This window comes from Pelodiscus sinensis, chromosome 4 (assembly GCF_049634645.1).
Source record: "Pelodiscus sinensis isolate JC-2024 chromosome 4, ASM4963464v1, whole genome shotgun sequence".
NCBI classification, from domain to species: domain Eukaryota; kingdom Metazoa; phylum Chordata; order Testudines; family Trionychidae; genus Pelodiscus; species Pelodiscus sinensis.
The window spans coordinates 36102713-36246891 of NC_134714.1; the positions used below are offsets into that span (position 1 = coordinate 36102713).

The 144179-nt window shown below is 41.9% G+C and overlaps 2 long non-coding RNA genes across 2 annotated transcripts; one reads left to right on the forward strand and one right to left on the reverse strand.

The window, feature by feature from the left end:
* Nucleotides 1–4099: 4099 nt before the first annotated feature.
* LOC102449085 (uncharacterized) lies at nucleotides 4100–71419 on the reverse strand. Its single transcript, XR_331264.4, has 3 exons — nucleotides 71272–71419; nucleotides 15253–15320; nucleotides 4100–4348 (listed from the first exon to the last, which is right to left on the reverse strand). It is a non-coding gene; the product is annotated as an uncharacterized LOC102449085 (long non-coding RNA).
* A 4819-nt stretch (nucleotides 71420–76238) lies between these two features.
* Nucleotides 76239–104593, forward strand: LOC142828966 (uncharacterized). The gene is made up of 3 exons (XR_012903155.1): nucleotides 76239–76377; nucleotides 77452–77514; nucleotides 104469–104593. It is a non-coding gene; the product is annotated as an uncharacterized LOC142828966 (long non-coding RNA).
* Nucleotides 104594–144179: the final 39586 nt, after the last annotated feature.

Sequence of the window (144179 nt, forward strand, 5' to 3'; positions counted from 1 at the left end):
TCAAACTTTGGACAAATCATCTCTGTTTCTGATGAGCAAATAATAGATTCCTGAGGACAAATCCTCAGTTCCTTACTCAGAAAAACTCCAATCTATTTCAACATCTTTATCATTAATTACTGAGAAAGGAATTCTGGATCTAGATAGAAAAGTCCCGTTGATTCTTTAACAAGATTGTTTTATACAGTGAAATTTCTAATGCTTTGTCTAGGATTGTTTTAATTGTTTAAAGCAATGGGACTTTCTCCACTTCCCTTGGGAGTCTGATCCACAACGTTCTGAATGTCATCACAAAGAAGTGTTTTATAATATTTATCTTAAATTTTCTTTTTTTTAATTTCATCCTATTAACTGTACCCATTCCCCCATGTATAGCACCTCTCATTGCCTGGAGTTTATACATCAAATAGCTGTAGAGTGAAAACAGGTTAGAGAGCTTTGGAGTAGTGTAGCTTTCATTCCAACACTCCCTCTAAGAGAGATAATTTGAATAGCTGTGTCATACACTCTTGTCAATTCACTCTACCTAAGTGTTGATTGATTCTGGCCAAATATTTCCAGCCAGCCAAGAGGAAGAGGTGCTGAGGAGACCTTCAACTGACAGCCAGTTGAAAGATAATAATACTTTTCACTTATAAAACAAGGGTCCTCTTAAAGCACTTTGCAAATACTAGGCCTGCTTCTCAGTTACATTAAGGCTACATCTACACGGCAACAAAAGCTGGAGCATCAAATCTCGGAGCGTGCATCAGTGGATCTGGGGTTGTAGGGCTTGCACTGCATGACTAAAAATAGACACATGGATGTTTCATACTGGACTCTGAGACCATCTCTCCTTGCAGGATTTCAAAGCCCAGGCTCCAATTCAAGACTGAACATCTGCACTGTAGTCCTGGCAGCTCAACTCAGCTAGCTTATGCTGTGCTGCAGGTCTTTTATTGCTTTGTAGATGTGCTCTGAGGCCTCTTTACTTGACACTGTCAGAGCAAAGAGGCCTTACAGTGGGCATAATTAAGTAGAGCAATGGGGCCTTCATGTCAACAAGAATGCATCCTACTGACCAATTGAGAGCCAGGTTATACCATTAAGGAATATGCCTTCACTGGAGGTAGTTTAGAGCCTTCCATAGGTATCAATTCTGCGGGTGTGCTGGGCCTGAAGCACCTATAGGGGAAAAATAGTGGACGCTCAGTACGTGCCAGCAGCCCCACGGATTCAGTGACATATAGGAGGTGTTAGGGGGCAGGAGGGGCAAAGCAGAGGCAAAAAGAGGCAGGGTGGGATTGGGTGGGAAGATGTGGGATGGGAGCTGGGGAGAATGGGTGGAATAGAGGCAAGTCCTGGGGTAGATTTCCACAGGGAAATTTCAAAGTTGGCATCTCTGGAGCCTCCCAACCACAGTGGCTTAAGAGAGTGTTCCAGAGTGCAGAAGAATCCATAGCTGTATCCCTCGGGATGATGCAATTAAGCCCTCCCATCCACAGCTGATAAGCTCTATGGCTTAATACAGGTCATAGGCCCATTTCCTCCCTGCTCACTTTAAGGTAATTAGCAGCTACAAGGGCACAAGCTAAAAGAGCCTCTGTGCTTTGGAGAGGACAGGAAAAACAATTGTGTCTGGCACTCCACTGTGGGGAATTTGCACTGTGTTCAAAGGGGTTGACTGGTGCACTGAGAGGTTAAATGACTTTTCCAAATTCAGAGATGGCATCAGTGGTGGAGTTCAAAATATAACCCAGGAGCCTCGACTGTTGGTCTCCTGCTCCCACTGCTAAACCACATTTCATAGCAAAGAGGAATGGGGATGTACGTGCTGTGGATTTTTTTGTTTTGGAAAAAAAAACCTTTCTACAGATCTTTGAGGACCTGATAAAACTTGAAAGTGTAATCTAACTGGATTTCAATTTCTTTTTAATCAAAGAATCATTTTTTTCTTCATTCAAATATATGGTTCAAATGAAATTGGAAAGGCCATTTACAATTATCTTCAAATATGATTCACATCAGCAAGCTCTCTTTGAAGTCACTGTGTCTCAGTGATAAGGAAAATAGCTACAAAAATGTGTATCTTGTATATCTTGTGGCATTGCTATTAGAGGGACAAAATATCCTCACTTTTATGAGAACAGGTGATGAAAGGTGGACAAGCACCAACCACAAGGGACTAGTAAGACTATAAGATGACAAAAGAAGTTTAAGTGTCATTATTATACCAGCTCTGTACTGAATCTGTGGAAGTCTTTCTGTGGAACATAAAACATCTCCAGAGGCGAGGGCAGAAATTATGAGGGAGGGAGGAGCAGGGCTGATAAGAATTACTACACTGATGGGCATGTCCTAAAATAGAGAGATAAATTGATAGCTTCTTCCACAGCAACTCAGGGGAGAATACCATGAGAAGGCAAAGCTGATTCTGGGCTTTACCTTTCCAATTTTTACTACAGGGTGAGTGGAAGACATTAAGAACTTCACTGGAGACACTGAGCACTTGTACTAGACACCTTCTGGCCTACCTCATCAATATCTTTTGTGAGCTGAGGGCTTCCTCATGTTTAAATGAAAAGGAAAAGACTGCATAGGCCCTATATTCATTACAGGCACCAATATACTTCTATGATGGGCATTAAACAAAAACATATTAGTGAGAAAGGTAGATAATTTTAAAAAGTTAAACAAGCTGATAAAAAAGGGACACATTTTCATAGACTATGATTGTTTTTACCAGTTCTCTTAAGATCAATGAATGACCTATTATCTCTAATGGTTTCCTTCAGCCCAAAGTTTGCCCTGCTGTGCTTATTTAGCTCCCCTCCCCACAACTATAGTTTATCTTTCTAATCATAGTAACTTCACTGCATTCTGGATGCCTATTTTTTCTCCTTTCTTGGTCTCTAGCAGTGACATGAAATCCATGGCTTTTATTTTTCTCTTATAAAGTTACCACCAATGTATTAATGTATTACTGCCAATGTAATAATTAGATCTTCAGATGGTGTAAATCAGACTTGTTCTTGCCATAGCAATGGGGCTACTTTGAAGTACATCAGCTGGGGAGGAAAGAAAGAAAGAAAGAAAGAAAGAAAGAAAGAAAGAAAGAAAGAAAGAAAGAAAGAAAGAAAGAAAGAAAGAAAGAAAGAAAAACATATGAGGATTCATCTCACCAGAAAATAATATAAGAAGCTGTGTTAGTACCCTTAGATTTATTAAATTAGGATCCTCTCTGTTAGCATTAGTCTGGTTTATGTCACTATCACTATCTTTAATTCAAGGAATTCTGACAAGCTGTAAAAATACAGAGAGACATCCTGAAAGTGGGTAGACTGAAGGGTGACTAAAGAAGAGGTCAGAGCCACTGCTATTTGCTTAGGAATAGATATCTTTCTGTAACTGTTATGGAGAGGAAATGATGACCGGGCAAGGTCAAAACTAGCTCAGCTTGCACCAGGCAGCTGGAAGATTGTAGGTTTAACATGTGCTATCTTGTGTTATGCTGCATGCTAAAATAACACAGAGCATCATGGGACTGATGTATAGCTGTGATTAGTCAAACTGGTCCTGCTTCAGTACAGATTATGTCTGGGTCTGTCTGAGTTTACCCAGTGTTTGAGATAAGGAAAGATTATGAAACCAGACACCTGGACTATTAACACATGACATTAGCAGTAGCGGTCAATAATTTTGGAGCTTATGTTGCTCCTATGAAATTCTATGGATCTTTTAACATTGATTTTCAGGAGATCAAGTTTAGAGTCTTGGTTTCTGAATAAATTTTTAATCATTGTGTATAAAAAATTCTGAATGAAATTGTGTTTGTGTTCCTCCTCCATCTGCTCTTGCTCCCCTGCCATCCTTGAGGCTTTAACTACCACATTCCCCTCAGTTCCCCAAAGGTGCATTCAACCTGGATACGGGCCCTGCTTAGGTGGGCATTGAATTGGTTCCTGCTCGGTGGCTAGTGTAGGGCTTCATCAGTCATGGCATAAGGGGTAGGCCATGTCCCCCATGATGCACAGTGGCATCTGCACGTCCCCAACCCCAAAGTCATGCCAGGGGAAGAATGTGCCAGCCTGCAGCTTGTTGTAGAGGCTGGAATTGGGCGTCACATGCCCTGCGCGACCACCCAACAAAAATGTGCGTGAACTGTCCATGGTGGTTGACCAGGGCCTTCTGCACCATGGAGAAATAGCCCTTGCAGTTTCTGTATTGGGTGGCTCGATGTTGTGGTACATGGAGGGAAATATGGGTACCATTAATGACCCCTCTGCAGTTGAGGAAGCCCAGGGCAGCAAATCTGGCCATGATGGGGTCCAGGTCTCCAAGGCAGGACAGAGGTGATGGCCCTCCTCATCTGTAGAAGGAGACAAAGAAACACACAAAACAGAGAATCAGAGGGGGTGCCTGAGCCCTTGGGAGGTCCTTGAGTCCCTCCTTACCTCCCCCACCCTCAAACAATGCAGAAGCCACACCCTATGAGGCCGTCTCCCCACAAGGTTGTGTGAGAGCGGGAAGTCAGAACCTGGCAGGGATGAGGCTCTCCTCCCACCTCTGCACCTCCAACCCCCCCTTTCCCTAGGGTCTCCCTTTCCAGAACTTCCCCCGCTCCAGGGACTGCAGCCCAAAAGTGCCTTATCTCCATAAGGAGGGACCCGATGGTGAACTTTCCCACACCAAACTGGTTGTCCACAGACCGGTAATTGTCATGGGTGGCAAAATTTCAGATGGTGACCCGCTTCTCCAGGGGGATGGTAGGCCGCAGGTGAGTGTCACATCATTGGAAAGCAGGGGCGAGCCAGGCACACAGCTCCAAAAAGGTGGCCTTCTGCATGCAGAAGTTTTAGAGCCACTGATGGTCGTCCCACCGTTCCATCACCAGCAGGTCACACTAGTCAGAACTGGTATTGAGCCTCCAAAAGCGTCTCTCCACTGTGGAGTGCAGTTGCAAGAGCCTTGCTCCCACAAACAGGGAGAGGGTTTCAATGATGAGCTTGGCATCGAGCTCATGCAGGGCCATGAAGGCAGCCTGCACAAACTGCTGCAGAAACTGCAGCATGGCAGTGTGGGACAATCGCATGCTCAGAGGCAGCTCCGGCTCTATGGCAAGGAATACGCTGTGGCATTCAAAAGCTGGGCAACCAGAGCACGCACTGCTAAAGCTTTGCTGACCCTCGGAGAGGAAGGCGAGCAAGCAGCAGAAGCTGAAAAAAGGCTGTACAGGGGGGGTCCCTTTAAGCATGCGGCTCAGCTAGCCTCAGTCAATAGCACCCAGAAACAACTGCTGACCTAATGCCCTGCCTGAACTGATTCTGGGTGGCCTTGAATGCGAGATTGCATCCAATCCATGTGGATGCTATCTTTTAAAAAAGCAGGTCATTTTTTCGTTACACTTTTGCTGTGTGGACACTCTCTTTCAAAATAAGCTTTTCTGGAAGATCTCTTACAGAAAAGCTTATTCTGAAAGCAGCTTGCAGTCTAGATATAACCATAAAATTTAAATCATGTGGAAAGAGTATGGTTTATACTAGGCTATGACTAGACTGCAGGCTTCTTTCGAAAGAGAGCGTCTAGACTGCACGGAGAAATTTAGAAAAAGCGGCTTGCTTTTTCGAAAGAAAGCATCCAGTGAGTCTGGATGCTCTCTTTTGAAGAAGCCCTATTTACATTGAAGAATGCCTTCTTTCGAAAGAGGAACTTTCGAAAGAAGGCGTTCTTCCTCGTGAAATGAGGTTTACCGCCATCGAAAGAAAAGCCGCGTTCTTTCGAATTAATTTCGAAAGAACGCGGCTTGAGTCTGGACGCAGGGGAAGAGACTTGAGAACTACATGCAACATTTTTAGATGAGTTTATACATTAATATGTTTCCACACATTTTAAAATGTAACTTGTACAAGTTGTAAATTATTTTACCCATGAATGCAATTGATAAATATGTAAACAGTGTGTTGTACATGTGTGCATAAGCACAATTATGCATGCAGAAGAGTAAGCAGTTTTTTGTTGGGAAAAAACCCCAAGCAAAACAAACAAACAAACAAAATTAAACCACCCAGTCACTGTGGAGAAAAACAAAATCTGTTTTTGCAAAGTTTCACAGCCCAGTTATCCTTTAGGTGCAATTTTATTAATCATTGAGAAGCTATAAAATGTATATAATGAACCAGCTGAAAATTTTTTTGGAATTTTGCTGAAAAAAATTCCACAATTTGAAATAATTCTCTGCAAAAAAATCAAATAAAGAGAATGAATAGAAAATGGAAAGATAGTTTGTGCTAATACCATAATTATTTTAGGATGAATATTTCATAAATAAAATTTCAGCATATAATAGTGGAAGTTCAAACTGCAAGAAGTGATGCATATTTCAGGTTTAACTTTCTTTTTGTTTTAATACTACTAGCAAAACGTGAAATAAAGTCAGGGATTTTAAATGAAAAAAATATTTTACTGGGTGGATAAATCACATTTGTTATAGTTCCATAGGAGAAACAGCCATTTCAAATTTGCTAAATTACTAGCAACCAATGTCATATTTCTTTTATTTTATTTTATTTGTGCAGACATGCCAAAGCAAAATTTTTTCTAGTAGTGCACTCTGTAAACAAATTCCCATGTCTTTTTGTACCACCAGACATGTTAAGATCTGAAGCCTCAACTTGAAATGCCTGATGAAGAAATGGTGTATTTCTAATTCTCTCTTTCATCTCTCCTTCCCTCTTTTAATTGGCCTGGCACAAAAGCAGTCTCTAGTCTGAATTCTGTGTGGAGCTGCAGAGTGAAACTCCTGCAAGAATTAAGAAATAAAGCTTCTCAGAGGAATTTCAATGAAATGTTGGATTATGTAGTCTATTGAAATCAAAATGCTTTGCAGTCAGGTTGATATATTCTGTTTCAGAAGAAAACCATTCAATATTTATGTTTTCAAAACAAAAATTGTGATTTCACTTTGAATGTTTTTAACTTTTGTCTTATATATTTAAAAATAAATTAACGTAGGGTATTGAAGCCTGTCTTAAGCATCTACTCAAGAAAGCCACTCAATAAATCAACAAAATTAGTTGGTTAAAGGGGGGTGAAGCAGAATTTAGTCTCACTAGTCCAGATTCTAGTGTACACTAAGGATCACTCACATTATTGTTCCCAGCACCTTTAAGTCCCTTTAAATGGCCAGTGACTCATAAAGGGGCGTTTGTATAAATGTCACTCTGGCCAAGTTTGGAGATACTTTCGGATGAACACTGAATATAAGAGTCTTGCTCATTCTCATGTTCATACCTCATTGTATGTATTTTTTGGAGTGGAAATTAGTGGATTTTCCTTATTGAACAAATTTGAACATGTGAAGACCTATTGGTTTGCTTTTCAAAGGTTCTATGCACCTGCCCATTGATTTCAAGTGCCTAACTTATCATTAATTATTATTACCATAATAAGATTATTTCATCAGTCATACAGTCACATTGCTTTTTTTCTATATTCACTTTCTTCCTTCAAGGAATAAGCATAGCTTTCATGGACTCCTGTATGTTACTGTTTTGACAGAGGAATGTTACTGTATATTCCTTAAAACACACTGAAGTATTTGCAAAGGTTTACATCTTTCTCATTTCCAACACTTGCACAAAACTTGCAGGATTAGGGCTTGAAATGCACGTACTTTTTCTAGGCCAGTTGACTAATGAAAACACTCTTCATTATTTCCAGCCTCTGTAGTGGTGTACAGTGTAATTAACTATGATGTGCACTTCACAGCCAATTAGCGAATATTGTAGCACCAAACTAATTGGATACAATAGCACCTCTGAAGGGCAATAAAACAAGTTTATCACCTTTTGTGATTGACATAAGTGTATTGTGAGTACAGCATGTAGAATAAGATCAGGAAAGTTGTAAAGATGTTTTTGACTAGATTAATTGTTCAGTATTCCTGTCACTTCAGGATCAAGTATGTCTTAGTCATATTCCATTCACTGTTTTTCATAGAACACTAGAACTAGAAGGGACCTCAAGAGGTCATCAAGACCAGTCCCTTACCTTCATGGCAGGACTAGGCACCGTCTATATCAACCCTGACAGGTGTCTGTCTAACCTGCTCTTAAATATCTCCAGTGATGGAGATTCCAAAACTTCACTGGGCAATTTATTCCAGTGTTTAACCACTCTGACAGTTAGGAAGTTTTTTCTAATGGACAACCTAAACCTCCCTTGTTGCAGTTAAGCCCATAAAATCATATATTCCTATAATCCTATTTTATAGACTCCATCTCTGTCATTCCCAACTTCCCTCCATTTATTAAGTACCAACCTCATCTATATATTCAGAGGTGACTGGTGACCCTCTCCAGCCAAAGGAAGGACTGAGACAATCCCGTTCACCCCAGGCCCTGCTTCTCCCTGTCCCTGATCTGCCCTTGCTCCACCCACTCTCCAGCTTTTCTCACCCTGACTCTGACTCCAACTGAGGTGACCCAGGGGACTAGTGGGGCTGTGGCTCTGGCACCAACAACAGGGGTCTGCCCCCCACTCACTAGTAATAAAGGCCCAGCCCGCATACTCACTGGCAGTGGCAGGGGAAGCATAGCAATGCAGCCTCAGTTCATTTTTCTCCCTTAGCTGTGTTGCTCTGCTTTCTGCTGGTGAGTGTGGGGTGGTCACACCCACTCCCCTGGAACATTGCACCAGAAGAGTAGGGCTCTGAGGCCAGGTTGCAGGGCTTTCCCTGCCACTGCCGGTGAGTGTGGGAGGCTGGACTCCCAAGCTATTCCACCTGCCCACTGCTGGCTGTCCCCTTGTTCCTCCCATCCATAGCGCTGGGGGGACACATGATCCTTGTGCCCCCCACATGTTGCCCCTCTGTGTACCTAACTCGATTGTCACCATTGTGGTGATGTCAATGATCAAAATTTATGAAAAGTCTCATGGTAATAAGGCAGGAGACTGGACCTGATGACCTCTCAAGGTCGCTTCCAGTTCTAGTATTCTATGATTCTATAAATAGATGATTTCATTAAATCCCCCATTCCAGGATTCATGTGCATATGTGAGGATTCCAACTTTTATTTTAGATAAAATACATTTCTAGCCCTCAAGATTGCAGAGAAAAGCATGAAAATAGGATCCCGATGTATTTTAAAAGCTCTATGACTGGATGTCAAATGGAAAAAATACAATACATATAGTATTATTGTTATCTGATGTTCATTTATTGACATCATTTATTGACATTTATTATATGTGTTTGTGTGTAATTATAATTTAAATCTCATCCTTTTTAACTCTTACTTTTGTTTGTTTATTTGCAGGGAGGGTGACACTGAGTCATGATTTTTTAACATTTGAAGCTGGTAATATTGCCATTATTTGTATCATAGATTCCTCCTCTGAAGAGTCTATCATCTGGAGAAACCTCAGTGGACTTCTCTACCTCATTAACTTTCCATCTTTTTTTCAAAACTTATGTGAAAAACAGCTCTTTCCCACTCTGTTTCTAACATTAAGTTACTCTTGGCCTTTTTAGAGACACAAGGCACTGGCTCCATGGGTGCTCCAGGGCTGGAGCACCCACGGGAAAAAAACAGTGGGTGCTCAGCACTCACCGGCAGTCCCCTGATCAGCTTCTCCCTCCAGTGAACTGGCAGCCCTGCCAGTCATCTGATCCTCCCTAAGTCCTAGCTCCTTCAGTCCACCACAGAACAGCTGTTCAGCAGTGCTGTGAAGCAAGGGGGAAGAGCAAAGTCTGGGTGCATTCAGGAGATGAGCGGGAAGAGATGGGGTAGGATCTTGGGGGAAGGAGTGGAGTAGGGTCTTGAGGGAAGGGGTGGAGTGGGAGGGGGATGTCTTCTTGGGTGGAATGAGGGTCAAGTACCCCAACAGCAAGTCACAAAAACAGTGCCTATGAACAATACTATGCCAATGGGAGAGTTTCTCCCACCAGCATAACTGAAGCATAATTGATCCACCCGCTCAAGAGCTGATAGCTGTGTCAAAGGAAGAAGCTCACTTACTAGCACAGCACTGTCTGCATCAGAGGTTAGGTTCATATAACTAGATTGCTCAGGAGTGAGGGGTTTTCACACCCCTGAGCGACATTATTATACCAGTACAAATTTGTAAGGTACACCTGGCCTCAAACTATAACCAGAACACAACTGAGGCAATAGCACTTACTTCCAAGTAGTGCCTATACTGACAGGAGGTGGTTTCTTACTGGTGTAGGTAACTCATCTCCCCAGGAAGCAGCAGCTAGGTCAATAGAAATTTTTTTCACACCACTGAGCAATGTGGCTATACGAATGTAAATTCCTATTGTAGATCAGGGTAAAAAAACAATCTTTTGAGCAGCACAGAGTTCCTCTTCTGCACTGTTAATCAGCCAACTAGAAGGTAGAACATAAGCTAAGCATAAGGAGTTAACCCATGTTGCAAGAGACCATTCAAGATTAAATGTGTAATTAACACCTTTGTAGTCATAGAACAGAGGGTTAGTGGGTTACAGATTATTATAATGAGACATGTAATCAGCAACTCTATTAAGTCCATGATTTTTAGTGTCTAGCAATGTTATGAATTTAAGCTTTCAACACTACCAAAGAGTACAAACAATTATTAGTCAGACACTAAAGATGACATACCCAGTCAGCTGGAATCTCTGCCACTTTATCTGTGGCATGTGGTTTGTTGGCAGCAACTCTGTGAGATGAAATAAGTGAAAAGGGATCTTCTTACTGAATGAGCTCCTTTTGAAGGGGAAGATATATCCAGATTTTGGGACAGGTGCACATTAAAGGAAAACAAAATGGTTTCACTTGATACCATTCTAGTCTGCTAGTTAATAAGATCTATGGACAGCAGGAGAAAGTTTGACCTAGGGCTGGTCAAACATTTTATCTAGTAAATTACTGTTGAGGGAAAAAAGATTTTAAATAGAATGCTTTTTCCCTCCCACAAAAATGGTCTCCTTTTCATTGAAAGTTTCATTTTCTCATTGAGAGATTTCAGCCAAAACCAAAAATATTTTGGCCAAAAATGTGATCTATGGACATTACTATGCTAATGGGAGAGCAAATCCCACCAGCATAATTGAAGTATAATTGATCTATCACCCTGAGAGAGGATAGCTATACCAATGGGAGAAGCTTAAGCCTCCTGAGAGTTTTAGTTTGTACCTCATGTCCTTATTATTGTCTAGGTCCCAGGATCTCCAGCTGGACTACGTCTTCCACAATGCACCATTGCCAGAAACAGACTATTTTATAACTTCCCTTCACCAAAAAGAAAAATTATGAAACATTAAAATGTAGTGCAGTTGGAGATCCAAATTCATAGAAGAGAATGGTGACATAAGGAACTCAATTGCCACGAGTGGTTACATGTCCCATTTTTGGCAAACATTATTTCAATGTTCAATATGACTGTGGAAAATTTGGACAAAAATGTATGTTTTCATGGTGGGGAGGCAGAAACAACAAAAAACTTGGACCAGCTCAATTAGTACAAACCAATGTGGGAATTCAAAATGAACTTCAAACCTTAAACCAAATGTTATAAGTGTACTTAAGATACAATTGCAATCTAGGGATCCAATATACTAAGGGAGCTTGCTGACTCTCTAAAGATTCAGTGTAGCTTATATAATACATCTCATCCTTTGTCTTAAATTACCATTGCAACAATGGCTGGGCTTGCAGATATGTGATGTACAGGCAGTCCCCAACTTACGCGGATCCGACTTACGTCGGATACGCACTTACGAATGGGGCTTTTCTCGCCCCGGAGCTCACGGGCGGCAGGTCGCCACCCGTGTCCTCCGGGGCGAGAAAAGCTTCTCCCAGTCTCCCTGGTCTGTTGGGGGGGTCCAGCAAAGCCGCTGGACCCCCCCCCCCCCAGCAGACCAGGGACACCCGAGCAAAGCCGCCCAGCTGGCGGCTTTGCTCTGGTGTCCCTGGTCTGCTGGGGGGGGGGCGGGGGTCCAGCGGCTTTGCTGGACCCCCCCAGAAGACCAGGGGGACAGGAGCAAAGCCTTGGAGCATACCCGCAGCAGGACAGCCCGGGCGCGCTTAGGCTGTCCCGCTGCGGGCGTGCTCTGAGGCTTTGCTCCCCGTCTCCCTGGTCTAACCAGCAGACCAGGGAGATGGGGAACAAAGCCTCGGAGCACGCCAGCAGTGGGACAGCCGCGGCGCGCCTGGACTGTCCTGCTGCCCGCATGCTCTGCGGCTTTGCTCCGCATCTCCCAGGTCAGCAGACGCCATCCCCGTCTCCCTGGTCTGCTGGGGGGGGGGGTGCAGCTAGTGCCCCCCCCCCCCCCCAGAAGGCCAGGCTTTTTTTTCCTACCCCTGGGGTAGAGCAGCTGGGGGCTGCCGGGTTGGTCCCACAGCGCCGCTCCGGACCAACCTGGCAGCACCCCAGCTGCTCTGCCCCAGGCATCCTGATTCAGCCGCGGTTGAAACTGATCAGTGAGGATCTTACATACAGATTCAACTTAAGAACAAACCTACAGTCCCTATCTTGTACGTAACCCGGGGACTGCCTGTACTACACTGCTGTGTTTGCTTTGGTCTTGTAAGCATGCATGCCAATTAGATGTACAAAGCATACTGAAACTAAAATGCAGCTGAAAAGTTTTTTACACCTTGACCCTCTTGATAATGTTCCCTTAATTTTAAGTGAAAACATGAAATATGTTCTCAGAGTCCTATCACTTGAAGGGTGATCTCATATACTATCAACAGAAGCAATGAAGCAATATTTTTTAAAAGTATTAGTGGCCTTTCCTGCATTAGTAGCCTTACCTCCATCCCTAGAGGTTTTTGGACCTTTATTTCTACATGAGTCCAGGTCTACTGGTGGTAACGGCGATGAAAACTGTAGTCTAGGGAACATAAGACCACATCTCCACTTGTGGGAAGATTGACAATGTGGCGTTTGATCTACCGGAATTCAATTTAATGGGTATTGTAAAGACCCACTAAACTGAACACCGAGGGCACCCACGTATGTTTTGGTACTCCTACTCCTGATGAGGAGTAAAGGAACTCAATGGGAGCATTTCTCCTATTTACCTCCCACTATGAGGATGGCACCAAAGCTCAGCTTAAGATATGTCGACTCCAGAAACATTTTTTTACGTAGCTGGAATTGCATACCTTAAGCCAACCTTCCCTGGTAGGGTGGCCTGGGGTGAGGTGTGCTTTGTCTACCTTAAAGTCATACCCAGTGAAAATAAAGTGTTAAAAACATTCTTTGTGTAGAAAAAAAATTGTGCGCAATTGTTTAGTAGAAATAAATATTAGAAACATCATGCAACACTTTCCCCCATAGCCCAGTAGTTCATCTGCACTTGTATAGATTAAATGTGAACTGTTATGACATTTTAGGACTTGTTCTTTGAAATGGCTCATTGCTCAGAAGAGAAGACACTTAATTCTTTAAAACTTTGATACAGAGCCGTTTAAATAAACTAAGCTTTAAGGGGATGACCTGCAGGGGAACATTTGAGCTTTCTTCCTCAAAAGAAGAACTCTGAATTTTGCTTTTATGTCATGTAAATGGGCAGGGGCTATATTTCCTCATCTAAGGAAAGATACAAAGGCTTTGAAACATAACTATAGCAGAAGACAGTCAAGACTGAGATTTTTCAATTGTCTCCTGTGACTCCTGAAATCATGGGACATTGATTGTATAGTTAGCAAATTGTATGCCCACTTTAATGCTAATGATTGAGTCCCATTCAGTGTTCTAGAAAAAGGTGACAGTTTCAGGATCCGAGCCCTAGGAGAAAACAACTTTCTTACCCTTGATTTGGAAATTAGTTCAAATCAACACTTAAAACATTGCTGAAGTGCTCTAATGCAGACAGTCAATGATGTTTGTGTAGTTAATATTCCTCCCCAAGAAAAGGTAGTTATGCTGGGGTGAGCAATTCTCCTATTGACATAGTGCTGTTTACATGGAGATAGATCAGTATAACCATGTTGCTCAAGGGATGTGGATTTTTCACATCCCTGTGCTAAGCTCTGTCATTTTTTGAGGAGTAACGTTAATTTGAACCAAGGGGTTTGGTTTGAACTAACGCGTCCCGGCGCGTACTTTCGAAACAGCTGTTAATCAGAGTAACGCGCCAGACGCTAGTTTTGTCCTGCATATGAGAGCAGGAATTTTCACCCCTAGGTAAGGTGATAGTTCCCATTACAGAAAGGATGTGGACTTATTGGCGAGAATCCAGCAGAGGGCCACAAAAATGATTAGGGGGCTGGAGTACATGATTTATGATGCGAGGCTGAGGGATTTTGACATATTTAGTCTATGGAAGAGAAGAGTGAGGAAGGATTTGGTAGCAACCTTTAACTACCCGAAGAAGGGTTCCAAAGAGGATGGAAAGAGGCAGTTCTTAGTGGTGACAGATGACAGAACAAGGAGCAATGGTATCAAGTTGCAGTGGCAGAGGACTTAGTTGGATATTAAGAAAAACTACTTCACTAGGAGGGTGAGGAAGCATTGGGATGGGTTACCTAGGGAGTGATAGAATCTCCATCCCTAGAGATTTTTAAGTCTTGGCTTGACACAGCCCTGGCTGGGATGATTTATTTAGGTTTGGCCCTGCTTTTAGCTAGGGGTTGGACTCGATGATCTCCTGAGGTCTCTTCCAGCACTCTGATTTTATGATTCTAAGTAATACTCCTGCTGATATCCTAAAATGCTATGGCCTAATTTTCACTGAGCACCTACTGCTCCTTTTAATTCTGTGGATGTTCAGCACTTCTGACTATCAAGACTCCAGAATCAGAGGAGCCTGAATTCTGTTCTCTTTGGGTATGTCAAAAAATTTAATTAAGATACACAACTTCAGCTATGTTACTTGTGTAGCTGAAGTCAAAGTAGCTTAACTAAGCATTTGGAGCTATCTACTCTACAGGAAGTCGAAGGAAGAACACTCTTCCTTCTACTTTCCTTACTCCTCATAAAAGCAGGGTTACCGGCATTAGCTAGAGCACTCCTCTCACTTTGAATTAACTGTCTTACCTAGACTGTTAAGTCCAACCCTGGAAGATTGACAGAGGCAATTTTGATCTTCCTCTGTAGTGTAGACATTCCCTTTGACACTGGTTTAAAAGAGGAAAGGCTCCTTGTCACCCAATATAAAATTAGTGTAAGTTAGTAAAGAATGATTTCTTGTTAGTACTATGAAAATGGAGAATATGTAAAAGCATAGCATCCAACAATTATTGTTGAACATATACAAAAAAAAGCTTGTATACTCACTATACAGTCACTGCACTACAAAGGCCAGATTTTCCTATGTGCTGGAGCTGCATCTGGCATGTCTGAGGCTGGGGAACATAAACGGGAGAATTGGCTGAAATGTATTTTTGTCAAAATAGGTTGTTTGTCATAAAATGTCCTTTCTGGGTCAGACAAAAGGTCCATCTAGCCCAGTATCCTGTCTTCTGACAGTGGCCAATGCTAGGTACCCTGCTCCCCACCCCCACGGAATGAACAGAATCATCAAGCAATCTCAGCCCTGTCACTCATTCCCAGCTTCTGACAAACAGACACAAGAGACACCATTCCTACCTATACTGGCAAAGATGGAGTTGCCAAAAATGAAATATTTTCTAGAACTGTATAAATTCTGAGAAAGTTTTCACTGCAAATGATTTTGCAGAGCTCTCTGAGGTCCAGGGCACTTCTCATAAGAGAGAGTGAGTGAGAAAGAAATTAAAAATGTAGACATTTCTAATTTGGAATTAGAAGTTTTGCTACAATCCAGGACCAAATCATTTCTGAAAATTCATCTCTAAATAAAACAGATTTTTTGGTCTGCAGCTAGTTTTACTAAGAGTTTTATTGTCGCCTTTTCATTCTCATTACCCCTCTACATTTGGGATCAGCTGCAGGTTGATTCAACCCCTGAAGTAACTTAGAACAGCCTTAAGGACATCTCTAATTTGCATCAGTAATGGCCCCGATGCACTTTGCCACTGGTCCAGACTTACTGAAGCACAACTCAGTAAGGCTATGTCTACTCAGCAGCATTATTTTGGAATACTGTAATGTCAATTATTTCGAAATAACCTAGGGTGCATCTACACAGTAAGCCCATTATTTTGCAATAAATTCGAAATAACAGGCTTCTTACTCCTACTCCTCTAACCCTCATTGTATGAAGAGTAAGGGAAGTTGGGGAAAGAGTTCTCTATTTTGAAATAACTTCCATGTAGACAGTGCCAAGTCAAAATAAGGTATTTCGACTTAAGCTGTGCAATTATCACCGCTGAAGTTGTGTAGCTTATTTTGTGTTTAGCCCTGCTATATATACGTGCCCTAAGTGGCCTGGCTTCAAGCATCCCTAGGATGGGGGGCTAGTGTAATGCCAAGAAGTAGAACTGAACCTGGGACCTCTTAAACGATGTGCATGAGCCTCTACAATTTGAGCTAAAAGCCAGCTGGCTCTCAGCTAAGGCTGTAAAACACACTCATTCTTTTCTCTCTGTAAGTGGTCTAGGTGTCATTAGATGGGACAGTACACCACACTCAGAAGTCGTATGTGTTATACTAGCACCATATGGCATGGAAGTGGCCAAACTAGCTTTGCACCATCCAAGCATTCCACAGAACACAGGAAATCTTCAGCTGCCTATGTATACTAGCTTTCTTTTCTATGCTATCTGCACTCTTCAAGTAATGGGAAGGAGATGGAATGGGACTGAGGATCTGGACCCCATTATCAAACATGCAGGATAAATTAACAACTTCATTCCAAAACTGCTGTGCCTGTAACTAATACCAAAGTTAAAAGGAAATTGAAATCAGCTATAGGCATATACCATGCTGGTGCATGTTCAGCTAGGGAATGGAATGAATCATCTTTGTACTTATCTTTAGTAAAATGAATGGGACGACAAAACAGAAAGGAGATTAACCAGAAATATTTACTAAATTCTCTTGTTTGAAGTGGAACAGTTTATAAAAGTACAAGGTAGTCTTCTGAGATAAGCAGTTAATGATGATTCCTTAGGTCAAAATTGAAAGATCATAGGCAGACGTTCTTACTAGTCACCTCGCAGAAATGAGGAATGTAGCATATGATATCTCTATATGATGCAATACATTTTTTAAAACTCTGACATTTCCATTTTTATTTTACAAAGATTAACATAATCTGGAAAGAAAAAAATATGGCACATTTTCTGATAAAATTGAATGACTATTCCCTTCTGGTTGGAATGGGATTTGGAATAGCACTGCATAATTAAAAGGATATAAAGGCTTCCAATTCTAGGCTTCTAGCTCAAATTCAGTCTTGGTTAGAAATGCCTAAAAGTCCTTATCTGATAACAACATATCAGTCTATATTTAATGAGTTCAAAGTCCTTGGTCCAGATCCTACAGGAATTGTCTCCTGCCAAATGGATATTTGATTTTGTGTGAAGTAGAAACTTTTATTGGTAGTTCTAACAAAAAGGCCAAAGCTTACATGAACTATTTTCTCACCCATAATAACGGTCAGTCTGGGTCAAGGGAGAAACATACAATCAATGCATAATCTATAAAACAACCTTCAGTAAAGATACAGATGGGTAGATATGCTGCCATGGTATTATATATTAAATTTGCTTTATGCAACCATAAACAATAAAGAAACATCTTATCACTACATTTATCTTTCCTTTTGTACCATAGACCTATAAATATATTGGCCTAAAATCTGGGCAAATTTGTGCCACATGAATGCACTAGCTAGCCAGAGGATTCTGTACTGTAGGCCAGCCCTGAGACCGAATAGTGTATCATACATGATGACCTCTCTGGAGTAAGGTTTATGGACAGGAGAAAAAACAGTGTCACTGACCATCCCTATGCCTTGATGATTGTCAGCTGCTACCATGGCCCATAATGTCTTTTAACATATGAACCCTAGTATCCTTCAGGTTGCTCTAACGACTGCATGGAACACACCTGGATGGTCCAGAATTGGACAACTCAAAAGCATCTTTAACACCCCTTTCCTTCTTGGCTCCCTACCTTGCTCCCCTGAAGTTACACTGTGCATTGCTCTGAGACCATCACTCCTCCTAGCTAACTGAATGATCCTTAATGTTCTTGCTCTCTGCTCTCAAGTGAAAGATTCATCTCAGAAAATAATATTAATGAAGCACGTTTGCTTTGGCAATACAAAAGAGTTACTGAGCAGATAAAGGATGGTAATGTACTTTGATTTTACCTAAAGCCTTCCTGTATTAGAAGAAAAAGATGGGTTGGTTGCAAAAGTAAGAAACAAATCTAAGAGTTAAACCATCTCTAGAAATGTTGTAGTTCTGGTATGTTCTTGTCTTAGCTTCAGGAAATGTTTATGTGAGTAATGACATGATTTGATGAGTTAAAAAAGTGCATATAAAGCAATTGTCTGGAAGTATCTGTCACATATTGTAGTTACCTCAGTCATGTTCCTTAAGAAAGGCTTTTCAAATAATTGTGTGTGTTGATTAATGACAGAACTAGATGGGCCATCAGCCATTACACCTATTTAATGACAAACATACTCTTGCCCTACACAGCAACACAGGTCTCTAAACTAACATTAATTTTGAAAGCTACAAGCTTGGAGGCTTTACTGTCTTTTGCATCATAGACAGAATGAAGTAATATCTGAAATCTATATCTCATATTTCTACTAATTTATCATCATAAAGAGAGACATTTTGTGCTGTTCATTCATTATGAATTACTTATCTGAGATCAAATATCCAGGGAAGTTATTCTAAAGATTTTTAATTATACATTCTGGGTATTTTATTAAGAATACTTATTGCAACCAGAGACAAGTTATGGTAGTCATGCTGGCAGACCAGTTCATGCCAGAGTGTACTTAAGCCAATTAATGCGTGTGCAGAAGTAATTAACAGTTGAATGCAGAAGAGTACATCTGGTGTTCAGACTTCATAAAACTAATGGTACGGTACTTGTATTGTTTTCATTTATTTGTATCCTGTTATAATGCAGTAGCAAATATCTAAATTCTATATATCCCTGTTATTAAAAGAAAGAGCATTGTGGATTGCTAATGAAGGACTCTAACAGAAAAATGCTAATTTCAAAAAAAGTGGCCACAATGTGTGATGACCAGAGATTGATGATTGAAAGTGCATTCGTCATTCACTGCCATCAAGGGAAAAGACTAGAGTAGAGACACTGTCAGCTAGGGTTGCCATTTCTGAATCACACAAAACTGTAACGCTTGTGCCACCCCTTTTTCAAGACTCTGCCCCTGCCACCCCCTTTCTCTGAGGTCCTATTCCCACTCACTCCATTCCCCTTCCACTATCACTTGCTCTCCTGCATTCCACCCTTATTGCTGGATGGTTCTAGAAATGAGGGGTCCAAGATGAAGGAGGTGGCTCCAATTTGGGGCAGGTAATTGGGATGTGAGAGAGGGTGAAGGCTGGGCTGGGGGTTGGAGTACAGAATGGCATGTAGCGTGCAGGCTACAGATGGGGACTCTGGAAAGGAGTTAGAGTATAGGAAGAGATTGGGGCATGAGATCCAGCCAGGTGGTGCTTACCTCAGGCAGCTCCCAGTTGCTGGGACAACAGGGCTAAGGCAGGCTCATGGATTCTGAATTTCTGGGTATTTATGGGTACTCAGTCACTTCTAGGAGCTGTGCTGAGCCAGGGAAGGCAGGATTCCTTTTTGAGTAAGTGTTCTGATGGAAAACAAGACCCCTCCCAGCAACCCTACTGTCAGCTTTTTTTCAATAGGAGAAGATGGAACTATGGAGTCAAAAGATTTTTCATCTCTGACCTGTTTGGACTGTTACAGGCAAGTGTACCAGATGGAAAGTAGAGATCCACAGAGATAATCTCGGTACCCCAAAAAAGACTTTTGGGAAACCAGCAGTCATTACATCAGTCACCATTTGGAATTACAAACTGCAACTCACTTGTTGATATATTTTACCTGATTTAACTCTCAATAGCTTTCATTTCCTTTTCTTAGCTAACACATCTTTAGTTAGTTTACTATAGAATTGGCTGTCAGCTGTGTTCTCTCTAAGGGTGTGTCTAGACTACAGAGTTTTGTCGACAAAAGTGGACTTTTGTCGACAAAACTATACCTGTGTCTACACTACCACTGAGTTCTGTCAACATAACGTCGACAGAACTCAGCAGTTTTGTCGACGCTGGTAAACCTCATTTTACGAGGCATAACACCTTCTGTTGACAGAGTTTTGTCGAAAGAAGGTGTTATTGCATGTAAACTGTCCTTGGGTCTACACTGCCATGTCGACAAAGCAGCTTGCTTTGTCGACAGAACTGAATGTAGTGTAGATGCTCTTTGTCGACAGAAGCTTTGTCGACAGTATCTGTCGACAAAACTTCTGTCGACAAAACCCTGTAGTCTAGACGTACCCTAAGGTATGCACCTGAGCAGGCGTACACCAACAGTTTGCGGCTGTCCCCTCCACCCCTGCCAGCAGCAGCAGGGCATGTGGTCATGGCCCTAGCTTTAGCCCTCCCTAGGGCTGGATCTGCAGTTTACGTGACAAGCTGCAGTTGTTCTGGAGGCCCTGGCTGGGACCGAAGCCACATGGCTAGCAGCAGCTGTTCCAGTGGCCCCGGTAAGGGCTAAAGCAAGTAGTGGGGAGCAGCTGTTCTGGCAGCCCTGGCAGGGGCCAGAACTACATGCAAGACAACAATTGTTCCAAAGACCACGGACGAGTCTGGAGGTGCATGGCAGGTAGCAGCTGTTCCAGAGGCCTTGACCAGGGCCGCAGCCTTGTGGTGGGCATTGGCTGTTCTGGCGGCTGGAGCTGCCATAGCTGCAATGGGAAGCCACCTCCACCTTCAGCTGTCTGCAGCTGCTGCTGCTGGATGTGACCTGGGAGCAGGACATGGTGGTGGCCAAGGAGTTTGTGCTGTGCAACTTAGAATCATAGAACACTAGAACTGGAAGGGACCTCAAGAGCTCATCAAGTCCAGTCCCCTGCCCTCACGGCAGGACCCGGTACTGTCTAGACCATCCCTGGTAGATGTCTATCTAACCTGCTCTTAAATAGCTCCAGAGATGGAGATTCCACAACTACCCTAGGCAACTTATTCCATGCTACGTCTAGACTACAAGCCTCTTTCAAAAGAGAGCGTCTAGACTACAAGCAGATTTTTTGAAAAAATGAGCTGCTTTTTCGAAAGAGAGTCTAGATGGTATCTTTCAAAAAAGCACAGTTTGCATTCAATAGTGCCTTTTTTCGAAAGAGTACTATCAAAAAAGTCATTGTTCCTTGTAAAATGATGTTTACGGCGATTGAAAAAACTTCCACATTCTTTCTATTTATTTTTGAAAGAACACGGATGCAGTCTAGATACAGGTGAAGTTTTTTCTAAAAAAAGCTACTTTTTTCGAAAAAACCCTGTAGTCTAGACATACTCCCAGGCTGCGTCTAGAACGGCAAGTTTTTTCACAAAAGCAGCTGCTTTTGCGGAAAAACTTGCCAGGTGTCTACACTGGCCGCTTGAATTTCTGCAAGAACACTGACTTCCTACTGTCTGAAATCAGTGCTTCTTGCGGAAATGCTATGCTGCTCCTGTTCGGGCAAAAGCCGTCTTGCGCAAATGCTTTTGCGCAAGAGGGCCAGTGTAGACAACGCAGTATTGTTTTGCACAAAAAAGCCCTGATAGCGAAAATGGTGATCGGGGCTTTCTTGTGCAAAACCGCGTCTAGATTGGCACGGACACTTTTCCGCAAAAAGTGTTTTTGCGTAAAAGCATCCATGCCAATCTAGACGCTCTTTTCCGTAAATGCTTTTAACGGAAAACTTTTCCGTTAAAAGCATTAGCGGAAAATCATGCCAGTCTAGACGTAGCCCCAGTGTTTAACTTGCCAGAGACAGGTGACACAATGCCCAGCCTGTACTTCAGAGGCAGCATGTTCACACGGTGTTGCCCGCTCTGGATTGGGCCAGCAGCTTTTGGCATCGCCCCTGGCTGCCCTCTGCCACAGACACTCCCCAGAGACAGCAGCTGCCGGTTAATTCTTTGCTCCATGACCAGGGAGATCAGGACATGAGGCTGGACTGAATGGCTACGTCTAGACTACATCCCTTTTTCGTAAAAGGGATGCAAATTAGACGTATCGCAATTGCTAATGAAGCGGGGATTTAAATCTCCCCTGCTTCATTAGCATAAAAATGGCTGCCACTTTTTTTCCATACGGAGCTTTTTTGGAAAAAAGTGCCAGTCTAGACACTGATCTTGCGGAAAATAAAGCCTTTTCCGAAAGATCCCTTATCCCTTTATGAAATCCACGCTTCATTAGCAATTGCGATACGTCTAATTTGCATCCCTTTTACGAAAAAGGGATGTAGTCTAGATGTAGCCAATGAGTGGCCCAATACTTAGAACTGGAAGTTACAAGAGAGCCTGGTAGCAAAAATAAATCATAATCAACAGATGTTCTAAGCTCCTTAGGGGCAGCGACCCCACTCCCTCTGTCTCTCCTCTGTGCCCTGTCTAGTCCCAGGTTTGGTTTGAAACTTAATCCCTAAAATGTGTTGTTCTGGCCCTCAAATGTTAATGGAAACAACATTGCAAACCTGTGCCCCCTTCCCTGCCCGCTTCTCCTGTTAGTTTATCCCCTGTGCATTTCTTAACCCCACTGTGCTGAGCCATTAGTCAGAGCTGAAGACACACTGTGCTGGTTGAGAGGAAGAATAGAGCTGCCTAAAATTGATGATGCTAGGGACAAAAGTTCCTGAAATCTTTCTCCTGGGGTTTGATTGCTTGGGGTTTATGCCACCATTTATCACTGATGTTATGTAGCAGCGCAGCACAGGTTTTTAAGAAAAAGAGCATATTGTTTAAACTTTGCAGGTATGTGTATATGTGTGTAGGGGGTGGGGATGGGGGGAGGGAGGGAGGGAGGGAGAGAGGTCTTTTTACCTTATATGGATGGTATGATACAGTACACTGGTACTTAGGGTCAGCCATAATAATAAAGATGTTTGGGTGAAAGTTCTGACTTAACAGCTCTTTTTATTCTTTGTGACTGGGAAAGGGCTGTTTTAGTATTCTTTCTTCCATAACATTTACAATCATATATATATATATATATATATATATATATATATATATATATAAACACAAATATGATATTTGTTAGTAACTGGTGAGTGCAACGGAAGCACACATCTGAACCAGTGTACATGATCTCAATGTTGGCGCACAAGACAAAACTCACTTCACTCATGGATGGAAAGTCTTGGAACACTAGCTGTCAGAATTGTCTTTGACATAGATCTGCAATGCCAATTGAACTACAGATCGGATCTCCCTTGTCCAGCAAGCCTCGGGACCTGAGTTTCTGAACAACAGAGTCTGCTCGATGAGGGGAGGTCAAGGCTCCCTACTTGGCTATAGGCTTTGCTTTTGGGTGGGGCTGGGCTCCCTGCCACCTGCCACTGGCTCCAGCCCCATACTTTGCCAGGCCTGGCCAGGGCTGATCCCCTACCGCTCTAGACCTGGATAAAGGCCAGCCTCTGGCAGTATCTCCTCCCCACTGCCCCACAGCACCAGTTCGGGCTGCACACTCAGCTGATTCCAGAGCTGAACTGCCTGTCATGAGCCCCAGATGAGAATGAGCTCCTGCATCTCACCAGCCCCACCTGACGCTGTGCTTCTCAGTGCCAGCCCTGGCTCGGGCTGCATTCCTGGCTGCTGGTCCCACTACCTCCAGCTCTAGCTGGAGCTGTTCTCCATGCTGCCAGTCCTGTCCAGGGCTGTGGTCTCACCCATGCTGGCCCCACTGGGGCTGGGCTTTCCACCGCCAGGTCAGTCTGGGCTATGATTCTGAACCTGACCAGCCATGGCACTCTGGTCCAGCAATATCCATGATTCTGCCAGACAGTGGATGTTGGTGGAGCAGAGAGTCTTGGATTTTAGAGATTCAACCTGTAGTGTAAGTGACTGGTCCCTTGAGACTGGGAGCAACCTTGTGTGGTAAGACTTTTGGTTTAAGTGACCTTTGATCACAAAGTTCAGTTTGTCTCGTTGATGAGACTAGAACACACCCGCTTTGGGTGTCTGCCTGGTTTTCTGACAGTCTGGCCTGAGGTCATAGGCACTGACTCTGTGGGTGCTCTGGGACTGAAGGAAAATTAGTGGGTGCAGAGCACCCACCAGTGCCAAGCTCCCCCTTGCCCTGCTGCCCCCACACCTCTTTCATGCCCTCAGCCTCATGTTTACCCACTCCTCCCCACTCTCAGTGCTTCTGGAGCACCACAAACAGCTGAATTGTGGCATTCAAGCTCCAGGAGGGTGGGGAAGGAGCAGGAATGGGGCACACTTCGGGGACGGAGGCAGGGAAGAGGTGGGATGGGGGTGAAGCAGGTACTCACAGTTTTGGTCCATGTTAGGGTATGTCTACACAGCAAAGTTATTTTGGATAATGGCTGTTATTTCAAAATAACCATGAGAGTGTCTATACAGACATTGCATTATTTTGAAATAATTTTGAAATAACGGGCAGCTTCTTCTGAAGCCTGTAAACCTCATTCTATGAAGAATAACATCTATTCCAAAACAGCTATTTCAAATTAAGATGTGTGTAGACACTCCACTGCTGCTATTTTGAAATAGCCCCTTACTAGGCCCATTCTAAGTTATTCCTCTCCAGCATCTCCTGGGCCTCTAAATCGAGATAGCACATCTACATTAGGGAAGCCTACCTCGGACTAATTTTGAGGCTTCCTTGCAGCGCAGATGTGCTATTTCAAAATAAGCTATTTTGGAATAACTATTCTGAAATAGTTTATTTTGAAATTGATGTGCAGTGTAGAGGTAGCCTTAGATAGCATGACAAAGGTTAGAAATGACAGGAGAAAAACAAGGTCTTCCAGAGGAAAAAAAGCCCAAGAACATTACAGTTAGATATTATTGCAAATAATTTATAAAGAGAGCCACATGGTCTAGTAAACAAGAGATGTCCATATCCACACAGACAATTAGGTATTCCTCTGCTTACTGCTGCAAAACCTAATCCCTAGGTATCCTCTTGGAGGCACCTAGACTCCCCATACAGCGCATAGGGAGAGTTTTATATCGTAAGAAGGTATCTTCCTTGTATTCTGGCCAAATGGCTAAATATCTCCATCCACATAAAATATGGGCTTTTTAATAAAAGGCTTTTTAATCTAGTGGAAAAAGCCATAATAAGGACAATTGGCTGGCATTTAAAGACATACAATTTTATAGTGAAGTATGGCATAATTTTTTAACCATGAGGGTGATAAAGAAGTAAAGCAAATTACTAAGGGAAATGGTGGATAGTCCACCTGTAGATGCAGTAGCACCATTTCTGGGGGGCAGAAGCAAAATGATATTTTTGGTCTTATTATCTATTACTTTTCTAATGATTTCCAATATTCTGTTAGTTTTTTTAGTCTGCCACTGCACATTGAGCAGATGTTTTCAGGGAACTATCCTCAATGATTCTAAGATCTCTTTCTTGAATGGGAATAGCTAATTTAGATCCCACCATTCTTGTATGTATAGTTGGGATTATATTTTTTCCATGTGCATTACTTTGCATTTATCAACACTGAATTTCATTTGCCCTTGTGTTGCCCAATTACCCAGTTTTGTGAGATCCTTTTGTAAGTCTTTACAGAAAGCTTTGGACTTAACTATTTTGAGTAATTTTGTATCACCTGCAAATTTTTGCCACCTCATCATTTATCCCTTTTTTAAGAACATTTAAAAGTTTAACAGTACTGGTCCAAATTTAAATCCCAGCAGCACAACACTCATTGCTACTCTCCCCTCCCCCCCCCCCCCCCCCCGCTCCTGCCCCTTTTAAGTACCTGTCAAAGATCATCCAATCCTTCAATTACTTGAATGGCCAGTCTTTTGTTATTCTTAATTACCTGCCTCCCTCTTCTTATAACAAATTCCTGCCACAAAGGTGAAACTGTAAGCAGCTCAAACTTTGTTGCAGTTAAGAACTGCCTTTGGAGCCAGGGCATGAAGCTTTAAGCAGACCTCAACTATGAAATCCAAGGGTTCAAACTTTAGGGGGACTAATGCCCTCCCCAGAGGCGGCCCGTGCCGATAGGTAAACTTGGCAGCCGCCTAAGGCACCAAGTTAAATGGGGCAACAAATTCCCTGCCACTTTCCCTTCCTGTAACGCCTGGCGTTGGTCCTGGAAGAGGAGTGCAGTGGCTTCCCTGCGCCACAAGAGAAATGAGTCCGCCCCAAAGGAGGAGTGCAGGGAGTTGGCCCTGGGGGAGGCAAGCGCCGGATTCCCTTGCGCCACAGGAAGGGGGGGTCGGCCCAAGGAAAGGTGCGTGCAGGGGTTCCCTGAGCCGTGAGGGGAGGGGGGGTCGGCCCAGGAGAGGCATGGCCAGTTTCCCTCTGTGGGGAGGAATCCTCAAAGGAGGCAGGTGCAGGGGACTCTCTCCTCCCACTGGCACCCTGTTTCCTCCCCCCTCTTCCCTCTCCCCTGTCCCCAGCCACAGAACTCTATCCTCAACCCCCCTCTCTCCAGCGATGTGGTAGTAATGGCAGTTAAAGCAGGATAGCGTAATGGACTGTTTTGGATTTGTAATAATAAAAATTATAATGAACATTTGTCATGCATTTTTATTTGAAATTGTACTGAAATATCGTCTAGTTGTCGTGTACAAATCTATTCGGAAAATTTCGTGTCTCTATTTTAATCTGATCTCAGAAACATTGGTTGGATGGACAAACGGAATAATTATGCCTGTTTAAATAAATATGCTTAAAAAACATTAAATGGAAAATAGGGGCAAAATATTTCCAAGTTTACCAAAAACCTCAGCCTATATTTGCCCTTGGGGTTGGGGTGTGTATGTGCCGATTGCATTGTTTGCCTAGGGCACCAGTTTCTGGCAGCTAGTCTAAGGCTGCCCCTGGCCCTGCCTAATCCCCCCACCGCAATGGTCCCCTTGTCTAGATGTTTTCAGATCATGGCTGGATGTTTTTCTTGAATATCTGCTTTTGTCAAATGTAAATTATTGGAGACAATGTAGGGGTAGCTAAGTGAAATTCTGTTGCCTGTGTTATGCAGTGGGTCAGACTGGATGTTCTTCTCATCTATTCTAGCCTTAATATCTATGAGTTAATTAATCTATTTAAATTAATCTAATTAAACAATCCTAACTGTCAGGATAGTCAAACACTGGAATAAATTGCCCAGGGAGGTTGTGGAATCCCCATCTTTCGAGATATTTAAGAGTAAATTAGATAAATGTCTATCAGAGATGGTCCAGACAGTATTTGGTCTTGCCATGAGGGCAGGGGACTGAACTCGATGACCTCTTGAGGTCCCTTCCAGTCCTAGTATTCTATGATTCCATGAATTGTAGGTAAAATTCTGCTTGAAATCAACAGGAGTTTTGCCATTGATTTAAATAGGGTCAGAATTTTGCCTTCCTTATTTTGATCCATCTTAAATCTCCCCGTTGAGAGCAAAGAAAAGGCACATTATGTTACCTCACCTGCATCTAACTGTTCTCCTGATCATGGATTCCACAACACTGATGACTCTGTTTCTGAGTCTGTACCAAAGACCTAGGCTGTGTCTATACTGGTGCGATCTTGCGCCAGAGCTATACAAATGAGGCTCAGTGTGGAATATCGCCGAGCCTTATTTGCATAACTAATGAGCCGCCATTTTGCAGAAGAAGCTCTTGTGCAAGACGGAGCTGTCTACACTGCCCCTTCTTGTGCAAGAAAAACCCTCTTGCGCAAAGCCGTTATGCTGATTATTTTCAGGCATAACAGCTTTGTGCAAGAGGATTTTTCTTGCGCAAGAAGGGGCAGTGTAGACAGCTCTGTCTTGCACAAGAGCCTCTTCCACAAAAATGGCGGCTCATTAGTTATACAAATGAGGCTCGGTGATATTCCACGCTGAGCCTCATTTGCATAGCTCTGGCACAAGATTGCGCCAGTATAGAGACAGCCCTAGTGTCAGGTTCAGACTGCTTTCATGTAACAATAACATGTGTGACATAAGTTGTTTTTTTTCACCTTTGTCTTACTTTTAATGCTGTTTTATTGATCTGGTTATTTATTTAAATTATAATAATCTCTATAAATTAATAAATAGTGGGATAATTCCCTGATTTTTATTACTCTTAATAATTTGACCGACCAGATTTTTGGTGGTATTTATATGTTCTTAGCATACTTTTTCCTTCCCACTGTGGTGTAGGAAAAGCTCACTCTGCTAGTTACCCTTTCTTTATTTCACTACTCTTTCGATATATAGAAGATATAATTAGAGCTGTGCAAATCAGACAGCAAACTCAAAACAAAATGTTGAGTTTTCAGTCAGCAAAACCCACTCAGCATCAGAAAAGCACAGGGGTAGGTTTCCCTTATAATATTTAGTCTGTGGGTTAAGACATTTTCTCCGGAGGCCTATATCTGAATCCCTAATCTGGACAAGAGACTTAAACTCAGACTTTCCTTGTCCAGGGGATGCATCCTAAAACTAGGGTATTCTAGAGAGGGTTATTTTCAGTTGTACTTGTTGAAGTTGTTTTATGTTCCATGTTCACGAGAGTAGGAGTACAAAATCAGAGCCTTCCCCTACCAGCAGAGCTTCATATCCACCAGGCTATTTTGCTCACAAGCTCCCTTGTTGAAGCTGTTCCACTTTGTGCAAATACATAAATATTCATTAGACAAGCAAGAGTGAGAGCTGTTCTATAAGCCAATGATTCAAGCACCAAGGAGGTTAGCAATATGGATTTCAATCCCTCCTCTGAATTACGCAGAGGTATCATTTAAATCTATATATCCTACATCTTAGGTGACTACAGACTTAGTCTCACTTGCTCTCTCTTTCACCCTATGAATTTTTAAGTATTTATACAAAGTGGAACAGCTTTAGCAGGAAAGCCTGAGCTAAGAGTATTCTATAGCCTTGTGGTCTGACTGCTTACAAAAGAGAGAGAGAATCTGAATTCAAGCCCCTGTTCCAGAGGAAGACTTGAAAAATGCATGTCCTAAATAAATGCCTGTATTTGCCTAAAGGTTATCAGGAACACAGTTTTCTTGAGCTGTAAAACCTTTTTCCAAACCAAACTAATCTGGTCAAACTGGCAAGTTATTTTGAATTCCCCAAAACTGCTCCCTCCCGGAATAAACTATTGGTCTGAAAACTTTCCGACTGCTCTAGCAATAGATGAATTTGTGAGTTTCTCAGACCTGCAGCCTATTTCATTTGGGCACAGATGCTGACCCATGTAGAATCAGTTGAAGAACCAAGGCCTTAGTGAGAGAAGCAGGTGAGAGCCTGATGCCAATCTGGCTTTTTTAGATGGGCTGTGTCTAGACTGGCCAGTTTTTCCGGAAAATCAGCCGCTTTTCCGGAAAAACTTGCCAGCTGTCTACACTGGCCGCTTGAATTTCCACAAAAGCACTGACTTCCTACTGTAAGAAATCAGTGCTTTTGCAGAAATACTATGCTGCTCCCATTCGGGTAAAAAGGGCCAGTGTAGACAGCTCAGATTTGTTTTGCGCAAAAAGGCCCCGATGGCGAAAATGGTGATCGGGGCTTTTTTGCGGAAAAGCACGTCTAGATTGGCCATGGATGCTTTTCCACAAAAAGTGCTTTTGCAGAAAAGCATCTGTGCCAATCTAGATGCTCTTTTCCGAAAACACTTTTAACGGAAAACTTTTCTGTTAAAAGCATTTCCGGAAAATCATGCCAGTCTAGACGTAGCCATGGAGTAAAGGATTTGGAGTAAAGTAAAGGGCCTCGCAGAAAACCAGGTCCAGCTGGAGAAGGAGTACTCCATCACAAGCATTGTAAAGACAGATTCTCACAAAGGAACTGTGTCCAGTGTGGGGGTAGGGATGGAGGATCATGGCAGAGACAGAGCTGTAGCAGGCAATGAATCTGGGAAGGGCAGCAACCCATAGAGAAGCCTGAGGTGGTTGCTGTAACTTAGACCACCTAGGCTGTTGAAGTTATACTGGTAGTTCCAGCTCTCATAGAAGCACAAGAGGGGAGGGCTTTAAAACATCTTAGAGCCTCACTCCCCTTGGGCTGTTAATTCTGTGTTGAAGCACAGCATCTTACCCTGTAAGTCTTAAATTTAAAACCGATTTCTCTGAAAGCAAAATATGTTTCTTTAAGAAAATGTAGAATTTCTAGGAGCCTGTTCTCCCCCAGGCCCTAGCCCTCCTTCCAAAACCAGTCTGGCTTTTGATCTACTATCTTGGAGTGTGATACTGTGTCAAGCCAAGAATCTGCAACCTTCCTCCTCTCTCTGAAAAAATGCTTCTCTTGGAAGTATCTTTGCAGCTTTTATCTTGTTTTGAAGTCCCCCTTTCACCTCTCACTATTTTTAAACTTCTTTTCCCATCCAATCTGCTCCTTTTCATGTTTTATTTTCCCAAGGCTTTCCCACCCCTGCCCCTAACCTACACACACTTTTTCCAGATGTGTGGTAAACATTTCTGTTTCAGAGCACATCTCTAAAAACAAAAACATTCCCGAGGCTAATTTGTCTCAGATCATTGGGGTCTTAGAGTGTGTAGACACCAGATGAGCTCAGAAGCTAGAGGAAACCTCTCCTCCAAGTTTTCCTTAAAGATCTGGTAACATGAGTCCAAAGCTTGTGTACAAAGCATGAATGAGAAACCAGTTTGCTCAAATTCAGGGTAGGACAGAAAAGAAGCTGTAGATGAGCTAAATGTTAATTCTTGCTTATTATTTTTATTCTTGAATTTGAAGGAACCATGTGTTAACAATCTCTGAATGATTGTCTCTGAATCAAGGAAACTTATGCTGTCTTAGTGACACAGCTGTGCAAATTTGAACTCAGAATTGTATCATGTGCTCTTGATATCATTGTATCATTCCTTGATTGGATGACCTAATCCTTATAAAGGAAAGCATGGCTTTACAAAGTTATTAAGCTCAGTAATGTTGTATGGGAGTAGGTAGAATGTAGCTCTTCTAGTTTGACAAAGCTTGAGGATTTTTTTAAGTAAATTTTGGTGCTGTTAGAATAACAGAGATAAATGTTTCTAATACTTTCTTTACTAGATCCAAAGAATTGATTTTTAGGGACATGTGCATGTAAAGACTAGAATGGAATTAGGAATAGAAGATAAGGCTGATCTTGTGAATAATGTCCATCAGAGAAAAAGAGAGCTTTTTGCAAGTCACCTTGCATGTTATGAGTCTCTTTAGTCATTAGATAGCCTTAATATGTTTCAGTCCCCATTACTGGCCTGCTCTGTATATTGAAAGTACTACCTTTTTAATATACACAGGGAAGGGGAAAAGGCACAACTTTATGTAACTTTTAATTAGATGATTTTCCTACTCTACATACAAGAACTGTTTGCAACAAATAAAAGATGTCATTAGTTCTGATTAGGTTTCCAACCTATTTCTCTGAGTTAGAGCCTTACACTATTGTTCTTGTCTTTAACCAATAATCATGAATTTAGTAGCTCAATTTCCATAGTTTATTTCAAGTTATGTCAATGGCATAGCTTATTTCAAAATAGCTTCTTTTGAATTTTGGTGCTGTCTACACAGCACTTATTTGGAAATAGAGCACTGTTCCTCAGACTACCTTTAGTCCTCATAAAATGAGGTTCACAGAAGTTGGAGTGAGAAGTCCTCCAGCTTGACAGTATTTCAACATCTTATCTACAAAACTGGCAGCTATTTTGACATAAACTATGTTATTTTGAAATAACGTTTCTGTGTAGACATAGCCTCAGAGAATTTGCAGTCACTGCTCCCAAAGGGACAGTACACCCCAACTTAACAGTTATGCTAGAACATGGCAGAGACCTCCCATACCCACTTTTTTCAAACTTAATATGCAGCCATCTGTGAAAAGAGGGCTCCTGTAAAACTCTGTACACCCCCAGTGCCCTTTGCAGTTCCTGACTCTCAGCTACTATCAATCCTGTGATAATGATTTTCAGTCACTATGAAATTGGGTGAGAGATCTAGAAGAGAAAGGCATCATATATATCCCATTATCAGTCCCCTGAACCATCCAGCTTTTCTCTGTCAAGATTTATCTAGCATGAAAATTAGTTTTTTAGTAATTTAATATGTTTTAATATATTTTAAGACTGTTCTATTTAATATATGCAGTACATTAGATCAGACACAGAACACATGTACAACAGCCATATCTCTTGTCTCAAGGGTCTGCAATTATACCACATTCCACAGATTGCAGTGGGAACTACTATGCCATGCTGCTAGCTTCAGGGAAAATGAATAGGTGGTTCACTCTTAAAGTGGTGTATAGAGCATATATATACTGTATGCTAAGAGCTTAATGGTAGCCATTTATACATAGTGCTTCTGTATTAAATGTCTGCTTTACTTATACAAATCAGTCTGTGGCAGTCTTCATCTTGTCAACATTGCAGCTAATGGATTTTTGTCCAAAGTATTAGATAATCTTGGCCTTTATGCTGAAGCATTATACTCAAGTTGTCTCAGATTAAATTTTTCTCCCTGCATTATTAAAGGTACACATTTAATTAATCCAGCAATGCCATGTTTTCAAGAGTTACCGTCATGCACACAATTTAATGCATGCTGTCAGAAAGAGTAGTATGCAAGTTCAGCGCTTCTAACAAAACGTCCTTCACTCTTATGGTATTGTTCAGGGAACAGCCTTCTAGTGGGTGTAGCTGGGGCACAAAGCCTAACTGGACTCAAGATTGATCTTGATAAATTAATAGAGAGGGTGGTCAGGGGAGACCACAGCCTGCCTGGGCCCTGGGGGGTAGGGGTGGGGGTGCTTCCAGAAGTGGTAGGGCCCTAGGAGGAAGGGGCAGGACTATGGCAGCCAGCCTTCCATTCTGCCCAGAGTGCAGCATACACTTCCCCAATCCTCAGAACCACATGGAAAGCACAGTACTCCGATGGCAATTTAAAGGGCTCGGGGCTCCAGCTGCCACCATGGCAACTTTGGCTCCCTGTCAGTTGGTGGTATAATGAGATTGCCTACAGTGGTATGTGACCCCTGCATGGCTGCTAATAACAAATACCCCTAATGGCTGGAGCTGGGATGCTAGATGAGGAGAGCTCTGAGTTTCTACAAGGAATTTTTTCCCAGGTGTCTGGCTGGTGATTTTGTCAACATGCTCAAGATCTAACTGACATATTTGGGATTGTGAAAGATTTTCCCCTCGGTCAAATAGGCAAGCACCTTAGGAGACAGAGTTTCCCGTTTGCTCCAGTATGGATGAACTGCACCATTTACTGTAGTTCAAACCAGCAGTGCTTGCTGATTTGAACTACAGTAAATGGTAGATTCTCTGTAAATTGACAACCTCAGCAACTCAGCCAGAGTTTATGGGTGTTTTCCAGGAGTGGTGCATGAGGTTCTGCAGCCTGTGATTTGCAGAAAGTCATACTAGAGCTATACAATCCTCCCTTTTGTCCTTAAAGCCTGTGTCTATAACTTAGATGTCCCATGAAGTCCTTTTCAGTTCTCATACCCATTAATCTCTGAAATGCACTGATGTGTCCACACAAGGGCAGTAAGACCTAGAAACAGAGTAGAAGAAAATTAACCTGACTTCACACTGAATTAATCATCTTTATTAGAAATTGAAAGACTCAACAGTTAGCTGTGGCTCAAGGAAGCATAGTAAAACCTGAGGAGCAGGAGCTAGGACACTAAACTCTAGCAAAATTGTATAACCTCTTTTAACATAGTTTGTTTGTCTCTAAAATGTATTTAATTATGCTTGCCTCCTCATTGGGATGAGTGACATTGCTTTAGATAGATTGGGCTAAACGGCTCAGATTTCTCTCTGATAATTTTTTAATCTCCATTTCATTTTCTCTCTGTTTCAGAGGGACAGATTTACCAAGTATATTTAGGCATATCAATGTGAACAAAAGACAGTTGGTTAGGGCAAACAGTAAAATAAGACCATGTATCGTACTCTGCTCACTAAGGACTACAAATAAAGTTACGGCAGCATCAGGTTGAAGTACTGTAAATTATTCACCATGTTGTAGATTATTAAATAAAACTGGAGGGATAGTTTGATAACAATAGTTTGTTGGCAGGATTTAATCTTGCTTTTCTAAAAGGAGCTTGTTTTCTTTCTATTGTTTGAAAAACCTTTCAATAGATGCTTATTTATTGAAATATCAGATTGACTAATATATGGAATGCAACACTTAGAGGGATGTTTTAATAGTTTGTGATTTCCTGCCTACATAATTTGAGTTGTATTCTCTTCTCAGCCAATCAGGCTATTTTGAAATCCTCTATTCAAGGTTTTGTTGTATTGCATAGATACTCATCTCTCGACTAAATAAACTTTGTTCTGTTTCATGCAGTTTCAAATGCTCACATGAAGTCTCACTCATCTTTCAAGGGCGACGTAAACGAAACTACATCATCTGCTTATTTAGTTTGTCTTTATTTTAGGAGAAAACTGATTTAACTTGAAATGAAGGGATCAAATGCTGAGAGGGATGGACAAGCAGATCTCAAAACTGATGCTGGAGATTGATGGAGGGGGATGAACAGCAATGGGAAAATCTAAGGCAGTTTATTCAGCTATTTTTGTCAGATATGAATTTTGCTTAGGATGGGCTAGTGGGGAATCATTCCAGAGACAAGCCTGACTCGATTCTCTGAACCATTCCCATCTAACTCAATTTAAAACAGCTACCAGGTAGCGTTAAATTCCGCCTTTCGTTTATTGTCCTTAAAGATTGCTACATCCTGACATGCTCTTTAAGTTAGGGAGAAGAGGGGGGTAGAGATGCAAGTTTCAGCTGCACCACAGATGGGCCACCAAGGATTTACTCTCTGACAGGAGAATTCTCTGCCGGTCATTTACAAGTGGATTATAGTCCCTTTGTGTCAACTGGTGGTACAAAGGAGCCATAACTCAGCTAATAAATGTATCCCTATATACGTTGGCATAAAAATATAATTCCAAGGCAGCAAGAATCAACTCAGCAACTCAGCTATTTTCACTCTAATCACTTTGTGTGTGTGTGGTATCCCTTTGCACCACTGCCTTTTTAGCTGGCAAGCACTTTGGGGCCAGGGACTACGTGAGCTCTGAATTTCAAAATCACCTAGCACATGCCAGCACATACCTGACTATTCTGTGCCTTTGCAGGCTGTGATCTCATTCTATAGAATCAACTAAGCTGGGTTGGGCTCGGTTAGTAATTGAGTGGGAGATCTTCAGGAAAAAACAAAGTACTACAGGAAGTGGTGTGAGTGATTCAACAGGTAATTTGTTCTTCTTTCTGAGTCAAAAGTGAATCAGTGTCCCAGTCTGGTGATAGGGAAAGCTATAATGTTGTAAAACTATGTGCTTTCCACTGAGGCGTAAAACTTAACTCCTGACTATATCTAATAATTAAAGAACTGCAGGAACTTAACCTAGGAATAGGAGAGTTTTCTGAAGTCTCCTACATTCTACTTATTTAAAACCTTCCATGTGCTTTAATTGAATGTTATAGTCTTCTTTACTTTCTTTCCCAAATTGTACTGTATTACTTTGAACTGTTATAAAGAGTATTGTATTTCCCCCCCACAAATGAGTTATTAGTCCATGTCTGCTCTCTTAATTTGTGATTGTGATCCAAGCTCAGAAGAATGGGACTTGGTCAGTACTAGACTTTAGAATGGAAACAAAGCAAAACAAAAGACAGTGCTATAGACTATATTGTTGATAATTCAGCAAATAGTTCAGAATCCTTCAGAACCAATACTTCTTCCAGGTATCCAGAGGTTCTGTGTTAGCAGAAGTTCCTGAATTCTAAAATCAGGGTCCTGATCATTGTGGTTATTAAGGATTCCATGGCATTTACAGGCATTTTCTACACTGCAGCTCACAGCCAGAATAGAGGGACTTGCACTAATGGGTCTTGAGGATTTGTGAGCGGGCTCAAGTTATTTAGCTAGATATATCATCATATGGATATTGTGGTTCAGGCTAGAGCTCTGGTTTTCTAGCATCAGCCTCCCTCCCCACTTAGGCTTGACAACCGGAACTGTAATTATTTCTTTTTAGCACAGTGCTTGATCTCTGGTTAGCATGAGTCAGTCTTTCCAAGCTGGAAGACTCACTCCCTGCTGCAGTGTAGACAGTCCTTATTTGGCAAGACTAGAGGTGGTATTAATATTAAAAAGGCATGGCGCCAAATTGTTTGTTACATTAATGTAAATCAATTGTCTTAGCTGAAATCAGTAGAGATACAGAGGATTTTACTGGGCTGTAATTAGGATTAGAATTTGGCTCAATCTAAGAGCATTACTGGTAACCTAAAACTCTACCCTGAGTAAGTTTGTTCTGGTTTCCTGGAAAAATGACTTCATAGTAATGAGAAATGTAAGACTGGAATGGACCTTCAATAGTTATCAAGTTCAGTCCTGTGTAAAGTGGTCGGACTTAGTAAATATAGACTGTGCCTAACTGGTCTTTGTGCATCTTTTTTTCAAAAACCTCAGTGATGGGGATTCCACAACCAACTATTCCAGTGCTTAACTATAGTTAGGCCAGGTCAACACTAAAAGGGAAAGTCGACGTACCTTGTTTTGAGTTTCTCCATCGTCCCCACAGCAGGAGTTTGACAGGAGCAAACGTTCCCTGTGGCTTCCCTTACCCCTCACAGAAGCAGAACACTGAAGAGGGTGCCCCCAGAGTTCAATTTAGTGAGTCTAGTTAAGACTTGCTAAAACTGAACTCTGGAAGATTGATCATGGCAGTGTTGATTTTCTGTTTAGTGATGACATGGCCTTATAGTCAGAAAGATTAAACCCATTACTATTTGTCCTGCCTTCAATGGACATGTAACAGCCCTGAACAAATCTAAAGACTGTTATCAGGTTGCCCCTTAGTCTTCATTTTCTCAGTCTGAAATATGAGGTTAATAATTCTCATTGGTCTAACTTAGAGGGGTATTGGGATGATTAATAATACAGCTGGTGTAAAATTTGCTGATGAAAAGTTGCTAGAAAATGCTGACTCTACACAAATCGAGTTTTTCAGGAATGCATTGATTTTATCAGTACTTTTGACAGTAATTTGTCTAATCATTTTGTTCTTATAAAGTCAAAATGATTCAGTTAGGCATATAGCATACAAACACTTGTAATATTTTGACTTATGTATATTACAATTGAAAAGCAAAAGTCAAAACCAAATATTTTGGAACATTTCAAGAAAAATTCTGAGATTGCTACTTTTTATTCCACGGAGAATGAGATTTTCACTTTTTGACCTGCTCTAATTATTAGCAGTGAAAAGCTCTTTATAGAGTGCTAACTATTATTATCATCAATACACATAACTGCTCAAGTAATTGTGATTAGAGAGGTCTTTTAGACAGCCCTGCCTCTCCTATTTAAATATCATCTGGCTGTATGACAGCCCAGGTGAACTATTAGCAGCTTTTGTATAATTTCTAAAGACAGACTGTCTCGTACATAAGAGCAGAAACAGATGTGTTTTAGCTACACAAAGCTGCATATCCCATAATCTCATTCAAATTTACAAAGCAAATAATACTGTAATTGGATACGTTGCACCAGGATAATGCTGTGATCCATAATGAATTATATATGTTTAACAAAGCTAATCAATGTTTATGCTTAACAGCATCAGCAGATCATTTTAGGTATCAGGATTGAATCTTTTTACCAATTTCCCATACAGCATTGCATTACTTTTAGACTTTGAGAAAGAGTGAGGAACTCAGTAGATTAGCAGAATGGGAGGTTCTGCATTCCTAAATAGGAATAAACAAGTCTCTATATTTTGCTAGGATATTAGGCTATATCTAGACTGCAGAGTTTTTCTGGGATACTGGAGATATCCCAGAAAAGCTCTGCTGCACCCAGGGAATGCTTCTGCTTTCTCGGAACAGTTTCTGAAAAAGCAGGCACATTCTTTCGGCATCCCTGTATTCTTCTCAGTGAGGGATATTCTGAAAGAGGAGGTTTTTCTGAAATTTGGCCCTGTCTAGATGGGCCAAATTTCAGAAAAGCCCTCCTCCCCCCAAAAAAGAAATACACACATTGCAAAACTCTGCAGTCTAGCTGTAGACTTAGTGGAGTCAGGTTGCATATTCTCCAGATGATTCTCCAAGAATAAATAAATTACACACCATGTGTTTTGCAATCTTTTTCTTTGAATGAGACATAGTACGTTGAGCAAAGGGAGACCAGGATATATTGGCAGAACTAAAGATGTGGAAGATAGTCTTATTCTTGATCTAAGCCATTACTGATAGTCTTTTCATTGATAAAGTCAAAATGGTTCATTTAGGCATATAGTATACCAATAATTGTAATCCTCCTTCAAAGGGAGGATTACTGTGATTTGGCCAGAACAGATCATTATAATCACACAAATTAAAAAGCAAATTTAAAAACAAACAATAAAAACAACTCTAGAAAGCATGTAATTATACCACTAGCAGCAAAGTGGCTCCTATCCAGAATTCTAAATGAAGGGAAGAAAGATGGCCTAGAGTACATAAGTTGAGAGACCATGATATCACACTGGCCAAGCTAACACTTTGTAGAATGACCCATTGGTCATGAAAATATGATGCAAATTGTAATGGGATGTGCACTCTCCCCGAGGTTTAATGTAGGTCAAAAGGGGCAGTTAACCTATTATGCTGCTAACTGGGGAAGGACCTAAGGAAAGGAAGCTCATCTGTGTAGGACCAAGATCTTAAGAAGGGTTAACTCCAGAAGAGTTATGGGGAAGGGAAGCCTGAGACGGCTAGGTAGGAATAAGCCTAGGGGAACAGCAGCAAGGTATAGGACTACACAGAACTTGGCTTCTTGTTATAGGGTTCATGGGCTAGAACCCAAAGTAGAGGGTAGATCTGCTTTTCCCTACCATCTCAGTGGGATGTGGCACAAGAACTTTGGAGATACTAGCTGAAGAGCTGACTCAGAAATACTTTATTTCCCCAAAGGAGAGGATTATTGTGACCTTTGCCAGAGCTGTAAACCACAAAATCACTGTGTTGCAGCTCCAGAGGAGCAAAAAGAGGATTTCCTGCTAGCAGAACTAATCCCCAAAAATAGCTCAAAAGAGGTGCACTGGCAGTGAGTAGATGTTTCTATGAAATACATGTTTAATTATAGCATCCTTTTAAGGCTGACTAAAATTACTTTGTTTATGAAGTCAATATTTCATGCAATATTAAATTCTTTGTTTAAAATTAGCACTAACCTAGAAAATCTGTGAAAGACCCTATTATTAATAGTAACACTGTGTACTATTCATGTGACATCATAAAAGTGATCACTACCTATCTCTTTGCGAGAATAAACTCCATACATTTTTTAGGAGCATAAGAATTTCCTTAGTGGAAGAGTCAATCCTGGCACCATATTTCCTACTTTGGACAATGCTAGAAATGCTAGAGGAAGCTTAACACCCTCCCACTTCTGCTTCCATATGACTACAGCATTTTATCTTGGCACGGCATCTCTTCCTACTCTTAGTTCATGCTCTGAAGCCCAGTTATTGACAAGCCTTGTAATTTATACTAGGAAGATAGTCATGGGAGCAGTTATGTTCTGGTAAATGCATAATTCTTTTCAAGGATGTACTAGAGAGTATACCTCAGTAATATTGTGTGACAATGAGTTCCACAGGTTAATTACATGTTGTGTTAATTATATGTTGCCTCTCATGAATTAAATACATATGCTAATGACATTCTGTAAAATGACTTCTTTTTGTGGTACATTTCAAGGACAGAAAATAAGTAGTAAGAGATCTTAAATCATGAGCACCAACCACAACATCAGATTAAATCTCTTTGTCTCTCAATTATTCCACTGCATATTCTGTGACTTAGGGGTTTTGAACTGGTAAAAATGAAAAAAAAAAAGAAGGAAAATGGAGATTTTGGGAGCCTAGATAAAAATGACAGACAGCCCATTAGTATGCATCTCTAAAATATATTCTAGTCTATATTTCCCTGTATACGGGATAATGGACTGATGGCTCACCAGCATCATATTTATAGTAGCCCAATGTCTGAGAGTCTGTAACGCTGAAATGCTGGCTGTTCCCCCTGGGCGGCGCCATTGCCTGAAATGCTGGCTGTTCCCCCTGGGCGGCGCCATTGCCTGAAATGTGGCTCTTCCCCCTGGGCGGCACTGTTGCCTGAAATGCTGGCTGTTCCCTCTGGGCGGCGCTGTTGCTGAAATGCTGGCTGTTCCCTCTGGGCAGCCCATGCTGCATGAGGAGCACGAAGCCCAAACGGCTGCTTGCGCTGCTTGCTCCCCCGCTGTGGCCCGGCTGAGTGGCGCAGAAGTCAGCCAAGCACCATGGCGGGAGAGGAAGGAGGACGGGGCGGTAATGTACATGGCCAAGGGGCGGGGTCTGGCCGTGTACATCAACACCCTGGCCCCCCTTCGCTTCCCGCCGTGGCTCTCAGTTGACTTCTGCGTCGCTCAGCCAGGCCACCATGGGGGAGCCCAAATGGCCTCTTGCTCCCCCCCGGCAGCCCAGCTGAGTGGCGCAGAAGTCAGCCGAGCACCAAGGAGGGAGGCGAAGGGGGTGGGGCGGTGACGTGCGGCATGACAGCGGTTCCTGGCCGCACTCCTTGGCCATGAATATCACCGCCCTGCCCCCTCTTCGCCTCTCGCCATGGTGCTCAGCTGACTTCTGTGCCACTCAGCCAGGCTGCTGCGTGGGAGCAAGTGGCACAAGCGACCGTTTGGGCTCAGCGCTCCCCATGCAGCACGGGGAGTGTGGAGCCCAAACAGCTGTTTGGACTCTGTGGTCCCCTGAGTGAGAGGCAGAAGGGGGAGGAGAAGAGAAAGAGAGAGACAGAAAGAGAGGCAGGAGGCGGAGAAGAGCTGAGAGAGAGAGAGGGGGAAGCAGCAGTAGGAGGAGGAGATGGAGAGAAAGAGAGACGGAGCGAGAGACCAGAGACTCAGAAGAGAAGACTGACGTGGAGGAGAGACCTGAAAATCCCGGCTTATGACAGGATAATTGGCTAGGGTTGAATAGTAGCTATTCGGTTTTAAAGAAATCAATATTGATAAACTATAGGCCAAACTATGTTACCTTATTCCTGTACATATTTGCCATTCCCAATGGCATCTTTGCCCACAATCCTTTCTCTTTCTAGAGTTCTATTTATACTTAAGGAATATTAGTGACAGGAAGAACTGGAGGTGTAAGAACAAACCTAGAGGGAAGCCAACAAAGGGATGAAAGAGAATAGAGTTGGCTATGCGAGATGGTTGAGTGAGAGTTCAATGGCATGAATTACTCACTGGGATCTTTCAGCTGTGATTATTTTCTACGATTGATCTTATGGCTAATGCCTTACACTGCTATAAGTGTATTATAGGGGAATTAATAGATTCTTAAAATCAGAAGTGACCTTTCTTGTAACACAAGCCATAAAATTGCTTTCAGTTAATCTTGTGTTGGCCCCAATACTTTCTTCCAAAAAAGTGCTAGTTTTTATTTAAAGATAACAAGAGGTGGAGGATCTATGACTTCATTTGGCAATCTGTTCCGGTGGTTCTCCTTGGCTGTGTCTACATTGGCACCCTTTTCCAGAAAAGGGATTCTAATGTGACAAGTCGGAATTGCAAATGCCGCGGGCGATTTAAATATCCCCCGTGGCATTTGCATGAACATGGCTGCCGCTTTTTTCTGGCTCGGGGCTTTGCCGGAGAAAAGCGCCAGTCTAGATGGGATCTTTTGGAAAATAAAGCCTTTTCCTCTTAAAATCAGGAATAAGGGATCTTCCGGAAAAGGCTTTATTTTCCGAAAGATCCCGTCTAGACTGGTGCTTTTCTCCGGCAAAGCCCCGAGCCAGAAAAAAGCGGCAGCCATGTTCATGCAAATGCCACGGGGGATATTTAAATCCCCCGCAGCATTTGCAATTCCGACTTGTCACATTAGCATCCCTTTTCTGGAAAAGGGTGCCAATGTAGACACAGCCCTTATGAAAATATGCATGCATCATAATAAAGCCACTTCTAAATATTTTTGATTAACTAAATAGATTATGCATTGTATGTCTCTCACTTCAAGGTATTTTCTTCAGGTTTCATTTTTTAGGTTCTTTTCTACATCCGCTTCAATTTTTCAAAATCCCTTACAAAATGTGGCCATAGAACTGGAGGCAATATTCCAGTATTTCTCACAAATGCTGTACACGGAGGTAAAATCACCTCCATACTTCTATTCCCCGTTTTCTTGTTTATACATTCAAATACTGCATTAGCTGACTTGCTTGTTCTCTCTGATCTCTTTAGAATCACTACTTCCAATTCTTGCTCAACTCTCTGCTCTGGTACAGGGTTTCTATGTGAGTTTCGATGGGTTGTTTTAATATTTCTGTCCCTTATTTCCCCATCTTTAAAGATTACCATTTTGTACCTGTTTTATTGTTGTCTTTCCTTGCAATGTAACCCCTTCAGTGCAGGGACTATATCCTATCTTGCATTTGAAGAGTGCTTAGCATAATGGGGTCCTGAATTTGTCTGGCTACTACTGTAATATTATATTGACTAGGGTTCAAGTTATTCTCAGGCTTTTTCAGTTTTGAAATAACGTTAAATTCCTCCTTTGGTATCTTCCTGTTGAGAAAGCCTTCCTCCTCCCATTTGCAATTGATTTTGCAAAGGTCTAGAGAACATGACCTATGAAGGAAGGCTGAAAGAATTGGGTTTGTTTAGTTTAGAAAAGAGAAGACTGAGGGGGGACATGATAGCCTTTTTCAGGTATCTAAAAGGGTGTCATAAGGAGGAGGGAGAAAACTTGTTCATTTTGGCCTCTGGGGATAGAGCAAGAAGCAATGGGCTTAAACTGTAGCAAGGGAGGTTTAGGTTGGACATTAGGAAAAAGTTCCTAACTGTCAGGGTAGTCAAACACTGGCATAAATTGCCCAGGGAGGTTGTAGAATCCCCATCTCTGGAGATATTTAAGAGTAGGATAGATAAATGTCTATCAGGGCTGGTCTAGACAGTATTTGGTCCTGCCATGGGGACAGGGGACCTCTTGAGGTCCCTTCCAGTCCTAGTACTCTATGATTCTATGTTATCATAATTTCTCTGATTTTGACTTTCAATGAATATCAACATTTTGCTTTTATGTTCCCTACACAATTTAACATTAAGTATTAAAGTTATGACCTGTTTTCTTCAGATCTTTTGCTTATTATTTTTGACATAAAAAGGGGGAATTTAAGCATTGCTATTTTGTTCTTTATTGTTATGCGATTGATAAGCACAAACTGTTCAAGAAAACTGCCTAGAGCCTACAAGCATCTCAGCAGACACCTAGCAATGTATAAGTATTAGTGACTCAGGTGTCTGTCTGCATCATTCAAAGAGATTAAAAGAAAAGAGGCTGACTAACCAGTAGGTGTAGCTTAGTCACACTAAATCCCACACATAGGAATAATATAGTTTTAGACTATTGTTCCCTTGACTATTTTCATTAGGGCTCTGCACCCCTCCACAGGATTGGATTAAAGCAGTGTTTCTCAACCTTTTTTTATAAGTACCTCTTTAAAAAAATAAGTACCCCCAGTACCTACAATTTTCAGACTTTTTTTTCTACCATTGCAACACATTTGTTTAAATTACTTAATAGTATCTGAGTGGGCAATAAAATTTTTGGGCGTAAAAAGTACAAAACCAAAAAAGCACTGTAAAATTTAAAACATAAACTCAGTTTTCTCCAAATTTCAGTTGTGTTGACATACCCCTCCCCCCCGCCAACTTCTCTCAAGTACCCCCTAAGGGTACTCATACCACTGGTTGAGTAACACTGGATTAAAGTACAGCATGTTTCACAGGGACTGAAGTCAAAGTCTTCCCTGTATATTTTGAATAAAAAAACAGCATTCGTGGAGCTCATCATTTGTAGATTATGGGTCTACAGTGAAGTGTGGTCTTTAGTGATCATTGATACTGAATCTGGGTCTGTCACTAGCTTTGTATATCTGTACCATAAACCAGGGTGGATATTTCACCGCAGGGAACTGTGACATATCTAAAGGTGATTTTATAAAGATGAGTAAACATTACTCTCACCATTTTATAAACAGTACATCTGAGACTCAGACATCGTCCAAGGTCACCTAATAAGCCCAAGGGAGAATGAGAACTAGATCCTTTCCTACTTCTTGGTCTTGTACTCACTCCATAGAACCACAGCTGTTTTCAAGTTGTTGCCATCTGCCTGTCCTTTCAGATGCCCCTTCTTATTGCCTCCACACTTTCCATTGATGACCTCTTCCACTGTCATCTGCATCCCTACCTCCTGCAAAATAGGAGTGTTGGTTGATCACTCTATCTCCATTAGTGAGTTGGAGGTACTAGATACACAATGGAACTCCAAATTCTAAGGGATCTTGGTGTGACAGAAAGTGGCCTCATTTCAGCAATAGCTAGAGGACTCTGACAGCATTAGAACAATTATATTTTACATAAATCTTGAACCTTTCAATCCAACAACCTCAAAGTGGTTTATACCCATTAATGAACTAGCTGTTCAGTTTCATACCACTCATGTGACGCTGGAATTATCATCTCCATACAAATGGGGAAACTAAAGGGATTATCAGTCTGCTAGTTCGACTTCATTACTGCACTGGACTCACATGGACTTTCGTGGGAGTTAAGAAGGGTCAGTAACCCATTGTAAGATTTCAGCACTTTTCAGGATTGTCATAAATGAATTGTTGAAATTCTGTGTGATAGCCAGGGACAAAATTTAAGACTTGTTATCTTGTACCTGAACTACAAGGGCATCATTCCACTCCCAATATACATGCTTGAATTTCATTTTCATGAATTCAAAGGATGACGCGGTACTTCTTTGGTGTAAATGAGAGATTTAAAACCATGCTTGGCAAGTGAACTAAAGTAAAGAATTAAATGCTGCAGATAAAAAGAAGAAGAAAAACAATTTTTAGATAATGTAAATAGAAAAGGCAGTCCAACAGAGACCTACAGACCGCATGATGTGACTGGCCTGAGCACAATCAAACAAGCTTTGGGTCTCAGTAATATTAAAGTAATATCTAATATCATAAGATTTGTTTAAGATTATCATAGTACCAGTTAGCACATGCCTGGCTGAATTAAAGAGCAAGTCAGAAAGCACAAATAAATCTGCATTGTGCGAAATAAATCATTTTTATATACAGGCAGTCCCCGGGTTACGTACAAGATAGGGACTGTAGGTTTGTTCTTAAGTTGAATCTGCATGTAAGTCGGAACTGGCGTCCAGATTCAGCCGCTGCTGAAACTGATCAGTTTCAACAGCGGCTGAATCTGGATGCCAGTTCTGACTTACATACAGATTCAACTTAAGAACCCCAGCCATCCCCAAGTCAGCTGCTGCTGAAACTGATCAGCGGCTGATTCCAGGAAGCCCGGGGCAGGGGCTTCCTGTAGTCAGCCACTGGTCAGTTTCAGCAGCGGCTGACTTGGGGACGCCTGGGGCAGAGCAGCTGGGGTGCTGCTGGGTTGGTCCAGTAGCGCCGCCGCTCCTCGGCGCTACTGGACCAACCCAGCAGCACCCAAGCTGCTCTGCCCCAGGCGTCCTGATTCAGCCGCTGCTGAATCTGACCAGCAGTGGCTGAATCAGGACGCCTGGGGCAGAACAGCTGGGGTGCTGCCCGGTTGGTCCAGCAGCGCCCAGAGCGGCGCTACGGGACCAACTGGCAGCGCCCCAGCTGCTGTACCACAGGTGTCCGGAGCAAAGCCATGGAGCACGGGGGCAGCGGGACAGCCCAGATGTGCCGTGGCTGTCCTGCTGCCCTCGGGCTCCGTGGCTTTGCTCTGCTTTGTTCCCCGTCCCCCTGGTCTGCAGACCAGGGGGAGGGGGGGGGCAAAGCAGAGCCAAGCCGCGGAGCGCTCTGCCAGCTGACAGCCCAGACGCGTCTGGGCTGTCAGCTGATCGCGCGCTCCGCGGCTTGGCTCTGCTTTGTCCCCCCTTCCCCTCCCCCTGGTCTGCAGACCAGGGGGACGGGGGGGGGGCAAAGCAGAGCCAAGCCGCGGAGTGCGCGATCAGCTGACAGCCCAGACGCGTCTGGGCTGTCAGCTGGCCGGGCGCTCCCCGGCTTGGCTCTGCTTTGCCCCCCCTGTCCTCCTGGTCTGCAGACCAGGGGGATGGGGGGGGGGCAAAGCAGAGCCAAGCATCGGAGCCCTGTCCGCTGCCCACGTGTTCCGCCGCTTTGCTTCCTCTCCCTGGTCTGCTGGAGACCAGGGAGAGGAACGGCCCCGTTCGTAACTGCGGATCCGACGTAAGTCGGATCCGCGTAACTCGGGGACTGCCTGTATGCAAAGGGTCAACAGAAATTGACGATAACCAAAAAATGTTCAGCAAATGTAGTCAATGTGAACCAGTGATCCAACATTATAAATAATGCAAATAAATTAGAAGGAAAAAGCAGGAAGGATTTAAAAAATGACTGAGTCAATTCTAGAAAATACAAGTAGTTATGAATAATTTCACTTATGTTATAAAGGGTTTAGAAGTTAGTTATAGGGTATAGAAAATAAATACTGGGTGAAAAACAGCTGATGGATTATATAATGCTTTGACTGTAAATTATAAGATGAAATGCAGCTCATGTTGGTAGTGACTGAACATCATTATCACCTGGTGGCTGTTTGGCGGCCCGATATATGTAAAATTAATTTGCAGTTTTCAATTTAGTTCCCAATGAGTAGACAGGTGTCATTGTCACAGTGATAAGTAGAAATGTCTGAGGGCTGGAAACTGTTTTTCTGCTCTGTTTTGATTTAGATTTCCAATATAATTAATCATAACTGAATCGTAATTATGCCCAAACAGGTCCATGTCATTCCCTCTTAGATATTCCTAGCCTACAGGAGAATTGGCATGAATTAAAATCTGTTTTGGTAAACTGATTGAAGCCAGAAGCTGAGTGGGTCATGAGAGTATATTACGTGTTCACCCTTAGGTATGTTGTAGGCACATTCGTAGGAAATAGTGGACTAAAGAACTTTATTTTGCTGATATCTGAAGCCAGGGGCAGCCCTTCCATATAGGTGAACTAGGCAGTTGCCTAGGGCACCAATTTAAATGGTGTGCCAAATGGTGGCAAAATATTGATGAAGGGTTTGGAGGTGGGGGCGCCGATTGCATGGTTCGCTTAGGGCGCTAGTTGTTGGCAGCTAGTTTAGGGACGCTCCTGTCTGAAGTAGCTGGAATACTCTTGTTTTCAGTTTAACTTTGTTCAGGATTTTGAAGTGACACACATGGGGGGAAAAGTTTGAATCAAACATTTTTGTTTTGGTTAAATTAAAATAAAATATTTCATTGGTATTTTCAGAAACCTGAATTGAAACAGACATTTTTATTCAAATTTAAATAAAATATTTCTCTATTCATTATTTTTACTTTGAAATTTCCTGTAATAAATAAAAAGAACTGAAAATGACATTTTCCCACAAAACACTTCCCTTCCCCCCCCCCCCCCCCGCCCCAGCCTGCCTTTCCTAGACCACTTTCATGGGAAAATTATAGGACTGCACCAATTGGATATCAACCTGTGATTTCCTCTAGAGTTTTTTCCACTCAAAATTATAAAAGTCAGTGAAACAATGAAAGAGAAGCTTTTAAAAGTCATTGTGGATTGAATTTAAATTATGAGAACCTTGTTTGGGAAGCCTAGTCCGAACTACCTAGTCTGTGCCGCGTGTAGCCGCGCAGCACGGGGTTCAAACGAGCAGGGATTTAAAAATGGCAGCGCCCAGTTTATGCAAATGAAGCCCGGGAAATTCAAATCCCAGGCTTCATTTGCATGTGCAGTATGCCTACATTACCCCGCTAGTTTGAACTAGCGGGGTAGTGTAGACATACCCCCACATAAATAGTTTGACTGGGAAGGGAATTTCCAACAAGAACTCTTTCTTTTATTAACTTGCATATTATGTTTATATAGTCTTAAATTAATGTAATACTTTGCATTTATATTGTACCTTTCATTCTTAAGGTTCCAGTGTACTTTTCTTGGTTGATGAGAGCAGTGTTTTAGAATTGACACTGTTCTGAGCTTCCATTATGTCTGCCTAGAATGATAAAGCACGAACTATCTCTTCCCTCCTACCAACTCTCTTTAGGAGGGATTTTTTTACCCCTTTAAGATTACTGTTAAAATGTAAATGAAGTAATCTTCAGTCTCACATGGAGCTGACAACATTAGTGCTACTCATTTTTTATGTTGGGTTATTGTAGTAAATAGGATGTAAGATCTCAGTGCTTTCTAATAAGACTACGTGAGGGCCTCAGGGTATGTCTACACTACAGAGATTTTTGGAAAAATGGGCTTTTTTCTAAAAGAACTTCAATTACATCCACACTGCAATCGCGTTCTTCTGAAAGAAAATTGAAAGAACAGAGGGGTTTTTCCAACTTTGGTTATCCTGTTTCTATGAGGAAGAAGCCTTTTTCCAAAAGAGCTCTTTCAGAAAAAGGTGTGTCTGTGTGGACAGGGAAGAGGGAGTTCTTTCGAAAGAAGAGGAAAGAAGAAAAAGCACAGGTGCCCTGGTGCCCACTCCATCCATAGTAATCACAGTTGAAATGTGAGAGAGAATCATTCAGTGTGGATGCTCTCTTTCAAAAAAGCAGATAGCTTTTGCAGTGTGGACTCTGTCTTTCGGAAGAAGTTTTTCCAAAAGATCTCTTCCAGAAAAGCTTCTTCTGAAAGAAGTCTGCAGTCTAGAAATAGCCTCAGGTATGCTCTGGGCTGGATGCCCTAGGCCCACCTCCTCAGGGAACGAGAACAAAATGCACACATTTTGCCCAGGGACCTGCAGAGAATGTCCAGGCCCCTGTATAAAATCCAATGTAGGGGAGAGTTTGGGACATACCTGTTTAGGTCATGCTCATATAATGAAGTTTCTTTGCTGAGAACTTGTTGGATATTTTTGTAGTTCCTTAAGCCTCTACACTTTAAACAGAAGTTCTGTAGGCTGACTGGGGGCAGAAGCTACTGAAGAATGTCACACATCCATTTTACATCCAGCACAGAACAGGAATGAGTAATTGTTAGGTGAGAAGTTGACATAATGTTGCTAACAGTTTTGAGCAAGATGCAAGATGTTATACAAGACTAGTGGAAGTTTGACTAGGTGTCTTAGATAAATAGTAATGGCTTGCAGAGCTTTTCATTTCTAGGTCACTGAATTGAGTATATCATATTTTGTCAGTGCAAGTTATCACTAGGTGATGACTCTTCTGTGGGTTATGGAAAATTGGCTGGTGGTCTGAATTCAGTTCCCAGTGCATGAGTTATTTAAAATCACCACCACAGCTGGCACTAACTGGTATGGAGGTGGATGGTCCAAATATTTAGGCTATGTCTACACTAGCACTTATGTTGGTATAAATTATGTTGCTGAGGGATGTGACTAAGTCATCTCCTGAGTGACATAAGTTATATTGACCTAAGTGCTGGTATAGGGACCAGCACTATGTGAGTGGAAGAGCTGACACTTTTGGGGACTGAAGTAATCAAGTGAACAGGGAAGCTCTCTTCCGTCAGTGTAGAGTGTCAGCTACAGTGGCGCAGTTGCTTTGCTGCAGTTGTTCCACTGTAAATTCTCTAGCCTAACTATAGCCTAAATGGGGATGGACAGTGAAACTGCTTTCTCAGCCCTTGAGGTAAGTCCTCTCACAGCACTGCTTTTCACAGATTTACAGAGTACAGTAGTATGAAAAACGTACATAGATTCAGAGATTTTGAGTCCAGAACAGACTTCAATTATTTCATCTTATTTGTAGTGTAGCCCACAGTCCAAAGGCTATAGAATTTCACTCAATTATCTTGTATTATGTCCAATAACTAGAGGTTAGCAAAAGCTTGTCTTCTGGAAAAGCATCCAATCTTGATATGCTGACATCAAGAGGTAGGGAATATGCCACTTTCCTTAACAGTCTGTTCCAGTAGTTAATGAACTTCACTATTACAAATGTAAGCCTTACTTCTGATTTGAATTTCTCTGACCTTAGTTTCTAGCCATTTTTTTTTGTTATGCTTTCTCTATTATATTAAAGGGTTCTTAAATATCTGGTGTTTTCTCCCAATGAAGATACTTACATACAGTGTTCAAGTCACATAACAATGTTTGCTTTGATAAGCTAACCAGAATGAGCAATGAATCTAGCCCTGCAGTTAAGTTTGCCTTTTAGCAGTGTGTGTTTAACCTCTCAACTAGAAATAAAGGAATCAGGTACCTCTTACATTTGGTACTAAGCATCCCTTTCAACACACATGAAAGTCAGGAGACTTTCCACTGAATTCACTGAGAGTTGGATCTGCCCCCCAAAGTATTTAAGATTTAAACCAATGCAAATTAAAGACTGAATGAACAAATCCCAACACTGCTAAAAGTACCAACTGAAAGGTGCTTGCACTCATACCTATAGTTTACGTAATGATGGATGTGAATGTACCGTAATAATTTCAAAACATTCTAGATATAAAAGTTACACAGCCATTCAAAATCATGTTTTCTATGATAGCATTACACTTCTGGCTGTTAATGTACATTACTATTCTTACATTAGCAATAGAGATTTAGAGCAATGAGATGCTCTTGGTGAGAATTTAATGAATGTTAAATTTTCACTGAACTCAGGCAGTTCTTTGGTGTAGGCATTACCTTATTTTGCTACTTATTTTATCTTTTTGCTCCTGCTGTTCAAATACATATAGAAAACAAATTTATTGTCAAGACCATATATAGAAATAATGAATTTTACATTCAAATTGGAAAATCTTAAAGGAAAGTTAGTTAAAAATATCAGCAATGTGAATATTACACAAAAATATTTTTCTAAGGGTTACCTCCTCTAAAAAGAAAATGTCATATGTTCAAAAGCTACTTTTTGTAAAAACTAATTACTTCTAAAAATCTTCTCACAGATGAAAAAACTTATTAATTGAAATTATTTATTAAGTAATTTGGAATAAATAACTCAATGTAAACAAATTGGAAGTTGCTCATAGACAAATCTTGCACCCAAAAATGTGATATTCATTGAATGACTAAATTGCTCTTAATTTTTATCCACTGTGGTTTTTTTCTTCTCAAAATAATCAGCTGTGCATTATAGGTTGCACCTCTCTAAACCAGGACTCCCTGGACCATGGATGTTCCAGGACCAGAGAGTCCCAATGTAGGGTTGGCAGCTGGGAGCCCTAAGGGCTGGCCAGGGTAGTGGATTGTCAGCAGCAAACGCCAGTGGGGCCAGGAAGCCCAGCGTGGAGCCCTGCAGAGCTGCCCGGAGGAGCCAGTTACATGACAGGAGCCAGCCAAGAGGTCAGCAGCTGGGCCAGGGCTGGGGAACAGTGATGGGGGACAGAAATGACATCCCCTGGTCTGGCAAAATCCCTCATCCAGGACCAGTCAGGTCTCAAGGATTCCAGACCAGGGCGGTTCAACCTATAACTATCACTTTATGATAGAAGTAGAATTTGATAGAATTATTATGTGAATTCCATGAGACATGGACACTGTGGGTATACTGATAGGCAAATGTAGGAAAAGAACAGCTTGCAAAGAAGGGTAACCAACCCCACAAAAACAAACAAACAAACAAAAAACCGATTCAAAATAATACTAATCTCAAATTGGGACAAAAAGCTGACATTTCAAATGTTTATAAAAAAATCTGTGGAGAAATGATTTGGTGTATTGAAATGTTTTTTATTTGATTGTTAATTATTTATTTTTATGTTGACCTTTTTAACCTATTTATCAGAGTTATAGAGGAAGGCAGGAAGGGACCACCAGATTATATAGCAGAGATCATTAAATATCACTTAGCCACTAACAAATAACACCAACTATTAGACTAGAGTACGACAGCCCTCAGGAACCCCAACTATTGTGTGCCGCAAGCAGAAAAGAAGAGGGGACAAAATGTTCACCGATATTGGAGTCCTCTTCAATGGCAGGGAATTAATTTAGGGTGAGATAAGACAGATGAAGCAAATGATGTGAGCCCACCGCTGCAGAGAAAACCAAACCACCCTTACGATGCCTGTCAATCTGAACTGGTTGAAAATTCCTTCCTGCCTCTAACATGGCAATCAGGTTTTTCCTGAGCATATGAGCAAGACCCATCAATTGAGAGAGAAAATTCTTGGTAGTGTTAGAGCACCAGCACAACCAGTCCAGCAACCCATTTTCAGACCATTCAAACTGAATTGCTTTAACAAATATGTATTTGATTTTTCATTTACAGTAAGGCTCTTTTATACTGAATAAAGATGAAATAGGCCTTAGTGAAAATAAGAATCAGATTTGCACTTCTCTGTCAGTGTACAAGGGCCTTAGTGTAAATGCAAATTATCAGGCTTTGTTTCTGCACAGCTTTTGGCTGTTTTCTTGCTTCTTTCACTTGCATGAAGGGCCTGATCCAATGCCCTTTGAAGGCAAAGAGGATCATTTCATTAATTTATAAGAGTGTTGGATCAGGTCCAAAGTCTGTTCAGTTCTAGCATGCCTTTTACTTTTTTTTTAACTCCGTCTTCATGTCATGCCTGAAATGTAGGATTTCTTTGGCATTTTAGTGTGGCATTTTAATGATACTTGCACAACTGGATTAGTGTGCTCTCTCTTCCAAATGATTAATACTGAACACGTGTCAAAAACTGGCAGCAAGTCGTTCGAACATTGCTCTCTCCTTTTTCTCAGTCTGAGGCAATGTGTAAATGCTCCCTCAGAAATTACCTCCAGGCAAGACCTCAAAGGCCAGATCTGTACAATTACAAAGAACAAATATGTTCCAAATTTCTAAAGCTTGCAATATGGAGCATAAAAAAAAAAGGACAAGGATCCTTCCTCCTTCCCTCCAACCCCCCTCCACCTCATTTCCCCCTTCTCTTCCTCCAGATGATTTCTTTGTTCTGTTCTCTATCTCATCAAGATTAAAGTGCTGATCCCCCTTTGAAAATGATGTCATTTTCTTGCCTTGGCAGGGAGCGAGTTCATTACAAAACTGAAGTGTGACTGATGGCTTTGAACAGATATGGGTGGAGAGGAAAAATGCACTCAGGGAAAGGTACGAAACTCAAAAGAGACAGGTTGACAGTTCAGCTGGCAGCAATAGACATGGAAAGAATAAGGGAAAATAGTTGTTTGGTGTAAATCTCTCTCTCTTGTATTCTCATTTACAGCCATTGAGAAGCTGCTTTTATTTCTTTGATGGTTTCATTTTGAATTGATGCTATGGATTAGAAATAATTTTAAATATTAAATATTACCTTCGAGGTGCCTGGCACCTCCAAGTATATTATACCATGCAGATCAGTATGAATATAGGTTCTTTTCATTACTAGGTTTGGAAAATAATTTGCTGTTGAATAGGGTCACCTCTACACATTTATGATTGGGTCTTGTGGGGACTGAGGTTTGCAGGATTTGAAGAAGCAAAATCAGGTTTGAAAATTATATGTATCATAAAGTCAATTTAATCTTCGTGAAAGATGCAGCACTCATGACAGCCCTGGTGACCTAATTTTGCTTTACTCACAGGAAAAGAAATGGGAAATAATCCTGATCTGAAGAACAACTATTAGCAGTGATAAGATGATTCCACTGCTGTTACTTCCAGCCCTGGGTCTCTTTGGGGGCAATTATGACATCTGATTTTATGACATGGATCTGGTGCTTAATTTGTACCAGGGCTAAGTTTGGTAATTAATAGCGGGGCTTCCGGGCTTGCTGCATGACTTATGAAAGTAGAAAAATTCCTTGAAGCCTAATGCCCAGTTGTTTGAGCCCTTTTCATTACAAAGAACTGTGATGAGGATAATCAGTTCATTTCATAGGGGCCCTCAAACAACCATTACGTATTAGAATCTATGAAAGCCAAATTCTGATCCCTGCATTCATGTTAAGTGACGCTCACCCATGTTTGGAAGGACAGGACAAAACTTGACTCTAAGCTGTATTTTGAAGTTTTGAATGATTCATTAGTCTATTCCGGACTTCTCACCAGGGGTGAGTTTTGTCCACTGAATAGCACATTAATCAATTAGCTTCAACAGGATTTAATATTCTGAAAAAGATCCTGCACCTTGTACAATGCTTAGTACCTTGGACTTTAAGCACGATCGCAATAGATCTAGTTCCTGATTTTGAGGGTCCCTTAAGCACATAAGCTTCAGGGAAATTTAAGTTTCTATTTAATTTTAAACGTGTTTTAAGTGCTTTCCTGAAAACAGATGGTTTCCTAACTGGGGTCATAATAAAGAATAATACATAATTTGTTTGAAAATACGAACTATTCAATGGGGTTTTTCCCACTTATTCACTGAGCTTCACTGGAATGGCAGAAGTTATAGTCCAGCTCCCTGCCAGAGTGAATGGGACTTCTTTTCTTTAACTATTCTCTAGCCTAATAGAGTTGGCTGCTAGGAAGTTTGTTCCTGATATTCTTTTTGCTTCCCTTAGTCATATCCTTTTAATTATATCCATTTACTACACTAGGGCCCAGACCCTGCACAGGCTTAACTTCATATACCTGAGTTTATATATGAAGTGCTATATAATAATTAAGTAATAGTATTAGTTTTCTTTCCTCTTTGCCTAAACTTTTGTATAACATTATTGTGTATTTGTAAACAACTGCCACATTACACCCCAGAGCTGGCTGCATTATCACTTGGGGGTAACTTGAATCATAGAGACAGTGCAGCCTAGTGGACAGAGCACTGTACCAGAATTCAAGAGTCATGGATTCTATGCTCAGTTGTGCTGTCAACCTGTTGAATGAACTTTGCCATGTCTCTTCCCTGTTCTCTGTCTCAACTTACCCAAATGTCAAATTAGGATAATGATACTAGACTGCTTTGTAAAGTACTTTGAGATCTATTGACAAAAGCATGATATAAGAGCTAGGTAATATTTATTTGTATTTAAAATGCTTTGAGATCCTCCAGAGTCAACAGGCACTATTTACAAATGTAACACATGTGATGTTATGTTTTGTACACACGTGCAGACACATAGACACACGAGAGTGAGTGAGAGATTTGAAAGTTAACATCTTTGGAGAGCAATCTCACACTACTCCTTGGCATTTGCACACATGTGCGGAGGAATATTTACAGCAGTCAAAATTCTCAGATCTAATTTACACTCCATATGAAAACAACAAACAAATTAGCAGATAGGAAATTCTTACCCTGCTGTCGTGTGAAAGCATCACTAACACATCTTCAATTAGATCCTTTGCCCAGAGGCAACAAAACAGTTTCTGCAGAACTATCTGTCAAGTTTAAATACTAATCAAAATAGTATTTGGCTTTTGAATATGCATCAATTAGCTCCTTTCTAAAATCTTTAAATTTACTACAGTTGTGGAATGACACTTACAATGATACATTTAGTGCAACATGCAAAAACATGCACTGATGAAATATTTTCACAAGACCACTCTTGATTCTGATTTGTAAAGGTGTCTCTGGTCCACCAAGCTAAATTTGACTTGCCAGTTTGATTTTATTTCTGAAGAAGGTAACTTGTTTGAAGCCTAACCACCTCTGAATTGTAGGAGTGACACACTTCTCACAAAATGGCCAATTTAATATTAGCAGTGCAGTGTGACCTCTTTATGCACCTTAAGAAATACTTCCCCCCTTTTTCATTTCTCCCCAGGTCCAAATTTTAATGTCCATTTACAGAAATAAATGATATATATTGGGGTTTTTTAAGTTCTTAAAAGCTCTCTCTTTCCCCTCTCCCCTTTGGAGGGAAAAAGCCTGTCAGTTGCAAAAGGAAGCAGACTCATTCAGATAGTGATTGATTTTATTCCAGGTGCAGTCCACCTGAATCTTTCCAACTAGTAGAATGAAACATGCCATATTGCCATTGCTTCAGGCAAATGCAAGTTAAAGAAGTTTTTTTTCTTTGCTATTTTTATTTTTGACCCCCATTGATGCTTGCAAAATATTCAAGACTTGCTTACTGTTAAATGAATAATAAAGAGCAAAGGAAGTAAGCTCCCAAATATCAACAAACACCTTTGTGCAGGTTCTTACTGTGAGAATGTTAATTGTTGGAGGGCACTCACCTTTCATTGAAGAGTGTGAATATGTCCTTTTCTGAAACTGACAAGTCAAAGTGACTAAAGCACAAACTGATTCTTTGGTAAACAAAATATTGATGCTGCAACATCCAAATAGCTGAAATTACAACTGTCCCCAATGGAACCTATTAGTCCAGCATTAAGAAACCTTCAGTCCTTTATTTTAAACTGTAAAATATTAAAAAGTTAGGTTGCCATCTATATGTTATTCACAATGCCCCCTCTTCTGTTTTTATTCCAAAAATGCACTCCCCAATTCTGCAATCCTAAATCAGGCAAAGGACATCGGGATCAGAGTTTGTCCTCTTTATGCAGGACTTAGTCAAATCTTCAGAGATCCCTGGATAACAACATCCCAGCTTGGACTGAGATATAACTCTTGCAGTTAATGTGTGGGGAATAGGCTGTGAGTGCAACTGTTTGTCAAAAAGAGTGAGGTCTGAAGAACATAAGAACGGATATACTCATTGAAACCAAAGGCCCATCTAGTTCACTATCATGTCTTCTGACAGAAACCAGTACCAGATGCCTCAGAGAGAGTGAACAGAATAGGTACTATCAAGTGATCCCTCTCCTGTCACCCATTTCCAGCCCCTGACAAACAGACACTAGGGACACCATTCCTACCCATTCTGGCTAATAACTATTGATGGACCTAACCTCCATGGATTTATCTAGTTCTTTTTTGAACCCTGAAAGACCTGGTCCAGTAGCTGATATCTCTGATATTTCTCTGGTCCAATGTTGCAAAGTCCTTATTCAGGCAAAACCTCCACATTCCAGTCAATCACTGGCTTAATATTTAAAACAATATTAAGCCTTAGTACATGGATAACATTTATCTGGTCAGACTCTGTACAAATCAGTAAGTAGCATGAATACAGCACCCTTCATGAGTCAGGCAGCCTTTTGCACAGAAGCCAATCAAGTGTTTTATCTAATCAGACTGTAAATAGCTCTAGCTGTTTTCATCTCTACTGCTTGCGGTCACTAAGGTTTATGGTCCAGATTCTGCATACCCTTCTATTTCTAAGATTCCCACCAAGGTCAATCTCACAGAAGTCAATAGATGCAGGGGATGTTTTAGTGAGACAAGATTGAAAATAAGGTTGGTGTTGGTATTGCTGCATGTTATGTCTTCAGATTGGAACTGAGTATTCTCTAAATGGTGACTGTAAAATAGAGTGAATCATTCATCTCCATTTTTGAGCAGTTATGGATTGTGTACACCTCAGAAATGTCTTCACAGAATCTCTTCAAGGAGTTACCTTTGTTCTACTGTTTTTTATATGGAAAGAAGGGAACAGAATGAGTGTAATTCTTTGGATCATGATTAATTGAAGGGACAAAATGTGGTTAAATGTTAGATTCCAAAAAAAGAATCCACCTGATGCAGTGCAAATGAAGAGAATAGCTTCCAAAAACAAATGCACACACACAGCTTTTTTGGGTTTCCTTCTCTTAGGGTATGTCTACAATACAGAGTTAGTTCGAACTAACGGATGTTAGTTCGAACTAAGTTTAATAGGCGCTACACTAGCGCTCCACTAGTTCGAACTTAATTCGAATTAGCGGAGCGCTTAGTTCAAACTAGGAAAGCCTCATTTTACGAGGATTAAGCCTAGTTCGAACTAGCTAGTTTGAATTAAGGGGTGTGTAGCCCCTTAATTCGAACTAGTGGGAGGCTTTCCCTCCCCAGCTTTCCCTGGTGGCCACTCTGGCCAACACCAGGGAAACTAGTCTGCCCCCCTCCCGGACCCAGACCCCTTAAAGGGGCACGGTCTGGCTACAGTGCCCGTGCCAGGTGCAAGCCTGCCAGCACCCAGCCAGCAGACCCTGCACCTGGCACGGCTCGAGCCAGCCACTCGATGCCCCCCCAGCCCTCCCCCTCTTCCCGGGACCTGGCTGGCGGCTCCCGGGAGCTTGCCCGAGACCGCAAGAGGCGGGCACCCACCTGGGCTAGTGCAGACATCATGGACCTCGTCCACGATCTCCGCACTAGGCACAGGAAAGTGGCAGTCTAGGGCAGGAGAGCTGCCAGCCTGGCCACTCAGGAGCAGGTGTGCATGAAAATCAAGGGGGTCCACTGAGACCCCCGACCCTGAGCCCTGAGCTTACAATGGCCGTCCTGGGTCAGACCAAAGGTCCATCTAGCCCAGTAGCCGGTCTGCCGACAGCAGCCAACCCTAGGAACCCTGGAGGGGATGGACCGAAGACAGTGACCAAGCCATTTGTCTCATGCCATCCCTCTCCAGCCTTCCACAAACCTTGGGAGAGACACCACTCCTAACCCCTGGCTAATAGCACTCCATGGACCCAACCTCCATCACTTGATCTCACGTCCCTTTAAACTCTGTTCTAGTTGTAGCCTTCACAGCCTCCTGCAGCAAGGAGTTCCACAGGTTGACTCTTTACTTTGTGAAGAACAACTTTCTGTTACTAGTTTGAAGCCTGCTACCCATTCCTTTCCTTTGGTGTCCTCTAGTCCTTCTTTATGGGAACTAATGAAGAACTTTTCTGTATGCACCCTCTCCACCCAACTCCTGCTTTTAGAGACCTCTATCCTGTCCCCCCACCGTCTCCTCTTTTCTAAGCTGAAAAGTCCCAGTCTCTTTAGCCTCTCTTCATATGGGACCTGTTCCCAACCCCTGATCATTGTAGTTGCCCTCCCCTCTCCCACCCTCTCTCTTCCCCCTCCCACCTGCTTTTCCCAGTCTCCCCCAGTTTTGTTCAATAAAGACAGATTCCATTTTTGAACACAATTGTCCTTTATTTTGTACATCAAGAAAAGGGGCTAGGGAAGGGTAAGTGGAAGGAGGTGAGGGAGGAATGGGGTACGAGCCCAATTAGCAAAACGCTAATTCGAACTAGTTTTTAGTTCTAGACGCGTTAGTTCGAATTAGCTTAGTTCGAATTAACGAATTCGAACTAAGTTAGTTCGAATTAGCGCTGTAGTGTAGACGTACCCTTAGATTGTACAGAACAGATAAGAGGCATTCATAGTCACAGAGAGATCAATATTCTTTGGATTATATCTTCTCTTTAAAGATGCACTGATGGCATTTAATACATCAGCATATTCAGTGTTCACTGTCTCCATTTGTTAGACTGAGATTTGAAAATGTCATAATAATTTCCATTTAGTATACCTATTTCTCATATTATTGTCATTACTTGTGGGAAATCATTAGTACCACAGAAAGTGGCCTCTGGAGAACTCAGGGTATGTCTACACTACCCTCCTTGTTCGAACTAGGAGGGTAATGTAGGCATACCGCACTTGCAAATGAAGCCCGGGATTTGAATTTCCCGGGCTTCATTTGCATAAGCCGGGAGCCACCATTTTTAAAACCCCGAGGAACGAGGTGTACCAGTAGTTTGGAATAGAAATCCTAGTCCGAACTACCTAGTTCAAGCCCCGTGTAGCCGCGCTGCACGGGGTTCGAACCAGCGGGGTTTTAAAAATGGCGGCTCCCCGCTTATGCAAATGAAGCCCGGGAAATTCAAATCCCGGGCTTCATTTGCAAGTGCGGTATGCCTACATTACCCCACTAGTTCGAACAAGCGGGGTAGTGTAGACATACCCTCAATGTGTAGAGAACTCTGGATTTGTTATTTGATAGCCTAATCTGAAGAGTCAGATGCAGGAACTTTCAGAGAGAAAACTCCTGCCTCAGAATTATTTTTACCCAGAAGTAGAATACAGTTGTGTAGGGCACCTGAAAATTCACTGGGTCTTATTGGGCCCTCCATATTATGACTAATGTGGCCATTTGTGTATGGTGATGGAGGACTAAATAATAAGTTTTCCCACCTGTAGTCCATCCTATGTGTGGCTGAGAGTGCTTATTCCTGCTCCCTACTCTTGTGGAAAAAGATTCTTAAAAGTGAAGACGGAGCTCTTTCCACTCTCCCTTTGTGATAGGTATGGTAGAGAGGAAAATCTGCTCTGTCCATCAGCTCTCCCCATTGCACTAGCTACAGCATCTAGACCAGTGGTCACCAACCAGTAGATCAGGGTCTACTGGTAGATCTTGGAGCTTCTCACAGGTGATCCTGACTTGATAATCTCTTGGTCAAACCAGTGCTGGCACTTCAGCTGCCCCTTCCCTCCCACTGCTGCACATCTTATGCCCTTTGCCTTGGAGCTTCCCCTTCTCTTCCCCAGAGCCTCCTGCTTGCTGTGCAGAGCAGGGAAGGGAGAGGAGGGAGCACTGATGTCACTGATACCTCCACAGAACAGATAGGGGCACAACAAAACTTGGGATGGAGTTTGCTGGCTGCTTTTGGGGGAGGTGCAGGGCCAGGGCAGGGGTGAGCCTGCCTTAGCCCCACTGCACCACCACCCAGGAGCCACCTGAGATAAGCAGTGCCCAGCTGGAGCCAGCTCCAAACCTCTCCCCTAGTCATGAACCGCCTCCTAAATCCCAAGCCCCTTGAGATTTGGAATGTTGGGTAAATACGGCCTTCCAACCAAACGTGGCTGAACATAATCACATTTGGGACTACATTGCCATGAGAGAAAGAAGGCTGACATATTTGTATGAAGTGTTCATTTTTAGCTAGAACAGATGAGCCTGTGTGTGTATGGTGTGGGGCTTCAGTGAAATTACAGTACCATTAATACAGAATTTATTATTTATTTGCATTTTGGTAGAGTCTAGGAACTCTAGTCATGGGCTAGGATCCTGTTGTGCTAAGCACCATGTAAACATACAAGAAAAAATCAGTACCTTGGCCCAAAGAGTTTAAAACCCAATATAAGGAAAGGGACCACAGGTGATTACAGCCAGCTGGAAAAGCACAAGTAAACAATTTAGTAACTTCTAAAGCAAAAACAATTTCTTAGCTGATGGTAACTAAACGCCAATCCTGAAAACATTGCCTTCCAACTTTCCATAGGTAATTAATTCAAATGGCCTGGTTATAATCTAAAAAGTGGGCTTCTACTGGATGCAATGACTGATCTTCTGACATGTAAAATTGTAATGCAGGCACTTTTAAAATCCCACTCATTTAATTATAAAGAGTAGGATGATATCTTTGGGAATGATAATAAAGTGAAAAAGAAATCAAGAAATGTTAAAGACATTTTAATTATTAATTAGGGTTAAACTGATGCTTTCATGGCACACACACACTCACATTTAACACCTGCAGAGCACCGCTGGCTTACTGATAATGGGTAACTCTAATTCATATCGAGTCTGCATGCATCAGGAGAAGGGGGAAAAGTGCCCCCTGCCTCACCCAAAAGGTAAAAGAGCAAAAGCAGGTCAATAATACTAAAGCAGGGGTCTACTTCTAAGAAGCACTAAAGAAAGAAAATTAACTGTTCTCCTGTTCTTTTTTTCTATAGGCAGTTGTCTCATGAACTAACAGGTAATGATTTACTTTATTCCATTGTGAAGCTCTAATTTAGCTGACAATTGTTTGTATTACAGTGAGAATGGTCAGACATATAGTACCACTACGATGACTAAAACGTCCAATCCGTGGGAGAGCTTGATAACTCACTCGATGAGTTGCTCATGCTACAAAGTGAACAAACCACTGCAATCTTGATTTCACTACTCTGCCACAGTATAGCAACTCATTTGAACAGTCATAATGGAGACCTGGATTTTAGTGTCTGTAGGGGTAGGCCAACCTGAGCCAAACCAGCTTCAACTTCTTTGTGTGTTTAACTAGTGTTTAACTAGTAATTGTAAATGTTTTGTAAGCATTACCAACCTCTCTGTCATCTGACACTGACGCCAGTTTCCCACTGGTGTTCACTCCATAGTCTTGACTGGAGCGAAGTGAATCAGGTCCAACATATGCTATTGGCTGAATCCGTCTCACATAAATAACTTAATAAAAAATGCAGTATGGCTAGCATGCTTATAAAGGTAAACATCATTCACAATGTGGGGCATGGATTCAACTCAATTTCTTTCACAAACAGCATTAGCAAATAGGAATTCACTATGCCACTGCTACTTATTTATTTGAAGATACGTATCGATTATATGTGTAAGACACACACCTATGGGGTGTGGTTCACTGTCCCATGTAATGGCCCTTAGACCACGTACAGCGAGAGATAAGAATGAGTGACCTTGACAGCCTAATCTGAGAGCCAGCTGGCTTTATAGCTCAAGCTGTAGTGGCTCCTTCATTCATTTTCTGAGCTCCCAGGTTTGAATCTGCCCTTTAGCGGTTACATATGTACAATCATGACTGCAATTTTCTTGTAATGAAGAAAAGGAATTATTTTAGATCTGATGGTTTAAGTTCCTTCAATTCTAGAAAAAGAAGTCACAGGTAGTAAAATACATGGATTCCATTCCCAAGCTATCTGTCAGTTTTTGCATTGAAAGTGTGTCCCATTACATTTATTCTGAGCTATCTGGTGCAGCCTAATATTTCTTCTCCCATCTCTACTCTCCAAAAGCAAACAAAAACCCAAACAAAATTCTCAAACCAACATTTCCAAGTAGACCCTTGCTTATGAACTCTTCTCACTTGTCCATAATATGCTATTCTCCTCCATTTCTGGTTTAATAACATCTAAGTGCTATGCAGAGAAAGTGGGTCAAGGTCCTCAATATGTCTCATAGAATACTAGGACTGGAAGGGACGTTGAGAGGTCATCGAGTCTAGTCCCCTGCCCTTATGGCAGGACCCAGAATTGTCTAGACCATCCCTGATAGACATTTTTCTAATCTACTCTTAAATATCTCCAGAGATGGAGATTCCACAACCTCCCTAGGCAATTTATTCCAGTGTTTAAGAATGTTAAGCAAGTTCCTGACAGTTAGGAACTTTCTCCTAATGTCCAACCTAAACCTCCCTTGCTGCAGTTTAAGCCCATTGCTTCTTGTTTTATCTTCAGAGGCCAGGAAGAACAAGTTTTCTCCCTCCTCCTTGTGACATCCTTTTAGGGTATGTCTACACTGCCACCCTAGTTCGAACTAGGGTTGCTAATGTAGGCATTTGAAGTTGCAAATGAAGCCCGGGATTTAAATATCCCGGGCTTCATTTGCATCTTGCTGGGCGCCGCCATTTTTAAATCCCCCTTAGTACGGACTCCGTGCCCGTGGCTACACACGGCACAGAGTAGGTAGTTCAAATTAGGCTCTCCAATTCGAACTACCGGTACACCTCTTTCCACGAGGAGTAACGGTAGTTCGAATTAGAGAGCCTAATTCGAACTACCTACTCCGTGCCGCATGTAGCCGCGGGCATGGAGTCCGCACTAAGGGGGATTTAAAAATGGCGGCGCCCGGCAAGATGCAAATGAAGCCTGGGATATTTAAATCCCGGGATTCATTTGCAACTTCAAATGCATAAATTAGCCACCCTAGTTCAAACTAGGGTGGCAGTGTAGACATACCCTTAGATATCTGAAAACCACTATCATGTCCCCTCTCAATCTTCCCTTTTCCAAAATAAACAAGCCCAATTCTTTCAATCTCCCTTCATAGGTCACAATCTCTAGACCTTTAATCATTCTTGTTGCTCTTCTCTGGACCTTCTCCAATTTATCCACATCTTTCTTGAAATGTGATGCCCAGAACTGGTCACAATACTCCCAACTGAGGCCTAATCAATGCAGAGTGGAGTGGAAGAATGACTTCTCGTGTCTTGCTCACAACACACCTGTTAATGCATCCTAGAATCATGTTTGCTTTTTTTGCAACAGCATCACACTGTTGACTCATATTTAGTTTGTGGTCCACTTTAACCCCTAGATCCCTTTCTGCAGTTCTCCTTCCTAGACAGTTGCTTCCAATTCTGTATGTGTGAAACTGATTGTTCCTTCCTAAGTGGAGCACATTAAATTTGTCCTTATTAAACTTCATCCTGTTTACCTCAGATCATTTCTCTAATTTGTCCAGATCATTTTGAATTATGACCCTATCCTCCAAAGCACTTGCAACCCCTCCCAGCTTGGTATCATCTGCAAATTTAGTAAGCGTACTCTCTATGCCAATATTTAAATTGTTGATGAAGATATTGAACAGAACCGGTCCCAAAACAGACCTTTCCAGCAGGATTGTGAACCATTAATAACTACTCTCTGAGAATAGTTATCCAGCCAGTTGTGCACCCACCTTATAGTAGCCCCATCTAAGTTGTATTTGCCTAGTTTATTGATATTACTCAGGTGACATAAAAGGAGACGAGATTTCCTCTTATGGAATTAGCCTATAATAGGAGGAATCCCCAAAAGGTGCAAGCTGGATCAGTCAGGTTCTTTCTGTAGGACAGTGATTCCCAAACTTTTTTTATACCACAAACCAGCAAACCCATTTCACAAACTTTTGGTGGACTGGCAACATTTTATGTGCATATTTTATGTGCAACATTTTATGTGCACATTTTATGTGCATATTCAAATAAAATGTGGCTGGTCCACCAAAAATTTGTGAAATGGGTTTGCCGGTCTGTGTTATAAAAACCCATGACCCTCAGATCACCTCAGTGCCAGCCCTAAGCCCTAGAGCACCTCTCTACTATCCCTCTGTGCGAGCCACTGACCCCAGAGTCCCCGGCACCCAGCCCCCCTCTGAGCCAGCCTCCCACCCTCAGAGCCCCCCAGTGATAGTCCCCTTCCACAAACACCTCAGTGCCAGCCCCTCACCCCTTAGAACCCCCCCCCATCAGACTCCACAGTGCCAGCTTCCTGTTCCCAGAGGCCCACTGCACACAGCTCCTCAGGCCCCCAGTGCCAGCCCCCAGTCTCCAATATTATCCCCATCTTCAGTGCCCTCAAGTGCCAGCTCCCCACTCCAGACACCCCAGTGCTCTCAGTGTCAGCCCCAATCCCTTAGATTTCCCCAGTACTAACCCTGCCTCCAAAGCCCCCCAGTATTAGCTTCATTCCCAGGGCCCCCAGGGCCCGCCTCTGCCTCTTAGAGCCTCCCATCCCCAAGAGCCCTGCCGCATGGTCCTCCTGCCACACAGTTAACTGCTCTTCCACAGCTGGGAGGAAACCCTGCCCACGCCCAGTGCTGGTTGGCTGTGAGTCAGGGCAGGACACATCTCTCCCAACAGCTGCGGAGGGAGGGAGGCGCTGGGTGATGTAGCCCAGTCCTGGCAACCTGTGGTTCACAGCCTGGTGCTGGTCCACAGACTGGTGGTTGGGAACTGCTGGTAGAGGAGACATGCCAGGGAAAGGGAGTTGAAAGGGCCAGGATGGAGAAAAAGGCTGCCCAAAAGTTTCTAATACCGAAGCTTTCTTTGTTTCATTCTTTCTTTCCTTGCTAGTTCTACCAAATCCTGTACATTCTGAGAATAAGGCTTAAGTCACAGATAACTAAAGGCGGGGCTTCCTAAGGGAACAGACATTTTCTCTCCTCTAATCCCAGCAGCTGCTTCACCCCAACTTGTGTCAGTGCACTATTTGGAAGCTCCGTTCTTTCTTCTTTATGAAATATTTGTTCAACACTCCAAATTATGTCCTTTTTGATCAAATGAAATTAAAAAACAGTTTTTTAATGCTACTGCTTGCTAAAGTCAGGTTCCATTTTAGGCGAATGAATTATACAACACAGCAGGGTGGGGAAGAGACATTTAGGCTTTTCCAAACCTCATTAATTGAAAGGATTTCATGCTTTCTGAACAATCATGTGCTAATCCTAATTTTAATTTTCTAATGCTTCTATACACACAGAAAACTAACCTATTTTAGACATGGCTAACCAAGCAGAATCATCTTCTCATCTCTGTATATAAAGTCTGGAAAAAAAATTAAATCAATGTCACATATATGATCAACTCTATCTCTCACCCTCTTTTCCTTCCCCTCTCTTGCATTGGGTAAGATCTGGGTGAATATTTTGTTTTACCTATATTAAAATTGGTTGGTAATAAAGCTGAAAAAAGGCAAACATTCCACATGTTTTAGGATCTAAGATGATTGCCTGCAGAGTAAGGAAGTCACTTGCATTTTTCATTCTTATATAGTGTTATGTAATTGACTTTCTCTAAAGCAACAATTACTGGCCCCTTCTGGAGAAGTGATCAGTGATTTTCAATCTTGACCATTTGAGGGCCTCTACAAAATTTGAATGGAGATGTGGACACCTTTGGAAATCTTAGACATAGCCTGTGGACCCCTGGTACCTGCAGAACACACTTTGAAAGCTGGCCTAGATGATGGACAAAGACAAATTATCTGCTTATGTGGAACATCCTATTTCCTATGCTTTTTGTTGTTCTGTTAACAGTGGCCCAAATCCTGAAACCTTTCAGAGTCCTTTCACAAGCAAAACTCAGTTATTGTACATCAGTATGAATATTCTAGTGAAGTTCTTGGCCAGCTCTTTTAAAACTCTAGAATGCAAGCTATCTGGACTTGTTGATTTTTTTAAAAAGTTTAATTTTACATCTGTTATTTATCCTCATCCTCATCAGTTTTGACTTAAGGAGAACTTTAAAGGGACAAGATGGTGTTGAAAATATTTATTACTGGCAAAACTTCTGTTGGCGAGACAGGCTTTTGAGCTGCACAAAACATCTTCAGGTCTGGGAAAGTTATTCCTAGCATCATAGTTAAATAAAAGGTGGAATAGATTGTTTAGCATAAGTAGTTAGCACGTACTCCAGAAGTTGTTCAGTAAAAGATATTAACCTCACCCACTATGCCTTTCTAATATATTGGTTTCAACATAACTACAGCTACACAGAGTGAAATTTTAATAGTGATAGAAATGTAGCCATGTTAGTCTGGGGTAGTTGAAGCAAAATGCAGGACAATGTAGCACTTTAAAGACTAACAAGATGGTTTATTAGATGATGAGCTTTCGTGGGCCAGACCCACTTCCTCAGATCAAATAGTGGAAGAAAGTAGTCACAACCATATATACCAAAGGATACAATTAAAAAAAATGAACAAATATGAAAAGGACAAATCACATTGCAGAACAATAGAGGGATGCGGGGGGGGGGGGGGGGGGGCGGAAGGAAGGAAGGTAAGTGTCTGTGAATTGATGATATTAGAGGTAGGGAGAGTGGGATGTTTGTGAGTTAATGGTATTAGAGGTGATAATTGGGGAAACTGTCTTGGTAATGGGTGAGATAGTTCAAATGTTTGTTAAGTCCTTGTTGGCAAGTGTCGAATTTTAACATGAATGACAGTTCAGAGGATTCCCTTTCAAGTGCAGATGTAAAAGGTCTTTGTAGCAGAATGCAGGTGGTTAAGTCATTGAGAGAGTGTCCTTTCTGGTTAAAATGGCAAGAAACTGTTTTCTCTTTGTGATCTTGTCTGATATCTGTTTTGTTCTTTGAAAGACAAGACCTTTAAAAAGGAAGCAAGAATATTTAGATAGATTTATTATAAAAAAAAATCAGGACACATTAATTAAAGGTTTCTTTATCAAAAAGCATTCCTCTATCCTGAATTTTATCAATTTAAAATGTTAGGATAACAATGTCCCTTTATATAGGAAGCATGAAAGGACAGAAATCACAAGGCAGTTGGTAATGTTTGTGAATAGAACTTATAAAAGTTTTTGTGATTGTGATCATCTCGTCTGACCTCTTGTATAACAAAGGGCACAAGACCTCTATTAGTTCCTAATTCAAATTCAACAGCTGTGCTTAAACTAGGGGGGCTGCAAGCAGATTTCAGGGGTTTGACAAGCAGGGCCGGTGTTAGACTTGTAGGGGACCACGGCAGAAAGCCAAAACTACACTTTCCACTGCTGACTCATGGCGCCCTTGAGCCCTGAAATCCAGAGCTAAAGCTGAAACTGGAGTAAATTAGGTTCACAGGCACCCGTGACTTAAGAATCCAAGAAATTGCTCTGTTTGCTTCCCACTAACACCAGCCCTGACTTTATATGCAGAAAATCAATAGAGGCCCAGGTGGGCTGTGGAGTTTTTAAAGCATGTTGGGCAGTGCCTCTGAAACAAAATGTTTGAGAACTCTTGTACTAGAATATATATTTTAGGAAATATATCCAAACTTGATTTAAATTTTTCCAGTGATATACGGTAGCATTACCTTTGGTAAATTTTTCCAATGATTAATTGCTCTCACTGCTAACAATTTGCACCTTATATCTATTTTAGTCTCTATTTCCAGACGTTGGTTCTTGTTTAACTTGTGTCTGCTAGTTTGAAGATCAACTATTATCAAATTTCTGTTTCTTGTGAAGGTACCCGTACACTGTTACAAAATCATTTCTTAAATTTCTCTTTGATAAGCTAAATAGATGGTGCACTTTGAGACTTTCAGTATAAAACATGTTTCTCAATCATTTAATCATTCTCATGGTTGTTCTCTAAATGCTCTCAACATCCATCTTTCAGTGTGGACAGCATAAGTGGATATTGTCTTTAACTCTGCTGGCCAAAAATGTCTATTTATGTACTTTTGCTTTCCTTATCAAATTTCTGTACTTCCTAGATTATAATTCATATTTATGGATGCCAACTTTCTATTTTCTCTATTTGTTTTTAAATAGCTATCTTCCCTTTCCTTCCAGGACAGCCTCTTTTTATTTGTTTTGTTTTGTTTGCTTGTTTTAACCAGCATAGCCTTGTTTCTTAGCTTTGTGAATATTGTTTTTAAATAGTTCCCCGTGATCAGTCCAGTTTGAACTAAAGAGCTAAATATTGCGACTAGACATTATCACACCTTTTGTGGGTCTTAAAGATGAAAAATGTGTAACATCTTAAAGAATGGGCACTTCCAATTTTTTAAACCGTTACTTAGCCTACAAGATCAAATCTACAAGTTGTGCAAATGCAAATGATGACTATTTCCAATAGTCCTGAAGTTTGCCTCTGTGTAATGCTTTCTGTAAAATTGCTCCTGAAGAAAATCTGCACCAAAAATTCTGCACACAATATTTACAAATCCAGGAAATCCTGCAAATTTTATGTCAGAATAACATTACATAACCATACCAGTTTCAATTATTTTGGTATTTTATTTCAAAATACTTGTCAGCAAATATGTCTGTAATCTCTCTCTCTCTCTCTCTCTCTCTCTCTCTCACACACACACACACACACACACACACACACACACATACACACACACACACACACACTCCTCTTGAGTAGAGTTAAAGACAACCGAGTTCCTGTTTCTCTCCCACTGCTGCCCCCCGCCCCCCGAACTTAGCCAGGGGGCCAGACACCCACAACCAGACACCGTCCTCCAAGTCCAACCATGTTGCCCCCTAACCCAGATATCTGCACCAGGGCCAGCATTAGGCCAATTTGCCTGATTCCCTCGAATATGGCCCCACGCCCTAAAGCCAGAGAGCCCTGCACCCTAAACCCGGAAGAGCGCAGCGGCTTCTGTGTGCCACGGGAAGGGGAATTGGCTCGTGGGTTTGGCTGGAAGGTGGGACTCTGCCCTGTAGCTTGGGCCCTGCACTTCCTAAAGCCGGCCCTGATCTGCACTTTCCCCAAGAGTCCAGCCACAGGGTCCCTTAGCCCAGCATTGTGCATCCCTTTCCCCACAGAGCCTAGCCACAAGGCCCCCCTAGCCTAGACATTTGCCCCTTCCTGTCAGGAGCCCAGCTGTGATCTGTCAGATGCCTGCCCCCTACCCCTCAGAGTCCAAAGATCGAGAGGGAGAAACAGCTTGATATTGGTCCTGAGCTTACACAGTTTCTTATACACATCACTTCCTTGCCTCAAGGCCTGAAAGGAACTGCAGCTGTCGGGAACCCTCTAGCCACTGCCAGTGTATTCTGTATTTGAGCTGGGCACCTCCAGGTCTGGTGGCCTTAGTGGAGACAGCAGCACTGCAGCCAATTTCTGTGGGAGAAGGAAATTCTGCATGCACATCATTAATTTCTGCAAAATTCTACATTATGCAGTGGTGCAGAATTCCTTCAGGAGCTTCAAGTGCCAAAAAGAAAAGTGCTGGACTGTGCATCATCCAAAAATGAGGCTAAGGTCCAGGAAAATGGGCGGAAGGGGGTCGAATAGTTACATATATTTCCTTAGAACATCTTGAACTGGTATATACAGGGGCTACGTCTAGACTGGCATGATTTTCTGGAAATGCTTTTAACGGAAAAGTTTTCTGTTAAAAGCATTTTCGGAAAAGAGCATCTAGATTGGCACGGATGCTTTTCCGCAAAAGCACTTTTTGTGGAAAAGTGTCCATGGCCAATCTAGACGCGCTTTTCGGCAAAAAAGCCCCGATTGCCATTTTCGCAATCGGGGCTTTTTTGCGCAAAACAAATCTGAGCTGTCTACACTGGCCCTTTTGTGCAAAAGTTTTGTTTTGCTCCCGAATGGGAGCAGCATAGTATTTCCGCAAAAAGCACTGATTTCTTACAGTAGGAAGTCAGTGCTTTTGAGGAAATTCAAGCGGCCAGTGTAGACAGCTGGCAAGTTTTTCCAGAAAAGCGGCTGATTTTCCTGGAAAACTGGCCAGTCTGGACACAGCCAGGTATTTTTTAACACACCAGCGTTTGGTTCTAAAGGAGTTTAAACCATTGCCACTTAGAAACTAAGGGACTGGAAGAAGGTGTAAATTACACCAACCTAGACTCCCGTACGCTTATTTACACACTAGCTCTGAATTTGAATCAGGAACTAATTTATCAGATAAAATGTATTGTCACAACATAGGTGGACTACAACCAAAAGCATTATCATGTGTTGTCTTTCAGAAGGTCCAAGGATTATAATGTTATAAACACATTTTTGTCCTTCAGTTAAGCCACTTAGGAAGTTGATACTGTACAGTGCTTAACATGAGATAATCATACAGGCCTAATGAAGAGACATTAGCATATGATAGAAATAGCAAGCAGAAGCCTGGTTTACATGCTATAGGAATGCCTCAAATTCAAGCAAAAATTGCAAATGTCATAAAATACAACATTGCAATAATTCAAAAATTATAACATTAAAGATTATAAATGATGTGGCAATAAAGTTAAGTAAAAGAGCTAGTGCTATATGTCAATATAACTGCAGCCCCATATACAGTGTAGTTTAAAACGAAGAAGGAAGTATTATCTTTTCCACATGTGTGAATGTCTAGCACTTCTTTTCTCAGTATTCAACTGATCACAGGGAAGGCTTATATAGTGGTATACATGCTATCTTTATAAGTCTGAAAACACATCAGTGATAACAATTCAGTTTTGAAAAAAAAAAGCACCTTACCCATATAAGAGATGAACTGAAGAGAAATTTTTCCCTGCTTTGGTTTTGGCTTCATTTTAGATATGCTGATTCCATCATCATGCATTTCTGCTGAAGGTTTGTAGGAAATATTTATCACAGCAAGCAATTTCCTGCAGCGTGTTTCTGAAGTTTTATGGATGGCTGAACCAGTTCAGGAAAAAGGAGTAGAAAGAGAGGAAGGGGGGAGAAAAAAGAGGAAACAGATGTTTTCAGTTCTTACTTTGTTTTTAGTGTCTGCTGGGACTGCCAAGATGGGACCCACTTAGTAGTTATGAAGCTAGTTATTGTGCTGTGGACTACTGTCTACTAGAAAATGAGTTAAAGAATGAATAGATAACACTAGAGAAGTGTGACAGCTAAAGCTCAAACGCTGATGAGCAGCCTACTTCACAAAGAGATGGTTATGGAACACCTTAAACACATGGCTCTGCAGCCCTAAGGAACTAAGCATAGAATTGCATTTCTGACCATCTTTGCTAATGTCCATTGAAGGACTTATTCTCCATGAACAGTGCATGTTATCTAAAAATACCTTGAATGGAAAGCCTTTGATTTAATGGTGAATTTAGAAATGGATACATATTACAATTCAAATTCTAGTCCCTTCGTTGTCTTCAAGATTTGTTCCTATAGGTCAAGGTTCCCTCTCATCTGTGCAGCAGCACAGCCCTGCAGCTGCTTAATGAGCCATGTCCTGCCAGGGGCTCAGAACTCGCACACAGAGTTGCCTGGTGGGGGGAGACACACTTCTCCCTCAGTGACAGCAGCAGCTCCCTCAGTGACAGCAGAGATTCGCTGATGAGGACAGAGCAGCGAATCTCTCTCAGCCAGTAGGGACACATCCCCTCCCTACCAGATGGGCGAGACTAGTTGCTCAGTCCTCAGCAGGGAACTGTTGCTGTCACTGAGGTAAACGTGCTCCTTCCCCCAGCCAGGTAGCTCTTTGTGAGAGTACTGAATACCTGGCCGGGCAGGGCTCATTAAGTAGCTGCTGTTCTGTGCTGCCGCATAGCTTAGAAGACAACTTGCATAGTTATATATATTTACACACACATTTTTATCGCTTTCTATTAAAATCCAATATTTTATTTTATAATAAAATATTTTTTATGTTATTATTATTTTATTTTATTAAAACTATATTGTTTTTAAAAGACATTTCCAATATCTTCAATATCTATGAACTCTTTGTATTGCAGGTGAATGGAAAAGATGATCTAATGGAAGAACACATAAAATGAGATTGTCCCTTTAAAACCACGTGGAACAATGCAAGTGGCATATCTTCTCCACTTCCATGAGGCACCTCCCATTTCATTGTGTCTTTGACAGAAGTAGAACAGACTGGAGTGATAGAGCTCCTGGGATATGTAGGCAAAAGTGTAACCATTAGCTTAACAGGAAGTCCTATAAATATTCTATTAGACTAGGATGTTCCACAATGTTGTGAGCCCTGGGAATGAAGTAAAGATACAAGTAAACTAATTATGCATAGGAAGTGCTCTGTAGCAAATTCAGAAAGTGAAGACCAAAGGAAACACTGGGCCTGATTTTCCTTTTACTAAATTGCTGTAAAGTACATAAGAACATAAGAACATAGTACAAATATTATTATGGATTCTGGTGGAGTTACCTGAATGTAAATCTTGGATAGGTAAGAAGAGAAACCACGTCCATTCAGCTGATAAAAAAAACATGTTATTCAATACTTATTCTGACTAGTTAAAAATATGGGCTGCTGGATGCAGATGTGAATATAGACTGGGGATCTCTCATTTGCATTTCCTCCATGTCTCAAATGTCAAGCCCAATCCTGAGAGTTTCCAAAAAGCAAAATTCCCACCCTGACATAAATGGGTGGTCAGCACACTTTAGGATGAATCCAAATTATTAGTGTAACACCAGTGATGAAATCCTGGCCTGATTTATATCACTGGAAACTATGCCACTGGATTCAGTGGACTCAGTATTTTACCCAAGGGCTGCGTCTAGAATGGCAAGTTTTTCCACAAAAGCATTTGCTTTTGCAGAAAAATTTGCCAGCTGTCTACACTGGCCACTTGAATTTCCACAAGAACACTGACGATCTCATGTAAGATTGTCAGTGTTCTTGCGGAAATGCTATGCTGCTCGCGTTCGGGCAAAAGCCTTATTGCACAAATGCTTTTGCTCAAGAGGGCCAGCGTAGACAACGAGGTATTGTTTTTCACAAAAAAGCCCCGATTGCGAAAATGGCGATCGGGGCTTTCTTGCACAAAACAGCGTCTAGACTGGCACTGACACTTTTCTGCCAAAAGTGCTTTTGCGGAAAAGCGTCCGTGCCAATCTAGATGCTCTTTTCCGCAAATGCTTTTAACGGAAAAACTTTTCCGTTAAAAATATTAGCAGAAAATCATGCCAGTCTAGACGTAGCCAAGGTGTCTAATCATGCAAAACTTAGTCACACAATTCAGACATATAATCCCATCAAAAAATAATTACTGTTGTATTTCGCCTTTGTGACCGTTTGTATAATGGTATTGTTCTAAGTCTATAAAGCCCCATTACAAAAGAGACTATTATTAAAATTATGGTTCATGAAGAATTTTTGAGTTTTCATAATTTGTTTTCAGTTTGCATTGGAATGCAAGCACACTTTGGTGACAAAACCTGGGAGAGAGAGGGAGAAGTTCTCTTGTTTTGATCAGAAATTCCTTTTTTTGACCTGCAACACTTTCTTGATGAAAATTGTATCAAAACGGATACATTTCCATGCAAACTATTGGTTGTGACAAATTGGCTTCATGAAAAAATGTTGGGTTGAAAATGCTGTACAGATCAGAAATGTTGGCTCACGAAACCCCTGACAGCCATAACAAAACAGCAGGATTATTTTATTTCATATGAGTATCTCTCTCTAGAAGTCTAATAAACAAATAAAGTACATTTTCAAAATGTCACTCAAGAAGTAAAATGATTAATTTGGTTAATGAATTGTGGGATTTATTCACTTTTGTCTGAGATCATTGTATCTGAGATGCCAAAGGAAAATGGACTCCTTGGTCTTTAACCAAATCTCACGGTGAGAAATGTTTCTCTTCCAATTCACTGTATGTCTTTTTCTCCTGTTCTTTTCTGTGTGTTGATAAGAATTGATGAGTACATATCCCAACGTTAGCTAAGAATTAATTATGATTTTGTAAAAGCAGAGGCAAGAGACACAAATTGGTTGGGGGTATTGTGCTCTCCTTTCCTAGAAAGCTTCAATCCAAATAGTTACCAGATCAGAAAATGCCGTGATACCTTTGCTCCAATTAAATAATACCTTTCTCCACAAGTAAGACTGCTGAAATCATTAACTCACAGCACTGCTAAGTCGGCTAACCCTCTGAAGCTCGTAGTCTGAGTTACTACTCAGCCTGACTGAGGTGGTAACAAACTATCCTTATGGATATAAAGAATCTTTTGTTAAATAAAGTCAAGTTGAAAAATATAGCTAGAGAAACTGGCAGAATTTTAGTCTGTTTTTTTTTCTCCATGAAATTCTGTTTGAACTAGAAATAATGAATTGAGTTAAGAAAGAGAAAATGTAAACTGAATAGTACGAAAGAAATCTGATTGAGAGTAGTTGGTCAGACAAAGTGGTACAAATCTCACTGTTTGTGATGTTCTAAACAAGATTAGATAAAGCTTTTGTTTGTGTTGGCAAGAATAATCTTGACTCAATGGAGTAGGATAGTCATGAGGATGGGCAATGAGAGCCCTTTGGCTCAGTCTACACTGCATGCTTATTTCAAAATAACAGAGTGCGTGTTTACACAGAAAGCCCATTATTTTGAAATAATTTTGAAATAACAGGCTTCTTACTCTGACTTCTGTAACCCTCATTTCACAAGGAATAAGGGAAGTCAAAAGGAGAGAGTACTTCCTTTGACTTCCTGCTGTGTAGACAGTGCCAAAAACTGAGTTACTTTGACTTCAGCTACGCAATTAACATAGCTGAAGTTGCGTACCTTAACTTGACTTTAGTCCACAATGTAAACATACCCTTACTTATCTAATATCTATTATTCCTGTCCTTTTGTATACATCACTCTCCTAGGAAATATGAATAGGTCTTTGTGTACACAGTGGTGGGAGACTGTAGAATAAGGCCCAGTCATGTGTAACCCACACACCTAGTGTGGTTACTGAGCAATGAAAGTGGTATCTAGACCACAGCAACAGTTAAGATCAAGAGACCTCTACAGTAGGGGCTAGGCGCTACCTGGCTTTTCGCTTAGAAGGTAGAAGCTTCTATACTCCACTTCAGAAGTCCTAGGTTCAAATCCCCCTGGTGGTGGTTACACGTGTACACTCTTTACTCATACCTTCAGAATGAAATGGAGAAAAATTTTCACTGTAACTGTAGTTCTGAATGGAACATAGGTCTGAATGGAAGAATCCAATCTGCATACTTCAGACATGTTCAGATCCTATTCCCCTGGATAAGTCCCCATCAAAATTTCATTGAGCCCCTTATTCTGGACACAGCACATGGCTATCTCATCCACAGATACCCTTTTTCAGTTTAGGAAAGTTGATATTTAATCATGTATAATAAATATCACCTTGATCTTATTATCACCTGGATCTCTTAATTACTGTTCTGTGTCCAGAGGTTTATGCTACTGTGACAGGGCAGTATCGCCCCGCACCGTGACTCCCGCCGAGCAGGCGTTGCTCGGCATCCAGCCAGAGGCCGCCTGGTGCTGTGCGGCATGCTCCTGTGCCGCGCCGGGTCTGGCGGGGCCAGCCGATCTGCCGGCGAGGAGCCCGCGGCATGGCGGCAGGAGCCGGGACAGCGCGGAGGGATTCACCCACCCAGGCAGACCCGTGTGACAGAAAAATGGCGGCGGGAACGGGTATCCCCGCCCCCGCCTAAGAGGATGACATCAGGTAGGACGTAAGCGGCGGGACGCTTAAAAACGCCGCCGCCGTGCCAAAGAAGGAACGCCGCGAGTGAGGGGGGGGTAGAGGACTCGGTGAGGGTCTTGACTGGCCAGCAGGGCCGATCTGCGGACGGCAGAGTGAAGCAACTCCGCCAGCCTGTTGGCCAAAGGCAAGGTGAGCCCCTGGCGAGACTGGTGCAGCCAGGGACGGGGAAAGGAAGTAGCCCAGGGCAGAGCCATTTTTAGGCTGGTGGGCTGACGCGTTACAGCGGGATGCCCCGTCAGCCGGACCGGAGCTAGACGGTTCCGCGTACTTAGGGCCCGGGCCCGGGTCTGTGGCCTGTGAGCAGGGGCGGGCCTGGGCCCCCCTTTCCCCACCCCGCGGATAGCGGGAGAAACCGAGGTTAAAAAAACCCCCACAACGACCTGCAACAAGCACACAAGGGTGACGCTTAAGGCGGCCCGCCCCTGTAACAGGGGCCGGGCCGGGGGTGCAGTCAGGTGAGACTGGTACAGCTACAAAGAAGGGTGTCCTGCTCCTTGCATCATTCCTTGGGAGGCCAGATACATTTACCTTTACTGCTTCTCAGCTCTGCAATCTGTGTGCAGGTGGCCTTGTAACTTCCCTGGCCCTTGGAGCATGGCCTATCAGTGGCGTTGCTGGGCAAGGTGTGGGAGGGTCCTGGCTCCACAATCCTCAAAGGGTCAGGGCCTCAGACAAAAGGAGTAGGCAGGGACTAGCCTCTCCCCGCCAGCACTTCAGTGCCGCCCGGGTCTCTGGTGGTGATGTAAAGGCCCTAGAGCTCTGTCAGCAGTCCTGTGGCCTATCGGTCAGTACAGATAATTATTTAACCTTTATTTGTTACCCTAGAATCTAGGTGCCTCAGAATCTTTGATATATTTACCCACATACACTTGGAGTGATTGGGCAGTGCCATTATTCCCATTTTACAGGTGAGGAACTAACATGCATGGAGAAGTTAACTGACTTCCTTAAGGTCACACAGGAAGCTTATATCCCAGGCAGGCATTATAACCAGCTTTCCCATATTCTAGACTAAAGCCCTAAGCACTGGACCATTCTTCTTTTCTGGAATCCCAGAAAGCATTTACAGGGACAGTTTCTGTGCTTGAGGGAGTATTTGCACTGCATTTGTGAGTAGCAAAAAGGGGGGCAGAAAAGCCAACAACAATCCACCCATAAGTATATTCCTCATGTCTCTTTAAAATCTAAGGAAATCCTTTACAGACCCTGTTTGAATGTCTCCAAGGAAATGTTTACTTCTGGAAATGATCTTTGATTCAGTGCAAGGTGAGTCAACTTTTCAAGCAATGAAACGTTATTGCCTTCTTGTTTATTTGGAAAGTTTATTCTGCTTATTTAACTAAGAAGAAATTACTGAAAGGCAAACAGAGCATCCATACAACCCAGTGAGGCAGCTTTATCCAAGCCTTACTGAACTGTGTGTGAAGTCACTGAGCTGTATCCACACATACAGTGCTATGAATGCCCTCATTGTATCGGGAACATAAATATTGTCTATAAGCTCTGGGCTCCTGAATAACACACGCTCTTAAAAAGGTTCAAAGACTTACTGTACTTTAAACTCTAGTAATACTGATGTTGCTTGCCTTAGACATCTGTTCAGAACATTCCTTTAGTCAGCACTGCTCCGTTTTATGAGAAAAAATCTGAAGAAAATATCAAGCCATTACCATTACATCATGTTACTTACTTTTCACACCTCTGTAAGGTACAAGTTTATACAAGCTTAAAAAAATCAATATGCTTGAAGTGAAAGTTTGCCCCCATTTTGTGCACAGCAGCTTTCCTGGACTGATAGGCAAAGGATTTCTTAGTCAGACATAAGACTTTAAATGGTATTTGTAAATAAAGTGTTTTAATGCAAATCTGCATTTTGTAACAAGCTACCGGGCAGCTTCCATCTCACTGATCTCAGAGACCAGATTGTGGTATCAGCAGGAGGAAGTTCATAACCATTTAAAATAGTGTCATCTTAAATTCTCAGGGGCCTAGTTTACACCAGGACCTTAGTCTGAAATTAGACCCCCAACGTTAATTTTCTAAGCATTGCAGCCACACTACTAACCCCGTTATTCCAGAATAAGGGGCCGTGGAATTTGAACTCTGTAGTCCTGCTTTTCACACTCAATAATGCTATTCCTGAACTTGTAAGTCTAAAATAACTTTAGTGTAGGTGCTCGGTGTCATTACCATAAAATCTCGAATATAATGCACTGAGATGAATAATGCGCATCCTGACTTTTGAATTTTATCATAATGAAAAAAATCTATACTCCTATATATAATGCACACCCTATTACCTTTAAATTCGGTTGATTTTAGTAATGTTTATAACTTATTTTCATAAATGTCAGCAATTAATTAACTATAAACTATTTCATATGACAAGTAAGATGTAAATTTCATATTATTTATTGTTTTTAAATATTTTAAAGCACTGTAGGAAACCCTGCCATTTCAGTTGATGTTGATTTCATGTTTAATGCCGTCTTAGCATGGCGTTGGCATAGTGGAGGTTCGTTGTCTTCTGACGCGGAACTGCCAAAATAAAACTTTAAACAATAACTCCTATATATAATGTGCACTTTGACTTTGACCCGGAAAAAAGTGTGCAGTATATTCGAGATTAAATGGTAATTCAAACTAGTTGGCCTCTAGGAGTCCTGCAGCTTTCCAGAGTGCTTCTTGGGGCTCTGAATCATCATAGATACAGAAAGCTCCATTAATGTGAATAACTACCTTGGACTGCATTTGATCTTCTCCGTAGTGAGAACACAGAACTTTGAATTTATAAAATCAGGTGCCCAGAAATCAAATTTAGTAAATTTGAAATAATCGCCTATTATAGACATGGCCAAGCAGAAGTAAGATTTATTTATGTATGGGAGGTGGGTGTGAGTCTGTGTGTCCTGCTTTAGCAAGGCTTTAAGGATAATCAGTTCTGATGCTTCAGGGCATGAGCTTGTCAGCAGTACAATGCAACTAGAGAAGAGATTTGCTGGTGATTTCCTTTTTTTGAATTGATAAGTACAGGTTGAATCTCTCTAGTCTGGCATTCTCTGCTGAACCAGAGAATTTGCCAAACCACAGGCGGTCAATATTGTTTAGCAGCATTACCAACACTTCCACTGCTTACTGGGCTCTTAGAATCATAGAATCATAGAATCATAGGACTGGAAGGGACCTCGAGAGGTCATCGAGTCCAGCCCCCCGCCCTCAAGGCAGGACCAAGCTCCGTCTACAAGAAGACATGTAGGGGTAAATTAGAGCTAAATAACAACACAGAACATTGAGAACAAGGACTGGTAGCTGTAAACATACTTTAAGGGACTGCAGAAAACATAAGAGGACATCCAGCTAACTCACATCATGCAGGGCCACGGATGTTGTAGGACCAAAGAATGCCAGGCTAGAGAGTTTCAACCTGTAGTAGACTGATATCCAGCTTGAAGAAACATAATGGCTACGTCTACACTGGCCCATTTTCAGAAAGCGGCATGCTAATTTTAAACTTCGTAATAGGGAAATCTGCGGGGTTTGAAGTAGGAATAAGAGATCCTCCGGAATAGGGCTTTATTCCAGAGGATCGGGCCAGTCTAGACACTCTTTTCCGGCTTTTCTACAAGCCAGAAAAAAGCGGCGGACATCTTTATTTAAATCCCGCGGGGGATATTTAAATCCCCCGCGGATTTCCCTATTACGAAGTTTAAAATTAGCATGCCCCTTTTGGAAAAGGGGCCAGTGTAGACGTAGCCGTAATCTGATAAGCTACAGCACCAAAGAAAAGTGTCATGTATCTTATTGTTTTATAGCCATCCTGTTTTATTCTTGTCCAGTGTCACTAGATTATTTCTAACTATAGGAATCTAAACTTTCCTATCATCGAAATATCTGAGCATGTTATGGATGGCTTCTTGGATCACCAAATACCTGGGCATCACTTTTTTTTTTCTGATTATCTATTTTTTTTTCCATACATAAAGCTTCTAAACAAAAACAATATACATGTCTCTGTGGTTCCAAATTCCAGCTGGAACCAGAAGAGACAGAAAAACACCCAAAGAAAGTCTGTACTTTACCCTACTTTATACATAACCAGTAAGTATTGAAAGTTTGCAAAGAGTTTGTACCTGGTGCTATTTAGCTTGATTTTATATGATCAAGACTTGTGGGTAGTTCAGCTAAAATTTAGATAAACAGCCCGACAATGGCATAGTTAATTGCTTCAAACTCAATCTCTGAAATGTTTGTGGTTCATTCATCGCTAATATATTTTTATGCTCATCAGCTGTGATTTCATATTTGCTCTTGTGGTGAAACATGAATCTGTCCTCATTCATAAAATCATACATTCTGAGGTCACAAAAATGACCATGACTGTATATTCTTCCCTCCTTCATCATGAAAACAGGTTTTAGTTTAAACTGTCTCATTTATTTTCTTTACAGTATGGCAGGGTAGTTGTGCTTTACTGGGGGAAAACAGTGTGAACTGCAACCTTGTCTTCTGCTGGGAAGATATAAGACCAGATCCTTAGCACAATGTAAATCATCATAGATCCACTGAAGTCAAAGAAGCTAGGCTAGCTTACACTGACTATGGCTACATCTACACTGCTTCCCTTTTCCGCATGAAGAAATGCAAATGGAGCACTCATTTGCATATGTTGCACTCTCATTTGCATTTCATCCTCGGATCCCTTTTGCGCAAGAGTTTTTTGTGGAAAAAAAGCGCTGTGTAGATGGGAGCCTTTTTGCGCAAAACTCCCCTTTTGTGCAAGAACCATTCTTCCTCATTTTTTGCACAAAAACCTCTTGCGCGAAAGGGATCTGAGGAGGAAATGCAAATAGCAGCGTGACATATGCAAACGAGCACTCCATTTTCATTTCCTCTTGCGGAAAAGGGAAGCAGTGTAGATGTAGCCTATGAGTCTAGCCTACAGACATTTTTTCTCTCCAATTTTACCCTTTCAGTCAAGGGCAAATTTCTCTCCACCCATGTAAGTCCTAGTATTATACAGGTGAAGTGAGATGGAAAAGGCCTGGCCAGAATGTGGATATAGTGTGCTTCAGAGTAGAAAAAGGAAGGATGTGATTAGACTAAATAAAAAGAAAAAATATTCAGGCTGCTGAAAGCTGATAGGCCCTTGTTTTATCCCTGGGAAAGGATTATGTAGTGGATCAGTTCTTCCAGCCCACCTACACCACTAGCACAGGATGCTACTATATAACTGCAAGTCCCCTCTTTCTATTATTCAGGACTTTTGCAGAGATACATCTCTGGGGTACACAACAGTAGAGGTCCCACTATGCAAGAAGTCCAGTAGTGTCCTCTCTGCAGTCCCATTGCAGAGATTATGTGGTACAGAGATTTGCAATTATTATTTACTTTCTTTTGTATTATAGCTATGTTCTATTTAGTCATCTCTGAGTTATTTCATTAAATCCCAGCTTAAACGGTAGGACTACAGGTAACTTTAAAATCCTGCTTAATAAGGTTATTCTGTTTGATCCCTAAAGTACTTTTCTTGATTTTAATATTTTAATATTTACTTTACAAAACTGATGACTTTCTGTTTTCTCTTGCTCTTTTTTTTAACACCATCTTTGGTGGTTGAGCGGAGAAGAGAATTGAAAAGCCTTGGCCATTCAATAGGAAAAATAAAATCCTCCTGAATAAATCTTCCAGTCAGCAGAGCATGTTTTGTGTTTGGACTGTTTATGAAGTTTACTAGTGATAAAGGGTCAAATTTAAGCCAATAGCCATCTAATATAATGGAGGGGGTTGGTATTTGTATCACCTTTCTCAGGCAAACATTGCAAAAATATTTAAATATAGTTCATTCTATTTTATGGCTTCAACTATTTTACTCCAGTTTGCTTTTAGTGAATATTTTATTGAACACGTTTACTGTCAAGAATGTTTATGAAAGCTACTCAGTTTAAGCTTCACAGCTGATCCCAATACAATGATGGATCCAATTAGTACCCCGAAGTCCAAATCCCTGAAAGACAGGAAGGCTGGCCAGGACTTCAGATACACAGAATTGAAATTCCTTGCTTTTCCATAGACTCTCTGTGTGACAAAGAGCAAGTCATGTAGCCTCAAGTTTCCTATCTGTAAAATGGGTAAAACAGTACTTCCTTACAAGATTTTATGTTTTGAAGTTAATTATCTTAAAGATTATGCTGTGCTCAAAAGCTACCATGAAGAGGATCGAATAAGAAACTACGATAGATAGAAATTTGGAAAATTTGAACAAAGATTGAATTCTGAACCTCACATATTGTATCATTTTAATGATTATTTGAGTGTCAATACAAATCAGTCACATTGGTTGGTCACATTATAATTGGCTTCAGCTACCATTCCAAAAACTGTAACATTCTTTGCTTGCAGTGGCACAACAAAAGGTTTCAAATTCTTTCCTGCCTTTAAAACATCAAAGAAAACACTTCCAGCTTCACTCTTAAAAGCAATAGCCCTTTGGTCAGTATAAGTAGATGCAGACATATCTATAGCCATGGGAGCTGGTTTTTGGATTTGGTCCATGTTCAGTAGTCAAATTGGTATATGGGAAGGAAAAGTAACACCAGCAACAATGAGTTTCAAATCAAAAGAAGATTACTATGATTAAGTCCTTGACTATATTTTTTAAATGTTCAGTGGTATAACTGCATCTTTGGTACATTACCAGATTAAGGTGTATTGCTATCAGCCTTGCTTTGGTTAAATTAGAAGTTTGCATTAGTCTAAATGATTTGAGATGCTTATACAGCTATGGATTTCCTTAATATAGACAGGGCCTAAAACTATTATTTGAAGGACAGATTAAAACATTGAGAACCGGGATCAAGTTTCCACTTTAAATGTGCATCTACACTGCACCGTTATTTCAAGATAACTAACGTTATTTCAAAATAACAATGTGAGCATCTACACAGCCATTCCGTTATTTCAAAATAATTTTGAAATAACGGAAGGCTTAATCCAAAATCTTTAAACCTCATCCTACAAGGAATAACGCTTATTCCGAAATAGCTATTTCGAAATAAGTCGTGTGTAGAACCTCCACTGCCGCTATTTTGAAATAACCCCTCTCCAGGGCCATTCTAAGTTATTCCTCCCCAGTGCCTCCTGGGGCTCTAAATTGAGACAGCATGACTACATTAGGGAAGCCTGCTTCGGACTAATTTTGAGGCTTCCCTACAGTGTAGACGTGCTATTTCAAAATAAGCTATTTCGGAATAACTATTCCAGAATAGCTTATTTCAAAATAAATGTGCAGTGTAGACGCAACTTAGATGTGTGTAACTGAAGAGCAAATGGACACAGTAGTACCTGAACTCTGCCCATTGATCCAGCTCCCTCAGAATGTCTTGTACCATTTCACAGTTCTGCATAATTCCAAGATGCAGTAATTTTTCTATTAAATAAAAAACTCACAAAAAATGTTTTCCTCTTTCCTCCAGTCATAACATTCTCCTAAAAATCACACCAGCTCAGGGTGAACAACATTCACTCTTGCTTCACTAACAATCTAGTATACAAAGATCCTCTAAGGCTGCATCTATACTATCACTTTTGTTAGTACAAGGTTTTTCATTCCGAGGGGTGAAAATACACTCCTCTGAGTGATGTAAGTTACACTGACAAAAGTGCTGGTGAGAACACTTCTGGGTCAGTAAGAGATATTCTCCCAGGCTATGTTCCCTCTGGGTGGCACTGTTGCCTCCTGGCATGGCGTTCAGCTGACTTCTGCACCACTCAGCCAGGCCGTTGTGCAGGAGCAAACAGCACAAGCAGCTGTTTGGGCCCTGCGCTCCCCATGCAGCACCATCATGCCGCATGGGGAGCGTGGACCCCAAACGACCATTTGCATCGCTTGCTCCCACGCGGTAGCCCGGCTGAGCAGCACAGAAGTCAGCGGAGCGCCACGGCGGGAGGCAACAGCACCACTCAGAGGGAACAGCCAGTGTTTCAGCATTAGGGTATGTTTACACTAGCAGCCTATTTCAGAATAGGGCTGCAAATGTAGGCATGCAGAATTGCAAATTAAGCCCGGGATTTAAATATCCCGTGCTTGATTTGCCTCTTCCAAGCCGGGCGCCATTTTTGAAATTCACAAGCCCAGAATAACTGCCCTCGTCTACACACGGCAGTGAAACGGGTGTTTGAAATAAAGCTCTGTTTCGAACTACCTGTTATTCCTCTTGCAATGAGGTTTAACAAGTAGTTCAAAATAGGACTTTGTTTGTAGACACGGGCAGTTATTCCGGGCTTGTACATTTCAAAAAAAAATAAATGGCGCCCAGCCGGGAAGATTCAAATCAAGCGCGGGATATTTAAATCCTGGGCTTGATTTGCAATTCCCAATGCCTACATTTGCAGCCCTATTCTGAACTAAGCTGCAAGTGTAAACATACCCTTACAGAGTCACAGACATTGGGCTACTATATATATGATAACAGCTTTGGTAGTGTGGACAGTCGCCTTATTTCAAAATTTTGAAATAACTCCCCAGTATAGACGTGCCCCTACTGACATAGCTACTGTCACTTCTTGGAGGTGGTTTTGTTATATCCATGGGAGAGCACTATCCCATTACCATAGAGCAGCTACGTGGGAGATCTTATTGTAACACAGTACACCTGAGACATTGTACACTTGCTCATACAGACATGGCCTTACACTAGAAATAGGAGCTTGGTGTCATTATTTTGGCTTTCCAATAGGACAAGCCCCAAAAGTAAAGTTTAATTCTTTTGATACACATTTTAATAGCATTCCAGTTATTATAGAAATGGGTTTCCCTCATAATGCTTGATACTAGAGAAATGTTAGTGTTCTTGTAGACACAAGATTTACTAACATGTTCTTCACCATGTATATAGACTGATTTTTCTTTAAAGACGGGCACTGCTTATAATCAGGCAAGCCGTTAAAAAGGTAAATGGGCCTTCCTTTGCTATCCTGTGAATTCAAGGTCCTATTCTGAAGAAACTGTGCTGTTGGCTACAAAATTTAGTCCATGATACACCTATCAATTTTACTATTTAATGTCCAATATCATCTCTCTGTGGAGATGTAACTACTGTCACATAATTAATAGTTCTGTATATTGATCACCCTGTACACCCTAAGGAAATGGTGGGAATGTTTAGCTAAAGGCAACTCTGATGATTTCAGAGACAAACAGGATGTAGTTATTCAATTTCCATTTCTTTTGGTACTATATAAAATTAGACCTCAAACTGAGCTATGAAATTTGTTTATGAGGAGAAACTACTGGAAAGGTTAAGGAGTTATTCTGATGAGGATTTGAAGCAAGATGACTCTAAAATAAAATTCAGATCAATATCTAAAATCAGGTTAGAGCTGCTCAATGTTTTATATTCAATCCATTTACTGTATTTAAATAAAAAATGGATAATTTTCACAGAATGGAAATGTGTTAGAAAATCCATTTTCATGTTAGAGTTCTGTGTTTTATGTAAAAAAAAAAAAAATCCTAAATCATGAAAACAGATTCATTAGAGTTTAGGCACTTAATTTTTTTTGATTGCTGTAATGTCTCAGCATAACATTGTATTTAATTTATTTTTCCCAACATGGCTGATTTTTTAAAATTTATTTTGTTTTTTCAACAAATCCTGAATTATTTATTTCATGGGAGGAGTAAAACATTTCCCAAGTGGCTCTAAGGCTATCAACTCAAATACTCTGTCAGGATTGAAGTTTGGCATTTTTATTGGATCTTTGCACAGGAAAGACCTTAAAAGCAAAATATCATGGTCTATAGAAAAGTTATTTCAAGTCAGCTTTAGAGATTTCCAAACTATAATACCATTTTTCTCTTTTTTTCTAAGGACTATACTGTTGGCTTTTGGTAGTATGAGATTCTAGATTTATTGCTGAAGGAATATGAAACACAGTACCAATAACATGTTTTTAGAACTCCCCAAAGCTTTTCTAAAATAGATTTTTTTGTAAAATATAGACTATAAGATGGTGTATTATAGTATCAAGGGTATATTTACATAATTCAATTAGGGTATGTCTACACTACCCCCCTAGTTCGAACTAGGGGGGTAATGTATGCATACCGAACTTGCTAATGAAGCCCGGGATTTGAATTTCCCGGGCTTCATTAGCATAAAGCCGGCTCCGCCATTTTTAAAAGCCGGCTTGTTCGAACCCCGTGCCGCGCGGCTACACGCGGCACGAGCTAGATAGTTCGAACTATGTAGTTATTCCGAACGATCTGTACGCCTCGTGGACGTAGTGTAGACGTACACTTAGAGCTCTGGCACTGGTGACTAATTCATCCATCCCAAATGTACACAGATACAATATTTACTCCCTACTACACTGTCCCAGTGGGAATGGGTAAAATTATGCTGACCTTAAGAATAAGGATGAAGATCCTGAATGCGATGTAGTTAAAATCATAAAGGCACATTCCTTGACTCTCAAATATGTAAAAGTGTATATAATAAAATAACCATTTAACTGAAAATCTGGCAGACTCTTAACTTGTACCTTTCACTAGCAGAGATGCTTAATTATTTTAACCTAAGAGCTGCACATATTTTTAGAAAGGTCAAGGGATCACAATCAGATGAACACTCAGGAAGCACAAATGGAGCAGAAACCACCCACAAGTCCCTTTATTCAGAATTTTGGAGGCCTTTTGATTGCTGAAGGTCCAGTGTAACCACCTCCTACATTTTCTTTCCTAAAGTTCATACTGCAGTTGAGTGTGTCATGCCATCTGGAATGATTCACGACTATGAGGGCCAACCGCAGTGCAGACTGTCAAAAAGCAGGGCAGAAACTCCTAACCAGTGGTATGTTCTACAGTTAGGTTTCACCAAGTCTGTAACCAATGTGAACTCCTAAAGTAGTACAATAATCTTACATAACCTTACAATCACAGACAGCCCCCTTGGGCACTCCAAGTTAGATTGCCACAGAGGAGAGCTTGACTTAGTGACACTCACTTGGGCCAAAGATCACAAAATATTGAAGTTGCTCCTAGTTACAAGAGACAATTCACTTATCCCAGGTCAATTTGTATCTCTGTGCTTGTAGCTAATCCCATAGTCAACAAAGAAGAAATAAGCTCCTATATTTCCAAAAGGTGACAGGGATGTAGTGATCTGTCAGAATTAAATATTTTTAGTGCTAACCTAGGATCTCTGCTTTTGTCTCCTTGTCTCGAGCTCTGTGAGAGTCCAAACAACAAAAAGAAAAAAATCATGTCATCTGTCTTTATTTCCCTTTTTCAGAATCCACGATAGGATGAGCCCTTCTGCACGTAGCCTGTATAAAGGAAGTTAGCAAACTATATCATGGGGTTTCACAATGGCCTATTTAGCATTCCTAGCAGAATTTTTACAATTGTGAAGCAAACTGTAGCTATTAGCACATAGAATGGATACAGACATTGCAAGTAAGATTAATGCATGCAGCAACTTACCAGTATTTTATAGAATATCAACACTACTTATATCCTTATAAGTCTAATACTTATCCTGAACAATGCTAACATACAGGTGAGCTGGTCTGGTTTCCAGCAGTGAATCTGTGGGTTCTTAGATGATGCCTATAGCCTTGGAAAGACTGGCACCTAGTCTACCAGCATTACAGAGTGGCTGGAATGTGCTGTGTTCAGGCCATTTCCAGCTAGTTTATACTTATTTAGGACAAGTCACAGAAGACCATACATACAATTTTCTTAACACAGTCACCCTTAAAAGGCATAGATTGGACACTGCTGCTATATCATTACGAATAATATAATAAATTATTATTAGAAATCACGTATAATAATTGGCTAGTGAAATTCCTTTGTAGAAGAATGATTACTTTTAAAGCCATGACTGAGTGACTAGGTAGGTTAAAATATTCCCCTACAATTTTCTGTGTGTTACAGTTCCTGATGTCTGATTTGTGTCTATTTATCCTTTGTCTGGTATGGTCAGTATACATGACAAAGGGCATTGCTGGCACCTGATGGCATATATCATACTAAAGGATATGCATTTGTATGAGCCCCTAATATTGTGGCTTATGTGGTTATGGAATGTGAAAAGAAGTCAGTAACATATTTAGAAAACATGGCTGGAGCCCTGCATAGCTACAAATTTGTATCCACAGCTGCAACTATATCTGCAAAAATGAAGCACGGCTATCCACATCTGCAAAAGTGGATACCTGTATATATAAAGCAGATATCTCTGTATTTGGAGAGCTATAAATATGGTGTTACATGTAGAAGTGGTAGATAAGAGAAAGATTGGAAGATCCAAAGGTACTCTACAGCTGGCCAACATTTTTTTTAAATGAAATGTTTTGGCCAATTTTAGCTGAAATGTTGACATTCAACGAGAAAACAAATCAGTCAGGTGGTTTTTTGTTGGAAAGGTGTGGGGCGGGGGTAGGGAGTAATTTGTCCAACTAGAGAGCTGGCTGGGATTTTTGTTTATTACTTTTTGAAGTCATCAATAAAAAGTGAAGAAAATAGCTATTTATACTAGGGCTTTTTTTCTAACCAGCTCTATTCTATCATACTACAGACTATAAAACTAGATAGTCTGATCTTTATAGCCCAGTCCTGGAAAGGCACCATCAGACAAAAGGAAAAATCAGGGACCAATGTAGCTGGAATCTTTAATGCTCTGAAGGAACAGGGAGCTGATGGAGATGTCACTGCTAATAAGTGAAGGCTGACTTTTTTGCTCGTGGCTTCAAACTTTGATATCTCAAAAAATAAGATGGATGTGAATCTAAAAGAAGCTTGAAAACAGTGTCAGTCTGGAGAGGTGCCAGGATGATTCTTAACAAAATACCAAGTGCCATCTTTCAAGACCGATTCAAACATAAAATCCCTTTATATTAACTGCAGTATCAGTCATTGCATACTACACCTAGAAAAAAGAGGCCTTTATCTCTATCTATATATTAAGAAGCCACACAGGAGCTGTTTATTTGCTTCCCCTCTGAGCCACCCAGCTGTTCCTTCCATTTGTGGTCTTAGGGCTAATTACATAATGTCCTTAATTTATACCCACTGGTAAATCAGATCAGAGCATTACCTGGAGGGCAAGCTCTAATTAGAGGAATTTCAGAACAAATTGTCTAAAGAGCTTGTTTGGTGTGATTAAATGCAAGTGATGGGCCCCTCTCTCTTTTTCCTTTAAAAACATGAATATTTACTTTGCACTAAAACCTGTCAGATTAAAAAAATAAAAAAAATCAATAACAGCAGTTCATAGTAAGTGGCTATAATATGAGTGGTATAATCATCAAAAGCAGCAAATATAAGTTTTCTTATCTGCAAGTGAATGTCTATAATGCTGAATATGCCTCACTGTGGATATGTCTCCACTGCACACCTAGCTCAAAATAAGCAATGCAACATGAGATACATAAATTACGTAACTTATTTCGAGTAATTTTGAAATAGCTTATTTTGAAATTTGGCGCTGTCTACACAGCACCAAATTTTGAAATAGAGCAGTATTCTGAAACGTCCCTTAATCCTTGTGTAATGAGGTTTACAGAGGCATCGGAATAGCACAACTGTAATTTCAAAAGCTATTTCAAAATGCTGGGTGTGCTGTCAATACGTGGAATAACTATTTCGGGATAGAACAAGTTTTCTGAAATAGCATCACTGTCTAGATGCACCCTGTCTGGGCATCTGTCAGAAATCACAATGTGGACTGTACCATCTAAGACTGCAGAAGGAGCAGGGAAACTAGTGCACCTCCAAACATTCATGGTTTTAACAACATAGTTTTTGGAGATGAAGAAAAGAGATTTACAGCAGCATCTTTCATCTGAGGCTAAATTATTGTTTTTTCAAAAATTAATCAAGTCCCATACACCCCTATGGGCTATGTGTTTCCTTTTTCTAATGGATAAACTGAGGTTCAGAGTGGTTAATGGGTATATTGCAGCACAACTCAGTAGGGATGCATCTGTACTGAACTCTGAGCTCAAAATAAGCTATGCAATTTGAGTTACACAAATTGAGTAGCTTATTTTGAGGTTATTTCAAAATAAACAGCTATTCCAAAATGACCCTTAATCCTCACAATAGCATGAAATATTGAAAGATATTTAAAAATAATGAGCTCACTGTCAAGACACAGAATACATGTTTTGGGATACCGGAAGTATCCCAAAATAGCGCCACAGTGTAGATGTACCCTAGGAGCTGTAAGTGAGAATAACTTCCATCTTGCCTCAATCATGAGAGAAAGTGTTGAGCTAATACTTGAAGTGGATGGGGAACTCTGGCTCCCCTCATCCCACCTCACTGGCCAGAGTAGCTGATTGTGTACATAGGAAGGTGAAGGCCCTTTATGGACAGATGTGCATGCAACTGGATACAATTATTCTGCCAAGGGCTCCCATATACACATATTATAAATGGGTACCAACCCAAGTCCTAAAGTTATCTCCCCCAAAAGTCTGGTGGAGCTGAGATCTGAACTTCAAAATTTGCTGCAATCTTTATAATGGTCGATATTCACTTTTGGAAGCTTGGATCCAGAACCAAACTTAGCTGCTCTGCCTTAGCTACACAATAATTTAGGTGCATGGACCCAGGTCCAGTACACAGTTAGGGTATGTCTACACTACAGCGCTAGTTCGAACTAACTTAGTTCGAATTAGTTAATTCGAACTAAGCTAATTCGAACTAACGCATCTAGAACTAAAAACTAGTTCGAATTAGCGTTTTGCTAATTCGAACTAGCGCGTCCACACTGATTGGACGCAGGGGGGCATTTAAGGGCAGCTGAAACCGGTTCTGGCAGGGCATCAGGTCAGTAGTTGCTTTGTGTGGCTGCTGTCTGAGGCTATCTGAGGCTCGTGCTTAAAGGGAACCCCCTGGACAGCCGGTTCTCAGCTTTTCCTGCTTGCTTGCCAACCTCGCCGAGGGACAGCAAAGCGTCGGTCTCTGTGCCCGTCTGTGTCGGTGCTTCCCTTCGGCGGGGGCTGCCGCAGGTGGCAACATGGAGCCACGGCTCACCCTGCACCTTCTGGTGCACTTTCTGCACTTGCTGCTGCAAGCCTGCCAGCAATGGCTCGAGGCTGCCTGGCACCACCTGGGGAACGTCAGCCCCCTGCCTCTCCGCCTGGCCGCCCTGGGGGCCGTAGAGGAGCCGCGTCGGCGCCCCGGCACCGGCGTGCCCCGCCGCGTCTGGCGTCTGGACACCAGCAGCGACTGGTGGGACCGCATCGTCCTGGAGCGCTGGGACGACCGACAGTGGACCCAGAACTTTAGGATGAGGAGGGACACCTTCCTGGAGCTCTGCGAGTGGCTCGCCCCTGCCCTGCAAAGAAGGGACACTCGCATGAGACCTGCCATCCCCCTCCAGAAGTGTGTGGCCATCGCCCTATGGAAGCTCTCCACGCCGGACAGCTACCGATCCGTCGGGAACCAGTTCGGTGTGGGGAGATCCACTGTCGGAGCGGTGCTCATGCAGGTACGGTGCTCGTCGGCCACTGAGCCGGAGGGGGAGGGGGGCTGCGAGGAGGGGATGGGCCGCCCCAGGGACAAAGGTGGGGGTGGGAGGAGGCGAAAGCGCTCCGCACCGGAGGGGTCGGGCTGTCCCGGCCGTACTACACGCCGCCAGGGGGGTTGCTTCCAGGAGTGGGGCGCGGGGCACTGCCAGGACACGCACGCTCCCAGCCACCCGGGCGCCCCACTGATTGGTGCTTTGCTGTGTCTCTCTCCGCAGGTGGTCAAGGCCATCAACCAGGTGCTGCTCCGCAGGGTGGTCCACCTTGCCGACCCGGACGCCGTCATCCAGGGATTCGGCGCCCTCGGCTTCCCCAACTGCGGGGGGGGCCATCGACGGGACGCACATCCCCATCCGTGCCCCGGAACACCAGGCGTCCCGGTACGTCAACAGAAAGGGGTACTTCTCCGTGATCCTGCAGGCCGTGTGTGACCACCGGGGACAGTTCACGGACATTAATGTGGGCTGGTCCAGCAAAGCACATGACGCCCGGGTGTACCGCAACTCCTCCGTGTGCCAGCGGCTGCAGGCCGGGACCTTCTTCCCCGACCGCCACATCAGGGTCAGGGACGTGGACATGCCCGTGTGCCAGGTGGGGGATGCCGCCTACCCACTGCAGCCGTGGCTCATGAAGCCCTACACGGGGCACCTCAATCCCTCCCACCAGGCCTTCAATGCCAGGCTGACCAAGGCCCGGATCGTGGTGGAGGGGGCCTTCAGGCGACTGAAAGCCCACTTTCAATGCCTCCTCACCTGTCTGGACCTGGCTGAGCACAACATCCCTCCCGTGGTGGCGGCATGTTGTGTGCTCCACAATTTGTGTGAGCGGAAGGGGGAGGCTTTCCTGCCAGCCTGGATGGCTGAGGCTGACCGCATGGCTGGACACTACAGTCAGCCCCTCACCGCTGCCGTCCGGGAAGCCCAGCGGGGGGCCATCCGGATCCGGGAAGCCCTGCGGGAGAGCTTCCAGGTGGAGGAGGAGGAGGACTGACCTCTCCCTTGCATGCCCCACTGGGGCCTTCTTCCACCCTACCCCCCCCTTCCCCTTTCCCCTCCCTACCTACTGTCAAATAAAGACACCTGTTTTTCCAACAAAAACATCTGTTTATTTCACAGAACTGGGGTGGGGGGAGGGAGGAATGAAGGTGGGAGAAGGGAGGGGGAAACCTGGGATGAGGGAGCTGGAAGGGGAGGGGAGGGAAGGGAGGAAGGGAAAGGAAAGCTCAGGGGTGGGAGTCCGGCTGCCTCTCCCGTCTTGCCACACTGCGGGTCCGGGGGCGTTGGTGGGGAATGGTTGTGGAGGGGGGGGCAGGAGGGACAGGGGGTGTGGAGGAAGCAGGAGTGGGAGCAGGGGGAGCAGGGGGAGCAAGAGGAGGAGCATGGGGAGCAAGAGGGGGAGCAGGGGGAGGAGGAAATGGGAAGCGATCCAGCAGGCTCTGGAGGTGGCCTCGCAGGGCACAGCCCTGCTCCTCCAGGGCCTCCAGACTCCTCCGGCTCAGCCTGAGGTCCTCCTGGACCCAGTGGTCCTGGAGACGGAGCTGTCGATCCAGGAACCGGAGGTGCCACCTCTGGTAGTCCTCCTGGTTCCTGGCTGTACTGCTTGCCCGGGCGCAGGCGGCTGCTGCAGGCGGGGTGGTGCGCCCTGCAGGCCCAGGTGCTGCAGCTGTGGTGCAAGAAGACCAGCGGTCAATTACCCCAGGGGCCCAGGTGTGTGAAACCCAGCTCCACTGTGCAAGGCCAGGGCCCCTGCAGGATCCCCAGCTGCTGCTCCGTGGTGGGCAAGGCCCAGGTGCATGGTCCCGGGGCTCCCTCTCGCCCCAGCCCCCCGTACACATAAGGGGAACATGAGGGTACTCACAGGTGGACACCTCCCCGGCCTCAGACGACGCAGGCGAGCGGGTCTGTGGCGTGCCTCGGGGGTCCCGGGTCCTGGGCAGGCTGGCGGCAGGCTCCTGGCACTCAGAGCCCTCTTCCTCCTCCTCGGTGTCCAGGAGCGGTCCCTCTGCCCCGGGGTCAATCACGTCCCGGGAGGCAGGGACGGCATGAGCCCCCAGGATGCGGTCCAGGGCATGGAAGTGGGGGCTGGCCTCCGGGTCGGCCCCTGGCAGGCAGGCCCGGGAGTAGGACTGCCGCAAGTCCTTTATTTTGCAGCGCACCTGCTCCCGGCTGCGCTGGTGGCCCCTGGCGGCCAGGCTGGCAACCATGCAGCCGTAGACGGCCGCGTTCCGGTGGCTAGTGCGGAGATCGTGGACATTGGAGGCTTCCCCCCCAAACCTCGATGAGGAAGCCTAATACGAACTAGGTACTCCGTGCCGCGTGTAGCCGCGCGGCATGGGGTTCGAACTGCTGGCATTTAAAAATGGCGCGGGCCGGCTTTATGCAAATGAAGCCCGGGAAATTCAAATCCAGGGCTTCATTTGCAATTGCGGTATGACTACATTACCCTCCTATTTCGAATTAGGAGGGTAGTGTAGACATACCCTTAGTCTGTGTCTACACAGCAGGCACCTATTTTGAAATAGTATCAAAATACTGTCAAGCTGGAGGACTTCTTACTCTGACTCCTATAACCCTCATTGTAGAAAGAATAAGGGAAGTCAGAAGAAGAGTGCTCTATTTCAAAATAAGTGCTGTGTAAATGCTCTCTATTTTGAAATAAGCTATTTCAAAATAAGCTACACAATTAACAGATTGTGGGTCTTTGCCCACGAAAGCTTATGCTCCAACACTTCGGTTTGTCTATAAGGTGCCACAGGACTCCTCACCGCTTTTACACAATTAACGTAGCTCAATTTGCTTAGCTTATTTAGAGTTAAGCCCTGCAAATGTAGACACTCCCACCACACACACACACAAATAAGATTTCCCTCCCTGAGAAAAGTGATGGGGATGAAACAGGATCTTGTGTATTTACATTAAAATGTGCAAAGTACTGGAATATTTGTATTTAGTGATCAGAGGAAGTTTGGCAATGGTTGAGGAATTAGGAGATCTAGATTTAAAGCCAGCTCTGCTAGAGACTTATGTGACTTTGATCAAATCACTTAGGCTATGTCTACACTGGCCCCTTTTCCGGAAGGGGCATGTTAATTTCACCTATCGTAGTAGGGAAATCCGCGGGGGATTTAAATATCCCCCGCGGCATTTAAATAAAAATGTCCGCCGCTTTTTTCCAGCTTTTAAAAAAGCCGGAAAAGAGCGTCTACACTGGCCCCGATCCTCCGGAAAAAGCGCCCTTTTCCGGATGCTCTTATTCCTACTTCAAAGAATAAGAGCCTCCGGAAAAGGGCGCTTTTTCCGGAGGAGCGGGGCCAGTGTAGACGCTCTTTTCCGGCTTTTTTAAAAGCCGGAAAAAAGCGGCGGACATTTTTATTTAAATGCCGCGGGGGATATTTAAATCCCCCGCGGATTTCCCTACTACGATAGGTGAAATTAACATGCCCCTTCCGGAAAAGGGGCCAGGGTAGACGAGCCCTTAATGTCTCTGTGCCTTGGTTTTCCATCTATAAAATAGAGATCACAATCATACCTTTCTCCCATATTTTATTTATCTTGCCTATATAAAAATATTTGTTGCCAGAATATCTTTTATTGAGCACTTATATAGCACATTACGTGATGGGGTTCCTATCTTGGTTAGCACCTCTAAGCAGGACTGTAATACATGTAATAACAAAGTCTTAGTTGATATATTTTTTAGATTTGCAACACATCAAGCAATACTGCTTAGATGGATTGAAATAGACAATATAAAATGAATTATGCCACTGTCAACAAAGCCAAGAACTTACACATGTTGAAACGTGTATTTTAAGTAAGAAATTTTCCCAGGAACAAAAGGCTGTTAGGCACCTAACTCCCATTTAAACTTAGAGAGAATTAGTCACTTAACTGCCATTTTGTGTCTTTGAAAATCTCCCTTTAAATGAATACAGAAAGGGAATCTGTATTCAACAATAACATAGCACACTTTAATTTCTGAACTATTCTTAGGGGCCATAGCAACCTTGGATTATTATATTACCCTCATGATTTTACATTTGAGATGCGTATATTGGTGAAGCCAACAAACAACAAAAGACATTACTGCATAATAATATGAAATTCACATCTAAGGTTCAAAATCAGGACAAGTTATTTTAGGGTTATGTAAGCAAGTATTCAACAAAATGTGTGCAGCTCTGTTTCACATGCCTAGGTGAATCTGTTTGAATTAGTGAGGTTGTCATGAAGGAATGCCTAACTTTACAACCTTGATTCACATCCTTCCTGCTAACTACTCTATCAGGACAAAAAAAGTCTATATTGCTTGATTGGAAGTTTATTTTATTTGCTCAAGACATGGAGTTAAAGTTGTACTTTCCTTGACTGTGCCTATAAAATGGTCATATCTTGGAGTTGGTACCCAATAAAATAAAACAAACTGACTAACTTTTCAGTAGTATCCAATCAATATTATGTAACCTGAAAAAGAGCTTGAAGTGCAGGATTTAAAGATGTTTTTAAACTCTCTGTAAAAAGACAAAAGAAAAAAATAGATTGCGGGGGGGAGGAGGAGAAGGATGAGGAGGGGCTTAAGATCCTAGATGTTCAGCAGTGTTCAGAATATACAACTCTAGATGAAATGAGTAGAATCTATGAATGCTGCTAGATTCATATAGTTCAAAGTCAGAAGGGACCATGGTAATCATTCAGCCTGCACCCTATGTAACACAGACCATAAACCTTCTCCAGAACAATTCCTAGAGCAGATCTCTTATAACAAAGCATCCAATTTGTATTTAAAAATTGTGAGTTGGAAAATCCACAACAACCCTTGCTAAATTGTTCCAATAGTTAATTATGCTAACTCAGAGAAGGGTATGTGGGAGGAAGGGGGAAGAGCAGAGCCTTATTGCCATTCTGAAGGTACCTTGCTTCAACTTCCACTCACTGAACCATATTATATTTCTCTCTGCTAAACTGATGAGCCCATTATTCAATATTTGTTCCCTAGGTACATATTTATAGTGTGATCAGGTCACCCCTTCACTTGTCTTTGTTAAACTAAATAGATTGAGCTCCTTCAGATTGTCAGGCTAGATTGAGCTTCTTGAGTCTGTCAATAGTGATTGAAATGTAGCCTTGTTAGTCTGGTGTAGCTGAAACAAAAAACAAGACTATGTAGCACTACATTGTCCTGTTTTTTGAATCTGTCACTAATTCTTTAGTCATTCTCATGGTTTTCCCCTAGAATCTATCACCATTCTCCTCAAATTATGGACATCAGAACTAGGCAGCATATTCCAGCAGCAGTCTTAACAGTGTCAAATAAAGAGGTTAAAATAATCTCTGCGGGTATGTCTACACTACAAAGTTAGTTCGAACTAACAGACGTAAGTTCGAACTAACTTTCATGGGCGCTGCACTAGCGCTCCGTTAGTTCGAATTTAATTCGAACTAACGGAGCGCTTACTTCGAACTAGAAAAACCTCATTTTACGAGGATTAAGCCTGGTTCGAACTAGCTAGTTCGAATTAAGAGGTATGTAGCCCCTTAATTCGAACTAGTGGGAGGCTAGCCCGCCCCAGCTTTCCCTGGAGGCCACTCTGGCCAACACCAGGGAAACTCTTCTGCTCCCCTCCCAGACCCGGACCCCTTAAAGGGGCACGGGCTGGCTACGGTGCCCGTGCCAGGTGCAAGCCTGCCAGCACCCAGCCAGCAGACCCTGCACCTGGCACGGATCGAGCCACCCACCCAATGCCTTCCAGCCCTCCCCCTCTTCCCGGGACCAGGCTGGCGGCTCCCGGGAGCTTGCCCGGGACCGCAAGAGGCGGGCACCTTCCTGGGCTAGTGCAGACATTGTGGACCTCGTCCACGATCTCCACACTAGGCACAGGAAAGTGGCCGTCTAGGGCAGGAGAGCTGCCAGCCTGGCCACCCAGGAGCAGGTGTGCAAGAGAATCAAGGGGGTCCAGTGAGACCCCCGACACTGAGCCCTAAGCTTACAATGGCCGTCCTGGGTCAGACCAAAGGTCCATCTAGCCCAGTATCCTGTCTGCAGACAGCATCCAACCCTAGGACCCTGGAGGGGATGGACCGAAGACAGTGACCAAGCCATTTATCTCGTGCCATCCCTCTCCAGCCTTCCACAAACCTTGGACAGGGACACCACTCCTACCCCCTCGCTAATACCACTCCATGGACCCAGCCTCCCTGACTTGATCTCACTTCCCTTTAAACTCTGTTCTAGTTCTAGCCTTCACAGCCTCCTGCAGCAAGGAGTTCCACAGGTTGACTCTTTGCTTTGTGAAGAACAACTTTCTGTTACTAGTTTGAAGCCTGCTACCCATTCCTTTCCTTTGGTGTCCTCTAGACCTTCTTTATGGGAACTAATGAAGAACTTTTCTGTATGCACCCTCTCCACCCCACTCGTGCTTTTAGAGACTTCTATCCTGTCCCCCCTCCATCTCCTCTTTTCTAAGCTGAAGAGTCCCAGTCTCTTTAGCCTCTCTTCATATGGGACCTGTTCCCAACCCCTGATCTTTTTAGTTGCCCTCCCCTCTCCCAGCCTCTCTCTTCCCCTCTCCCACCTCCTTTTCTCAGTCTCCCCCAGTTTTGTTCAATAAAGACAGATTCCATTTTGGAAGACACATTATCTTTATTTTGTACATCAAGAAGAGGGGCTAGGGAAGGGTAAGTGGAAGGAGGTGAGGGAGGAATGGGGCACGAGCCCCCGATGGGGAGGACTGGGCTGGCTCTGCGGGCTTCTGGGGGTCTCCTGCAGCCCCCAATTGCCCCCTCTCGCCAGATGGCAGCCTGTGGCAAGTGCAGTCGGTCTGATGGCCGAGTGCTGTGATGTGCCCAGTGTGGGTAGTCCGGGCAATCCAAGCCAGGACTGCTTTGCAAGCGGGGCACCCCTGAGAACTGTCTGTCCGTGGTGGGGGTCGGGACCCTTTAAGCACAGCCCTCGGCTAGCCTGAGACAGCATCTCCACGCTCTAAGTCCTCCTCAGATGCCCTGCCGGCACTGCTTCCGGCCATCCTGAAGCCCGGTTCAGGGTCCACTTAATGTGGACATGCTAGTTCGAATTAGCAAAATGCTAATTCGAACTAGTTTTTTATTCTGGATCCGTTAGTTCGAATTAGCTTAGTTCGAATTAACTAATTCGAACTAAGTTAGTTCGAATTAACATTGTAGTGTAGACATACCCTACATTCCTATTCAAGAGTCCCCTGTTTATGTATCCATGGATCATCTTCATCACTCATATTTAGCTGATTATCCATCATAACCTACAAATCTTTTTTCAGTCACTGCTTCCCAAGATAGCATGTAAGTGTGACCTATATATATAATGTTCCAAGATGTATTCATTTATATTTATTTACATTAAATAGCATATTGTTTGTTGGACCCAGTTTATCAAGCAACCCAAATCACTTTGAATCAGTGATCTGCCCACTTAATTATTTACCACACTCCCTCCTTTTTTTGTGTGTCAACAGGAAACTTTATGAATTGTAATTTTGTATTTTCTTCCAGGTGACTAAATAACAAAGTTTAAATAATGTAGGGTCAAGAAGCAATCCTTGTGGGACACCAGTACAGAAACACCCTTTTTTTGATTATTCAATTTGATTTACAATTACATTTTGAGATCTGTCCATCAGCTAGCTTTTAATGTGCATTGCATCAGAAATATCAGATTAATTTGACAGAATCTCTTTTCTGTAAAACCATATAGATAGGCATTAATTGTATTGCCCTCTTTCACAAATCAAAGTTAAAGAATGTCATATTTGGAACCCAAAATAGTGAGAGACCCAACATCGCTGAGCACTTTTGAAAATGTTGGCCCTAATCCCTGCAAGGTTGAGCTTCACACTGCTGGTATGCGTGACTTTACAGAAAGGGCTCAACACCTCTGAATCTAATTGTATTTAATCGATAAAACTGGTGGGGAAATCCCATTCAAACAGACATTTTGATTGCTTTGCTGAGTCACTGTTTCTAAGCATGGGCAGAACTATGGAATGTGGGGTGAAATCACTGAAGTGATGACAAAACTCCCATTGGCTTCAATGCAGTCAGAATTTCTCTCTGTTCATTATGGTATTCTGCTCTCTGCTGAACAGATAGATTCAAAAGCATATTTGTTCTCATTCCTCTGAAGTCTAGAACATGTTTGAACTTTTTGTAAACACTCCTAGAATTGAGATACCAATAGCTTTTAATAACAAATGACACTGATTTCATATACAATTCTTATAATACTAAATATAAATGGTATATTTGTTAAGTTAGCTATTCAAAATTATTTTAAATTCCAGTTGATTATTAAAGATATTTTCATTTCATTATTACTGAATACTCATAACTCTTTTTCTGTTAATCGTCTGCAATAAGGTCAATCTTTTTAAGTTACTATCTTTTCAATAACTGTGTTAGTGTACTGTAGGAGAAAGAAGATAGATCTTGAAAAATGGCAAAATAAAAATGATTAGATGATTTGGGATGGGTAAAATGGGAAAAGTATTTTACAGAGTGAAGCAGATTAGGGCTATTTAGCATGGAAAATTTAAGGGGAAAATGTACAGTGTATGAGATGCTTATTTAATAGTACAGGGAAGTCAATTTGAGCTTTCTTATTTACCTTTTCCCATAATAGAGAAAATGGAACATTTGAAGAAATTAATAGAAATATTATCTTAAAAGGAAATTATACAGAGAATAGTCCACCTGTGGATTTTTCTGACATGGGAAATATTGAGGGAAAGATTTAGATAAGGATTAGACTTTTATATGAATAATGGTGACATCTGGATTTACTATAGCTAGGATAAAAACTACAAAGGCTATTTCAGTCCTAATTATTCTGGGCATAAACCAAACACCAGCTGGAATGAGTGTGTGTGCGGGGAGAGGGAAAATCCACCAATGGTGTGATAATACCCAAGTAGGTGTATTGTGCAGCTGTTTCATGTTTCTCTGATGCAGCCAACTTCCTCATTGTTGGAGCATAATACTTAAATAGACACACCACCAGTCTCTTCTGGTAATGACAGTTTCTATGGGCCCCTCTTCTTGCTTTCCTCCACACAAACCCCAATGACTACAATTGGAGTTCTGAGTACATAATAAATCTCACAGATTGGACCCTTTCTTTTTTAAATTAGAAGCTTATTTTGCAATCAATAAGACCTGATCCTGTGAGGTGCTTCTCTGAGATGTGGCTATTGAAATTCTAAATCCTTCAGCTCTGTATCACAACTGACACACCAATGGTGCTTTTGTAATAATCTGTTATTGCAGAGCAGTAAGTGCATGGGTTTGTTCCAGATGTCCTTTACATCATTCAGTCACCTTTCTGTACAATGTGCTAATAACTTTTAACTAAAGATCATATTGTCATGATAGGAACTTTTATAAAAATGAACAACCTAAAGACTCTGACAAGAAGGCCATATTTTATGTTTTGTGTGGGCATATCTAGATGCTACATCATAAACAAAAGGTTGAATTATCAAAACAAATGTTATTGAATAAAGCACTCTCAGCTTAGAAGAAACCAGTCATGCTGTCCATCCACTTTTTTCCCTTTTGTTTAGTGCAATTCAAAATTTGAAATAATCCAATGTTTACATGAAAGCCACTTCAGTAGTGGTTTCAATTAACTTGAGCACTCTGTTGTAAGGACAAATGCTTTCATGCCACAGAATTGCAGTCTGAATATAAATTTCAAATATTTCAGGTCTGTGGCTCTGGGGGTTGGGTTTGACTCATTATAATGATATGAGATGATTCAGAAATTCAGAATAGGATCTGGGTTTGAAATTGTAGCCAAGCCAAAGTAAGTGTACATTTGGTGAGGAATGTGTTCTTTTTCTCTTGGTTTTAGGAAACTTTTTAGTTGTTTGAGAGAGACATGATCTGTGTAGAGAACACTTGTATTCTCTAATGCTTTTCCTGTACGTTCCTAAATCATTAAAGCTCTGAGCTCCCACAAAGAATGAGGAGACAGTGGTATGTAGTAATATCATATGGTTACAAAAGGGCCTAAAGTCATTGAACTTAAATCACTAAATTTTTAAAGTTGTTGGAGATTAAAAAAAAAAAAAATTCTGTTGTTGCTATAGTAATTATAGAAGTTTCTTCCTACCTCAGGTTTATTTTGAACTACAGGTTCAAATAAACTTGAAAAATGTGGAGAGGAAACTATTTTTTGACTGGATTTGATCAAAAGTATATGAACAACGCAAAATCATGAATCGGTCCTTGGCACATGAAACTTAGTCCAGATTCTAGAAACTTGTGGGGCATATTGAAAAATTAGAGCGAATTTTCAGATTTGTAGGAGAACTTTGTCCCACAGTTCTACCCCAAAGTTCTGCCCCTTGCTTCATCAGTTCACTGGACTTTAGGAAAGTTAGCTAGGGTATACTTACACCGAATTTAGACACTCATGGTTGGCCCATGCAAACTGATTTAGGCTCGTAGAACTTGGGCTAAGAGGTTGTTTAATTGTGGTGTAGATGTTTGGGTTTGGGCTTGGGCTGAAACCTGAGATTTGGAGTCCTTAGTAGGAGTCTTAGAGTAGGATCTTAAAGTAGGGTCTATCCAGAGAACATATGTCTACACTGCAATTCAACAGATCCTTAGTCCAAGTCCCATGAGCCTAAGTCAGCTGGCATGTGCCAGCTGTGGGTTTTTAATTGCAGTGTAGACATACCTTTAACTTCTTTACCTCGGTTTCCTCATATGTAATAAGGGAATAATAAATGTTCCCTCTGTACTTCCTTGCGGTGTTGTGAATTTTAATGACCATGAATGATCATCAAGTGCTTTGAATTTCTTGGAATGAAAGTGTGTTATATGATACATGTAAAGTATTATAACTGCAGTGACTTTCTAGTAAGAATTAAAGGAGTCTGAATACTTCAGACAGAGCTTTAAAATATTCTTTCACTTACAAAAAATGGCTTTGCACATACTCCATTTGTTTTCATTCCAATGTGCATTGAATGGGTTTTGCTGGCTTGAATGTTTTCAGAAACCAAATTTCACATTTGCACATATGGAGTATTTGAGCCTAGAGAGCTTCCTTAATCATTGTCATATAATTGGCAGTATCATATGACTTATCTGACGAAACATAACCAACGTGTCACATGGAAAATGTCACATAGGGATGAGTTTGCCACATACTATGTATGAGTATCATACACTGAGTAGTCCTCTTGGGTTCTATGGAACTATAGAGTGCAAACTACTACACTATAAATGAGTTGTATCAGTCAGGCTCACTTTGCATACATGTGAAGAACTCTTCATGATTAATCTAACCAGATTATTAACAATTACTAATTGAAAATTTTCAAATTACACGTACATTTACAAAAATGCCCGTCTGATCAGAGATGTTCTATGAGAAGGGGGAGGGGGAGGAAGGCAATGATGGATGAAAAATTATTAATTGTGAATTATTCATTCACTTGTAGAAATTATACAGACTGATATAGGACAGTTCAACAGACCGCTCCTTCATAAAAATAGGAAAATCTGCACTATGATAGCCTTTGTAAAGAACCCATTCTGCGGCTTTTCTTGAAAACTTGCTAACACATAAAACAAAGAGCCAAATACTGCTAGTCATAGCAGTGTGAAATTTCCCTTTGTGCATCTACAGCAAGGCAATAATTTTCGCAGAGGGGCCACTTATTGAATTTTGGTATGTGTTCACAAGCCGACTCCACCTCCAGAAGAGGCAGGGTCTGGGGTGGAAAGAGCAGGACGTAGGATGGAAGTGACTGGGCTGGGGATTAGCTCCCCCACCGAGTTGACTGGGGCTGGAGGCTTTGAATTAAAAACACATCAAAAGGCATGAAGCGTTCAGTCCCACAACTATCTTGTTGTCTGACTGTTGTTCGGAATTGCTATGGCTATTTAAAGAGTTCATTCAGCTCCAGCCCCTGTTAGGATAGTGCCACGATTGGAAGCCATGACCATTTAAATTGGATCCTGCCTAGAAATTTGGTGGCATGGGAAGCAGGATATAAATAGAAAGTGGCCAGATGCAGTCCACAGGCTGCATCTTGCCCAACTTTCATCAACAGGAGGAATATGAGCCAAAAGGAGGAGTGATCTTTGGAAAGAAATAAAAATGCAGTCAAGTAAGTTATTGTACATGAAATAAGCATGGGATTGAATCTTTGCACCTGACTTTCATGCCTTAGGTACAATCGTTCTGTAGAACGAGGCAGACATGCTTTCTATGCATTTCTCATGCATTAGATAAACTCTTGAGATACTTGAAATCCCATTTTTTTCTGTTGCGATTAATATTAATATAAACCTAATCAAGGACAGACTGAATTCACAAATAGAACCTTTCCCTTTCAGCATCTTTCCTATAGTTTCTCTGTTAGCAGTTTCACTGGCTAGTAGAGGTAAATGTAAATAAATTGAGCATATTCTTCAAAAGGAAGAAATAACCCATCTATTTTTACTTAAATATTCTTTTAAGGTTTCCCAGCTGATACCACTTAGTTAAGCAAAGTCTGTGAAATAGATTATAGTAAATAGAAATGTTATAGTCTCCTTATTTGGATAGGATTTATTAGTGGTCCATGTTTCCATTGAACTTTTCATGCTGGTGTTGGTAGTAGCTTGTCTAAAGCATCACCTCAATGGATTTTGCAGATGTGCCAGCATATCCACAGACCCAAGGCATGAAGAAATCTCTGCTTCACATGCGCACTGAGGTGAGCCTCCAGCACACCAGTTAGTTGTCCCTTTAGTCTATTCCAATGAAGGGTAAAAAGAGGAGTTGGTGTTCTAAACATAAAGCAAACAGTTCAATTCCAAGCTGCCCACCACTTTTCCCCCGGGGTATCACTGCCCTTTCCTTGAAGGTTAGGTCCCAAAAAATCTCTTACTCAAATCACCTGTTCCTGGGGGTCTAACTGCTCCCCAATGTGTTCTCCAGTTAGCAGGTCCATCTCTCCACGATGCTATTGAAAAACTCTCTCCAGGCAAAGCTCCATCCTCCTTCCTTGCAAGTCAGCCCTGAACTCAACCAGTCTCTTTTCTTTTGTTTCCCCTCCCAACTTACATGGGCTTCAGGTAAAATAAGGCCATGCTAGAAAGCCCAAGACTATGTCCGCATTGTTCATTCTTGCGCAAGAAGATATGCAAATGAGGCATAGTGATGAATATCGCCATGCCTCATTTGCATACCTAATAAGCCGCCATTTTGCAAAAGGGGCTTTTGCCCAAGAAGGAGCAGTCTATACTTCTCCTTCTTGTGTAAATACCCCCTCTTGTGCAAGAGCCTTTCTGCTGCTTATTTTCATGCACAATGGCTCTTGCACAAGAGGGAGGGTTTGTGCAATCTTGAGCAAAATTCCCTGGCACAAAAATGGCAGCTCATTAGATATGCAAATGAGTCATGGTGATATTCATCACCATGCTTCATTTGCATATCTTCTTGCACAAGAATGCGCAAAGTAAATGTTGCCCAATAGTTTTTTCCTATGTATTTCACTGCTTGTCTGTGGCCTCTTTACCCTATCACAAGATTTTACTTATACAGGAGGGCTGTGTCTAGACTGGCAAGTTTTTCCAGAAAATCATCTGCTTTTCCAGAAAAATTTGCCAGCTGTCTATACTGGCCGCTTGAATTTCCAGAAAAGCACTGACGATCTCATGTAAAATCATCAGTGCTTTTCCGGAAAAACTATGCTGCTCCTGTTCGGGCAAAAGTCTTTTTCCGAAAGACTTTTGTGCAAAAGGGCCAGTGTAGACAACATAGTACTGTTTTCCGCAAAAAAGCCCCGATCACGAAAAAGGCGATCGGGGCTTTTTTGCGGAAAACTGTGTCTAGATTGGCCACAGACGATTTTCCACAAAAAGTACTTTTGCAGAAAAGCATCCTGCCAATCTAGACGCGCTTTTCCGAAAATGCTTTTAATGGAAAACTTTTCCGTTAAAAGCATTTTCGGAAATTCATGCCAGTGTAGACGTAGCCGAGGTATAAAACACTTTGGGCCAAATTCACAGAAAAGAACTGAAGGCTGAGTCTAGACTGGCATGATTTTGCACAAATACTTTTAATGGAAAAGTTTTTCTGTTAAAAGTATTTGCGCAAGAGAGCATCTATACTGGCATGTGCCTTTGTGCAAAAGATTTGCTTTTGCGCAAAAGCATCCGTGCCAGTGTAGATGCTCTCTTGTGCAAGAAAACTCCAATGGCCTTTTTAGCCATTGGGCTTTCTTGCGCAAGAAATTAATGTGGCTGTCTACACTGGCTCTCTTGCGCAAGAATACTTGCGCAAGAGGGCTTATCCCTGAGTGGGAACGTCAGAGCATTTGTGCAAGAACCACTGATTTTGTACATTACAAAGTCAGTGTTCTTGCGCAAATACTCGTGGCCAGTGTAGACAGGTGGCAAGATTTTGCGTAAAAGCAACTGCTTTTGCGCAAAATCATGCCAGTCTAGATGCAGCTGAAGTGTCTAAGTCAAAAAATATAGGTGCGAATGAGACCCTTGAAATACCTGTTCTACTGCTGCCTAGCCCTAGAGGAACCTAAATTCCTTGGCACCAAGATTTTCCCTGTAAAAGTCTCCTAGATGCATACATTTTGGCACTGGGCAAGTGGACAATGTCTGACTATAGGTGTCTAGGTGCCTATCTTGTGCTGAAGCCACACCAAGATCAGGTGAAGATGAGCTTTTCTCTGACTATCTCACCTGTGGGTCCAGACCCGTACATTTTCTTTAACATCAAACTGCTATTAGGATTGGTTGCTAATTATTATTATATGACAGCTTGTTTAAATGGTCCCCCAAAATGTACTGGGCTCTTTTCAGACAAGTCTTGCAAAATGGAAACCTATTGAAGGCTGTGACTCTGATTCTGGACACACACAAAAACAACAGTAGATATGTAGCTTTACATACCAGAAATAGTCTAACTGGGTGGCCACATATTTAGATGTCAAAATACTATACAATTCAGTTGCAAAAGGACTCGGAGGTTACTTTGAAAATCAGGAGCCTAGTTCCAAGAATTACTAGAATCCACTTTCCTTGCTATACAAGTGGGAAGTTGTTTGCACCTTGAATAATAGAACAGGAGGCATGGGTGGGTGTATATCACCTTTGGATGGTGCTGAAAATTCCTCCCTATACGTGTTCTCTCACACTCAATACTTTAGAATATTCCTCCTCACCCCCAACATATTGAGCCACAATAAAATTTCATTCTGAATGCTGATTACCATTGACCTTTCCTGATGCATGAAGGAAGGTACATGTCTCCTACTTTATTTTGCAAAATTATAATTAAAAGGGGTGTGGGGGAAGAGTTAAATGTGTGAAATTTTAATAGAGGTCCCCAGTGCAGCAATTGTGCAGTATGTCATTTTGGATGCATTTTGACTGAATTTGCTTTCACAAAATACCCACCAGACCTGCTTCTAGAGGCTGTTTTGCCATCTGCACTATTAAAACATCCCCATTAAATGTGCCTGGGGTCTAATCTTTCACACGTGATTACAAATTGTCCATAACACACAGGCTAAAATAGAATTACAGGAATTAATTTTCAAACTGTAAATGTGCAAATTCATTAAATAGGAAGGAAAAGGATATCTTCATTATAATTATTTTCATCTGGATTGGATGCTGATTAGGATGATAAACAGGCACCCGTAATAAAGCTCAGATGTTAATACTAACATTTGCCTTGCCGATGAGCGTGAAAGTTTTAATGTGTTTGTAATGTAAACTTTGCAGCAGCTCTTCCTTTTCTCTTGTCTGTCTGGAAGAATCCCTCTGCTAAACAGTCTGTGCCTCACTAGTACAGTTACATGTTGTACATTCTTAGACTAATGAGAATTAACCATGCCAAAAATGTAACCACACACCAGACATCTGCTCTGTTTGTTCAATGGGCAGAGAGTTGCTAAGGGAATAGAGAAGAAGAAAATAAAACAATCTTCTTCAGTTATGCCTTAGGAAAAGGACACAGACCAAGCAAAAAGCTGGTAGGAAGTATTGTCTAGTGCTTAGAAAACAGAACTGAGAATCAAAATTTGGGATTGCTGACAGTTCTTGTCTTTGGGCAAGTCACTCTGTCTCTTTCCCTATCTGTATAATGGGGATAATAATTAGCTATCTCAGTGAAGGCTTGAGTGTACTTTCAAGTCACAGCCCTGAGACTGGTGTAAAGTCTTAGGGCACAACTACACAGCAGGAAAAAAGTAAAATTAAACTATGCAACTTGAGCTACATCAATTGTGTAGCTGAAGTGGGAATAGCTTAATGCGATTTTTGGCTCTTGTCTACACAGCAGGAAGTCCAAGTTAGAGTATTCGTCCTGTGACTTCACTTACTCCTTGTAAAACGAGATTAAAGGAGTCAGAGTAAGAAGTCCTTCAGCTCAACATTATTTCAAAATAATGGCTTGCTGTGTAGATGCACTCTGAGTTATTTGAGAATAACGCTACTGTGTAAACATGCTCTCACTGTGCTGAACCAGTGGGAGCGATGGTATATTTGGAAACATCCAAGAGCCCCCAACATTCAGTTGGATTTGTACAGTATTTCAACATGTGCAGCACACTATATGCTATGTACATCAGGGCCTTTCCTTACCGCTTAGAGTTATCTTATGCCCCAAGCATACACATGTAAGGCAGAAGTGACTATGTTTAAGTAAAATCAAGTGATTAAATGCAAATGTAAGCTATTTAATGTAAATTCTCCTTGTGAGTATTTGTACAGTGTATAGGACTGGTGTTGTGTGAATTAATACACTCCATACAATGTTTAAAAATCTTAAATATGATGGAGTTCTGCAATATCTCAAAATGGAGTCTGAAACTCCATTTTGAAACCTTAAGAATTTTCTTTAGGCATCCATTTGAAATACACATTCTGTCACGTCCACAGGTAACTGTTAGATTTTGAAAACAGCAAGCAGTTACCTGGCGAGATTTGAATAGACTATGAATATTCATTAGCTATTGTGCCAGCCAATTAGCTTATAGCACGCATCTTCCAAGAGCCAATCAATTTGAACCAGGCAACAAGAGCATCTTTACCACCCAATCATTTTAAAACCTCAAACCCTCATGCATATTCATGAGTGTTGAGCATAAAAGGGCTTTGCTGCGTAGCAGTTGCTGCTGGCCCCTAGGCTTATCCTTGGGTCAGACAGTGTCGGGTCGTCGGGTATAAGTCTGAGAGAGAGAGAGAGTGTAAGGTTCTATATACTCTTGTCCTAGGTCAGATGAGTGAGGTCTTATACAGGGTTTCTCTCTGAAAAGGGACTGACATAAAGTCATGCTCCCTCAATTTAGTCTAATTTAGTCTTGTACAGGAATAGGCTGACGGAAGGTCAGACCTACCCTGATTAGGTTAGGTATTTAGTTAGGTAGTACTTAGTTAGTATAGCTCCCGTCATCGAGTTTGTATGTCAGGTCGCGTCGGTCCACGCATGTCGGCCGTCGTTGTGCCTGTTCGTCGGGCTCGTCGGGTTTAGATAGGGTTTTTATTTTAGATTTAGTTAGGATAGATAGGAAGGTGTCTAGCTTCCTTCGTCTGATCCGGCTGCACCGAAGTGCAGAGAAGAGGCAGCGAGGACCAGAGGGCTTCGTGGAAGGTGGACCTACTGTCTTCGTCCTCCATCCATGCTTCTAGGGATCTCCTGGGCTGTTCCTCTCCCACGGCTTTAATTAGCCAACGGATTGTAGGTCGCCTAGCGTCAGGATCAGCCGACGAGGGACGCCTAGCTGTCCTCCCTGAAGGCTTTCAACTAGCCCAAAGGTCGCAGGTCGCTAGCACCGCATCAACCGTCTATCGTCATAGATTCTGTGTAGGTATAGGGACCTGGAGGGACTTCCCCTCCTGGTCCATTAGTGTAAAAAAAAGGGGACTGCCCCCTCATGGTTCATTTGAGGTACTGCTTGTTAAATTTGTTTGTTTTTAATAATATAGTCTTGTGGTTTCCAGTTAAATCCAAGTCTCCAGTTTTCATTTGCACGCCATATAAATCTAAGATTGACACTCCTGGTGATCAGATACGGGTTTGAGAGTCACTACCTTATATACCATCCCTTGCGGATGAGCCGAGTTATTAGATAACTCTCGGGGAAGTTGTCCTTAAGACATCCTTCCTAATTCTGTCAAAGAGATACCGTAACACACAGAAAAAATAGTCTCTTGCCTGTAGTTATTAAATTAAGTATCACCCAATGTCATAGAATCATGGAAATGTAGGGCTTGAAGGGACTTCAAGAGTCATCAAGTCTAGATCTCTGCACTGAGACAGGACTAAATATATTTAGTGCAGTATTATTGTAGAGATGTCAGCATAGGTGCTGACTTCTCCTCTTCCTCTACCCCAGACCCTGCACTTACTCAGTCTATTCCCTCAAGTCGCTGCCTCTTCCCACCCCTACTTTGCCCTAATTTCATACCTTCCATGAAGCCCTGCCCCTGTTCTTCCCCTGCTCCACTCCCATTCCACCTCTTCTCTCAAGCCTCTGACCCACCTCTTTCCACCCTGAACCATCAACTCCCTTCAGTGTACCCCATGCTATCTCCTTCCTCTCCCTTCCAGAGTTTCCTGAATGCTGCAAATAAGCTATTCATAGCACTGCAGAAGTGCTGGGATGGCAAGAGAGGTGAGAGCATGTGGCACACATAGGCTACGTCTAGACTGGCCCCTTCTCCGGAAGAGGCATGCAAAGCAGGCAAGTCAGAATAGGTAAATCCGCGGGGGATTTAAGTATCCCCACGGGATTTAAATAAACATGGCCGCCGCTTTTTTTCCGGCTTGGGGAAAAGCCGGAAAAGAGCATCTAGACTGGTGCGATCCTCCGGAATAAAACCCTTTTCCGGAGGATCTCTTATTCCTACTTGCAAATAGGAATAAGAGATCCTTCGGAAAAGGGTTTTATTCCGGAGGATCGCGCCAGTCTAGATGCTCTTTTCTGGCTTTTCCCCAAGCTGGAAAAAAAGCGGTGGCCATGTTTATTTAAATCCCACGGGGGATATTTAAATCCCCCGCAGATTAACCTATTCTGACTTGCCTGCTTTGCATGCCTCTTCCGGAGAAGGGGCCAGTCTAGACGTTGCCATAGAGGGAGGAGGCAGGAAAAAGACATGGAGGTGAGCTTGTCTGCTCGTGGGTGCTTCATACCCATTAATTTTTCCCTGTGATTTCTCCAGTCTCATAGCACCCATGGAGTCAGTGCCTATGCATGCCATTCCCAGGACATTAGAGCCACAAGGTGGGTGAAGTGATATTGTTTATTGGACCAACTTCTGTTGGTGTGAGACACAATTTTCAAGACACAAATAGGTCTGGAAAACATACTCAGCATTGTCACTACTAAATGCCAGATATAAGAGATAGGTTTAGCATAAGTAATTAACATATTTTAAGTGACCATTGCAGGTGAAGTGGCTGGCTAACAGACCTCCATGAGAGGGACAAAGGAAGTTGGATGGTGGGTTGTTAGTTATAGACAAAGCCCTACCATTTTGGTCAATTTCATAGTGTCAGAGTTAAAAAAAATCATAAATTGTCATGATTTCAGTTATTTTAATTTGAAATTTCACAGTGCTGTCATTGTCAGGGCTCTGAGCCAAAAAGGAGTTGTGGGAGGTTGCAAGGTGATTGTAGGGGGTATTGCAGTACAAATATCCTCACTTCCGCACTGCCTTAAAAGCTGGGCAGCTGGAGAGTGGTGGCTGCTGACAGGGAGCCCAGCTGGTGGCATGATGTGGTATTGCCATCCTTCCTTCTGAGCTGCTGTCTGCAGAGCTGGGCCCACAGTCAGCAGCCACCACTCTCTAGCCACCCAACTCTCAAGGCAGCACCACAGAAGTAAGAACGGCTTGGTATGTCATTTCCATCCCTACCTTTGCACTGCTTCTGGCAGGAAGCCCCCTTCAAAGCTGGGCGCCTGGCCATCTGTCACTGCTTTCTACAGTAAAACTCTAAAGCTACGTCTACACTGGCAATCTTTTCCGGAAATGCTTAAAATGGAACAGTTTTCCGTTATAAGTATTTCCAGAAAAAGCGCATCTACATTGGCAGGATGCTTTTCCGGAAAAGCACTTTTTCCGGAAAAGCGTCCATGGCCAATGAAGACGCGCTTTTCCGGAAAAAAGCCCCGATCGTCATTTTCACAATCGGGGCTTTTTTGCGGAAAAGACTACTGTGCTGTCTACACTGGCCCTTTTCCAGAACAGTTTTTCCGGAAAAGGACTTTTGCCTGAACGGGAGAAGCATAGTTTTTCCGGAAAAACACTGACAATTTTACAGTAGATAGTCATTGCTTTTCCGGAAAAGCAAGCGGCCAGTGTAGACAGCTCGCAGCGTATTCCGGAAAGCGGCTGCTTTTCCGGAATAAGTGGCCCAGTGTAGACACAGCGTAATAGTCCGGCATCCAATTATACAGCACTCCCAATAGGCCAGCATCAAAATGGCAAGAGCCTAGTGAGTGAGCTTTGGCAACAAACGAGTCACAAGGCAGCAGCAGCAGCAGTAGCAGCAGCCGCTGAACTGAGTGAAAAGGGTAAAAAAGGGTTAAAAAACTAAAACATTACAGTATACTGTATACAGTATGTACAATAAAAAGGGTTAAAACACTTTATATATAGTATATACTGTATACAGTATATATGTAATTATTTTAGTATCTCCTGATAGTCCGGCATATCCAATAATCCGGTGCCACCTAGGCCCCAAAGGTTCCAGATTATCAGAAGTGTACTGTAGTTGCCAAGCTCTGAAAGCAGCACAGAAATAAGGGTGGCAACTTCGCAACTCACCTACAATTACTTTGTGACTGCTCTCCAACTCCCTTTTTGGCAGGATCTCTAGTTTGAAAAACATTGGTCTCCCCTGTGAAATCTGTATACTGTAGAATAAAAGCCACACAAAACCAGATTTCATGGTCCTTGGCATACTTTTCATGGCTGTGAAATTAGTAGGACCCTACTTAAAGATCATTCTAACAAGCTGTAGATCCAGTGTCTCTAGTTAGTCCATGATTTGTAGTGTTTAGCCAAATTAAGAATTTAAGCTCCCGGGCTCATCTTTTGAAAGTGCCATGAAAGTTTCCTTTGAGGATAATGATGAAAGTTTACCCACAAGTGATATGCTGTATTAGTATTTTATCATTTTCCCATGTGAATTCATTTGAGAGTGTAGTGATTTTCTAGTTTCACCCATGTAGTTTTGGGGGAATTTTAGTTCACTGGACAAGGTACCCCACATATTAACAAGTATATGTCTAATTTGTTCTTAAAAAGCTCAAATGAGGGGGATTCCAGTCCTTAAATACTCTTATAGTTAAATGGTTTTTTCTTGATATCTAACCTAAATCTCTTGTCCTGAAGATGAAACTGATTACTTGTCCTGCCTACAGTGAACATGGAAAACAACTGATCAATTTCTTATTTATAACAATCTTTAACATAATTGAAGGCAGTTATCATGTCCACTCTTGTTTTTTTCTAAACACTAAACATGCCCAGTTCTTTTCTCATAGACCAGATTTTCTAAACTTTTTAACATTATTGTTGCTTTCCTCTGGACTCTTTACAAATTGCCCAATCTTTCTTGAAATGTGGCACCGAGATTAGGATAATACTTCATCTGAGGCTCACCAGGGCTGAGTAGAGTAGGTTAATTACATTCCACGGTTTATATATAATGCTTCTGTTAATATACCCCACAGTATTAGTCTTTTTCACAAATATTTTGCAATATTGATTCATATTCAATTTGTGATCCACTAAAGCTGCCTGATCCTTTTTAGTAGTATTACTGTCTAGCTAGTTAGTCTCATTTGTTACTTGTAGTTCTAGTTTGATTTTAGTTTTTTCCTAAGTGTAGTACTTCCCAATTGCCTTTACTGAATTTTATCTTGTTGATTTCAGACGTGTTCTCCAGTTTGTCAAAGTTGATTCAAATTTTAAACCTGTCTTTCAAGCTGCTAGCAACCTCTCTCAGCTTGTTGTAATCCACAGATTTTATAAGCATGCTTCCATTATCCATGTAAGAATATTATATAGTATCAAAGCCACGACAAACCCCACAGAAAGCACTATATACTTCCTTCCAGTTTGGCAGCAAATGATTGAAAACTACTTTTAAGAATTGTCTTTCAGCAAGTTTTGCATCAACCTTGTGGTTATTTCACTGAGACCACATTTTCCTAGTTTACTTATGAGAATGTTAAATGGGATTGTACAAAAAAACTCACTAAAAAACAGGCTGTAGTATGTCTTCTGCTTTGCCCCATTCCAGTAACTTGGTCATTTAAAGTGTAAAAATTGAAATTGAAGCCCAAAAGACTGATGAAAACATTACATCATGGCACTTATAGATATTTAAAATTATATGCATTGGAAATAAATATTTAGCATCTATACAGGAGTTTGAAACATCAATGGATTTAATCAATTTAAGGCTGTTAATCCTCATAATCCATTGTTAGGTAAGTAATCATTATCCCCATTTTACACATCAGAGGAATGAAGGCAGACAAGTTATAATTCAGATGTTCCTGGCTCTCAGTCTTGTGCTTCTGCCTATTGATCATATTTTACACTTCATGAGAAGGGTCATAGATCATCTCTAATAGATGCTAGCTAGCATAAATGCCAAGCTTCAGTGAAAGGCCTGAGTGTCTTTTTGGAAAATGCCCATGGCTACGTTTCAGCAAGCAAACAGATTACAATAAGCCTCAGATGCGTAAAAGAAGGGTACAGAAAACCACACCTCAATGCATTGCTGTTAGGTGGACCAATGTCTGCAAAATGTCATTTTCATCCCTTAGGCTACATTTACACTGCACATCAATTTTGAAATAAACTATTCCGGAGTAGTTATTCTGAAATAACTTATTTCAAAATAGCACATCTACATTACATGAAAGCCTCAAAATTAGTCCAAGACAGGCTTCCCTAATGCAGATGTGCTATCTCAGTTTAGAGCTTCAGGAGGAGCTGGGGAGGAACAACTTAGAATGGCCCTAGTGAGAGGCTATTTCGAAATAGCAGCAGTGGAACATCTACACACACCTTATTTTGAAATAGTTATTTCAGAATAAGAGTTATTCTTCATAGAAAGAGGTTTACAGATTTCGGAATAAGCCTCCTGTTATTTTGAAATTATTTCAAAACAACGGAATGGCTGTGTAGATGCTCGCATAGTAATTTTGGAATAACGGCCGTTATTCTGAAATAACTTTGCTATGTAGACATACCCCTAGTAACCCGTTAACATATATTTGGTATGCCCTAACTCGGAAGAATGAAGTTGCTGGAATGGAAATTTTATTACAGTCTGACCTAAATAATTATTGTATATTTGATTCCCATATCTATCAATTTCCCCACAAAAAAGAGCTCTGTGTTTTAAATCACATGAAGTGTAGGAGTGGCCTGGTTTTAGCATTTTGGTCTAGCCCATGACAGAAGTAGGGCTCTATGGAACTTTTGATGAAGATCTAGATTTTGAACTCTCCCAAAGTTAAATAATGTTTGAGTCCTGGCAACTATCTCTGTTAATGAAGAACAGGAAAAATGAAAAAGGAAGGAGGCAAAGGGAGATGAGATGATCAAAGAAAAGGGGGAGAGGAAGGACAACTGAATAGAATTTTCCCACATTATCATGAACTTTGAGGCATATTCACATAATACACACACACACACACACACACACACACACTAGACTTGCCTAGAGGGTGACAGTCATGCCTGGAAGTGGCCATCCCAGTGCCTCCTATATGGAGCAGTATTTTATATTTTGTTGGGGTACATAAGAAGTGCTCTGTATTCCTTGGTTTTGTGAATGCTTTGTCAGGTAAACATCTCAAGCTCCACTTGCTTCACTCGTGAAGACAGAGTGTCAATCCCAATCAGAAGGTGTGGCAAGCCTAAAGCTACAGATTAGAAATGTGAGCTGCTTGTATGGTAGGTGCAATAAAATGCACTGATGGTGCAGGGAACTTCCAGTCCTAATCTGGTACAGAAGTATGGGAAGAAGGCAATGCTCCCTTACTGGATAGACCATTGGACAAGCTAAAGTGGTCATGATTACAAAAGTTCCTAATTCACAAATGAGTTAGGCCAGCTCACAGAGACCAACTGTATTGGTTGTTTGAAGGAATACGTTAGTGCACACTAATTGTCTGCAGCTGGTGTAAGGGGTGCGCTGATCAACATGCACCCTCATCCCCCATGTGCTCGTGAGTCATTGCACAGTCTGGTGGATGCTACTTTCCCTACACTCTGAAACAGTGCACACCACAGAACTGCAATATCAAGTAGAAACAAGAACTAAACAGCTCAAAGGGCACGCAAAAAACTCTGTAAGCCACAAGGAAATGACTCAATAGGGAAATGACACAAAGAGAGACTTCAACACACATCTCTTTGGACGGATACAGACAGATATCTATTCACTCAGAAATATTAGGTGTGGTGGCCCTCTCCCTATGATCTTCAATCCAATCTAAACAGCAGCTTCTTGTAATATTACCAAATAAGGCAACTCAGTGAAGAAATCTAAATAAATAGCTATATCACACAGCCACTGTTGTTTTCAACAGTGTCTGTATATCAGGCTTGGAGGAAGATTACTCAGTACCAAACACTCTTGAGATCATTTTGCTTCAACACTTTGCAGCAACAGCTAATTGGGTAGAGTAAGAAAACTATTTAGTCCTAATACTCCTCATAAGCCAAACAGACCATTTTTCTACACACCCTCTTTAAAATATATCTTGTTTTATCCTGCAGAATCTCCGTTTACAAAGCAAAGAGGGCATACATATTCCAAGCTGTACACTGCAGTGGGCTCACAGCCCAGATGGAAAGGATGCGAGGAATTAGATAGGTGGAATTTTGGGGTAGAGCTGGAGCATGAACAAATGCTGATGATAACTAGCTTTTCTGATATTCTGATACCAGCTATCTGCTGAGAGGGAACAACGTGCCTCTAAAGAGATTTTTGCCCCCCATTATGATCAATATGCTGAATGCCAATAAGACAAAATTTAAAAACAGGCAAAGACATCTAAAGAAGTAGCTATCATGGCATGCTGATTCACACTTTAAAAAATCCCTTAGTGACTCTGGTAAATTAATCTGCAGCTGCAAGGATTTTATGTGAGTTCTGCTGAGGGAGGGGAAATGAAGTCCTGTTTTGAGGCTGCAGCCTGGACACGCCTCAAAGCCAGCCCTTCCTCGGGGCTGTTGAAAGCCTTCTAATCCTGGCTACCACCTGCTTGAACACATCACAATTCACGTATAGGCTAGAATCTATCTTTAGCTTCTCTACAGTGTGATATTTTAGGGAACGGCAGATTAAGACAAGGCAGTACAGAGTTTAGTATTGCTTGTGCTATCAGCTACTTGTTCTCAGTACTGACAAGGACATAAAAACAATTATTGTTGCTTTGTAGTGTTTGTGATTAATTGGCTTTTGTTAAGGGATGAGGGAAGTATGTTTCCAACTAAATAATAGAGATGCTCTTCTCTATAAAATTTGATTGTGCCATATCAGAATAATGTAGTATTTGTTTGAGGAAGAGAATCTCACCTTCATAAAGAAACACAGGAAAAGATGGTTTGAGTGATGTAAATGTGCTGTATTTAATGTTGCTACTGCACGCAAAGTCAAAGAAACACAGCTAGGGCAGGAAAGCCTGTGTGAAACACAGATAGGCTGAAGAGATTGCTTTCAGATCTGGATTAGTTTTATGCTGGGAGAAATCAAAGATTTCAGTTGAGATTCAATGGCTATGAAATTTGAAAGACATCCTTAGGCCATTTTGTCCCTGAAACATGGAAGTTTTGTGAGATCAGCTTTCTGTTAAGATGTTTTTGTCATTTTGGGGCACAGCCACAAGTGAAGTAGAGCTGTATCTTCTTTTAAATCTGCCCTGAAACTCAAACATTTAGGGATGTGTTCGGGTTTAGGAATTTGGTCTGGAAAACCTGAAACTTTTATTAATAATAGTATTAGTATTGGGTTGGATCACTCTTCTTGCTCCCTCTGTTTACCTCTGAGTGAAAGATATTCCTAGTGTGTGAATGTCCGCACCATTGATATGGAAGCAGAATCTGCCTGCCCTGTCAATTTGGATTTGGAAGAGTTGGCATCTCCATGCATCTGGGATCCATGCTAGAGGTGAAGTGTGAGGAGTTGGCGTGGGGCAAAGGGAAGAGGTTAGGGAAATGTTTCTCAAAGTAGTCCGTGAAACCACTTTGAGAAAACTGTTAACTGGCTGCTCTAGTGTGTTTACTTACCTCAACCTATTGGCTCAATTTTTCCACTTGTAGCTAAGGAGAACTGTGGGAAGCGGCAGTCCAGCCCATGTCGCTTCCCATGGCTCTCCTTGGCTGCAAACAGCGAAATGGAGCCAATGGGAGCAATGAGGCTCCATGGCTACAGTGCCAGTAAGTAAACACACCAGAGTGGCCAGTTAATAGGTTTCTAAAAGTGGTTTTGTGGACCCCTTTGAGAAACACTGAGATAGGAGAAGGAGTCAGAAAGCAGTGGCCAGGAGTTATAAGGAATCCATAAATGCAAAATCTTCAATGAAGTTTAGTTGGTGGCTGGTGCTAGAAATGAGAAGATTTGTGGGGCACTTTTTCCCCCAGTAGTTCCAACCAGATCCATGTTACCCTATTGATTAGGTAGAGATTGTCAATGAGGTTTATCTAGGCCAAATTCTTATCTCATTTACACGTCTGCAAATCCAAAGTAACTCCACCGACTTTCACCAGTGTAAATCTGGAGTACATCCATAAGAGAGAGAGATCTGAGCTTTCCATCTTGTTGTCTTTCTTTTCAAACTTCAAAGAGGGAAAACAATTTACCTTTTAGGAATTCATTTCTCATGCACTTTCTCATGACATGACTAGGGTGATTTTTTTGTAAAGCTTGAAGACAATCCATTCATCTGCCTTTGCGATGTCAAAGGGTGGAGAAATTATGTTTTATGCTCTGAAAACATTTTCACATTGTGTGCTTAGATAACTCAAAATCAGCTTCAATTTAAATAAGGTGTTTGTCCATAATGAAAAGAGTGCTTTACCTTGTCTGGAGAAATAATGGATATGTGCTTATTTGAAAATCAGATGGTAATTATATATATTCCAGTAGTATTCTGACTGATTTAACAAGCACTACAAAATGGATTACTCTAACAGGGCACCAGGGCAGGGGTCTACAGTTCAGAGGACCAATCAAAATTTTCGTACTGATCTTAACTTTCTCTGAACTGTTCAAACCTTGTGGGTGTGTTCGGGAATCTTGCTCAAAGCAAGCTTACTCATCAGACTGCCTTTACCTCCTACATCCAGTCAAGTTAGAAAAGAAGTATGTGCATCATATCTAAGGAAGAAAAAATGAACTCAATACAGGGGTAAGTGGGCGACATTGAATGGCTTCTGTTTCATAGGAAGAGAGACTAGATGATGCAGTACTCTTTTTTCACTTTAAACTCTGACTATGACATGGATTGACTGTATTAACTATCACAAATTCAATCATTTCTATAATTAAGTGGACATAGCTGTACATTTGATGTGCATGTGCAGTTATCAACACTGAGTTTGTGAGCTGGGAAATTTCATATGCAATTGTCCCCCAGCTAAAGAAAAGTAGGAATGATGTTTCTGTGAGTTGTACCCGTGGAAAAAAATGTATATTTGGAACAGCCAATATTGCTCTAGTAAATGATACATCAGTGAGAAACCTGAGGATAGGAAATCAGCGATGATTCCAAAACTTTCATTACCATATGCAAGTGTCATAGTTCAACCATGAATAAGAAATCATGTGCATGATTTAAAGATCATAAGGTTTGGGTTTTTTTTTATAAGTCACTCCAAGAAGCAGGTTTATTTTTCTTGTACCTTAAGAATAAGAGTAGACTTGAGAACAAGTTGTACAGGTTGAACTTCTCTAGTCTGGCACTCTCTGGTTCAACAACATCCATGGTTCAGTAAGATTTTAGTTACACAAATGTCCCACTTATAGCCAAGTTTCCCACAGTCCCATAAAGTTTGTTTGCAGCCACCAGTACTGACAGTAAGTGTGCTGTTCTGATATTTAGCTCTAATTTACCCCTAAATGTCTTCTAAGAGCCCAGTAAGCATTTGAACTGTTGGTAAATCTGCTAGACAATATTGTCTCCCATGGTTTGGCAAATTCTCTGGTTCAGCACTGGTAGGTCCCAAGGGTGTCAGACTAAAGAGTTTCAATCTCTACATATGTATGGCAGATATATTAAAAATAACAACAACAACAAAAATGTTTCCAGCCCCAGCCTAAACCCACTTTGATGGAGATGTCTGAATTGTCTGTTTTGTCATGACTTTCAATCCTTCCTCTTCTGAGAAGGGAGAATTTCTCATTCTGACAATAGCAATTATTATTTAGGGAAACCGAGCAGGATTGTGGAGATTTGGAATATACCTAACAGGAGACCTATTTTATCAGTGTGTGTAGTGTTTTAACATAATTTATCCAGGGGTGTATAATGACATTGATTAGAGTCGCATCAATTAGTGCTACAGATTCTCTAGAAACATTTTATGTTATTTTAATCTATATCTAATTGTTTTAGATCTGGTTTAGATATATTAGATACCTTAGCAAATTGTGGCACTTTGCCTAGCCATATGTTCTGCCTCTCCATCCCATTTTGAAAGAACAGTCTCCAGAAATTTGGGTTAAGTTTCCAATTTCTGGACCACTTTATTTGAATCAGTGGAATACTAAAGTTAAAACCAAGCAAAATAAGTGGATATTGACTTTAACATCATGTTTCTTCTGTTCCTGCAACTGAGGAGTCAGGGATTCAGCAGGGTCTGGCTTTGGGTCATGGGTAGTTTCCTTTTCATTCCCCCCAGGAAGAGAACATGTAAAATATGAAATACCTACCTTCATTATGTGAAAATTAAGTAATCCTCCCAAATACAAAACACGAAATACACATGCTATACCTGACATTTGCACAATGTTGCCCAGGGAAGGAAAAAAAGCATACTAAAGAGACTCTGCAGGGCTTCCCTCATGATCACGCTTTTTCATTTTCTATGCTCTCCCCCCTCCCACAGATCTATAGGGGATTCATGTAGAGTGTAAGGTTTGTAACCCTTCACAGCTTTAGGTTCAGTGGGGGAAACCATATTCTTCATTAGTCCTTGGATGAATGATTAGGAAGACTGGCTGCACCAGGATTCACTTCCTCCTGGGAAAGAGCAATATGTCATTGGATGTCACCATATTTCCCCAGCAGATGTTGCACAAGAGAATTAACACTTGTCCATCCAGACAAACTTATGGTAGATTTACACTAGGAAACCCACCAGTAGCTAAAAAGAATGTTCAATATATATATATATACACTGATTGTTCACTGGATCTTTCTCCTCCTCCTCCGATTCTCTGCATTCCTGATCTGTCAATCATAATACGTTGCTTAGGCAATAAAAGGGATGGGAAACTCACACTGGGAATGTTTAAAAAGGCCCATATTCTCCCATTAGATACATCCATTCATATTTGGGGTCAATAAAAAAACAATGTTGTCAATAGGGATATCAACATTACATTTAACTGGTTAACTACTTAAGTGGCCCCCTGCCTGCAGTGGGGCACAGTGAGTCCATCTAGGCTGGAGCGCCAAGCCCATGGCATGGCATTGTGGTCCTGGCCATGCTGGAGCAACCCCCACCTGCATCAGCAGGGTTTTGCTCCAGCCTGACCAGGCCAGTTAACTGGTTAACCGGTGACATCCCTAGTTGTCAATTGTAAACAATTTTTTTTAAAGGGAAACAGTGGTTATGATATGAGAATCTTAACTGTTCATTTAACTACAGTAACCACAAAGAGAAATGTGATTTTTCCTTTTAAGGCAGTAAGAGGGACTGTGTGCACATAGACTTTGAGGCAGTATTTGGCCCGAATTCTTGATATATCAGACAAAAGCAGAATAATTTGTGTATTCGCCTCTGGCCTTCTGGACACAAATATGCAAGACATTCATTGGGAAGTTCAAAGCTTCCTTGCTGTGGGTATGTTCTCGGATGGCTGGTGCTGAGAATTGATATATAAGAGAAAAAGTGTATTTTCAGGATTCCAGTAGAATAGAATTATTTTTTTTATTGAGGCTCTTTCATATTCATAGAAATATTTTAAGAATAGAAATAGAAAAAAGCATACAAGCAAATACATTAAACTTTGTTACTACACTGGTCAAATAAATAGATAATGACTTCTCAGTTTGTGGCTTATATGAAATTGTCTCACACATTGAAAGCTAGACTGTAGGGAAATATCTAACAATACATCTTTATTTTGCCATGTTTCAGAGAGCAGACGTGTGATTTTATAAAGACATGACCCTCAACTGGTATAAACAGTTATTGATATTAATAGAACTATGCCAGTTTACATATGATGAAGATCTGGAACTATTTAAGATCTCAGCTCACTAAGGAAACCGTTCATGAAAGCATCCGTATTCAGGAAAACACTTAAACACATAGGCTGTGTCTAGACTGGCATGATTTTCCAGAAATGCTTTTAACGGAAAAGTTTTCCGTTAAAAGCATTTTCGGAAAAGAGCGTCTAGATTTGCACGGATGCTTTTCCGCAAAAGGGCTTTTTGCAGAAAAGCGTCCATGCCAATCTAGACGCGCTTTTCTGCAAAAAAGCCCCGATCGCCATTTTTGTGATCGGGGCTTTTTTGCGCAAAACAAATCTGAGCTGTCTACACTGGCCCTTTTGCCCAAAAGTTTTGTGCAAAAGGACTTTTGCCTGAATGGGAGCAGCATAGTATTTCTGCAAGAAGCACTGATTTCTTACAGTAGGAAGTCAGTGCTTTTGTGGAAATTCAAGCGGCCAGTGTAGACAGCTGGTAAGTTTTTCCAGAAAAGCGGCCGATTATCCGGAAAAACTGGCCAGTCTAGACACAGCCATAGTTCACACTGAAGTCAATAACCCATAAGACCTTAGGGTATGTCTAAACTGCAGCTTATTTAACTGACATTATTCTGAAATAATGTAGTGCTGGTGCTGGTGTATCTACACTACAAGCCTTTATTTCAAAATAATGTCAAGCTGGAGGACTTCTCAGTCTGACTAATGGTAACCCTCATTTCATGAGGAGTAAGGGAAGTCTAAGAAAGAGTGTTATTCCTTCGACTTCCTGCTGTGTTAAGCTATTTTGACTTCAGCTACGCAATTGATATGGCTGAAGCTGCATATCTTAATTTGACGTTAGCCATGCTGTGTAGATGTACCCTTACTGAATTGGGTCCTTTCAGAACATATTTGCTATCTTCACTGTTGTATTGTGTTTTTAACCAAATATGAACAAAAGTAACAAGTTAAACTGTTGTTTGCTATGAAGTTCTGAGTGGTATTTGTGATCAGCATAGCATGATATCTATGAGGTCCTAAATAACTAATTTATTATTATAGCAAGGATATATACCTTCCTTTGCTTCCAGTTTTAGTGGTGCGGACAAACTACCAGACAACCCTCACCTCGGATCTTTACAGGCATGCATGAAACACTTTTATTATTTTGAATTGCTTTGCTACAAGTTAAATTTATTTGTTACTCATATCTTCGCTGGTACCCACTGATCTTACATCACTTTATTATTATTATTATTATTAATAATAATAACAACATTGTTATCTTTCATCTCTAAATCTTTCAACATGTAGCAATGACTTACAGAAATTAAAAAAATATACCACTACCTACCATACAATGATTAATTTAGCATATAAAATAAACAAGTAAGTACTTATGTGCCATAAGAAACCCAGATCTTGCTGCAAACTTGTGTTCATGATTACAAGTAATTTATTTTTCATACCTCTCTCTTCTAACTATTGTATGTTCCAGTTAGGGAGCTTAATATTAAATTACACACAGTTTTAACTACATAGCTCGTGTTCTCCCACCACATTGCACATGCCGAAGTAAACACCATACATGTGGTACTCATTTCACATATATTTCAGTTGCTGATCTGTGGTTACTGTCATTCGTTCAAGATAACAAACACAAAATTATGGAGGGAAATGTGGTGCAAAGTAGCCTGGGAGTTATCCACAGAGCACGTCTTTTATATCTGGAGTTGTAATTCAGCTCACAGGAATGCCTTTCATGTATGAAAAAAGAGGTTATTATCCTATCAGTATACAATCTGTTAATAACAAACATCAGGAGAGAACAATTTATTTGGCCTGACAGCTTTGTTGAACAGGCTGAGAAATTGTTATGAACAGTGGAATACACCAAGAAAAATGTTATTTATTTCAGAAGACAGAGAGGGGTTTTCCTACCATAATTGGTAGTCTAGGAATAGCCTTAATTGACAAAAAGTAGGGTGAGTGATATGACTTAAACCTGACAATATAATAGATCAACAGCAGTGATGAGATTAAACCCTGCCTCATCTGAATCATTGTCTACTTCCCTAACCACTGAAGCATGCTGCCTCTCAAAGTTTTTACACCTAAAAGGTCATGAGATAACTAATGAAAAAACTGTGCAAGGACTTAAAAGCTTCCATTGTTGTATATGTGTGTGATGTGAGTCAGAACCACATTTTTTTCTTAAAAAAACTTGTTCCATAAATTTGTTCCTCCCGCCGTTTATTTTATGAGCATGGCTAACTCAAGCAATGAGCCCTTGGTGAATTGAGGCTAGCAAACTTCATTATTTTTTCACTACTATACTGTAAAACGCATAATGGGTTCTTGATCATGTTCTTTTATTTTCAGGCTCTCTCTCATATTTTCAAAGAAGTTAGGTTGAAAACTGAAGAAGGATCAGATATAACAATCTCAGTGTTCCATTTATGAAGTACATGCAAGTGACATATGAGAGTTCAGGAACACAATTAAATCTGTATTGATGTGTTATAGTCATTACACTGTAGACAGACTGACTATGAGTTATTTTCATTATAAATATTTACCCACACCTCATTAATTTTTTTAACTGAACTGAGTGCTGGGGAAAGATGCTAGGTTGGCAGGCTGAAATTCTCTGTTTATCCAAAAGATAAGTACAGCAGTGGCAGCCAACTATCTAAATTTCCCCAAATTTCCTCATGAATGTTGCTTTGGCCATTAGCTGAAAAGGATACAGATAAGAGTGCCAATTTTGGGGGTGATTTGGTGATGTCTGCCAGAAACCAAAGAGATACTACCACATTATTTCACAAAGGCCACTGCAGAGTCATCCGCTATAGTAACAAAATTCATTACTATTGCATCTGAGTCAGTTTGGAATCAATCACCCAGAGGGGAGATATTCCATCTCAGTGGCAATTCTCTATCAGATTTCTATCTCCAGTATAACCAATTTATGAGTAATATGTACACACATGAGCTATGGTCCACATTTTGAACAAGAGTCCACAGAACTAGTGGGTGAATCCAGGCATAGACACACAAGCTCTCATTTCCGCAGTCGAATTGGTGAATTACACACCTAGCTCCCCAATGTGGGGAGAGGAGAGAGAATCATCAAACACAAACAGCTGTGCCTGCGCATTTTGTGCATGCATATGAGAAGACCCACTGAAAATAATGGCATTTATTCAGATGCTCAGGGATAAGGAAGAATATGGGAGGAGTTTACCCCTACTATAAGGCTATGTCTACACAGCAGCGTTATTTCAGAATTACCCAATTAGCACATCATAAGATGGGATTTTCATGTCTCTCCTCATCGGTCTTCTCTCTTGAGCCTCCGGTCTCTCTCTCTCTCTCTCTCTCTCTCTCTCCTCCTCCTACTGCCTTCCCCCCTCTCTCTCAGCTCTCCTCTGCCTTCTGCCTCTCTTTCCATCTCTCTCTTTCTCTTCTCCCCCTCTTGCCTCTCACTCTCTCTTCACTCTCCTCTGTCTCCGTCGGGGGTGCACGCTCGTCCAGGCCCCACCCCCGAGTGTGTATGTCACCCCCCCCGCCTCCCTTCACCTTCCACCGTGGCACTCGGCTGACTTCTGCGCCGCTCATCCAGGACACTGCACGGGAGCAAGCAGTGCAGACGGCCTCTTTCTCTCTTCTCCTCCTACTGCCTCGCCCTCTCTCTTTCTCAGCTCTCTTCTGCCTCCTGCCTCTTTCTCTGTCTCTCTCTCTTTCTCTTCTCCCCCTCCCACCTCTCACTCTGTGTTTCTCTTCTCCTCCTCCTGCTGCGCATCTCTCACTCTTTCTCTCTCGCTGTCCTCCACCTCTTCCGTTCTCTCTGTCTCCTCCGTGTCCTATGTGTCTGCTCCGCTTTCCTCCTTTTGAATCTGGCGTCCTTTCCTGATGTCAGAGATGCACACTTGTCCAGGCCCTTCCCTCTGGCTGTTCCCTCTGGGCAGTGCTGTTGCCTCCCGCCTTGGTGCTCGGCTGACTTCTGCGCCGCTCAGCTGGGCCGCCGCCTGGGAGCAAGCAGTGCAAGCAGCCGTTTGGGCCCCACACTCTTCATGCAGCACCCCCGTGCTGCACGGGGAGGGCGGACCCCAAACAGCTACTTGCACCCATGCAGCAGCCCAGCTGAGCGGTGCAGAAGTCAGCCAAACCCCACAGCAGGAGACAACAGCGCTGCCCAGAGGGAACAGCCAGTGTTTCAGCGTTACAGAGTCACAGACATTGGGCTACTGTATCTATGATAAGTGATGTTATTCCAAAATTACAAAGAGCATGTCTACACAAAAAGCCATTATTTTGAAATAATGGAGAGCTGGAGGACTTCTTAATCTGACTCCTGTAATCGTCATTTCACAAGGAGTATGGGAAGTCGAAGAAAGAATGTTCTTCCTTTGACTTCGTGCTGTGTAGACAGTGCCAAAAGCCAAATTAAGCTATTTCAACTTCAGCTACGCAATTGATATAGCTGAAGTTGCTTAGCTTAATTCGACTTTTGCCTTGCTGTGTTGATGTGTCCTGAAAAACCCCCCAAAACACTACCACTGCACCCACCTATAAATAGGCTAATTATTCTGTTAAGTATTCTTGTTAAGTATTCTGTTTGGTGGTTTTCTACAATGGCTTCTATGGCTATGTCTACACTGCACTCTAAACTTGAAATAAGATACACAATTTGCACACTTATTTCTAGTTTATTTTGAAATTGGCTATTTTGAAATTTGGTGCTGTCTAGACAGTACCAAATTTCAAAATAAAGTGCTATTTCAAGACATCCCTTAACCCTTGTGGATGGTTACCGGGATGCCGGGATGCCAAAATAACGTGTGGCTTGTGAAGATGTGGGGTAGCTATTTTGGGATACCTCTGGTATACCAAAATAACTTTTCTGTGTAGATATACTTTATGACATTTCCGTGGAAATTAGGGTATTGATTCAAATGTGAAAAGAAAAAAAAACTACAGGTTTTTTTACAAGTTGACATAGAGACAGATGGGTGGGGTTCAGCTGAGAGATCCCTTATTAGTCCAAATTCAAATATGCTTTCAAAGGAAAAAAAAACCTCCCTTTTTTACTGAGCCCACTGTGATTATACTATAGGTTTTCAGTTGGATTTGATCCCAACCATTCTTGCTGAGGCATCTGCAGCAAACATTTCTGCTGCTCACTGACATGTTAGCACTGTGGAGAATTGCCAGATCATACACTCCCACACTTATGCTTAGGTCTTTGTATTGCAAACTAACTTCCCCTTTTAAATGCAATATAAAAGGAAAGTTCTGTTGCTGACATAACTCTGAACAGAGGGGTCTGCAGAGGTTGAAAAAAAAAACAATTTAGACAGTCACTCAAAGATACAGTTTTGGATCAGGAAGACTAGCATTAGTGGCACTTGAATCAAGAGCCTGTATGAGGCACAAAGTGGAAGAGGCACTCAGATAAAGATGGCAAGCTTTTCCGTACTTATGAAATACTTTTTTAAAAAATAACTTTAAATGCATGTGCTAATCTTCACAACATCATTGCAAAATGGATCCCCTTTGTAAAGAGGTGCAACCTGAGACCCTGGGAGATCAAATGATTTATCTGAAGCCACTCAGTGACTCAACAGTACAGTTAGGATTAAAAAACAAGTCTTGGATCTTACTGTGCCACACCACAACACATCTTTCCAGAAATTTATTTTCAGTCTATGAACTGTAGTCAGTAAAAGTAGTAGATGAAAAAAATCTGCAGAATGGATTTCCAGATAATTATTCACATGAGGGAAAGGCAGGCAGTTGTGTATATATGCACAATACAGGGGACGGAGCCCCACACCCACTATAATAGTTTTGGAACTGAATAACACTTTCCATTTCTCTAATGTCCTCCATCTGAAAAAACTCAAAATACCATAAATATATGGTTGCAGACACATCAGGGGAGGTGGTTGACAATTAACTAGCACCCAGTACCATGTACACCAGTGGGAAAAGTGAAATGGATGTTTTATTCAAATAAACAAGGGGAAAATAGGGTATGTCTACACTACCCCGCTAGTGCGAACTAGTGGGGTAATGTATGCATACCGAATGTGCAAATGAAGCCCGGGATTTGAATTTCCCGGGCTTTATTTGCATAAGCCGGCCGGTGCCATTTTTAAATGCCGGCTTGTTCGAACCCCGTGCCGCGCGGCTACATGCGGCACGGGCTAGATAGTTCGGACTAGCAAGCCATTCCGAACTATCTGTACGCCTCGTTCCATGAGGCGTACAGATAGTTTGGAATGGCTTGCTAGTCCGAACTATTTAGCCCGTGCCGCATGTAGCCGCGCGGCACGGGGTTCGAACAAGCCGGCATTTAAAAATGGCGCCGGCCGGCTTATGCAAATAAAGCCCGGGAAATTCAAATCCCGGGCTTCATTTGCACGTTCGATATGCATACATTACCCCGCTAGTTCGCACTAGCGGGGTAGTGTAGACATATCCATATATATTTACTAAAAAAGTGTGATTATGTTAAATGATCTTTAATGCACAGGAAGAAGAAATTGGACCATCTCTGTGTCTTCAAATATCATCAGGAAACTGCATGATACCCAATTCATATGTCTCAGCAAAGCAGGGGATTTGAACAGGGGCTCTACAAATGGTAGATTTAAAACTAGTGCTTAAGCAACCAAGGATATGTCTACATTGCATTTAGCTGGCCAGTGCCATCTGACTTGTGCTCATGCGGCTTGGGGTGCACAGATGTTTAATTTCCAATGGTGTAGACATACAGTCTTGGTATGCACCCCAAGCTCTGGGACCCTCCCACTTCACAGGGTCCTAGAGCCCAGGCCTGAACATCTATACCTCAGTTAAGAAATCCATGTTCTGTGACTCTGAGGCTGTGTCTACACTGCAGGCTTCTTGCGCAAGAAGCCTTTTGCGCAAGAGTTTTTGGCTTCTTGCGCAAGCGCACGTCCACACCTAAAGTGCATCACTTTTGCAAAGCGCTTTTGCACAAGAGAACATCCACACTGCATGGACGCTCTTGCAGAAGAAAGCTCTGATTGCTATTCTGTGCTATTTCCAATAGGCTCTTTTTGCGCAAGAAACCCCTCCAGAACATCCCTACAAACCTTTTTGCGCAATAGCTGTAGCACAAAAAGGAGTTATGCCTCATAGAAGGAGGTTTACCTACACCGAAAAAAGCCCTCTGTTCTGCCATTTTACTGCTGATTTACTTGCGCAAAAGTGCATTTGAGGTGTGGATGCTCTGCAGGTTTTTGTGCAAAAATGGCTGGTTTTGCGCAAAAAATCTTGGGCTACGTCTACACTGGCATGATTTTCTGGAAATGCTTTTAACGGAAAAGTTTTCCGTTAAAAGCATTTTCGGAAAAGCGCATCTAGATTGGCAGAATGCTTTTCTGCAAAAGCACTTTTTGCGGAAAAGTGTCCATGGCCAATCTAGACGCGCTTTTCCGCAAAAAAGCCCCGATCGCCATTTTCGCGATCGGGGCTTTTTTGCGGAAGACAAATTTCTGCTGTCTACACTGGCTCGTTTGCGCAAAAGTTTTTCGGAAAAAGACTTTTGCCCGAATGGGAGCAGCATAGTATTTCCGCAAAAGCACTGACAATCTTACATGAGATCGTCAGTGCTTTTGTGGAAATTCAAGAGGCCAGTGTAAACGGCTGGCAAGCTTTTCTGAAAAAGCAGATGATTTTGCAGAAAAACTTGCCAGTCTTGACACAGACTTGCAGAGTACACATAGCCTCAGTCAGGTGGCCTGGGTCAGCTGTGAGTCTCTAATTGCAGTGTAACCATACCCTAAGAAACTCTACAAACTAAAACTGTTATGAGGCACTTTATCTTATGTAAAGTCTGGGGTTCTCACTCAGTACTTACTATGCCTTAAGTCTAGTCATGATCTTCTGGAAATTTGTGAGGACTGAGTAAAAAGTGAATATGTTATGATAAATGCACTGGCAAATCTTTCTTCTCTGATGTATATCTGGTATTAGTATTATTGTTATGGAGATCTTACTAAGACAAGAAGGATTTTCCATTCGAGTAATTAGGTTAGTATTAGGGAGACTCAGAGTTAATAGCCTACTCCATCACGGACTTCATGTGTGACCTTGGACAAATCACTTAGCTTTTCTGTGTCTCAATTCCCTTCTGTAAAATAGGGTAATATCACTTAGTTACCTCACCAGGGCTGTGTCCAGACTCAGGGTTTTTTTCGGGAAAAGTAGCCTTTTTCCGAAAAAACTTCACCTGCGTCTAGACTGCAGCCGCATTCTTTCGAAATTAAATCGAAAGAACGCGGCTTTTCTTTCGACGGCGGTAAACCTCATTTCACGAGGAAGAACGCCTTCTTTCGAAAGTACTTCTTTCGAAAGAAGGCATTCTTGAATGTAAATAGGGCTTCTTCGAAAGAGAGCATCCAGACTCACTGGGTGCTTTCTTTCGAAAAAGCGGCTTGCTCTTTCGAAAGTTCCGCGTGCAGTCTAGACGCTCTCTTTCGAAAGAGGCTCTTTCGAAAGTATCTTTCGAAAGAGCCTCTTTCGAAAGAGGCTTGCAGTCTAGACATAGCCCAGGGTATGGTTAGAAAACGTACATTAAATACTTATGAAACATTGTGAGATCTACTAATGCAAAAGTGCTATATATGAATTAGATATTACTACCAAAATTTTTTCTTAGTCTTTATTCAAATAATACTTCAGTGGAAAATAGAAATTGGCCTGTGTAAGGAATAAGCGAAAACTAAGTAAGAACGAGAGTTGGGTAAATTCTGTGAATTCACTCTGATGTTGTTAGTGACCCATTACATTAACTTTTGAGACTTATTTGTGAATGTAGTTTTTTTTGTTTTCAAAACAAAAAAATTCTTTGCAAAGAAAGTGAAAGTTATGCAAATATGTCTTCACACAAATATCTGAGATGGTAATTTTTATATGGACACCTTAAAATGTCTTTACAAGTTTGCATGTCATCTCATAAGGAAGCAAGAAGAAAACATGCAACTTAAGTGATCAGCCATGTAGGAAGTATGGCAAAATATCAGTAAGTGATCAATCTCTACAATATACAGGATGAATAGTATATAATCAATTCATAGCTTAGGCTGAAATAGATTCACTTAATGCATTGAGATCCATCTGAAGTCCATCAAAGTACAGTATATGGTAGTATTTAGATCTTCAATCAAGTTCTTGTTAAATAATTTTGAATTAAGTACAGTCAGAATTGAAGGCTGTTCACTAATCAGAAAAAATAATTTGAGCAGTTATACAAAAGACCTCAGGGTTGGGCTCATTATTATTTTTATAGTGTCAGCACTGTCATGTGATCTGGCCTTTGGAGTATCTTGTTAATTCAGAATGCCTTTTAAATGAAAAGCATTGTGTTTCTTTTGATGTCTTGTCTGAAGTGGGTTTTTGCTTTCTTTTAAAATTATTTTTTGTAACAGTATAACATGCAGTGGTATTTCTTTCAACAATGTAAGCCAATTTTAAAAGCTCTTAACACTTGACATTTTATTTCATCTTTCATTTTCAGCATAAACAACAACAACAACCCATCTGCTATTTGGATTATTGTGACTTGTAGTAATTATGTCATTATCTTTTGATTATCAGGCATTCTCAAGACTATCATCATGGCTCTAGTGAAGCTGGTACCCAGTGAAGATAAAATAACAAGTGACCTAAATCTTGGCCAAAAATTCTAGTAAAGAAAGAAAGAAAGCTAGCTAGCTAGCTCTTTTTTCTACCCGAACTTACATTGACTTCAAAAGAGCAAGGATTTCACCATAATTGTTACTGAGAAGCTAAATAATTACAAAAAACTGGATGAGATATAACAATGGTTACATTTTTCTTTTACTTATACTGGATATTCATGTTATTGTCTGCTAGATCATATTATGTCAGAGTTGATACAGTATGTTGCAGACTCCTACACAATACTTTTCTAATGGAGTCTTTACAATAGCTATTTCTTTTGTTGCTTGGCTTAATCTAAAATAAACCTTTCAGACTGAAAGCATATGTTTCCTTTCCTTTCTATCCACAAAAGAGGCACATCACAAACTGCATAAATACAGGCTACTCTTATATAACTTGCCAGTGTGCTTCATTCTTGACCGCTGGAGAGTATTTCCCACTTGTTTATATATTTAATCTTCAGTTGGGGTAACAAAGACCCAGGAATCATTCCAATAATGCATCATTTAATATCTTGTTACACTAGGTGTTTCTGGGGGGTATCCACATTGTTCTATTGCACTGAAAATTCCAAAGAGGGTAAGACTATTCCCTGAGGAGATTGTGCTATTAAATAACTACACATATTTAATGTGTTTTTTTCTTAGTTTATTTGGGCACTATGTTTTGTCCCCACAGTTTATTAAAACTCCTAGGTTTGAAAAACATTAGTTTAAAATATGTCATGTTGTATACCACATCATTGTCTCTCCATACACCTAGATGCATGCAGCACCCCTCCTACTACCTCCATACACAAATCTAAGCACAGTTTTTTAAAAAAACAAATGAATTCCATAGCACATAACCACAGTGGCAGCCTTACCAAGTCATGTGGTTCAGCATGAATAACTTAGACTAGACTACTTTTGTTGTTGAATCTCTCTTTAAAACAAACATTGCTAAGACCATATCCTCGGTGATGGTATTCTTTCTGTAAGCTTATGCTCAATGAGCCTGATTCTCATCACATTGGTTTTATAAAAGCGTTAACAGAGATGAAGTTCACACACTTTGTGATAAGTCAAGATCATGAAGTTCTGCAGACCAAGTGTGCTAATCTGCTCTGGAATGTTGCTTGCTCCCATTTCGAACATCTGTATTTGTATTTAAGGTATAAGAGTAATAACAAACCAGAGCAACTTCAGCTTCCAAGGCTCACTGAAGATATTTTAGAGCTTCACCATGCTAAAGGCCTCATTTTTCATCATAACATTCAGGTATCAATCAATTCTACAAATGTACACTACATATATCATTTGAGTGTCAGAGATTTTCATCTCAGCCTTCTGCACTCATACAATTAAATGAACAAAACCAACTCTGTTTTTCCTTGCAGGGCTAAGATCTCCAATATTAAAAACTGGAAGCTAGAGTGCATGTGAGCTAAGGTTACTCCAGGTACAACACTAGTGCTTTTAAAACTTGGCGCAGGTCAAGCTGTACATTTTATTGTTTAGAAAAGATAAGAAAGAGAAGGGTCTACAAACTACACATACATCAGAATTATGTAACTATATCAGTGTTCCTCCAAGTGGGCTGCTAATAGGCTGCTCTGGCTCATTCATCTAAAGGCTCTGGAGCCAATGGGAGCCACAAACTGAAGCAGGCCCACTTTGAGAAACACTGAACTATAGGTATGGCTACACAGTGCATGGCAGTGAGTTTCCAGCCCAATTTGACAAACTCAGACTAGTGGGACTTCTGCTCATGCTCTAAAAGTAGCTGCATAAACAGTGCTTTGAAGTTGTACCTTGCACTAGAGTTTGGACTCTGAAGCTTTGGGAGCGGGGTAGACTTCAGAGATGGAGCCACAGAATGCTTTCTACACAGCTACTTTTAGAGTGACGGTGTGAGTGAGCCCCACTAGCTCAAGTCTGTCATGCTCACTGCTATGGGCTGTGTACACTTATGTACCCTATATTTACTAGTGAACTGAGATCTATTTGTTCAGATTGCATATGACATTGGGCTGTGCTTTCCTACAGTGCATTGAGATACATCTTACAAGACTGGGAAAAGTTAAAGTGCTTTTCATATTCTTTCTCTTAACAGAACAAATGCATCTTGCTGTGCATATTCCTTAATGGAACCTGCACCTAACTGCTTTCTTCAATAGGCTTTTTATCAATACTGTAATGAAGTTTGGACACAATCATTAACAGGTTACATTACTAAAACTGACAGAAGAATTGCATAGTTCATAATTTATGTGTGTGTGTATATATACACATACATAATATCATACATAAAAAGTTATGTTAGAAGAACATTACTGAGATTGCAAAGTACTAAAAAGTTAGAAAGTACCCAATTTAAGTTTGACTGTGCATCTTTAATTTGTCCCCATTATGCATACGCATTATGCAGTCTTCAGTTATGTCAGTCACATATTATTTTTGATTCAGGACCCCTGCCTCATTCAGAGCATAAGATGAATGGAACTCACTTAAATAACAGCTGTTGATAATTTTGTTTTCTCTTCATTATTCAATGTGTGGCCTTCACCCCCATTTATTCCAACCTATACAGAACTTCAAACCCTGCTCTGAAGATAGATGTATTAATTTCCGTATGGGGTCTTCTATGGTGTTCATCATTATAGGATTTTAATTCTTCGCAATAGCTATGAATTTATTTTGACAACAGCCTTGTGAGATTAGAGGTGATCATTGACCAAGTTTTACAGATACAGAACTGAAGCAATAAGAACACAGGAGGAGCCATAATAGATCAGACCATGTATCCCCATATCCTATCTTCTGATAGTGACCAATATAATTCCAGGTGCTCCAGATTGAATCGTCAAATAGTTAATTTTCAATTGTTGCTCATTCACAGCTTCTGGGAAACAGAGGCTAGGAACACCATCCGTACACATCCTGGCTAATAGGCATTGATGGATCTCTCCTCCATGAATGTATCTAGTTCTTTTTTTAGCCCTATTATCATCTTGACCTTCACAACATCCTCTGGCAAAGAGTTCCACAGGTTGACTGTGCGTTCTGTGAAGAAATATGTACTATTGTTTGTTTTAAACCTGCTACCTATTCATTTCATTTGGTGAACCCTAGTTTTTGTTGTTTTTATTTTTTCTTAGTTCTTGTGTTAAAGAAGTGTTATTTACTCCTCCTATCAACTTTCTCTATACCACTCATGATTCCATATATCTCAATCATATCCCCTTTAGTCATCTCTTTTCCAAGATTATAAGTCCCAGTCTTATTGATCTTTACTCATACAGAAGCTGTTCTACTCCCCTAATTATTTTTGTTGCCTTTTTCTGACCCTTTTCCAATTCCAATTTATCTTTTTTGAGATGACCACATGTGCAAACAATATTCAAGATGTGGGATTACCATGGATTTATATGCAGGCAATATGGTATTTACTGTCTTATTATCTATCCCTTTCTTAATGGCTCCCAACATTTTGTTTTCAGCAAACTGTGATTCCAAGAATTCTTCCTTGAGTTGTAACAGTTAATTTAGAGCACACACACACACACACACAAACTCAGCGGTCCTGTGCATGGCACGTGAGCATGCTCACAGTGTTAGGCAGCGCCCACTCCTGGGGACATCTGGAACCATTGGCCACAGCATGCATGGCCTTCCTCCAAGCACATTGCCTGCGACAGAGCCGAGAACTCTTGCTCTCGGCTCACAGATGCATGCTAGGCTTCAGGCACACTGTATCCAGGGATGACTGAGCATCTCTCTTTGTTCTCCACAGACAGACCAGTTTCAAGAGAAGAGGTAGTCAACTCCACTTGGGACAGCCTCCTGGACCCGAGACCTGCAGCTATGCTGGGAGAGCTGGCAAGAGCTGCTTGCACAGGACTACTCCATGTGCACAGATGTGCTCTGCCTTGTCCTGAGCATGATGCCTGCTCCTGCTCCAACATCTGCTCACACTCCTGCTGTAGCTCCTCCTTCCACTCTCCCTCTCGCTTCTCTCTCAACACCATCCCTCCTCATGGATGTCAAGAGCCCTCGAATCCATGGTGGTGGGATCAACAGAGCCTGGCACCACTCCCAGCCCAAGCTCTGAGCCTCTCCTCACCCCTCTCCCCTTCTAGCTGCTTCCTCCCTCCTCCAAGATTCTCACTACCCCCCTTCTTCCACCCTCTCGACTCCCCTCTCCCAGGTTCTTTCCCTAGTCTCTCCCCAGTTTCTTTGACCCCACAATAAAAATACAGAGATTTTAGTTTTTCAGAAACAAATGTGTCCTTTATGTTTTCATCAGGAATGGGGAGGGAGGAGGAAGGGGGGGAGGAAGGGATTAGTGGAGGGACAGTAGTGAGGGGTGAAGCAGAATCCCTCGGTGGAGCAGACCAGGGGAGAGTGTCACTGGTCCCCCGAGGAGAAGCTCAGGGCCTCCTGGATGCGCATGACCCCCGATGGGCCTGCTGCTCGTAGGCTCTGCCTATGCTGTCAGCCTCTGCCTCCCACCCTGGCAGGATTGCCTCCCCCCCTCCTCTCACAGATGTTGTGCAGGACTCAAAATGCAGCCATCATATGTGGAATGTTGTGCTTCCTGAGGTCCAGACAGGTAAAAAGGCATCTGAAGCATGCCTTCAAATGGCTGAAGGTGCCTTCCATGACCATGCGGGCCTTGCTTAGTCTGGCATTGTATATTTTTCTGGAAGTACTGAAGTGGCCAGTGTATGGGTTCAGGATCCAATGCTGCAGGGGATAGGCCAAATCCCTCACCAGGCAGATGGTATGTTCATGTCCCCAAAACTGATGGTGCAGTAAGGGAAGAAAGTTCCAGAATGCAGCTTATAGAACTCACCTGAGTTCTGAAACACACATGTGCTTTCCCTGACCACCTGACATATATGGTTTCTGGTGGTCCATCACAGCCTGCAGGACCACTGAAAAGTATCCCTTTTGGTTCATGTGTAGAGATGCCTATTTGTCTGGGGACTAGAGGTGGATGTGGGTTCCGTTGATAGCCCTCCCTCCACAGTTGGAGAATCCCATGTCAGCAATTCCAACACAGGTGTCCATGTCTCCAAGGTGGATGACTCTACACAGCAGGATGGTGTTGATCACCCTGACCAACTACAGAAGGAGACAAATAGAGAATCACAGGGGTGCCAGGACCCCTGAGAGTTCCCCCAGCTCCCCCTTCTAGTCCCTTCACCCCCCCCCCCCCACTCACCATGAACAACCTCCTCCAATCACCTCAAACCCTGTCAAAGCTTTGTGAGGGTGGGACAAAACCTCCCAGGGAAGGGGCTTGCACCACCCCTACCTTCCCTTTCTATAGGGAATCCCATTCTGTCCTTGCCCCCCTTCCCCCTGGGACAACAGCCTGAGAATGCCATACCTGCATGACCAGGGCCCCAACAGTCGATCTCCCCATGCTGAACTGGTTCCCCATGGATCGGTAGCTATCCGGCATGGAGAGCTTCCAGAAGGCGATGCTAACATGCTTGTGGGATGGGGGGGGGGGGTCGCCTCAGGGCAGGGGCAAGCCACTCACAGAGCTCCAGGAAGGTGTCCTTTTTCATTCTAAAGTTCTGGAGCCACTGCCGATCTCCCCAGAACTCCAAAACAATGTTGTCCCACCAGTCTGTACTGGTGTCAGACTCCAGATGCGTCATGGCATGGTGTCCAAGGCAGGGAGGCTAGCTGCAGGAGCCGTGCCCACACAGATACTAGAAGGGTCTCCCAGAAGGGCTAGGAGTTTGGTTCCTGCAGAGCCTGGGAGGCTGCATGCAGAAATTACTGCATGACTTGCAGCAAGAGCTGAAGACTGCTCGGAGGCAGCTCCGGCTCCATAGCGGAGAGTGCTGTGGTGTCCAAAAGAAGGGCAACCAGAGCATGTTTCAGAGAAAATGATTTGCTGTCCCTCAGAAAGGTAGGCAAGCAAGCAGGAAAACCTGAGAAATGGCTGTCCATTTACGCACAAGCCTCAGATAGCCTCAAGCAGCAGCCACATGAAATAATTACTGACCGGATGCCCTGTCTGAATTGGTTTCAGGTGGCCTTAAATGCGATTCAGCATCCAATCAGTGTGGACACACTATTTCAAAATAGCTAAGTGCTATTTCAATATGCACTTTGTGTGTAGAGGCGCTACTTCGAAAAAAGCTATTCTGGAAAAGCTTATTCCGAAATAACTGTTCAGTGTAGACATACCCTTACTGATCACCTATGGAAAATTTGGTTTAAGTGACAGCCCAGCATCATACAAAAATTCTGTTGCAGAGGCTCCTCCAGACCCAAGTTAACCACTGTGTACTTAATGTTCTTGCACAGGGCTCCAGGTTCATATTCAGTCTGAAACAGACATCTGACACACAAAAATTCAGCCCAAGCAATTGAAGATTGGCAAAATCATAAGCAATTGAAAACAAATTGATTTAATAGGAAGTGTCAGGCCATCTTAATAATAAAGGGTATGTCCACACTACGAAGTTAATTCGAACTAACAGCCGTTAGTTCAAATTAACTTTCACAGGTGCTACACAGGCAAACCGCTAGTTCGAACTTAATTCGAACTTGCAGAGCGCTTAATTCGAACTAGGTAAACCTCATTCTACAAGGACTAATGCCTAGTTTGAATTAAGTAGTTCGAATTAAGGGCTTTGTAGACCCTTAATTTGAACTAGTGGGAGGCTAGCCCTTCCCAGCTTGACCTAGTGGCCACTCTGGCCAACACCAGGGAAACTTGTCTGCCCCCCTCCCGGCCCCGGAGCCCTTAAAGGGGCATGGTCTGGCTATGGTGCCCGTGCCAGGTGTAAGTCTGCCAGCACCCAGCCAGGAGACCCTGCACCTGGCACGGCATGAGCCAGCCACCCGCTGCCACCCAGCCTTCCGCTTCTTCCCGGGACCAGGCTGGCAGCTCCCAGGAGCCTGCCTGGGGCTGCAAGAGGCGGGCGCCCTCCTGGTCTAGTGCAGATATCGTGGACCTCATCGAGGTTTGGGGGGAAGCCTCCAACATCCACGACCTTTGCACTAGGCACAGGAAAGTGACCATCTAGGGCAGGATAGCTGCCAGCCTGGCCACCCAGGAGCAGGTTTGCATGAAAATCAAGGTGGTCCAGTGAGACCCCGACCCTGAGCCCTGAGCTTAGAACATAAAAACATAAGAATGGCCGTACTGGGTCAGACCAAAGGTCCATCTAGCCAAGTAGCCTGTCTGCAGACAGCATCCAACCCTAGGACCCTGGAGGGGATGGACCAAAGACAATGACCAAGCCATTTGTGTCATGCCATCCATCTCCAGCCTTCCACAAACAGAGGCCAGGGACACCATTTCTACCCCCTGGCTAATACCACTCCATGGACTAAACCTCCATGACTTTATCTAACTTCTCTTTAAACTCCGTTATAGTTCTAGCCTTCACAGCCTCCTGCAGCAAGGAGTTCCACAGGTTGACTATGTGCTTTGTGAAGAAGAACTTTCTGTTATTAGTTTGAAGCTTACTACCCATTAATTTCATTTGGTGTCCTCTAGTCCTTCTATTATGGGAACTAATGAAGAACTTTTCTTTATGTATCCTCTCCACACCACTCATGCTTTTATAGACCTCTATCATATCCCCCCTCAGTCTCCTCTTTTCTAAGCTGAAAATTCCCAGTTTCTTTATCCTCTCTTCATATGGGACCTGTTCCAAACCCCTGATCATTTTAGTTGCCCTTTTCTGAACCTTTTCCAAGGCCAAAATATCTTTTCTGGGGTGAGGAGATCACATCTGTACACAGTACTGAACATGTGGCATACCATAGTTTGATACTTCCCCTCCTCCTTCTTCCCCTGGCTTCCCCCTTCCAGCTCCCTCCTCCCGGGTTTCCTCCTCCCCTCTCCCACCCTCTCTCTTCCCCTCTCCCACCTCCTTTTCCCAGTCTCCCCGAGTTTTGTTAAATAAAGAGAGTTTCTATTTTTGAACACACATGTCCTTTATTTTGTACATCAGGAAGGGGGGCTAGGGAGGGGTAAGTGGAAGGATGTGAGGGAGGAATGGGGTACAAGCCCCTGATGGGGAGGGCTGGGGTGGCTCTGCAGGCTCCTCGTGATGGAAACTCTTCTGCAGCCCCCCGATTGACCTCCCCCCCAGATGGCAGCCTGCGGCAAGTGCAGCTGGGCTGATGGCCAAGTGCTGTGATGTGCCGAGTGTGGGCATTCAGGGCACTCCAAGCCAAGACTGCTTTGCTGTCCCTCATTGAGTTAGACAAGCGAGCAGGGAACCCTTGAGAAGTGTCTGTCCAGAGTTGGGGTCTGGTCCCTTTAAGCACAGCCCTCGGCTAGCCTGAGACAGCAACTCCATGCTCAAAGTCCTAATCTGATGCCCTGTCGGCACTGCTTCCGGCCAGCATTAACCTCAGTTCAGGGTCCACTCAATGTAGACATGCTAGTTCGAATTAGCAAAATGGTAATTCGAACTAGTTTTTAGGTCTAGATGCACTAGTTTGAATTAAGTTAGTTCGAATTAGTGCTGTAGTGTAGACATACCCAAACAGTGGTACCAGATCTTCCTATAATATATAATAAATAACAATACTTTTCACTCTCAGTTACTTCTGGCATTTTAAATCTTTAAATAATGTTGAATTTGTTGTCTGGTTAGAAAGGAAGAAAGACTAAAACTCCTTGGTGAGAGTAAGGTAACTGCCAGGCCAGACTAATGAGCTCAGAGTTGGAGCCAAAATGCTTTAGAGTGTTAATGATGAACAGATGAATCCAAGGACAACAGACAACACATACAGTTGCTATAATCTAGATAGATAAATCATGCATACACACACCCTTCAAGAACTGGAAATTTCAACCTTCATCTTTCAGATCAAAAAGCACAGGTTGTTGCCGTTTGAGATAAATCAAAATGCCTTAAAAATAATAGCCCTGATTCAGGCCAAGTTGTTATGATCCTTCAGGGTAGCAAGATGATAAAAGATACTTCGTTACTACCTTGCACTGGCTATCCATATTGCTGTTCAAAAATTTGGTTTCAATTTTTGGTGTTTCTTGTCTTGGTTTTCTTCTGATTCCCCCCACCATATTCTCTCTTTTACATTTTTAAATGACAGTGTTTCCATCTGTCAAAACATACATTTCTTGAAAAAAATCATAAAAATATTTGACCAAAGTCTATACTTCATAAACAACCATAATAAGGACTTTCTTTGTGAATCAAGTATCCCCAAAAATATGCAACCCCCTAGTCTTCATTATTGTGTATAAAATTGGGAACAAACATTTCATAAGGGGCTCATCAATCTAACAGAGAAAGATCTCATATGATCAAATGACTGAAAGCTCCCTCATCCCAGACAAAGACAACAAAAATCCAACTACTGTATTGCAGTGCTTGTAATGCTGCCCCCTCATGCCCCCAAACTACTAAAACCATGGGCTAGATTCTCTCCCCCACTCCAGTCCCTTTTCACTGCTCTGGAAGGTCACCTCAGCAGCTGGGAATGTTTCCAGCAAAAGAATATCTCCAGACTAGTAAAAAGAACAGCAAGCAAATGGTCTGGTAGCACTTTATAGTCTAACATGTAGATGGTATCATGTAGATGGTATCATGAACTTTCGTGGGCACAGCCCACTTCTTCAGATGACTGGAGTTATGACTAGGAGATAATAAAACTCTAAATAAATAGGAGAAGGGAAGGGGTGGGGGAGACCCACCCCCCTACCTCTATGAATAAAGTATCAAGAGAAAGGGTGCTAAACCTGAGTAGATAAAGATCAAAGTCAGATTCTGGGCAGCCTTTTTTTGTACCCTGGGTATGAGTAGCATCTCAGGGACCAATAAGGTGGGATGGCTGGAGTAAGATTATTCTCTGGCTTATTAAGTATCAGAGGGGTAGCCGTGTTAGTCTGAATCTGCAAAAGCGGTGAGGAGTCCTGTGGCACCTTATAGACTAACAGAAGTGTTGGAGGATAAGCTTTCATGGGCAAAGACCCACTTCGGCAGATGTATGTAGTGGAAATTTCCAGTGGCAGGTATAAATATGCAGGCCAGGATCAGGCTAGAGATGACAAGGTGGATCCAATCAGGGAGGATGAGACCTACTTCTAGTAGCTGATCTGGAGGTGTGAATACCAAGAGAAGAGAAGCTGCTTTTGTAATTAGCTAGCCATTCACAGTCTTTGTTTAATCCTGAGTTGATGGTGTCAAACTTTAAGATGTAAACTTTGACACCATAAACTCAGGATTAAACAAAGACTGTGAATGGCTAGCTAACTACAAAAGCAGCTTCTTCTCTTTTGGTATTCACACCTCCAGATCAGCTACTAGAAGTGGGCCTGATCCGTCCTGATTGGATTCACCTTGTTATCTCTAGCCTGATTCTTGCCTGCATAGTTATACCTGCCACTGGAAATTTCCACTGATGAAGTGGGTCTTTGCCCATGAAAGCTTATGCTCCAACACTTCTGTTGGTCTATAAGGTGTCACAGGACTCCTTGCTGCTCTCTGGCTTGTTGACAGTCCTTGGGAAGTCATACTAGCAGGTATACTTTAAGAAGCCTCAAGGCTATTGGGTAAATTTACAACAGGATTTTTTGGGTTCCCCACTGTTGAACTCATCTGTCTGATCCTATCACCCTAACTGTGAAACCAATCTGGCAAGGGTACTCTGGGTGAAATCCTGGCTTCTCTGAAGTCAGTGGGAAAACTCCCATCAACCAATATTGCACCCTGTTGTTTTTATAGTCCCTGTCCACCATGAATATAGCTAATGGATCATACGTATATTAAGGTTGATTAAGATGTGAAGGTGTAGATCTCTGAAGCAGAAAATAAACTGAGATCACAGACTCCCTTCACATAATGTAGGGCACTAAACAGCCATGACTTAAGACACAGTCCTAATATCTTCAATTAGCAGTCTCAGTGATACTATTTCAGTTAGAGAGCTCTTATTTGTTTATTTATTTTTACCAATACAGCCCCCTATTGTGGACAAAGCTATGCTTTATGTCTTATACCTTATACCAGCATAGCTTGTTCCTCTTCCTGAGGAAACTCAATCTTCAGAGTTTTTAATTACATTTCAAATCTTTCCAGAATGATTTATCATACAAAATGTGGACTTTTTTTTTCCACAGCAGCAATCCTACCCTCTTTGTAAATTATAAGCAGAATGGTGAAGCAGGATTATTCCACATGAAATGAATACCTTAGTGTCTAATCTTCTCCAGTGTGTAACCTTGACCAATGGAGTTTGAATAATAACATTACTGTAGGGGAAAAAATTCAATCTGTTTTGGGTGGAGACAAAAAATCACTTCTAATTTTAAAAGTAAACAATTTTGATCCATTTAATGAGTTTAAAATGGGTTCTTTCCCAGTAAGCGATTGTAGCAAATATATGTTTATCACAGTTTGACAGCAATAATAAACTGAAAGTTATGAAAAGAAAAAGAGAGCGAAAAAGAAGCAAGCCTTTTTTTCAATCCAATATGTGTGATTAGAGCTCATGTGAACTTCTAACAGCTTCCTTTCAGTGACAGACCTGATTAGCTCAGGGAAAGGCAAGGGGAGGAAGAGATGGGGGTTGAGGGTGAATGTATCCCACACCCTCATTCTCAAGGGGAGAGCGGTGCTTTGTCAAAGGAGCTTCCTTGCTGTCTGGAGGGCACATGAGTAAACAAAACAGCAGTCACGCAATTCGTGGGAAAGAAAACATAAAATGTTTGAAAACCTGGCACTTGGCAGTGTGAGATCCATCCTCACTACCGGAGGTTCAGAACACAGGGGTCGGGAAATTGGGAGCTTCGAGCCCCCCACATGCAAAGAAAGATCATGACTTGAGGAAAAAGGCAAATAAATTCAAAGCAGCCGTTCAGTTCTTCACTTCCTGAGTTGTCATCGTGTGTGTGTGTGTGTGTGTGTGTGTGTGTATCAGAAAATCACTCATCCGCAGAAACCTTGCCATGAAATAGAAAGGTTTGGGGCCAGTTGCATCAGTTTACTGTAACTCCAGCCCTTTAAAAAGTCTTAAACAATTACATTAATCCTCACTGAAGAGAAGGTGGGAGATTATGGCACTACAGTAAAAATATCTTCAAAAATAATTATATAATAGTCTGGTTTCAATACTCACAAATTTTTTTTACTTCAGATTTCCTAGAAATCCTAAGTGGAGAATGTTTTGTTTTCCAAAACAAGACTGACCTGCTTGGTATAATTTCAGACATAAGCAAAAATAACAAGA